Consider the following 144,179-nt stretch of genomic DNA (forward strand, 5'->3'; position numbering starts at 1 on the left):
ATTATCTGCACATAATAAAGAAACAAAACGAGTATCTCCAACATTTTATTAAATTTCATACTTAAACATATTTCATCGTTACATCTTATAATTTGTCAGTTGTTAATTTATAAACTTTCATTATGATCAATTAAGTACTTTGTGGTCTTAAATGCTTAATGTTCTACCGTTTGATCCATTCAGTTCATATGCCGATATGTTATCTCGAGCTAACACATCAATAATTACTGAATAATACACGTTGCAACGAATTTCAATTAATTTTTTTCAATTAATTAATTAATTTCTTTTGATTTTTTCATTAAAGTAAGTTCCTCAGAAACTCTCCATGGTATCCATCTATTTTTCAGAAGTCGTGGCTATGAACAAAAGAGAAATGCTGACGAAGTCAGCTCCGGATGGATCCCAAAGCTCCAGTCAGGATACTGTTGACCAATGATAAGTCCTAAGAATTTAGACTTTTGATTCGAGCTGAGCTCACTCAAACCAAAAGAAATATCCAGTCTCTCATCAAAGGCCCAGGAATCCCGGGAATCCCCTGCGACGACCAATCGTTCAGGGCCCTCAGTCAGACTTTCCTCCAATTAATAACCTGACCCAGAACATTTCCAGTCCTAATAGAATCCCGGGAATTTCCAAATAGCGTTACCACCGAGATCGTTCAGAGCCCCAACCAGACATCTTTCAGTATCTCGGGAACTCTCTAACGACATCTACAGTGTGGCCATTTAGGCTCCACTGCCAGACTTCTCTTACGGACTATACCAGTCTTTAGTAAGTTATCCAGACAAATCTTTCAATTTTATCAGTTTGAAAGAGATATCCTAGTCTTACTAATTGACTACAGAATCCCGGAAACCCTGTGCAACTACACTGAGATCGTTTAGGACCCTAGTCAGACTTCTCTCTTATTTCCTCTAATTGATCACAACATGGCGCAAGACGATTTAAATGTACGATTTTATAATTCGCATTTGTTATTTTCCTAATTCTGTAAACTACGTTATTTAATTTATTTTCAATTTCATAAGGACCCTCCCAATCGCATTGAAGTTTTGGAGATTTTCCTTTGACTCTATGGGGAAAATAGAGCCAAACTAATTCTTTTTCTTTAAAAGTCAACATATTCATTTTCAAATCAAAATTTGACTTTGCTTTATTTGATTTAATTTCAAATTTATTTCTTGTAATATTGAGAATAGAATTCATTTTCTCTTTCAATTGACTCACGAAATCAGGGAGTGTCTCAGACCCCTCTGAACCTTCTAGGTCTATTGGAGAACCTCGAAGAAGATCCAAAGGAATTCTAAGTTCACGTCCCGTCATGAGCATTACAGGAGAACATTCTGTAGTTTCATGTTTAGAAAAGCGATAAGCTAAGAGGAAAAGTGGTAACCATTTATCCCAACCTTTTTATTGTTTGAGATAGATTTTGAGAGGTATTGAAGAATTGTCCTATTCAATCTTTCGACCAAGCCGTTTGATTGAGGGTGCAAAGGAGTAGTTCAAGTTTTCTTTATTCCTAAATACTCCATCAATTCATTAAAAGTTAAAGATTCAAATTCTCTACCTTAATCTGAATGAATTTCTATAGGAAGACCATGACGACGAATAATATGACAGATTAGTGCTTCAACGATTGTGGATATGTTTGGTGATTTGGAAGACGAATTTCTTCTGGCCACTAGTGAAATAATTTGTGACGGCTAAAATGAAACGATTTCCTGAAGGATTTGGTAATTGGACCGGAGATGTCAATTGCAATTCTTTCAAATGGTGATTCTACATTATAAATCTAATATTCTGATTTAGTTTTACGATGAGGACCTTTTTTCGAGAAACAAACTTTACAATTTTTACACCATAACTCAACATCCTGTTTACAAGTTGCCTAATAGAATCTTTGACGAATTTCGTCGTGTCTTATTGATTCCAAAATGTCCACCAGATGAAGAGTTATCCCTAATTAAACAAAACGATTTGTGACGATTAAAAACGATTAAAAATTTAATCATCATTAATCGTCATAAACGTCATGGTTTTTCAGATTTAATCCTCTCTTATCGTCAAAAGACGATTTATTATTTTACGATTAAAAACGATTCATGATGATTAAAAATTTCAAATCGTCATGAATCGTATTTAATCTTCATGCGGAGCCAGAAATTGCAATATTATTTTACGATTACAGAGATTCTTGACGATTAAATATTTCAAAGCGTCATGAATTGTCTTTAATCGTAAAATAATATTACAATTTCTGGCTCCGCATGAAGATTAAATACGATTCATGACGATTTGAAATTTTTAATCATCATGAATCGTTTTTAACCGTAAAATTATACACAGCAATTTCTGGTCCTACACGAAGATTACAACCGATTTATGACGATTTGAAATTTTAATCGTTTTTAATCCTCTTTAATCGATAATTGACAATTCATGATGATTTAAAACGATTAAAACAGTTTTAATCGTCACAAATTGTTTCGTTTAATCAGGGGTGTTCTTCATGAAGAACATCATTAATTTTACTTTTTGGAACGATTATTTGTCAAATGATTTTCAAGAGATTTGGAGATTCCCACTTTTTATAGAGTATATCGTTTTTTAATTTTAAAGAATCCCAATAGAGTAGATAAACTTTTAAAGTTGAGTGACGATGAGTAATAGACTGCCAATCTGGTATAAGATTTTTTTTTTTAAATCAATGATAACTTTCAACAATTCGTCTTCGATCTGCAGTTTACCCCAATTAATAAGATCTGCAATTCCTAAATTTATTCGTTGGATATAGAGACCTTCTAAAATTTTTGAATTTAATTTTTCACATTTTTTACAATCACAAGGACGGCAAGGCAATGCATCAGAATTTTGATTATTTTTACCAGGGCGATAAACAATTTCAAAATCATATTGAAATAGAGCCTCTAACCAACGAACCATTTGAATAAAAATTTTGTTTTTTTATGGTCTCAAAAGGTAGTCTTAGGTATAACAAAAATCCTCCTAAAAAAGCAGCTCGAAATCTCAATTCTACTAAGAGCTCAACGAATATTCATTTTCCCATTCAAATTGCATGTAAAAAAATTTTTTTTTTGCTTTTTGAAAATAAAAGTATTAAAAATTATTTTTTTTCAAAAATCGAAATGCATAGTCTTGTAGGAAATTAAATTGTCAACAAAAAAGCATCTGAGTGTTTTCTCTGGAGAACTAACAGAAAAAAAATTATGAAGCTTTAAACTGTATTAAATAGTATAACTTCATCTTTTCATTATATTGAACAGTTTTTGGAGAGAAATTTAGGTTATTTCATCTGAACTAATGTTATCTGTCAATTTTTTTTGGAACACATGAGAAAAATTTTTCTTACTTTCACTCCAGAACCGTCTTTTTAATTTAAAAATACAGAAAGAAAAGAAATTGTACTTCTTAAAAAAAATATTTTTTTGAAATTTATACGGAAAATAAGTAAGATCTCAGAAATCTTTTCAAAACTCCTTACTTAATTACTTGTTTTAAGTTGTGTATAAGGACGATTATTACCAACCACCAAATTAATCAATGAGGAAATAACCGTTGCAAATTGAAATGTTTTTTCATACCTTCCTCTACCCCGTTATCGTCGTATAATTTTTTATAAAACAAAAAAAATGAAACATAAATTTCAATGTGAAATTGTCATTTATATGGGTTATTCCATGTCAAATCGACCAATGGTTGGAATCAACCCCTTTTGATTTGGACGAATTTTGGTCAGAAGTTCCCTATGACCATGTAACGCAATTCTGCCAAAGGAAAAAAATTTGAAAATTTTTCTTCGAAAGTCATGCAAAATTCGAAATTTCGCGATTTTTCCAGTTTTTCAACTTTATTCTTTCAATATCTCGAAAACTATGATAGTTGCAATAATGGTCCAAAGCTTTTTCTGAAAGGAATACTTAAGGCTATAAAAAAAAAAATTCCAAAAAAAAATTTCGAAAAATGACAAATTAGTCAAATTTTGAATTCTTGAAATTCGTCAAAAATGACGATCGACATTAAATTTTTGGATCAATTTTTTTTTGTAGAATACCTTGTACTCATTTTAAAAGATTCTGAAATTTTCAGAACTGTGTTTTTTGTTTTCGCAAAATTATTAATTTTATTTTAATTTTATGAAAACGACAATAATTGACAGTCATATTCTTATTTATTTGATATTTATCGACTATATTTTTTTGGTTTTTAAAAAACATGAATTTTTGAACTTTATTAAATAACTTTTTTTTTTATTCTTACTTAAGTTAAAAAATCAATCAATTTTGTGAATTTCAGCAGTAAAAAATTCGCTTATTGACATAATAATGTGGAAAAAGACCATTGCTGACGGTTATATTCTAATTTAATTGATATCTATCAAATATAATTATTATATTTTATATAATAATGTGAAAAAAGACCATGAGTGACAGTGATATTTTTATTTCTTGATATCTATCAAATAAATAAGAATATAACCGTTAATGATGGTCTTTTTTACATTATTATGATAATAAGTGAAATACCCATATATATTTAAAAAAATAAATTATAAAAAATGTATTTTCTTACGATCATTATATTAAATAAATAGTAAAGAACTTCATAATAGTTATTTTTATGACATACTCTCTTAAATCTGAAATAGTGAAAATAGTGACTATTCACCACTTGCTAGTGAAAAGTATATCACTAATTCAAATAGTGGTATACTTTGCACTAGCAATAAGTGACTATTCACTACCAAATAGTGATTTTCACTAATTCGTTTTTAGAGAGTATTGTTTTTTAGCATAATTGTAACTTGTATAAATAAGTTTTTAAATTAAATATTTTTGCGTTATAACTTGAAACTTTAAAATATAGCTCATAACAATTATTATAGCACTCCAAATATATAAAATAAATAAAAAAATATTAATTGAAGATAAATAACATTGTTTATTGCGATATATAATATCGTAATGAGTAAACATAGAAAATTATAACAAAATTTTTTATACGATTTTTCCACTTGATGTTAAAAAATTATTATCTGTTATTTTTGGCAAATCTTAATTTCAAACGAAATCATATCTTAACTTTCATCCCTAAAAGCGAATAATACTCTCCCCTCGCGGTTTGCGAAATACCGAAATAATACCGGAATTATACGGTATAAATACTGCATAAATATGGTATTACTCGAGTTATTTTAGCCAGTTTTTTTACCGCATTATTACCAAAAATTTACGAAATAAATTCCTAATATTTACGGTAACAAAACAGAAAAAATACGGTATTTTCACAGAATTAAAACAGTAATTATACAGCATATTTATAGTATATTTTCGGCATTTTTGCAGCATCAAACCGTTCTACCCGTAAAAAAATTTATAAATGATTATATAAAATTTTATTCAGTTATATATAATTTTATATAATTATATAGAACCTTATAAAGCTATATATTAAATAACTGTCATGAAAAAAAAAAAAAAAAAATAAATAAAAACACCCGTTAACTCGTGGACTCGATCCCGAGACCTATTTGTTCAAAGTCTGATCTGGTAGCCATTATGTCAAATCACTTACTTGAAATATGTTACTAATTGTATTCAGATGGATACAAACAAACTTAAGAAAATTGAAAACATCAATTTTCACAGATAGTTATTTTCACTTACATGTTTTTGTTTGAGTAAGAATTGTGTGAATCAATAAAATAAAATAAAAAATATTACATTTTGCACATTTTCGATGATTTTAAATGCAGAAGCGAACAAAAAATAAAACCATTTTTTTTTACAATTTTCTATTTTATCAGCGTTAATCTGGCGAAATTGCAGGATACTGACGATATTATTATCACAAAAACAACGATTTTATTATTATAACATTATCGTATTATAGTTTTTATACAGCATTTTATTGGTAAAAGTTCGGCATTTTTACAGTTTTTTACAGCATTTTTTTGGTAAAAGTTCGGTGTTGTTGTAGTTTGTTTACTGCATTTTTTCGGTAAAAGTTCGGCATTTTTATAGTAATATTACTGTAGTAATCTGGTAACTCTACAGCATAAGTGCAGTAAGTATATGGCATAACTCCAGGAAAAAAACTGACCAATATAACCATATTAACACCAAATTATTACGGTAAATTTACGGCATGTGCATAAATGCCGAAAATTTACGGCATTTTTACGGCATTCGCAAAACTGCGAGGGTCTAAACATGGATAAGTGAAATAAGCGAATATTCACAAATTCTGTGTGCCAATCGAACCACTTTTTGAAATTAGTAGTTCGGTTTGCACTTGGTATTAGTGAATATTCACTTATTTTCACTCATTCATGTTAAGAGAGTACAATTGTTCGAAAACTTGATACAAATAAAAAAATTGGAAATACTAAAATTAAGCTTTTAATTAAATTAAAATTTATTGTTATTATTTTTTATGTTTATGAATGAGAAAGATGCAAACGTGTTAAAAGAAATTTTTTTTCTTAATTTTACGACAGGTGCATACTCAGGTGTACTCTCTGAATTCTTTAGTTGCTAAGTAAAGTATACATTCAAGATTTCAACATACGAAAAGTCCAAATTTGCGCACGTGCTTGATGCGATACTTTCGCGTAAGATATAACCGGTCGTGGCATGTCTCATCTCAGTACATTGTTTATATATCGCGTGACACGTAAACACAAGCAATCGCCAACAAGAAAGTGTGAACTCACGTGTATATATATTTATGCATAAATTAGTGGCCTACCTCAAACAATTTATATGAAATTTAAAGTAGTACATATCAATATCATATTTTATTTTATTATGTAAATACGGATAAAGTTTCTGTTTTACAATACATATCACTGTCCAAGGTTCTTTATTCTACACCATCAGTAAAACTTTCAATGAACTCAAACTATCATATCATGATCCGACATGTATATTTTTGTTTATTTTATTACAATACAATAAAATTGCATGCGAATTCCACTAACCTCAGAAAAAATATTGAAATCTGATCTTTCGAGAAACGATTCCCGTAAGAAATATAACACTTTCACGGTCATTTTTCATTGAACCGGTCAATTTACAACATTCTGCTGGCAAACCAAAATCAAAATAAAAAAGTAATTCATACTGCGATAAAAAATAACTTTAACATTTAGTCATAAAATACAGCTTAATAAATATCATAAACTATAATAAAAATGTCAAATACTTTATTAAATTTTACAAATTATATTTTTCTTTCTCTCTTGCTTATTTATACTGAAACACATCTTGACAAACTTGATTTGCGTAAATTTCACACTAAACATTAAGTTAAAATACACTGAGAATCACGCAAGCCAGATATATGTCATTAAAAATAAAAAAAAAATAAAATTTATTTAGCAAACAATATTCTTTATCATTATTTTATTCAACGTAATTCAATAAACCAGATAGACGACAATCTTAATATTGTTATGTCTGAACATTCAATCATACAGTCGTTGACTTATATAACTAAAGAAAAATAAATGTAATGGATTAAAAAAAAATCCCTTGATCATCATTACCTTAGCCTTATGTCTCTTCGACAACGGTTCTGCCATAATAGGTAGACATCACTTATATTCGTTTTCTTCACATTCAATTCAATTCGTATATACTCCGAATTCAATTAATACGCCACTGATTTGAAAATATTATTCTGTAATTTTATTTTATTACAATACAGTAAAAACATAAAATAGTTATTTTAAATTATCCATCAATTTTATGTGGTTACGATAAAAAACACTAAATACGCGGGCTCAAATCTTACGTTGTAACTACAACTGTAAATGTCGTTAGCACATAAATTACTTCTCATGTATTAACAATAAACTTTTAAAAAATTTTGATAAATATTTTTTAAAACTGAAATCTTAAATGAATTTTAACAGATTAATCACTTTTCACTTCAAAAGATAATAACTATTGTCATCACTAAACAATATCTGAGTAGAAGACTTTGTATCAATACACTCTAATTCCACTGATTTAGTCAGGACTCACTTAAGTTGTGGCGGGTGAAATATGTAGACACGTGCGGGTACAGTGATCGAAACAGGCAGTGATGGAGAGATATTAATTGAAAAGAACCGAAGCAATCGGAGTAAATGTTAAACTGTAAGAGGGACTCATTACCGTTGGTTCTGAAGATGATCTAGACGAAGCCAGAATGATCACTATTGACACGGATAACGGCAATAAGTACACGCAATTCGGGAGTAGTAGCTTGATCATCAGAAGAGTAGTGTGTCGAGCAAAGTCTGGGACTTATGCCCCCTATATGTTTGGGGCCTTCTCCTTCTCTTTGTCGTTTTACTTCTGCTTTTTCAGGCAGGACATACGTGCCGCACGACGACGGGCCGTGGCCTGACTCTTGGAGCCAGGCGTTGTGTGGCCCCAGGGCACGTTGTCGTTACTTTCTGCATCTCTCGCTGACGTATAGTAGTAAGTCCCCTCTCCAACATGTATGATGTTACCACGACTGTGTTCCTGGTAGCGAGCCGCGATTGTGTTCGTCGATATCACAGAGGTATAAGAGAAGGGGGACGAGTAGAAATGAGAAGGCTTCGCCTGCAAAACTGGCAATCCCATGTGTGGGTGTGCTATGCTGTTAATATCTTGGTGTGTATAGCAAGTAACAATGTGTGACGCAGTTGAGTCTTCTTAAGTCTTCACTGATGCAGCTGGGAACCGGTTATGGATTCGGTGAGCTACAGTCAAAACTCCTAAAAGACATGGGCGAATGGAAAAAACGGAGAAAAAAAGAAGAAACCAAGATACGCGATAATGCCCGGAGCAATGCTCCAAGCAGAATTTAACTGAGATTTTTTATTTTATTTTATTTTTTTAAATTATTTTTGCTCAGAGAACCAGACTCTATCCTTTTTCGTTAGGGATTATTGGACAAGGGAGGAATAAAGTTTGTTTGATGAAAGGATCCACGGCTTCTGGGCATGATGGAATCGGTGATCCCTGGATCACCGACTATGCCTCACCTTAAATGGGAAGTGCTTATTTTTTTTTTCACTTATTCCATGTGGATACTTTTAAATTTCAACTTCCTCTTCAAAGAGACTTTGTGATGTAATGGATTTTTTTATCAGCACACTTAAACATTTTATTAACATGCAATCAAATAAGACATTTAAGTGTCTTTTTTAATTTATAAAAGTAAAAACATCATAGTTCAATAATATTATTGTAATTTAAGTTACGAAATAGACTTTTTCCAATCAGTTAAACTTTCTTTACGCTTCAATTAGAATTCTAAATGATTAGTCCATCATCAAAGGATTAAAGTTATTTTGTGAAATTTACATTTGTTGATCAGTTAGGTATATTTAGCAGACCAAGTAACCGGGTAATTTTTATTGGAAATACCAACATTAGATTTAAAACGACTGATGGAAATTTACCGGTCGTCGGTTCTATTGTATGCAGAGCCGCAGTGCAGAACCACAACAATCTCGATAAACCAGAGAAGTGTTGTTTGATCTTTTGATATATTTTAAACATTTCGTTTTTAAATTTTATTAGAATGTGCGTCTTAATTAAATTTTATAACACTGCGTAATAAAATAAAAAAAGCTATTATAATTAAAAAAAAAAAATAGTAATTATTATTTTGACTAAAATTTAAAAAAAAATTAAAGAAGCACCAGCATAATCATGTTTTGTAATAAATCCTTGTCACCCTATCATTCATCTCGTTAAGTCAGCGTAATTGGAGAAGGATGTCTTTGAATTACATTGTTACATTATAAAATCAACAATACAAATAGTACTTAAGAAATATATATAATAGGTATTCAGCAAATCAGATTAAACGAACAGATAAAGTAATTTTTTTCCTCAATCACCATGAATTTGATTTGAATAATTATAACAATAAAGAATAATTATTTTTTGGCCATTAAAAAATGAAAGAGAAATCATATATATGGTGGTGTCCAGCCAAAGGTGGCGGAAGAAGATACACGCCTGGTTGAATAAAAACTTCATACCAGATATTTTGTGGCACATGGCCACGGTCAGTGATCACCATCACACATGCAGTAAAGAACCACACGGCAACCTGGGGAAACAACTAAACGCGGTGAAGCCGCGCGCCTTCTCTAGACTTGAAAACTTTCAGTTCATACCGCACTACACAACCGGTCAGGAGTATTCTTTTCCTTTTAACTATATATTAAAAAAATTTTTTTTAATTACTATTATGTTTAAATTATATCTATTCATAATTAAGTTATTGGTGATTTAAATAAATCAGTGTCGTGGTAAATAAAAGTTATGTTTTTCAATTAATTTTGATTAACATATATGTTAATTTTTTTATTTTATGATAATTAATAACGTAAGTGTCAAATAAGGATATGAAAAAAGTTATTCCACAAATAAAATTTTTCAAAGCAAAAACTCAAGTAGAAAGACATGTAGAAAAAAATTTATATTATAAAAATAAAATAAAAACAGTAATTTAGCTTTTGGTCAACTGCCCTCGAATATCTATCATATATTCAACCACGCCATACAATTTTACTGACGTGCAATTTGTACCACGGGTGTAAAATATTCATCAAGCACACATTACTCGCGCAAAACTTCTAATTCTTGATGTGAATATAACTTTTGTTATTCCTGCTACTGAGAGTTTCCTCAATTAAATAATTTAAAAAATACAAAACTGTTTATATTAATATTGAATAATTATCAAAAAATTTTTATAATTAATGATTATTGATTATATTAAAATAAATGAAAATATAAGAGAGAGAATATGCGGAAATCTTGTAGATAGTGAAAATCAGATAATGGAAAATTTAATAATTAAAATGACTAGCATGCAATCGAGCATGTGGTTTTTGTATTTATTTTTATATATTTATATAAATAGAGTTTTGTATAATATAAAGCTTTAAATCTAATAAGTTTAATTAAAATTAAACTATACAAAATAAAATAAATATTCTTTCATTTTATTTTGCTCTGATTATTATACAGATTCAAAAATTAGTAAATCCATAAATTAATTGACGTAAATTATTGATCTAGTAGATCGTACCAAAGAAACTATAATTCAACAGGCAAAGAATGTACTTATAAAAAAAATATTTTTCTTAATATGAGAGAGTTTTCAATCCTGGAGAAAAGTTAAAATTAAAAATAAAAAATAATAATAAACGATTTCAATAGATTCAATAAAAGACAACTTCATATACAATGAGCAAGATAATTTAGGAATTTAAACAAATTATCTACTTTATGGACAATTTTATTTGGAATAATAAAATAATTGTTGGTTTAAATACATTTCTATTTTATTCAAGTAATTCTTTTTTAATTAGGAATGATAACTTGACTTTATTCAAGAAAAGATGTACCCGCCACGATAACCGTAACGCACTTATGTAAAAAATATTCATTCCAAAAAGGTTCATAATACTGAACTTCTAAATTTTAGATAATTCTGAACTTTTTTGTTAATCATTCTTGGGAATTTAAAATAATTTACAACTTAGTATTTCTTAGGCACGTTTTGTAGAATTTTTTAAGTAACTACAATTCGATTTGAGAATTTCCCCGGTTGGAAAAACGTTGAAAAACAAAACCTCTTCAACTAACTATGAGCGTTTTTTATTCTTATGAGAACTTATCAAAAACGCAGTCAGAAGGTTGAAATTTTTTTGTACCCGAATTTTTTTTAAGTTCCCAGGTGAAAATATTTGGTCGAAAAAGGCCGAAACAGCTTACTTTGGCCAAAATCACGCCAAAACTATAAAATTTTATTGAAGGAGGCTGAACAATGGCTGTAAAATTTTTCATGTTATTAAATAGGCCAAAAATCGGCCGAAAAATTTTTATTCTTCTTAGAGAGGCCGAAATTCAGCCAATATTTGGCCGAAAAATACATCAGCCTTTTTTCAACCAGTTTTCGGCCAGATTACATTTTTTTTTTTAATAAAATTATCGTAAGTAATAACCTTTGGCCGAAAATAGGCCGAAATATGGCCGATATTTGGCCGACAGTTGAATCGGCCTGTTTTCGGCCAGAATATTTTTTTTCCAATAAAATTATCGCGAGTAAAAATCTTTGGCCGAAATTTGGCCGACAGTTGAATCGGCCTGTTTTCGGCTATAGTATTTTTTATTAAATAAAATCATGGTATTTAAAACAATTTCATGCAACTCAAAATAGAACATAAGATATTTTCAAGTTGTGGTACTTAAAAATGTATTTCAAAATTTTGAGAAAAATTATGTTTTCAATTTATAAAATGTTTTAGTAACTCACTAAGTTATAATTTTATACAAGACATAATAAAAACATTTAATTATTTAATAGTTAGAATGACATTATTTTTATGGAAATAATTAACATTTTGGTACAATATAAAATTTCCTTTCGTTATATCATTGATGTAAAATATATGACAGTTCGTGGCTGAGTGAAAATATATTAATGAGCAAAAATGAAAAATCGATTACTTTAACTTGATACGAGCAAAATTTTCCATTATTAACAGATTATAATTTTAAACAGTTATTTCTTATGAATATATGTAAAGGGAGTTCGTAATTATTCTGTGGTCAATATAAATGTCTAAATATCCTTCATGAAAAAAATTTATAAAAAAAATATATGTTAAAATACGAAAAAAAAATATATTTTTCATGTAAAATTTTTATATTTCTTTTTCTATGTTGTTGATTAACTCAAAAATATATATTTTTATTATATTTAAAATATATAAAATATATATGAAAATCGGCCAAAAGTTAGCTATTTAAAATATATTTTTTTTTACATGCATACGCTATGACTATTGAGAATGTTATTATTTCCGTATGGTCAAATCATCTATACACATAGATTTTAAATGAATGAAAAAATCCTTACTACCATACAATATGGTCGAATCGACCATACAGCATACTGGTATCCGCGAAAAATTTTTTTCCGTGTTCAAAATTGTCGTAAATTCGGGTTCACATGGGATTTACTTGAATTGAATAATATTTACTTGCGACTGCGAATGATTACTTTTTTTTTTTTTTTTTTTTTTTGTTTGTATAAAAATACCCAGTTATATTTATTTGAATGACTTTATTATAATTTTAATGATTTTTCGAATCATAATGATTTATCATATATATATATATATAATTATAAAATAATAATTTTACATAAAACAATGAAAAATTGAATAATTGTCAACAGAAGTGAACAATTTGCTTTCTACAAAAAAAAAAAAAAAAAAAATATCGTATCATTAGTTAAAATAAAAATGTATAATAAATAAATTTCAACTATCATTTGAAATGAAATTGTATAGATAAAACATTTGATTCTTTACGTCGCGTATAAAACTCCGGGAACGTCGTCACGCAACGATTATTTTCACAGTAGGGGTGGGACTTACGGATATAAGACGGATATACAACATACGGTGGTATGTTATTTGCAGTATCCCGTATGTTGGACAGAACTATCATTGGGGGTTACTCGCATGCCAGGTGTGGGAAATGACGTCACGTGCCTAAAACATAATAATCTGTCACCCACCACATGCTACTTGATATCCAGATTACATTTATAATTTGTATGTTTAGATAAAACACGAATACATTGATTACTACATTGACTTGCCCGCATTGCAAAATTTTAGATTTGCTTTTTGATTTGTTTTTCTTCATTGATTGTTTATTCCAATTTCTTTCTAGATATATGTTAAAGAAATAAAACGATATATATTTTTATTTAAAAAATTAAACAAACTTCTTTGAGTGAGAGTTACTTCTGGCTTGTCGGTTAACTATAAAAAATTCGACGGAAGATTACTGCCAAAGTTACTAAAGAGTTTGCAGCCCCCTTGTCTGCCATGATAACTTTTTAGTGCACGCGATGGTCATGTGGCAATCGATTGTGTTGTCTGAATTTTTTTACGGTCTTTTGGCATTGAATACAAATGCAACCAACAGTCTGGAGTATTTTAATATTATTGTATTTTATAACAGACAATGTATATATATATATATATATTTAATTTAATAAGAAATAATTTAATCGACTAATCATAAGAGAACATTTTGGTAGAGCAGTGAATTTCCTATAAAGCCATGAAGTGCACGTATCATAATAATTTTTTTTTTTTTGACGAGTTATAAAATTCATAAGAAAAAAGACATCTGCCTGAAAATAATCAAACTTCAACTTTTAATAACTTTTGAACGGTGAGATTCACAAAAAAATTATAAGAGACCTTTTTAGTAGAGAATTCAATTTCCTATTAATGTATGGGACGAAATATTTTTTCCAAATAGTGAATACCGAGATAAGAATTTTTCTTTCTAATCATAAGGAAAAAATAAAAAACTGAGAGGCGGAGGACTTTTCTATTAAATTCAAGAGCTCATACTTGGAGAGAATTTTTTTAAGATGTCTACCAACCTATTTGTCAGAGTATAAAATGAAAAAAAAAAAATAGTCGATTTTTTTAGCCCACCCTAATATATATATATATATATATATATATATATATATATATATATATATATATATATTAGCGTGTTTCTTTGAAACGAACATTATTTTTTTCCAGCGGGCGCAAGAAAATTTTGTTGTTTATGTCGAAAAAAAAAAATTCCTTGAAAATTTCAGCTCTTAATTTTAATTTTAAGTAATACCTAGTGAGCATCAAAGTTTTCCTATTTAAAAAGCATGTAAATCGAATAACTTTTTTTATTAAATGAACGGTTTTGCTCTAACTCGATCCATGTCAATTGTATCAGCTCCGAAAGTCAATTTTTCACTTTTTTCATCTATTTTTGATAATAATGAAGAAACGCTTCACCTTACGGAAAATATGCATAGGATCAATCTTTTAGGAAATTTTATCTTCTACAAAATTGCTCATTGCACTTGTATAGCTAAAGTAAACTGTTCATGAGGTACATGCATTTTAACATTTTGCAGTGAAAAAAATTGTAAGCTTACTGTTCAGTCACGAGCTTGATCATTTTTGAAAAGCTTTGTGTACTCTCGCTACGCCCGGGAACTGCCGAACTCGCTACTGACTGCAAGTCAGAATAGTGCCGGGTCACTCGTTATCTGGGCCCGGTACATACAATTTCTAACTCATGGCCGTATCAAAACGCCATGAGAACCCGCTATAAGCTGGCCAATCATATAATTCGTTTTATATTGGCGCGTTTTTGATCCGCTATTGACCACGTGTCGAGTTTTTATACCTGAATTTAGTATTGTTTGCATTCACTATCACGTTATTATTGAGTCACATTCGCTATTAAGTATTTTTCTCACAGGTTTTCAGTGTACATATTGTTAATAAAACTTCCAATTGATAAGCTGTAATTTGTGTGTTAATCTTTAGTTATTAAATTAAACACACCTACACCAGAATCCCTTTGTGTATTCTCTCAATTTAACACTTACTTTAAAATGTATGTATCTCATGAACAGTGCACTTTAGCAATATAAGTATCATGAGCAATTTTGTAGAGGATGAAATTTCCTAAAAGATTGAACTTTTGCATATTTTTCATAAGATGAGGCATTTCTTCACTATTATCAAAAGTAAATAAAAAAAGTGAAAAATTGACTTTTTTTTTATTTGTTTAATTGCGAATCCACCATGTTTGTAGGCAAGCATTGCCTATCACATGGTATACAATGTTTACTCAGCTCATTTTCCTATACCCGGTTGTTTTTTGTGCGGCTGTGGCCCGACTTATGCTTGTACTGTACTGTATCATTCCGATGATGCACTGCTACCTCCCTTGTGCAATGGAGGAGTAGTAGCGTAGGGAAACCACAGAGAAAACTTAGACAGTACAGTTTCGGTTGGAGTGAAGTTCCAGTGATCGATAAAATACCCATTTTACCGATCACTAAATCGTCATTCCACACCTAACAGTCAGAGACCTCCGTTTGAACCCGATGCGTGGCTAAACGGTCACCCAGCCAAGTAGTAATCCTGCTCGATGCTATTTAACTTTGATGATCGCCCGAGCCACACGCGTAAAGCGGCTGCTTATTAATTATTTAACTACAACTTAATTCAGAAATATTACATCGTAAAGATGAGGTGAAATGTAGTTTTATTCAATGAACTTAGAATTGTCTATTGAGTAATGACATACATTTATAAATGTGATTAATATATTAATTTGTAACATTATGATTTGATACAAATGAATAAATTAAGAGTAAGGTCAAGTAGCATTACTATATTGCTTATTGAACTTTAATATTTATGTTAACTAAAGTTTTGTACATAGCAATAACTAATTGAATAAAAATTATTGTATATCAAATGATTTTACTTTTTAGAAAATTCCAACTCTTGATATTAGTCGTATACTCGGTAGACCGTTATGCCCTGCCCGGGAAAAAAGGTTTAGATCTGACCATATATAATGATATCTGATCAGATCTGACAAAGTAGATCTGGCCAGATCTTTAAATTGTTTCTATCTGGCGAGATCTGGCCAGATCTGATCAGATATAATTATATGTGATCAGATATAAACCTTTTTTTCCGGGGATCCCTATTAAAAAAAGTATTAAATTGCGAAAAAAAATTAGATAATTTCAATTTCATCCGGAATGTAATCTGATATATTAGGAACGTTACTCAGAGGAATTATAAATTATTATAATTAATGAAAAAATCCCGGTGACTGCTGGGCTCGAACCTGCATCCTTCCGATTCGAAGTCTTTGATGCTATCCACTGCGCTGACCTACGTATGCGATCGCGTGAGTGTAAATAATTAGATATGAACAATTTTCAATAATAATACAATGTATACATGATTATATTTGAGCAGATATAATAAGGTCTGATTATGTTAACCCGGGAAAAAAAGTTTTTATATGATCATATATAAACATATATATTTATATACAATTTATATATGATCATATAAGAAATATATAAGAATCATATATGATTACATAAAAGCTTATATGATCTTATAAAATTTTTATAAGAATTCATATACTCTTGTAAGGACTTGATGAAAATTGATATGATTTTATATAAAAGTATATATATAACTTTATTAAATTACTAGATAAAATTTTATATGCTTACATAAAATCATATATGATCATATAACACTTCACATGATCTTATAACAATTTATATAGTTTTATGAGGATTTTATAAAAATTGATGTGATTTTATACAAACCCGAGAAAAAATTCTTATATAATCATACATAAACATATATATTCTTATATGATTCATATATGATCTGTAAGAAATATATAAAAATCATATATGATTATATGGAAGCTTATACAATCTTATAAAATTCTTATAAGGATTCATATACTCTTATAAGGATTTTATAAAAATTGATGTGATTTTATATAAAATTATATATTACTTTATAACATTACCAGAAAAAGTTTCATATGCTTTCATATAATCATATATGATCATATAGAAGCTCATATGATCTTATAAAATTCTTATAAGAATCTATATAATTTTATAAAAGTTGATATGATTTTTTATAAAGTTATATATGAGTTTATAACATTACCAAATCAAATATTATAACATATATAAAGTTATATATGATTATATAAAAACTCATATGATCTTATAAAATCCTTATAGCAATTCGTATAATCTTATAGAATTTTTTTAAATTCCATGTTACTTTAAATTAAGTTATATATGACATTATGTAATTACGAGTGCACGTTTTAGATGATGATAAAAAACCATGTAAGATCATATATGATCATATGAAATCTTATATGACTTGATAAAATTCTTATAAGAATTCAGATAATTCATCAAAATTAATGTGATTTTATATAAAGTTATAAATAAATTTGTATAATTACAAAAGAGTTTAATAAGGTTATATAAAATCATATATGATTATATAAAAGTTTATACAGTTTCATGATTTTTATATATAAATTTCTATGGTCTTATAAGCAGGTTATCTTGAAACAACGTATAATTTTATATAAAATACATATGTGTTGAAATTCGATCATATTTGGTGCATTATTTATGTAGGATGCATCAATTTGATTATTTGATTAAAGAAATGTGTCATGGATTGTAATACTTATAAGTGTAAAGCAGACCAGAGAAACAAACGACGGACGCGCGATATTCAAAGTTGAACAGCATTGAGGTAGTACATTAGTGGGATGGGTGAACCCTGAGCAAAATAGCAGTTAACAGACACTATATTTTTTTTTTATTTAAATTCATTCATGCATGATTATATATAATTACACGTCATCAGATCCTGCCAATTTTTCGATCTAATCATATATAGGTTATTAGACAAATCCATTTTTTCCGGGTATACATATCTTTATATGATTATATAAGACTTTATATGATATTATAGGATTCTATATGATTATATATGATTTTATAAAGTCATATAAGTTTTTATAGGACCGATTTCATTATAAAAATTTATATGATTTTATATGAGTCACTTTCATATGATTTATATATGATCATATAAAAACTTTTTTTTTCCCGGGAAGTCTTGTATTTAGTTCAGATATAGTTATATCTGATGAGAACTCACGAGATACACGCAGGTCTGAACAGATATAAACAATTTTCTATAAAAATAAGACGTATGCTTTAGGGTGGGTTGAAAAAAAAATTTCTTTTCGTCTTAGCATGAGGGCAGAATTCGTACCTTATAAAGAAAAAAACATTTTTCAAGAAAAAAAAATTTTTTTACTGAACATTTTGAAGTGGCCCACTCGTTTTTTAAATAAATAATTGATTAAACGGGGTAGTTCCAACGAAAAAATTTTGTTTTTTTCCAAAATTGTAGAAAACGTCTAATAATTGTCGAATGTAATTTTTTTTACTCCACTTTCATTTTAATTTAAAAGAAAATGCTTTTCATTTTTTGATTTTTCACTTAAAATACAAAAATAATAGGAATAAAATTTTTTCAACTTCTGACTTTCAATTACCTTTTAAGGGGGCACTCTACAGATTCTAGAACACCATTTATATATTTTTTACTACCACCCGTTCTCAAATTATCGATAAGAGAGAAATTAATTAATAACTGTTAAGTGTTTAATTGACAATTTCATGAAAATGTGTGATAAAATTGTAGAGTTTCGAATATTTTTTTATTTATAACTGATCGATAACAACAAAATTGATTTATGAACAATATCAACGCAATATAAGCAATAATAAAAATTCAATAATATTAAATTTAAAGTACAAAACCCAACTTCTCAATAACTTCAGAACGGGTGGTAATAAAAAATATAAAAATGGTGTTCTACAATCTGTAGGATGTCTCCTCGAAAGCTAATTGAAAGTCAGAATCCCATACAAAGTCGCCGTTAATGAAAAACTTGCCGTAGATCAGCCGATGTCTGACTGCCGTCACTCGGCCAAGCATTGGCAATTAGTAATGGCCCAATCATGGTTAATTGCCAGCAGTCGTTTCATATTTTAAACGACGCTGCCGATGGCTGGCCAATGAATGGCTACTTATGACTGGCCGATTATCGTTTTGCAACGTTGGGACCCTGTTAGTGAATCAGTGGTCCATGACTTTCTCAAATAAAAATCCAGGGGTCGGTTGGCCCTGCGGGCCAGCCCCAAAACTTCCTGCTGTTTTCGAGCTCAAGGAGCTCGAAAACTATTAACCTGACTATATTTTCGAGCTCTTCGAGCTCGAAAATCTTATTGCATGCGATTGTTTTTTGATGAGCTTTTCAAACTCAAATAAGTTACGCTTTATGCTAAAGTTTAAAAGTTTAAAAATCGAAAATCATCAATGAACAAGAAGTTTTTAAATTTTAATTTCCGATTATGTTCAATAAACTAAATGTATTGAGGCAGAAATCAATGTCAGTGATCAAAATTAAGATTTAAATGAGTTTTGGCTTCGGTCAGAGCAATAATACGTAAAATATCCGAGAAAATTATTAAAAACTGTGTTTTTTCGATTTTTTCGTTGATAATATGGTTTAAACTAAAGAACAAGTTTAAAGGCATTATATGATGATCAAAAGAGACCATAAAGAGGAAAAGTTTGTAAGATTTTAGACACATTTTAGTACAGTACATTTTGATTTATCTTGAAAAAATAACATAGAATGTTATTTTTTTAATTTTTCAACGCTGATATCTTTTGAAATAATTAACCGATTTTGACGTTTGAGGTGGCAATAGACGCGTTTTATTGAATTCTAAAGCTGATTAGAATTTGAAAACGATCGATACAGCCGTCTTGAAGGTATTTGGAAAAAACCGTTTTTTACCATTTCTTTCTCCTACGATATCTCTCGAACTAATTGACTGATTGAGATGGTTAAGGCCGCATGCGACGCGTTTTATTGAGTGCTAGACCTGATTAGATTTTGGCGTTGATCGTGTAATTCGTTTCTGAGAAATCAATAAAAAACTAAAAAAAAAATTTTTTTTTCCGTAATTCACTAATATTTTCGAGTCTACTTAATCAAATGATCTGAAATTTTCAGGAAAGTTGATGGCCAACAAGTTCTTTCGATTGCCGCCTTAAACATCCAAAACGATTCATTAGTTAAAAAGTTATAGACCATTCACATACATACATAAATACAGACACTCGGACATCATTCTGAAAGTAGTCAGAATAGCTTCCTAGGATCTCAAAACGTCGACATCTGATGAAAACTCGATTTTCGAAAATCGGGTCGAAAACAATAATATCCCGAAATTTTTGAAAATCATCGATTTTCTAAGCGGGAAGTTAAAAATAGCTACTAATCGATTATTAATTATACAAATAACTTATTATTATAGTTTTCTTTAATTAATAATTATTTTTTTTTTATTTAAACTAATTTTTAATCAATAATATATTTTTATTTTCCGATTAAAGTTATTTATAACTAATAATTAAAATATTTTTAGTTCGTTATTATTTGCAACCAACAACTGCAATTTTATAACTTTATTTACAAAAATTAATTTAATAAAAAAATAATACATACATTTTTTTAATAAATGTCATTTTTAATAATGGCGGCAGAGCAAGATAATTCTAAATGTTTATAAAATAAAAAAAGAAAATTCATGTTTAGAAAATCCTAAATTCAGTACATACATTTTTCTTAATTGTATTGTATCAATTATTTAATTTTTTTAAATATCTTAAAAAAGTTGTCGTATTTCTGCTACATTTGCAATCTGATTTTTTTGTACACTGAGCAAACAAAAGTGTTCTCAATTTTTATAACAAACGCAAATTTCAAAATTCAATAAATGCCGTGTTTGAATTTCCATGATAAAATTTTTTTTTTTTTTTTTTTTTATTAGTATTAATACAAACTAGAAAAAAATTGTAAAGAATTTTCTCGAAAGACAAATACAGGATAAGTGAAATTAAACATGATCTGTTTACTCTTTATAATTTATTATGAAAATTAATTTATGTTATATACAATTAGTATGAGTCATTAATTAACTAATTTTATTTTTTTAACAATGAAAAATGTACAATTTACGTAAATTCATTCCGCCTTGAAAATATTAAACGGCAAATTGATTTCGTGATTTTTGTTCCTCCTACAAACACATTGAAGATTCTGAATCCTCAGCTTCCAGAATTGTGATTAATGTGGCTGTATGGTCTGCAATGAAAATTAGAAGAATGTACAAATGCAATGAAAAATTTCTATAAAGAAAAGTAGAGTTGCGAGTGGAGTACATTAGACCTCGATCAGGATTCTATAGTTTCAAGTCGAAAATTGGAATCGAAAAAAATAATGGCAATTTATCATAGTAAATTAACTGATAATAACAATAAAAAATAGTAATGAGTATAATTTCAATTCCATATTAGCTTTTTTTTTAAATATAACTAGTTAAGTTGTTTCTATCGTAAAAATTATAATGAATTTTTCATAAATATTAATACGTTAACAGAATTCATTCAATTTTGTCTCTTTTGGGAATTCAAATAATTAAACAGATAATAATTTTGATTCAAAATATATTTCACTATAATAAAATTTTTTTAAACGATGATATTGTTTAAAATATCAAAAAACAATATGATTTATAAATCTGTGCTTCTGAGTGTAAATAAAAACTTTTCAGTTACATCAATAACATCGAGCCTTACTCTATTCAAACAAAATTATATTTTCTAAAAATCACAGCCGTACATATAAGATATTGACTGAACTATGTCAAAATCACAGAAAATTAGAGCAATAAATACTTAAACGTGAATACGCAAACAAATATAAAATTATCAATAAAACTAACCAACAGTATGTAAACATACAAAATTTCTTCGAAAACTGTTAAATCAGTTTAACGTCTAAATACAAAGAATAATCATTTGATATAAAATACAATAAATATGTGATCATCAATAAAACTAATCAACAACGAGCATGTAAACGTAACTTGTTATCACTTGCAAAAAATTTTCGCCGTCTTGCAATTTTGGTCCTACAAAAATAAATTGTAGAAAATATATGCTATATTAAGATGAATGTTACAATAATATTTGATTAATCATATACATAAAAAAGTTAAAGGAATTTACTTTTTTGTAAACGATCAGAATCCTGACGATTCAGATTGTTGCTTTCCAATATCTGACGATAATTGTGATGTAAGTTCTCATTATGTCCATCAAAAATCGTTGGAATACTGCCTTTTCGCAAACGAAAAAGTTGATCACGAAAATCTAAGCACTGGCTTGAAAAATGTTGAGAACATAAATGATGATATTTTGACGGTTTCCAATTTGGCTCGTAGTTCATATTTTTTATCCAGAGCTGGAGAACTTTCTCATCTGCTGGAAATCTATTTTAAATGTCAATATATTAGATTAGCAATGATTCATATGAGTTTATATATATATTAATGTTTAAGTTCATAATTTTTTCATAATTATTTTACTTCTTCATTCAAATAAAATTTTCTTTCAAGTCGTTTCAATTTAACATTTATATCAAAAAATTTGTCAACTACAAGAAAACACGTGGTCAATTATAAATTTTATTTAAAGTTTATTCAACATATATATATATATATATATATATATATATATATATATATATATATATATATATATGTTGAATAAACTTTAAATAAAATTTATAATTGACCACGTGTTTTCTTGTAGTTGACAAATTTTTTGATATAAATGTTAAATTGAAACGACTTGAAAGAAAATTTTATTTGAATGAAGAAGTAAAATAATTATAAACTCAAATTTTTGTGGTACTTACTTAAAAAAAGATAAATCGTTTGATTTTCTATCTTTTTTTTTACAGAATACACACGATCGCATTTTTTTAGTTTTTTATATGAACTCAATCTAAAATTTCACTGTTCTCAAAATAATCACTTTGTTTTATAAATTTCACTTGCACAATAATAAACTGTTTGGACGAGAAACGTGAACGATATGCTGCATCTGCGAGTATATTTCTTAGGTTAAATTTTAAAACAGGAGGTAAATTTACGGTTGAAAAATGACCATCCCTACTTCTAATAGTTACATTCGCGCATGGGCCGTATGACATAATTTAGTTTAAGCCATTCATTTGGTGGCGTTAGTATATGCTTCAAATATTGTCATTTCTTAAATACAGGATGCTCTATCCAGTTATATAGAGATCAGTGATCGAGTTAGAGCAAAGCCGTTCTATACTCTTTTAAAAAGCAACAAATAGAAACTGGTTTCAAAACGATAGTTGAAAATTGAGCTTAGTTATAGTAATTGAAAAAAAAAAGTTATTCGATTTACATACTTTGTAAATAGGAAAACTTTGATGATCGATAGGTATTACTTAAAATTAAAATTAGGAGTTGAAATTTTCAGGGAATTTTTTTTTTCGACATAAACAATAAAATTTTCTTGTGTCCGCTAAAAAAAAAATATTGTTCTTTTCAAAAGAAGCACCCCAATAGATATATATATACCAATTTAATATAGTGAAAACCTAAAACATGCAAACCTTCTCAATAATACAATTTATGGATAAATTGAGAAAAATATAGATAGCCCGAACTGGGAATCGAACCCAGACCATGTCGGTATCGCGCCGAGTGCTCTACCAGTTGAGCTATCCGGTACTATACTATATTCCGTTCAATTTCATCTATCACTTATTGAGCCACACCGTCCATCGTACGGTATTACACAAATTTAATATAGTGGAAACCTAAAACATGCAAACCTTCTCAATAAGAGTGTATATACATGTAAAAAATTTTTTTAACGTTAAATTTATAAGAAGAAAAGATTACTTAACTTGTACTCTGTTAATTCTTTTAGTAAGCATTTAAACAATTACCAGTTAAAGAATTAAGTAATTACTGGCTATTTAAAATCAGTAAGCTTCTGAACAATACATAAGTATTGCTGACAACTACTTGCTACGGCCGGATACTCTCTTTCAGTTAACCAAAGAATAGTCAATGAGAAAAACGTATAGTTTTATTATTATTATATGTAAACAAATGTAATTTAACAGGCCATGAAGTTAAAAAAAAAAACAAGAACATTTAATTCGTCTTATTTTCTCTTTAAGGCATCTTGATTATCATTTCGCTTTAACATCTATGATACACTGGTCTTACTATTCAATAAAAAAAAAAAAAAAAATAAGTAAAAGTAAAAGTTAAATAAGTAGATAAAAAATAATAACAGCTTTTACATGACTTTATCGGGGGAATTGAGACCCGTCACGTAATACAGTGGCATATTCAGTGGAAAGAAGATCTAAAGTTTAAACTTTCTTCAATGAGCAAATAATAAAAATAATAACTTGAAAGTAGATAGAAATACAATTAAAATAAAAATAATAAAAAGTATGGATAATTGAATATTTAATATATATTTGATGATCCATTTAGTATATTTTTTAAAAATAATTGATAATATTTTACAGAAAATAAATTATTGTGTAATTGATTGCACAAATTTCTATTGTTAAATTAATGAGATCAGCATTATTGACGAAGAATACTGATTCTTAGCGAATTAAGAAAAAAAAACTTGTTAGCTTATTTAAATGTAGATGATAAATGTAATAAGTGTTTCTCTCATGTTTGACGACATATTATTGACAAAGCTTTCACTCTACATCAGTAGGTTGATCATCAAATCACACTTAACATTACTTAGCGTACTCGCATTCACTATAATTACAGTTGTCTGACATAAAATAATCAGGTAGTAAAAAAGTGGTTTCAAACATGAGAAGAAAGCGTTTCGAGTTCAAATAATGTTTTTTTAAAAATTCAAACGGAAATATTGAAAAATTAATGTTTTCTTCATTGTAGTCTTGACAGCAAGAAATTAAGTAATATTATTTTGACGACTAGGCATTGTTGAAAATAAAAAACCTTATTGCCGTCGCAATCAAATGTAGAGGAATAAAATTTAAAAAGAATAAAGTTTGGTGAAAAAATAAAATCATAGAAGCAAAATGACGCGTCAACGCGTGATTGATATATGATGTGCGCAAGCTGCGAGCACTCACGTGCGCCGAGTATCAGGCAAACATATAGTATCAGAGAATCCCAAGAGGAAGTGTAAGTACTTGTTTGAAAAGAGAAAAAGATCGTGGGGTTAAAGTGAGATAGTGATTCGTAATAATTTACAGAGTACGCGCGCACATTTAAAACTACTTGAGTAGTGGCTCTTCTTGCGCCAGCGTGATATTAAATATAATATAATACGTATATATATATATTAGAGGGTGTGCCATTTTGAGGCAACTTTTTTTTTAACAAAAAAACAGGCTGAAAACTCGCAGGAAGGTGAGAAAAGAAGCCTGTTAAAAGCGGAGCTCTTAATATTAATATTTAGAGTTGCCTATTTCTAATTTTCCGTTTCCCGTTTAAATAACATGGGAAAAAAAATATTTTATTTTTTTATTTTTCTAGCTCGGAATTCGCACCTCATATAAAAAAGTACATAGCATAATCTTATAGAGAATTTAACGCTCTACAGAAAAGGTCTCTTATCATTTTTTGATAAATCCATCTATTCAAATGTTATTAGAGTTGGAATTCAAATCTATAATAAATTTCCAGATCTTTTTACTTTTCCAGCAAAACTATCAGACTTATCAAAAAATGTCATAGAACCTTTTTTATAGACAATTTTATTTCTTACATATTATTTTTTATAAAATTTTTTAAAATTCCACATTGTTTTCTAGGTATTTTCATTTTAAAGCCAAGCTCGTAAAAATAATAGTCTTGTAATCTATTCTGAGAACTTAACATTAAAATGAAAATACCTAGAAAACAATGTGGAATTTTAAAAAATTTTATAAAAAATAATATGTAAGAAATAAAATTGTCTATAAAAAAGGTTCTATGACATTTTTTGATAAGTCTGATAGTTTTGCTGGAAAAGTAAAAAGATCTGGAAATTTATTATAGATTTGAATTCCAACTCTAATAACATTTGAATAGATGGATTTATCAAAAAATGATAAGAGACCTTTTCTGTAGAGCGTTAAATTCTCTATAAGATTATGCTATGTACTTTTTTATATGAGGTGCGAATTCCGAGCTAGAAAAATAAAAAAATAAAATATTTTTTTTCCCATGTTATTTAAACGGGAAACGGAAAATTAGAAATAGGCAACTCTGAATATTAATATTAAGAGCTCCGCTTTTAACAGGCTTCTTTTCTCACCTTCCTGCGAGTTTTCAGCCTGTTTTTTTGTAAAAAAAAAAAGTCGCCTCAAAATGGCACACCCCAATATATATACAAATTAGGGTGTTTCATATTTAGGCAATATTTTTTTTTCTGTCCTACCTGAAAAACTAACAATTTATAGAACAAAAAAAATATTCCCGCTTGAAAAAAATTATAAGTCAATTAGGGGCTTAGCGCATCTAAAAATTCGATTTCCCATTTAAATAACATGGGAAAATAAATTTGTATTAGTTTGGAATTTGTTACCTTGGCAATGGCTCATTGTACGAATAAGCCGAGCATATATTTTCGTAGGGAATTTAACGTTCTACAAAAAAATTCTCTTATCATTTTTTGATAAATCCATCTGTTCAAAAGTTATTGAAGCTCGAAGTGAAGTTATAGAGTAAATTTCGAAATCTTTTTACTTTTTCGGCGAAACTATCGGACTTATCATAGAATGTCATGAAATCTTTTTTGTAGACAATTTTATTTTCTACAAATTGTCTTGAATAAATTTTTTCGAAATTCCGTTTTGTTTTTTAGTTATTTTCATTTTAATGCCAAGCTCCTAAAAAAATCGTGTTCTGATTGATTTTAAAGGCTTGGCATTAAAATGGAAGTAACTCCAATAGAATACAGAATTTTAAAAAAATTTATCAAAGATACTTAGTAGAAAATAAAATTGCCTACAAAAAAGATTCCATGACATTTTATGATTAGTCCCATAGTTTCGCCGGGAAAGTAAAAAGATCTCGAAATTCACACTAACTTGACTTCAAGCTCCAATAACTTTTGAACAGATCGATTAATCAAAAACGATAAGAAACTTTTTTTGTAGAGCATTCAATTTCCTACAAAAAACTGTATTGAAAATTTCGGAATTCTCATTAGTTGACATGGTATAAAATTCAGAACGAGCAAAAACAAGTTCTTCGAATTTTATCAATCTTTGACGTCAGATATCTTGTGAATAGTTTATTTCATGCAAAATTCATATACAACTTTTTTCGTAGATTAGTAAATTTGCTACAAAATGTTCGAAAAGAGATTTTTTTGTATCTTGATTTTTTCGATAATATATTTTAAGATACCCTTTCGATTTTTCAATGTTCATCAAAAAAAAAAAAAGTAGGCCCCTAATTTGACACACTCTAATATGTGTACATATATATATATATATATATATATATATATATATATATATATATATATATATATATACATATTAGGGTGATTCATTTCCGCAAAAGTTTTTTTCTTTCAAGTGCTCAAACAAAATCTCAATCTACATCGAAAAAAAAAAAAAAATTCTCACCAAGTATGAGCTGTTAATTCCAATGCCAAGTACTTTCCATTCGATTTCAAAGATTTTTCATTTAAAATACACGTAAATTAAATTACTTTTTTTTTAACTTTCTAATATCAGTTTTGGTCACAAATTGTAGGGCATGTGATGTTCTTCAATAGTGCCTATAGTTACTTAGTTGTTATTCCAGCTGTTTCACTTGTGTCCGTTGCGGAAATCATTTTTCCTATGAAATTGACCTTTATTGGCTTGCAAAATGTAAGCCAATGAAAGTATACTGAAAATACAAATGAAAATTTTATAGGAAATTTTATTCCCTTCGAAAAAAGTCCTATGAGTCAAGTCGCTCAAGTCCACAGTTTCCGAGTTATGATCATTTTAATAATTTCAAAAGTATTATAACGGTTGTCCCTGGCTACTTCGTGTCTAGTAGCCACGAACCACAGTTACAAAATTTCCCGGTTAAATAATTAATTATTAATTATGAATATAGATTTTAATTATTTTATTGCTGGTTCTGAACGCGGGAAATAAATCTCAGAGATGGGTCGACTCGCTTTTACCGGACACGCGGCTGAAATTAACTTATTCTAAAGGACGCTGGTGATAAAAGAAATTTATTTAAAAACTCAATTGCCTTATAAATATATATATATATATATATATATAATTTATTTAACGAATTCCCCAATATTTACAAATTTCCCCTTTATTTATAATTTTATAAAGGTCCAGCGACAACCAATTAAATATATTTATATGTAATTATTTAATGGACACGGGGTAATAAATTAAATAATTATTTAGAGTGAAATATTACGTTGAAGAGAGAGAGTATAAAATAATAATTTTATCATAAATCTTATCTGGAATTATATCAACGACGTACAGGCGGGATCGGACGACGCTGCATCGTGGACCTCCTCTCTGAGTCTTGACTGTTGATGTTGGCTTGCTGACTTGATCCTGGGTGCACTCACACAATTCACTTAGATAATAACTTAATAAAATATGGTTTTATGAACCAGTTATATATAAAAAAATATAAAATTAACTTAGAATTTTTAATTTTCACAAAATCAAGCGAATTTAAAGACGAGGCTGTCGTTGCCGGCACTTCGACTTGAGTGTCGATTGGACTTCAATCTCGATTGAAATCTTGAACTTAAATTCATTGCCTGCCCTTGAATCGCCTCTTTTATCTAGTCGTCTTAGGCCCCAACCTCCGATGACCCCTACCTAATTATGCGCACATGACCAATTTACGGTCACCTGCTGCGTGGAATCATCCCCTGTGGTCTAACGCCTAGCTCAGCCAAACTCGGCAATCAGGCTGTAACGAGAGAGAGAGAGAAAGACCAAAAACCAACAAGGACAGCGAGAGAGCCACACTCTCACGTCGTACCAATGCTGCCCGGTTATAGTATAATATCAAAAAAAAAAAATTACAATTGATATTTTATTTTTCAAATTATTAAAATGATCATAACTCGGAAACTATGGACTTGAGCGACTTGACTCATAGGACTTTTTTCGAAGGGAATAAAATTTCCTATGAAATTCCCATTTGCAATTTCAGTGTACTTTCATCGGTTTACATTCTGCAAGCCAATAAAGGTCAATTTCATAGGAAAAATGAGTTCCGCAACGGACACAAGTGAAACAGCTGGAATAACAACTAAGTAACTATAGGCAATTTTGAAGAACGCCAAATGCCCTACAATTTGCGACCAAAACTGATATGATGACACAAATCTGAGTATTAGAAAGTTAAAAAAAAAATAATTTAATTTACGTGTATTTTAAATGGGAAATCTTTGAAATCGAATAGAAAGTACTTGGCATTGGAATTAAGAGCTCATATTTGGTAAGAATTTGTTTTTTTTTCGATGTAGATTGAGATTTTGTTTGAGCACTTAAAAAAAAAACTTTTTTGGAAATGAATCACCATATTATATATATGTATACATGCGTATATATATAGATATGTCTATATAAATGAATATAAACACACTCAACTGCATGCTAACTCGACTGATACATCAAATTATCTAATAGTGATATATTATGTCGTGATTGAGCACTCACCGCATCAGAATATCAGAGTATATAATACAAAACTGTAAATATATGAGAGCCTGAGTCGAAATTTAAAGCCTACATTTATTCCTGTAGCCCGAAATAGAACCGATTTAGAGCACTGTAAGCCGACTTAGCTCCGACATTGAATCTCAGGATCCTACCATTTACTACGAGGTACTATTTTGAACCGCTACGTCCGACATTAAAAATTATAACCGACTATTGTCCCCTTGAACCTTGTAATACATTTATATGTTCGATAAATATTTAAATAACTAGAAAACAAATGCCTTCATCTCTTATTTTATAGATGCGTGGATTAAAGTCAGTCATATATTGACAGTATAACAGCATACATCTTGTATTCCATAAATTATATCTTTGATTGCCTTTCTTTCACTGCTGTTAATTGTGGTGTTATTATTTCTAGTTTAAGTGTGTTATCATTGTACTATAAGTGATATTAATAAGTTACCAGTTCCTACAATTTGGTGTCAGAAATGCGTGTAACCTTCGTGTGTATAGTGTGTGAATTAAAAGATATAAAATAAAAAAAAAATATATTTTTCAAAATGTCGCGACGCGATGGGCGAGGCAAAGACTTACAAAAACGATGATTGCGTGAATTTTTTTACTATCACAAAAGACATAAATGATAATAAATTAAAAAACAAACAAATAAATAATTTAGTGATTAATTAAACGTGTTTCGTGAAATCATGTTTCTTAATTTGTGCTCAAGTGCGCGTGTGAACTTAAATAAATTTAGTAACAAATCAAATAAGTTTTGTGAATATGTTTTACAATATTAAAGTGCATGTAGTAAAATGAATAAATTCGGTGATGAATTAAATAAGATTTGTGAAAATATTTTACTTAATCGGTGTTAAAGTGTGAGTACGAGTAATAACGTGTGTGATAAAAATATAAAATAAAAGAGATTGAAACATCAAACGATGGATGATCTTATTTAAAAAAAAAACAATTATTATAAATTATTAAGTGTAACTACAATTAGAATTAATAATATTATATTAATAATAATTATTATTATAATGATAGAATTATTACTATTATAAAATAGGTTGTAGGGGTCCAAAGTCGGACCTAATTTTTATTCCCTTCAAGTTCGACTTTGGACACCAAAGTGGTAAAAATGGAAATTTGTACCACTTTAGGGACCAAAGTCGGACTTAAGGTTGTTCGGACATTACTGCGACATTTAGATAAAAATCTGAACTTTTGGTATGTTATTAATTAATATCAAATACGTATAAATTAATTTTTTTAGGTACATCTGACGAATAGTTTTTAAGTTATTAATTATTTAAATATCGTAATTTAACACACAGAGTATAGAAATCGTAGAGGAAATGCCCTAGCTTCGAGTTATGTAGTTGCTCCTTTAAAAGATAAAAAAACAAAAAACTTTTCTCTTTATTAATCAACTATCGTAGAATACGTTAAAAATAGTTAAAAAGTGTTCTGACAAATAATTTTTAAAATATTTTAATAAAAAGCACAGAAAATTCACAGAATATAACAGGGCTATGCTGTTACTCTGGTCGTCCTTAAATTACCTCTTTAAGGGGGCCACTGGAAGTGATAACGGCCTCCCAGAACCGGATCTTAAATCTTCAGGGTCGGTGTAATTTTATTTAATTGTAAGAGAAGGATGAGGAAGGATAACTTATAAATAATTTACTTCTCCAATTCACAAATTGAACCTTTTATTTTCCAATGACCTATTTGACCTTTATAATTTAACTTCACTTATGACCTTTTATAAACCTTATATTTTATACCTTTTATAAACCTTATAACATTAAACCTTTTAAACCTTAAACCTTATGACCTTAATTGACCTTATAACATTAAACCTTATAACCTTTATAACTTCATTAAACCTTATAACCTTTTATTTATTTACCCGCAATAATTTTATTTAATAAAATTAGCCAACTACCTTTGGCAATTCCACACACTCACACTCTGGTTAAAAATCGCTTAACCTTCGCGATACTTAATTACAAATATTTTCCATTAATTTCTTATTTATTTCACTCACACACTCACTCTGTCCCCTGGACTTATTTTACACACTGAATTTTTTTTACATAATTTTTCCACGAAATAAATTAATTAATTTGAAGTTTAAATAGTTATTAATTAATTTATTTTCCCTTTTCTACTTTATTGATCATTATTCCTTTTCATTAATTGCTTAACACTTATTGCAATATCACAACACTCAGTAATTTAATAACGCGTTACTTCAGGTACTTTTATCACCGCGATAATTATTCTTATTTTATTTACGCCCTTTACTTAATTAATTATAATTTCTTTAATTACTTAAATTTTCCTATTTAATTTACCAACGACTTTGACCACGGATCTCTCTTATCTTTCCGAGACAATTTTAATTGATTTTATTTATTTTATTATTTTTATTAAATTTTATTTATAATTAATTAATTATTGACTAGCAACTATGACTAGATTCGACAGTTCCGGTGCGCGAGTCACTCAACCTACCTGGAAACTTCTAGAACAATTCCGGCTACCTGCCTGGAAACATTTTATTAACGCAATGGCTCCGGCTACCTGCCTGGAGTTAATTAATTACTAAAATTTTATAATTATGTCCGAGTTTAATTTATTAATTTTCTTTACGAAATTATTTAATTCGCGAGAATTTTGTTTAGACGCGACGGTATCAAACATATACTAAGTATTTGATAAAATTTTCCGGCTTCCCGCCTGGAATAAATTTTATAAATACCTCTCCAGTTAAAAATTCTCCAGATCTTTTCCTCGTCGTGTCTCTGTCCGGGTTTTGTCTTATTAATTTTCTTCGTTCTCGTTTTGGTCTAAATTATGGTTTCGTCTCTCTCTCTGTCTTTACTCTCCTCTCTCTCTCTCTCCTTACTCTCCTTCAACCTGTTATAATTAAAGTCGGCGTCTATTTTTCGTCGGTTGTCTCGTCAATTTGTTCTCTCCACCTCTCTATTCGGACGTCCCGATGGTTAATGCCCGATTCTTGTTCCGGTCCCCGTTTATAATTGCTCGCTCACTCTTGACTATAGTTGTCCTTTTTTCTCTCCTACTTAACTCTAGGTGGGGTCGACGGTCGAGCAAGTGAAATTTCCATTTCCGGACGACTAGTCGCTACCTACCCGGAATACCCGGAGTGGTAATGTCACATGACCGACAGTGCGCATAATAGATTTTATTTGAATTTACTTGAACGCGGTAAATGCGGATTTACCCCGTTACAAGAAAATTCCACCCGCCATGATGAAAAATAATCTATTCACGTGATTCAGATAAGTGCGGCAACGTCGCAAGAAATAAAACGCGCTAACTTTTAAAATTAAAAACATAAGTGATTATTCCTGCAGATGCATATCATATTTAATGAAAATTTTTTATTTTGTTTTTAAATTTGTAATTGCGGTATTCTGAAAAAATTAAACAAATAATTTTTAACCTATTAATACAAAATATTACACATAATAGGCAGGAGTAAAATAATATTGAGTCAGTAAAAATAATTTCTATTACTCATTTTTAAATTTATTATAAATTTTTTAAATTAATATAAAAACAATAAATTAAAAACGAACGTTGATATTATAAGCTTTATAGCTTTTATACGTGCGAATCAACATTAACATCATTTATTTTAAAGTAAGATTGATATTTAGATTATCAAAATCAACGATTCGTCGCCCATTTGGCAATTGTACGCCTGAATTTTCATACTCAGCGTGGAATCGTTTCAAGCTTTCACTCATATTTTTCTCCAAGCAACTATACTTTTCCTTGCGAATCGTCCATTGTGACTGAATTGATTTGCATTACGCATTTTTATTCGATAAATCAATAATTAAATAAAATACTTTTTACTCTTCAAAATAAATAAAATTCAACTGAACACTCCAGCTAGATCAACGTGAACAGCTGTTCAAAGTGACGTTGTCAGATCTACATTATGAAAAAAAATACTTGAGTCAAAAGTATTTTATTTTTTATTAATATTAATTAAATTAATAAATTAATCCGTTCGAAAATAATGATAAGTACAGTCTAAATTTAAATAATGAATTTATATAATTACATTTTCAATTTTCGGAGAAAAAAAATTTAGATTTTATTTTGATTTACGGGGTATTGTCCGAACAACCTTAATTTAACATGGGAATAGAATCTATTTTAAGCCCCCAAGTCCGAAATAAGAACTACCTTAGGAGGCTCAACGTCGGCTTTAAATTTCGACTCGGGAGAGTATTCATCTTCAATCGACGATGACTTTTTTTTTATGCATGAATAACAAACATGCAAACGTTATTCAAAGAAATTAAAATTTATAAATATATATATATATATATATATATATATATATATATATATATATATATATATATATATATACTAGCTGACCTGGCAAACGTTGTTTTGCCGTATAAATTATTTCTAGGGAATTTCTAGAGTGAAAAAAAAAAAATCTAACTTACTGTAAGTGTGTAAGGATGTGGTATATGAGTGAAAGAGGCATATTGAGCGCTGTGAACGAAGAGGACATATAAAAATAAAAAAACACCAAACATTAATTTATTATAATTTATTTCTTAAAATCATATATTACATTAATTGATTACGACAGTAATACTAATAAACAATATCAATCTCTTAATACTATAGCATGAACAATATTTTTGTTAGCCCATCTTTAGCTAACACAAACAAACTGCCCAGCAATCGGGATCGCATTGAATTGCATTCAGTTTTCTATCCGATTCAATTGAATTCAATCCTATTTTTAGAATAGCTGTCTTGTCAATCCGTATCAATGCAATTCAATGCGACACGTTAATATAGGGTACGTAGGAAAATTTTTTTACCAATTAACCCGAAATTCGTGATTACCGATAGCCGAAAATTACAAATTTCAATACGATTATCTATGGCTCAAAAATAATTAAGAGAAAGAAAATTATTTATTACACAGTATAAATAGATAACATCTAGTAAAATTATAGCTTTTGCAATCATTTTAATGATATCAAATTTTTTTAGTAAAATAATCCACTAAGAATCAAAAATTGAATCACTGTGAAAGTAATTAATTTTAAAGGCATGCATTTATTTATTTAAAAAATACAAACTATTAAACTTTGTTCAAATATTAACATTGAAAGTGTCAGATAGACAAAGCAAACTAATTTGAAACGAATTTCGTTAGCATAAAATTATATAAAAAAAAAATTATTTCAAGTAGAATGATGATTTTTTGGGATAAATACTAGCAAACGTATAATACACTGGTCCCAAAAATTAAGGGATAGAAAAAAAATTGGAAATTTTTGGGTAATTTTTCATGCTGTGACTCGGTAAAAAATGGTCGTAGAAAAAAAAAAAAAAGAAAATTTCTTAAGAAAACTTAGGTAATCTTAAGAAAACCGACGGAAAAAAAAATTTTCAAAATTTTTGCTTGTCTTTCAATAAGTCTATGGGCTTCAATAAATTTTTTTAGATAATCTGACCTTATAAGTCTTTTAGGAAATTTTATGCCCTTTAATTTGGCGGCCTCAGAAAGTCTCTACGACGATTAAGCGCCGAGTTATTATTGATCAAAGCAAAAGAGTCTATTTGGGCTTTGATAATCAATAACTCCGGACGTATTGGTCGTACAGAGAATGAAAGTAGGATTTCGAAAAGTGGAAAACATTCTCTATAAGACAAAATAAGTGGCTTTTGATAGAAAAATTTTTTTTTGAACGATAATGTTTACTAAACAACAAGTCAAAATTTGCATATTCAAGGATATTCGGAAATCTTGCTATAACTTTGGATATAACGAATGAATGGAGGATATCATCGTTTTTTTCCAACCTCCAAGTATCCTGAAAAAACCCTAAAAATTTCGAAGTGCTGCAATTTTTCTTTCTTAGTGTCCTGAAGCTTTAAATTTATCGATTTTGCCTAAAATCACCATAATTGGTAGTTTCTCGGTTTCTGTTCATTTTTTCGATTTTAAAATTTTTTTTTTGCTAACAATCTTGATTTCTTTGATCAAGAAGATATATTATCAAAAAAAATAAAAAAAAAACTTTGAAAAAAATTATTATTTTTTTTTTTCAAAATTTTCGTTTTCGTTCTATCCGCAATGATTAATCGTTGTCAAAAAAATTCAGCAATTTTATTTTACCGCCGGCATTAGCGGTGTCCAAAGCGTATCACGTGGAGGTTGCTCGGTCGGATTTACGTTTGCTAAAGGTGAAAAAAAATTGACGAATTTTTTTGACAATGATAAATCATTGCGGATGCAACGAAAACAAAAAAGTTTTGAAAAAAAAAACTTTTTTCAAATTTTTTTTTTTCTATTTTTTTCGACAATTAATCTTCTTGATCAAAGAAATCAAGATTATTAGTGAAAAAATAAAATTTTGAAATCGAAAAAATGAACAAAATCCGAGAAACTACCAATTATGGTGATTTTTGGCAAAATCGACAAACAGAGCTTCAGGAGACTAACAATGAAAAATCGCAGCGCTTCAAAATTTTTTGGGTTTTTTCAGGACACTTGGAGGTTAAAAAAACGAATACTCTTGAATATGCGAACTTTGACTTGTTTTTTAGTAAACATTATCGTTAAAAAAAAATTTTTCTATCAAAAGCCACTAATTTTGTCTTATAGAAAATGTTTTCCAGTTTTCGAAATCCTACTTTCATTCTCTGTAATACGTCTGGAGTTATTGATTATCAAAGCCCAAATGGACTCTTTCGCTTTGATCAATGATAACTCGGCGCTTATTCGTCGTAGAGACTTTCTGAGGCCACCAAATTAAAGGGCATAAAATTTCCTGAATGATTCATGAGGTCAGATTATCCAAAAAAAAATATTAAAGCCCGTAGACTTGTTGAAAGACGAGCAAAAATTTTGAAAATTTTTTTTTCGTCGGTTTTCTTAAGATTACTTCGGAACCGCCCATGATAAAAAAGTTTGAGGTCCAGATCTGAAAACTAGAAACTTGAAGCTACGATTTGCTTTCTTTTCTTTTCTTTATACGACCCTTTTTCACCGAGTTACAGCATGTTGAAAATCACCCAAAAAATTTCCAATTTTCTTCTATCTCTGAATTTTTGGGACCAGTATATTTTATATTTTTTATTTTACAATTATAAAAAATCATAATTACCAATGTAACAAATTTACAATAATATGTCTAATGCTGTCAACAAATTTCAATATTTTTAAAATTGTCTTCTTCAAAATTACGCGGTTAAGTTTAATTGAAAAATTACCAAGCGATAAACGAATATTTATTTTAAATCAAACTATTGTAAAAAATTTATTTTTTACTTGTAATCTATTATTTTTTTTTAAATTGCAAAATAACCGTTGGATTAACGATATTATATAATTTTATTATAAAATTTAAATGATAACAGTTATTATTTTTCATTTTATCAGAAGCTTTTCCTTTAAATCAATGACCGCGATAATTAAATAGTAATTCGATTTGATATTTCATTTCAATTATTGCTACTTTAACGGCTCATAGTACACAGAAATCTTAGTTGCCCGGGTCATCACATCTAGCCTTATCGAACCTCAATCTAGCCTCATCAAACCCAAGTAAGCCTCAATCAAGCCTCACTTAGCTAAAAAAGCATTTTGAGCATCGTATAATCCTCATAGAGCCTCAATGAGGCTAGATATTATGACTCGGGTGGTTATTCAGTTTAACCTCTAAGCTGCATGATCTTCAGAGCTTTAAAAATCCTATACGATTCAATACTTTTCAACGCGATACACTGAGTTTCAAAAATAGTATTGAATCGCATTGAATCGCATTGTCTTCCAATACGATTCCAATTGCTGGGTGGGTGGTTTACCCACTCGAGATGATGCCACGTATAATTGTCCGTGTGAAAAACATGGTGTTATAAATTATAAATTATGTCGAAAATATATTATTAAAAGTGGTGAAAAAAAAAGTAATGTGGAAGTTAGAGCTCTTATAAGTGAACACAAAAATAGAATTGCCCAATTGTAATAAAAATCTAACTTTCACCGAACTTTTTTATCACTATTTTCAACAATATTTTCGATTAAATGTATGAGAATAATTTATACTTACAACACAATAGCTGTTGTTGGCGGGAGCTCGGGACATGTGTTGATTACTTTTGAGGTTATGTAAATCACTTAATTAACTAATCATGCGAACCCGGGAAAACGGATTATATATGGTCATATACAGATCATATATGTCCGTATATGGGACATATATGACGATACATGTGAATATATAATTTTCGATTGTTTCTATGTATAGATATATATAACTATATATAGGTATATATAATAATATATGGTCATACATAAAGGGGACCATGAAAATTTTATACATCTCAAATTCTATATATGACCATTTATAACTATATATAGGTATATTAGGGTGGCGCGAAAAAATCGATTATTTTTTTTTCCGAGTCTTTTATGAAAATTTGTTGGTTTACGATGTTTTAAGAAGCCTCTCCAAAAATCAGCTCGATAAAAAATTTTCAAGACGTCGCTCACGAATTTTGAAAATATCAAAAATGATCGAAATTCGACTTTTTTATTTCAAATTTTTTTTTTTCTCATGGCAGCTATAGTTTATATTTGTGAAATCATGACTACGTTAAAAATTTAAGCCCAAAATTTAAATTTTTAAACCTCGCTCAAGAATTTTTAATGTTTCTGAGTGCTATCTTTTAAACGTTTTCGACCGACACTTAAATATTAATAATAAAGCTTCTCGATTTTTTCACTATCAAATGGCATCACAGTGAACGAAAATATAACCCGAGAAATTTAATTAATAAGTTATTTACATACTTTTTTATTTTATAATTCAATTTGTAGGTTTTTTCGCTTATTTAAAACTTACCAAATTTTATTGTTTAAGACTCTCCTGTATATTTTTGGTTATGAAAAAGTTATATTTTACTGAAACGATAATCATTGAGTCATAAAAAAATTCAACAACTAATTCAAACTATTAGTTACGAATTATCAGTTAATATTTAAAATTCTTGAGCGCCGTTTAAATATTTAAATTTTGGGCTGAAATTTTCAGCATAATCATCAATTTACAAGTATAAACTATTGATGCCACGAGATAGAAAAAATTTAGAAATTCAAAATTCGAATTTCAATCATTTTTGATATTTTCAAAATTCGTGAACGACTTCTTAAAAATTTTTTATCGAGCTAAATTTTGGAGAAGCTTATTAAAACATCGTAAACCAACAAATTTTTATGCGAGACCGAAAAAAAAAAATAGTCGGTTTTTTTGCGCCACCCTAAGGTATATATAATAATATATGGTCATACATAAAAGTAAACATGAAAATTGTATGCATCTCGAATTCTATATATGATCATATATAACTATATATAGGTTTATATAATAATATATGATCATATATAAAGGTGACAATGAAAATTTTATACATCTCAAATTCTATATTTGACGATGTATAACTATATATAGGTATATATAATAATATATAGTCATACATAAAAGTGAACATGAAAATTTCATACATCTCGAATTCTACATGTTAGCATATGTAAATTTATTCGGACATATAAAACAATGTATGGGAATCTATAGTTTTCGATTGTTTCTATATATGAATATATATAAATATATATAGGTATATATAATAATACATGGTCATACATAAAAGTGAACATAAAAAATTCATACATCTCGATATCATACGAATCAAATATCAATCAATCAATATAACTATATTTTGTTTTTTCGAAAGTGATTATATTCTTTCAATCTTACGTAGCACAACTAAACTTCGATGTAACTGACGGTCACATAGCATGGTCGTCAAAGCGTTGGTCTCTCGTACGGAAGGTCGCGGATTCAAATCCTACTGAAGTGGGTGCGGTTATTAATAAGTTTACCGTTTTTTCTCTGAATTAAAAATTTACATTTAGATTAGGAATTCAATAATTCGCAGATCTGATAATCTCTGCGTTTTTAAAATAATTGAAAAAAAAAAAAAAAATTTATTTTAGTTAAAATTTCTATACCTAGTCATATCACACATATATGGCCATATCAAGCCGTATAAAATTATATATCGTCATGTAGCGCCAATTTCCATACATGGCTACATATGTCACATTTATATATGGCCACATATAATTCGTTTTTCCGGAAAAACTATACTCAAAATTAATAATTTTATTAATTATATTGATAAAATAGAAATAAATAATTAAATTTCAGCAAATTAACAATAAATTTACTTTGATACTGTTACACTGATATGGTAAAATGATAAATGTAAACGTTACTATTACGCTTGATGCATAAACAATAATGATGGCTGAAAACTGCGGAAGGAGTGAGAGAAGGCTTATTGTGTGTGAAAAACATGTGACCGTCTCCGTGCTGTTTACTGGGCCAGAAGTGACACCGGTAGACGTCTAGGGCGATAACTTTCCAAGTGATAATTGATCAGTTATCGTGCGGGATGAAAAATAATTAAATTACGAAAACAACTATTAAAAAATAGGGAATAGTAAAAGAAAGGTGAAAATTTAGGGTTGTATGTATTTTTTAATGCCACATTATAAAAAAATAAAGGAATTAATTTTTGTTCAACAGATGAAAAAAAAATGTTAGGGGTGAATAAACCTTATCACATAGGGGTATGGAAAATAGATAGTAGCCGATTCTCAGGCCTACTGAATATGCATATAAAATTTTATCAAAATCGGTCAAGCCGTTTCGGAGGAGTATGGTAACTAACACTGTGACACGAAGTTTTATATATTATATAAATAGATATATATAGATATATATATATATATATATATATATATATATATATATATATATATATATATATATATATATATTAGGGTGGGTCAAAAAAATCAACAATTTTTTTTTACAAATGCGATCGAAAAATGGGTTGTTAGACACCTTAAAAAAATTCTCACCAAATATGAGCTTTTAATTTTAATAGGAAGATCCTCTGCATCGCAGTTTTCTATTTTTTTCTCAATCCAATAGAAAAAAATACATACCTCGTCATTAATTGATTGTACAAAAAAATTTTCGAGAAGAATTTTGTAGAAAATTGAATGCTCTACAAAAAAGGTATCTTATATTTTTTCCGTAAACCTCACCATTCCAATGATATTGACGATTAAAGTTTAATCATTTTAAGACAAATTTCATTATTGTTTATGAATTTTATAACTCGACAATAACTGACTATTATAAAATGCGCAATACAAATTTTTGTAAAAAATTAACTGCTCTATGAAAATGTTGTCTTATGTTTTGACGATTAAATTAAGCGTTCAAAAGATATTCATCATCAAACTTTAATGTGTACTAATTGTAAGAGTTTCTGATAAGAGAATCAAAAAAATTTTTATGTAATTCATAAGTTTTGAGAACATTTATACGAATTTTAGTTTTTATCAGCTGAGAAACTTCAAAATATTTATCAAGTTTTTTTTATGTGTAAGTATCTTAGTCTACATTTAAAACAATAAATTGTGCATTATTTATTGCTTAGTTAATTATTTGTTGATAAAAAAAGTAAAATTTTCATTACAAATATATTATGATATATTTCAGTTTTGGAGAAAAAAAATGTCCAATTAATTATAGAAAAGTTTTTTATTTCAATTTCAAACTGAGTTATAAATTTTCATCAATTTTCTATTATAAGTAGGGTAGTTTTTTCGACGCTCTTTAACAACTTGCAATAAGATATGAAATACAAAACAAAAATTCTCTATAAAAGAAATTTTTCCTAGGACAATATCTAGCTATAGTGGGAAAATTTTTAAAGCCGTTTTGAAGACAATATTGAAAAAAAAAAAACAACATAATCGTGATTTCTAATAATTAAAAATAAAATGTTTAGAATTATTGAAAACAAAATTTTCAAAAATTTTGAAAATAAAAGATTCATAATACTAATGTTAATGACAAAAAAAGAAATTTGTATGAAATTCATGAATTAAATTGAAAATTTCCTGTATCTCATCAAAAACTCTTAAAATTAGTATACATTAAAGTTTGATGATGAATATCTTTTGAACGCTTAATTTAATTGTCAAAACATAAGACATAATTTTTATAGAGCAGTTAATTTCCTACAAAGATTTGTATTGCGCATTTTATATTAGTCAGTTATTGTCGAGTTATAAAATTCGTAAACAATTATGTAATTTGTCTTAAAATGATTAAACTTTAATCGTCAATATCATTGGAATGGTGAGGTTTACGGAAAAAATATAAGATACTTTTTTGTAGAGCATTCAATTTCCTACAAAATTCTTTTCAAACATTTCTTTGTACCATCAAGTAATGATGAGGTATGTATTTTTTTCTATTGGACTGAGAAAAAAATAGAAAACTGCGATGCGGAGGATCTTCCTATCAAAATTGAGAGCTCATATTTGGTAAGAATTTTTTTAAGGTGTCTAGCAACCCATTTTTCGATCGCATTTGTGAAAAAAAAAATTGTTGATTTTTTTGACCCACCCTAATATATATATATATATATATATATATATATATATATATATATATATATAGGTATATTAGGGTGGCGCGAAAAAACCGACTTTTTTTTTTTTTGAGTCCCTCATGAAAATGTGTTGGCTTACGACGTTTTAAGAAGCCTCTCCAAAAATCGGCTCGTTAAAAAGTTTTCAAGAGGTCGCTCACAAAGTTTAAAATTTTAAAAAAGATTGAAATTCGGATTTTTTATTTTCAAATTTTTTTTTTTCTCGTGGCAGCAATAGTTTATATTTGTAAATTCAGGAATATGTTGAAAATTTCAGCGTAAAATTTAAATATTTAAACGGCGCTCAAGAATTTTCAATATTAACTGATAATATGTAACTAAATTTGAATTAGTTTTTGTATTTTTATATAACTCAATTATTGTTATTTCAGTGAAATATAACTTTTGCATAACCAAAAATATACAGGACAGTCTCAAACAATAAAATTTGGTTTTGTACAAGCAAAAAGACCTAAAAATTGAATTAAAAAATAAAAAAGTATGTAAATAATTTATTATTTCTATTTCTCGGGTTATATTTTCATTCATTGTAAAGCAAATTGATGGTGGAAAAATCAAGAAGCTCTATTATTAATATTCAGGGGTCGCTCAATAACGTTTAAAAGACAGCACTCGGAAATATTCAAAATTCATGAGCAAGGTTTAAAAATTAAATTTTGGGCTTAAATTTTCAACCTAGTCATGATTTTACAAATATAAACTATTGCTGCCACGAGAAAGAAAGACATTTGACATAAAAAAGTCGACTTCGATCATTTTTTATGTTTTAAAAATTCGTTAGCGACCTCTTAAAAATTTTTTATCGATCTGATTTTTGGAGAATCTTCTAAAAAAATCGTAAACATACATCGTAAATATTCACAAATAAAACATTATTTTCGAATGTTTTTAGTGGCCAAATTTTCCCCAACTACAGGGAATCAACCGAAAAATGGATTAACATATTTATTTCTTTTTAATTTGACGACAAAAATTTGAAAGAATCATTTTTTCGATTTTTAGGCTGGTCCATTTTGCTTTAGGTGTTATGTGTAGGGCTGAAAATGCTTAAAACTATCGGATATACGGTAATTAGACGAAAAACAAAATTTTTTTATTTCACCAAATTTTGGGGGTACCCCGTTTTGCCTACCCTACCTCCTTTTGCCGCCCCCCCCCCCTTCTCCTATATATATATATTAGGCCGTATAAAAAAAATAGACGATTTTTAATTTCAAAAATCATAATAAAAATTTTTTTCGAGATGACGAAAAAAAAATTCCTCAATTTTTTTTTACCGTCGGTATGTGTGAAAGAAGCGTAAATTCGACCGAAGAACCTCCACGAGGTAAGCTTTGGGTAACGCTTACGCCGGCGGTAAAAAAAAATTGCGGAAGTTTTTTCGACGACGATAAATCGTTACGGATACACCAAAAAAAAAAACTTTTTTTTTTTTAAATTTTGAAAGATTATTGGTGAAAAAAAAATTTTGAATTCGAAAAAATGACCAAAAACCGAGAAACTACCAATTATGGAGATTTTTGGCAATATCGATAAATTTAAAGCTTCGGGACACTAAGAAAGAAGAATCGCAGCGCTTTTAAATTTTCATGGTTTTTTCAGCGCATTTTGAGGTTGAAAACAATATAACGATATCATTTGTTCATCCGTTATATCCAAAGTTATAGCAAGATTTCCGAATATCCTTAAATATGCGATTTTTGACCTGTTTTTTAATAAACATTATCGCTTCGAAAAAATTATTTTTATTAAAAGCGACTGATCTTTTCTTATATAGAATGTTTTCCAGTTTTCAAAACCCTACTTCCATTCTCTGTACGACTAATATGTCCGGAGTTATTGATTATCAAAGCTAAAATGGACTTTTTTGCTTTGATCAACCCAGATAAGAAAGTACGACGGGCCCAGGCTTGGCTCAGGCTTGGTTCAACTATGTTGAACTCTGGACCAAGCTTGTAAGCCAGCCTTGTTCCAGCCTTGGTAGAAGTCTGGAATGATAACTGGGTGCCAAGCCTGGTTGCCAGCCCTGACCCATGCTTGCTTGCCAGACCTTGCCCATGCTTGGTTGCCAGACTTGGCCCATGCATCGAAAAAACACATAAATTCAATTAAAAAAAAAAATTTATTATTATTAAAGTACTAGAGTTTGTGATCATTAACGTTTAAACTATTTAAGTGAAGTAAATAACGTGAAAAAAACTCGGTGAAAATTCTGCTGGGCTCTGGGCGCAAACTGCCGTCCTTCTGATTGCTGGGTTTGAACGCTGGCTACTGGACGAACCTACTAACGTTTAATTGAAACTTTTATATGTTCTACTTGTTCATTTTACTACAACCACTCGGTTTTATGAAATATAAAGAGCAATTTAATTTATATTTTCGATTAAGAAAGAAAAAAATAATTTCGTATTATTTATATTATAATTACATAATTTTTTAAAATAAAATTTATTAAATTTAATTGATTATTTATCAAGAACCCAGCTTAATTATCTTACTCTACCACCATAATTCCCAAGTTAGGGTGACTCTCGGCTTGGCCAAGGCTAGGTTATCTAGTGTTGGCCGATGTTAGGGTAACCATCCAACGGCCGAGGCTAGGTTATTCAATCTTGGCCCATGTTAGGGTGACTCTAGGGTTGGCCCAAGCCTGGGTAATCATTGGAATGGCCAATACTAATTAACCAGTTATGGCCCAGGCATGGGACAGTATAGGTTTGCCAAGACGGGCTTCCCAATAATGTCCCAGGCATGGCCCCGTCGTTCAACTCGGGGGCTTCCTGTATGGGTAGAAGTTATTCATAGCTGGGTCCTAGCTAGGGTCTACCGTGGAAACCCAGAGCTCGGTGAACTAGTTCTGGTTCAAGCTTGGGCCAATATTGAAGAGCTAGAGCAGGGTTACCCATGACTGGGTCTCGTTTGGGGCCAACAGCGGAAAGCCAGCGCTAGGTTGCCCACGACTGGGCCTTAGCTAGGGCCGACACTAGGAAGCCAGAGCTGGGCTTACTAGTTCTGGTTTAATCTCGGGCCAAGGATGGAAAGCCAGCGCTAGGTTGCCCACGACTGGACCTAAGCTAGGGCCGACATTGGGAAGCCAGAGCTAGGTTGCCCAGTCCTGGGCCTTAGCTAGGGCCGACACTGGGGAGCCAGAGCTGGGTTACCCAGTCCTGGTCCGTGCTTAGCCCCGTTGTCAGAGCTTGTAAGTTCCTACATGGGAATGATAACTCGGCGCCAAATTGTCGTAGAGACTTTTTGAGGCCGCCAAATTGAAGGGCATAAAATTTCCTAACAGAATTATAAGGTCAGATTATCAAAAAAAATTTTCTGGAGCCCATAGACTTGTTGAAAGACGAGCAAAAATTTTGAAAATTTTTTTTTTTCGTCGTTTTTTTTTTAGATTACTCCGGAACCGTGCATGATAAAAACATTTGAGGGCCAGATCTTAAAACTAGAAACTTGAAGCTACAATTTGCTTTTTTTTTTTTCTCTACGACCATTTTTCACCGAATTACAGCATGTTGAAAATCACCCAAAAATTTCGAATTGTTTTTCTATCCATTAATTTTTGGGACTAGTGTATTTAGAGGTCGCTCAAGGTTAGCTAGAGGTTATTCAAGGTTGAAGTTTAATTTAGAGTAAATTTAAGTTTTTTTTCTTGATGTCTGACAAAATGTTAAAACATATCACTTAAAATCATAAAATCATTCATGAAAATTTTATGAATGATTATCTAGGGAAAAGTAGGGCCAGTTAAAAATTCTAGATTTAGAAATCTCTAGTTAAAATGATAAATAACCCCATTTGAAGTTTATTTATAAAATAGCGAAGAACGAGGAGCAAATATAATATCTTTTACAAGTCGTGCGAAGAACATCGTCGACGTTTTCCGGATTGCAACAAAAAAACTTTGAAATAATTATCGGTACTTTTTGATAAAAATTTATACGCTTTCAATTGGAGAAAATATTGTTTTATAAAGTAATGTTAAACGAAATATTTATGTGGAAATAAATTTTTTTATATCGATGGATTTTAAGCAGTATTTCTTTTAAGATTGGCATTTTTTTATCGACATCTTTTTATTTATTCATCTATTTTTTGAAGGAAATCTAGAACGTGAAACGATTAACTTCGCAAATCTAGAATTTTAAACTGGCCCTACTTTTCCCTAGATAATCATTCTTAAATTTTTATTAATGATTTTATTATTTTAAGTAATAAGTTTTAACATTTTGTCAGATATCAAGAAAAAAAACTTAAATTTACTCTAAATTAAACTTTAACCTTGAATAACTTTTGAAAGAGTGAATTTGTCGAAAAATGATAGGAAACCTTTTTTGTAGAGCAACTATTTTTCTACAACAATATGTATAGCTTATTCCGGCATTTTGCTTCTAGACCGAAATATAAAATTTCAAAGTAAAAAAATTTTTTTTCTAACGTTATTTCAGTGGGAAATAAAAATCTGCGATGAGCGAACTCTAAATATTAATATCAAGAGCTCTCCTTTTAACAGGCATTTATCTACACCTCCTTGAAGGCATAAATGGAATTGTTTCGAAAAAAAAAAAAAATTGTCACTGTTTTTGAACCAGTCTAATATATATATATATATATATATATATATATATATATATATATATATATACATATATATAAACTATTGAGGAAACTTAATTTGTTTTTCTTTTTTTTAATGTAAAAATTATTAATTTAAAAGTAATAAACAAAGTTTTTAAACAGATTTGAAATATTAGTCAATAGAATGAAAAATTGAAACTGAATAGTTTTTTATAATGATAATGAATAAATTCTTAATTCATAGTGTTTAATAATTTTTTAAATAAAAAAAAAATATTACGTCAAGAAGTACTGCATTCTCTGTATGTGTATGATATAACAGAAAAAATAACTTCGAGCAATCCAATTTCATTACAATCGTTATTTTTTTCAGGTATACTAGCACATAATGAAACGATCCATAACTAGAGAATTTCACAGACTTTACTGACTACATGACTATAAAGTCTAATTAACCAGCTTCCCAATGGCTCAAATAACTTATTCGATTATTACTAGCAAAAATTTTACATTTAGTAATACATAAAAATATATAATATATCATTAATGTCTAAACGGAGGCGTGATTTTCATCAACGACTTGAATATCATATGGATGATAAAAATAGGAATTATGTTTACTAATATCAACCAGTTTATTATTGTGAAATGATCTTTGAAGAAAAAAAATCTCGAGGACTTTTTATGTCCGCAAAAAAAGTACGATTTAAACTCTTTTGCGTGCTGATCTGCATCGTGTCTCCCTGTCTCGCTAGGAATCATTCACCGCAATTCCTCATAAATGGACAAACTGAGATTGTGGTGAGACTTAAAGAAGGACCTGAAACCCCCGTTGGTAATTGAAGTTTTTACTTTCAAGTATTTTATATAATTAATAATTAAATTATTTTTTTATTCTTTTTTTTTATTTTTTATTACAGGAAGTTTAATTTACAGACTAAGAGGCATTGATCCTGATGGTGATAGTTTAACATTTGGTGTGAAAGATCAACCAGGAGCCGATGTCATTCGAATTGAAAATTTTGGCACTCAAGAAGCAAATATATATTTAAATAAATTATTAGATAGAGAGGTATTACAAATATTTATCAAGATTAAATAAAAATACGAAAAAAAAAAAATAAACACATGTTTCTTGAACCAGCAAATTTATGGTGTTACTGATAATAGCAACTATATACTGAGTAGAAGAAAGAGTACGTTCGTATCAGCTCGACAACTATCTTTGCTAACTTAAATAACCCGCGTGAGTGAGATTCCGTGTTTCTCGATTGAAGTTAGCCTAGCATAAAAGAGACCATCTACCTATCACAAACGTCTTCTTCTCTTTTTTCTTTGAAACATTGTGACCGTCACGGTTAGCTCGGCATTATACTTACCGCGAATCGAATTGCCACAGCGACCCAACATTGTAATAATAACATTGTCAAGCGCATTAATGTGAAACTCGGATAAAAATAAGTCAACCAAGTGAAACGTCTAAATTGGATGGGACATTTCCGGAAGATTATCGAGTCTAATCGAACTTGACCATGTTCCAAAAATACTTTCCATAGTTATAATAATAACAATATGAATGATAAAATAACTTTCTAATGAAGTTTGAATTATAAATATTTCAGATAAAAGATGAGTATACAATTGTGCTGACACTGACCGATGATAAACTTGGAGATGGAAACTTTATTACACAAAGTCTATTACTGTTGGTAGATGATGTTAATGATAATGTACCTATTTTTCGTCCCCATCCAACCACCTTGACAGTGAGAGAAGACTCTGGTCCTGGTATATTAACTACAGTAGAAGCAATAGACGCTGATGAAGGTGCTCATGGCCAAGTCGTTTACCATCTGCAAGAGCTTGATGGAGATAATGATGTGTTCTCAATCTCAACTGTCAGTGGTAAAGGTGTTATTCGTCTCGCTGGTAAGCTAGATTATGAAAAAAAATATCTCTACCAGTTAAGAATTCTTGCTGTCGACCGTGCGATTAATGGGAGAGTAAGTTAAATTTTTAACTTTAAACAAATTTTAATTACAAAAATTTATTGATAATTTAACTAATGTTATTGTTATTATTATGAAGATTAACACAGGAACAACTGCAATCTTACTTAAAATTCAGGACGTTGAAGATCAACCGCCTGAGTTCATTGCCATGACTCCAGTTGCTAGGATTAGCGAAAATGCCAAGATTGGAACTTCCGTTCTCCAAGGTTAGTTGAACATACTATAGTATGAGAAACCATCATTCTTAAAATAATCCGTACTTTTTATTTTGTTTCACTTTATTCGTTTATTACAGTTCGAGCCATCGACGGTGACAAAGGAATAAACAATAAAGTTTCATATAGCATCTCTAAAGGACCTAGATATCTTTTCGACATTGACGTTAATTCGGGTCTTGTTTTCACATGCGTCCAATTAGATAGAGAAGCTGAAGACAATGGTGATGGGACATTTATCTTGGAAATAACTGTTAAAGAAATTTCTCGAGTTGTTCCAACGCCTTCAGTAACCACAGAAGTAACTATTATTATCACGGATGTTAATGACGAAACTCCAAGATTTCGAAGCAATCATTATATCGCAGAAATAAATGAGAATGCACCACCAAATACACCTGTTAATTTTATCAGTGATTCAATACCTGAAGTTTATGATCATGATCTTGGTAGTAATGGTACATTTCAAATGTTTATTGACGATAATAGTGGTATTTTTGAAGTAACACCATCTCTGGGTATTAATGAAGCACCATTTTTAATACGCGTTAAAAATCCAACAGAATTAGATTTTGAACAACGATCAGTAATTAACCTTACACTTGTTGCTAAAGAAATAGCTTTATTTCATCCTAAATTCAGTGTTGTGCCAGTAACAGTTTTTATAAAAGATCAAAATGACAATTATCCAGAATTTACAAAACCTATATACGAAGTTAGCATACCAGAAAATTGTCCAGCTGGAACTACAGTTGCGTGGGTTCAGGCGTTAGATAATGATAGTGGTAATTACGGAAATTTAGGAATCAGATACACTAATTTGGGTGGAAGTATCGCATATGCACTTAAGTTAAATTCAACATCCGGTATTATTACGGTGAAACAAAAAGGCCCGGGCTTTGACCGCGAACTTGTAGCCCGGCATTATCTCACGGTCGAAGCTCGTGATGACCTCGGTAAGGGAAACCGCGATACGGTACAGCTGGTAGTTAATATTGATGATGTCAATGACAATCCACCTGTATTCCTTCAAAATAAATATGAAGCTGTATTATTAGAGAATAAACAACAATTTGAATTGCCAATAACTGTTGAAGCATTTGACATTGATTTGAATGCAACTAAAAATTCAGAAATCGTTTATTCATTGGTCTCGAGTGAATTTTCACGTAATTTTACAATCGATTCTAAAAAAGGTACGATAAAACCTGCTTACCCTATGGATTTTGAAGCATTGCCAATGATTCCTGGGCATCGAGAAGCGTCCATTCGTCCACTTAAATTGATCGTTAGAGCTCGAGATTTAGGCACGCCAAGTTTAAGTTCAGATGTACCATTTATAGTTTATTTAAAAGATGTAAATGATAATGAACCAATGTTTGAACGTGCTATTTATCAAAAAAATATTCCCGAAGATCTTACAGGTGGAACAAGTATTTTACAAGTGAAAGCGTGGGATAATGACTTGTCGTCACCAAATAATAAATTAGTTTATCGTATTCAAAATGGTGCTGGTGATAAATTTGTTATAAGTCCTGAAAGTGGTACTATTAAAGTTGCACCAGGATCAAATTTAGATCCTGATTTAACGTCACCAAAAACAACAAAATATCCATTAACAGTCGTTGCGATTGATAGTGGAACAAATATTCAAAGATCAGCTCAAGTTTTAGTTAATATTACAATTATTGATGTGAATAATAAACCACCAGTTTTTATCGATCCTGGTACTGTTTCTATAAGGGAAAATACACAAGCTGGTGCTTATGTACATCGCTTGGTTGCTATTGATCCAGATATTGCACCAATTTTACGCTATAAAATCGATCCAAATTCTTCGGAAGCGCGTAATGAAGAAGGTACACTAATTCGTATTCAAGAGTATGATTATTTAGCCGCTTTTGAGCTCAATGCTTTGGATGGTCTTCTGAGAGTTGTAAGACTGTTAGATCGTGAAAGAGTTGAAACAATAAAATTAGGCCTTATTGTTGAAGATTTAGCTGCTGTAAAAGAAATTCAAACAGCATCTACCACATTAAATATCATTATTGAAGATGAAAATGATAATAATCCAAAATTTCGACGACCGTTTTACAGACGTTCTGTCATGGAAAATAGTAAAAATGGTGTCCACATTGCAAGTATTGTTGCTGATGATCCCGATAAAAATCGTACAATAACTTATTCACTAAGAGGTCCAGTTGAAATTACTGATCTCGTACATTTAGATTCAGAAACTGGTGAAATGGTTGTGGCCAATAAAATAGATCGTGAATTATATACATGGTTAAATTTAACTGTATGTGCTACCGATTCTGGTATACCACTAAGATCCAGTTTGTCTGAAATTTACGTACAAATATTAGATGAAAATGATAATAACCCGTATTTTATAACCGATATTAATAATATAACGATCATGGAAAATACGAAAATAGGCACGGAAATAGCACAAATTGAGGCTAGAGATTCTGATAGTGGTGATTATGGTAAAATAACATATTTATTAGATCATATTTCGTCACATGGAAGATTTACTATTCAGCCAGAAACAGGCGTATTGTCTATAGTTAATACAATTGATTGGGAATCAAAGAGTAGTTATATAATAATAATTGAAGCATGGGACCATTATCAATTTGGCTATACATCTGGTGAGTCAAGAAACGCATTCAAACAAATTGAAATAATAGTTGAAGACGTGAATGATAATTCGCCTAGAATGGAGTTACCACAAAAGTGTGTTACAATATCTGAATTTCATGATACTCGGGATACAATAGCAACTATTAAAGCAACGGATGCTGATAATCCATCAAGTCCTAATGGACAGGTAATGTTTAGAATTCTTACAGGCAATGAAATGGGTTTATTTATTTTAGAACAAATAGATTATTGGACAGCTGAAATAAGAGCTGTAAGTTCATTAAGAGGAAAATTTGGAAATTATTCAATACTTTTAGAAGCACGTGATCTAGGATCACCATTTAATCAAGATAATAAATACTTAGCGATATGTGTTACTGATTACAATGACAACCCTCCAGTATTTTTGAGTCCTCAGCATAATACAACAATACGTGTACCAGAAAATGTAACTGTTGGGTCAACGATAATCCAAGTTGAAGCTAAAGATGCTGATATTGGACTAAACGGAGAAGTTCATTATCGACTAAAGCAAGATCTTGCTGGTCATTGGAAAACATTTAGTATTGATGATAAAACTGGAGTTATAACACTCAAACAACCATTAGATCGTGAGACTCAAAAAATGTATGAGGTAAAATATCTTAATAATTTATTTATACTATTGGAATATTTTTTTGACTCAAAATTTTTTAATATCTCTTACTATACGTTTCAGATAAGAATTGAAGCTTATGATCTTGGTACACCAACGCCTCTGAGCACCGATTTAGATCTTATTATCTATGTACGAAATATTAATGATTATGAACCGCAATTTTTAATGGATGTATTTACAATATCCTTTACAGAAGAAAAACCAGCAGGTTCTGAAGTTATTGATCTACCAGAAACAATTGACAGAGATGAAGTTGATGATTTAGATGATCCACCTACTCAGGTTTGCTATTTTATCGTAGGTGGTAATAACGATGGTTATTTTACCTTGGATACTTTTAATCATAAACTCACTGTAAGTTAATGAAAAAATAATCAACATGTTTAATTTGAATGTTTAACAAGTAAATAATCAATATTTTGTTATCATAAAGTTAATAGTATGAAAAATATTTTATAGACTGCCAAAAAATTAGATCGAGAGTCACAAGAAGAACATTTATTACTCATCAAAGCAATTGAAGATTGTTCATCAGTTCCATCAAATGAAAGTTTTTTTGATTCAGCTGATGATACTTTATTAAAAGTTGGTATCACTGTCAATGATATCAATGATAATCCGCCGAAATTTGTCAGCAAAATTTTTACTGGCGGTGTAACTACTGAAGCAGATTTTGCTACTGATGTTATCCATATAAAGGTAATTTAAATTGTAATACTTCATTAATTATTATTATTAATATATCAAATGATACATAATTTAAATTGATGGTACTTTTCAGGCAATTGATTTGGATGCGGGAGATAATGCCGCTGTAAGTTACTATCAAGTTGGAAAAATTCATATGACTTTAACGGAAGGTCTGGATGACATAAATATCCAGCCTTTCTTAGTAGACAGACTGACTGGCGCAATCAAATTAAACTTTGATCCTCAACCACGAATGAAAGGTTATTTTGATTTTATGGTTCTTGCTAATGATACAGACGGTCTTAAAGACACATCACGAGTATTTATTTATTTATTGAGAGAAGATCAAAGAGTTCGCTTTGTATTAAGACAACATCCACCAGAAGTTCGGAATAGGATTAATAACTTTCGAGAGTAAGAGATTTAATCATTTTTAATAAAACAAAGGCTGTCTATAAACTATATGCACGCATTACGCCAAGTGGGAAAAGAGTTATTACAAAGTGTATAATATTTTGTATCAAGAATTATCTTAAATGATAAATTTAATCTTTTTTTTTAAAGAAAATTGTGAAAAATCTTGTGGAAGAGAGAATCAACCCTCATAAAAAAAAGTTGTAAAGAAAATATACGTTAAAATATAAAAACAAATATATTTAATATACAGATAAAACCATAAAAAATATATCGGTATGATGATAAAAAAAAAATAAAATATAATAAAAGTATATATATAATATGTTTTTTTTTTTTCATAATTATTTAGATTTTCTAAAAATCTAACTATTGTATTGGTCCTCGTGACGCAACTTTTCAAAAATACTATAATTTTATCATTTAATCATTGAAATTAAAAAAATTTAGCTATGACAATAGTTCTCCTACTTTTTAGTAAATTCATAAAACTGTTCGAATTCATATTATTGCTGTGTAACACGTTTAAAATGAAAACATTTTAATTTAAGCGGTTACATACAACTTTGTTTCATTGAGAGTATATAAGTAATATGATATATCAATAACTAGAATATTATCAATTATGATAATAATATGATAGTAATAATAATATAGCTATTTTACACTGGCCCCAAAAATTAAGGGATAGAAAAACAATTCGAAATTTTTGGGTGATTTTCAACATGCTGTAATTCAGTGAAAAATGGTCGTAGAAAAAAAAAAAAAAAAGCAAATTGTAGCCTCAAGTTTCTAGTATTCTGGAGTAATCTTAAAAAACCGACGAAAAAAAAATTTTCAAAATTTTTGCTCGTCTTTCAACAAGTCTATGGGCTTCAATAAATTTTTTTTGATAATCTGACCTTATAATTCTTTTAAGAAATTTTATGCCCTTCAATTTGGCGGCCTCAAAAAGTCTCTACGACGATTTGGCGCCGAGTTATCATTGATCAAACCAAAAAAGTCCATTTTGGCTTTGATAATCAATAACTTCGGACGTATTGGTCGTACAGAGCATGGAAGTAGGGTTTTGAAAACCAGAAAACATTCTCTGCAAGACAAAATTAGTGGCTTTTGATAAAAAACTTTTTTTCGAAGCGATAATGTTTATTAAAAAACAGATCAAAATTCGCACATTTAAGATTACTCCGGAACTGTCTATGATAAAAAAATTTGAGGGCCAGATCTGAAAACTAGAAACTTGAGGCTACAATTTGCTTCTTTTCTTTTTTTTCTATGACCATTTCTTACCGAACTACAGCATGTTGAAAATCACCCAAAAATTTCGAATTTTTTTCTATCCCTTAATTTTTGGGACCAGTGTATGTATTTTCATAATTTCATTCTCTATAATGTATTTGTTATCGTACTTTATCAGGATTTCTTGGTATATTTATTTGAAAGGATGAAATAACGAAATAATGAAAAATCTACTTCCATTTTGGCTTCTGAATGTCTTTTTTTTACATATTCTAAGATATATTTTCAATATATTTGAATTACCATCGAATTATACAAACTATATACAAAAAATGGGTAAAAAGTAGCTACTAAAAATATATTTATTATACTTATTTTACATATATTCATATATTTTTTATGTGTTTTTATGGAGGATGAGTTTAAACTAAATTAAATGTACTAAATGTAGTTAATAGATAGCCACTTGTTGTTAAAAGTAAAAAATTAATTTTTTAAATAAGATAATCATTTACTATGAGAAATACATACTTTTTACTTTTTTAGAATACTTGGAAATGTAACAGGAGCAATAGTAAATGTAGATGAGTACAAAGTTCATGAAAATCAAGACGGTTCCGTTGATCGTACGAGAACCGATCTTTACCTTCATCTAGTAAATCGCCGAGATAATTCAATTTTAGACGTATCAGAAGTTCTTGAATTAGTAGATCGCAATATTGAAAAATTGGACGGTTTATTTAAAGATTTTAATGTTTTGGATACACAACCAGCTGAATCACAGCCAATTGTTCAATATGAACACGCCGAAACAACATTTTGGCTTTTAGTATTAACTCTGTTTCTTGGTGCACTATTAATTTTGTGCATTGCTCTATGCTTATCACAGAGAGCTTCATTTAAACGACAATTAAAAGCTGCCAATGCATCACCTTTCACTACTAACGATTCTGAATTCATACGTGGTCCAGGCAAAGTTCCAAATACTAATAAACATAGTGTAGAAGGATCAAATCCTATTTGGATGCATGCTTATGAGAATGAATGGTTTAAAAGTGATGAATCTTTTAGTCACAATTCCGATCCTGATTCGCTCGATGAAAATGCCTTAAATAATGAACAAATCATTAATGAAGCAAATTCTAGTGAAAGAATTACCAATGAAAACCCATATTATACTCAACCTGAACCTGCTTCAATATCTAGGTAAATATATGTTATCATTACAATTCTTAAGTACTTCGGAAAGTTTTACTTTTGTTTTCTATTCACAGCGTTGAAAGTATAACAGCCAATCAAAGTGAATCTTATCAAGAATCTCTAATATACCAACACCAAAATCCAGTTCTAAATAATCCTCTCGGTAAAAAAATCGAAACTACTGAGCTATAATTTATTATATTTCAGTAAAGAAATAAATAAATTTTTGTAAATAATTTATAATTTTTGTACTTAATATTTATTTATACGTTAATATATTTTGAGTCTCAGGAGACTCAGAAATTGACTCAGGATTCAGAAGTTCATATGTGGACAGGAAATTAGTCTTTGATAATCTAATCAATAAATAATTTAACTGTATCAACTGTAATAGGTTTATTTATAAGGAAAAAACAATTCAAATTAATAAAATATTCTATTAGTGAAAAATATTAAATTATTAAAGTGTGAAAACAATTTTTGTAAATGTTTATGAACAAATAAAATTTAAAAGAAAAAACCATTCAGCAGCCGAAATGGAAGGTAGATTTCTTACTTAATCGATCGAATAAGTTAATTTCGTACCTGAATATCTTGTGATACATGTTAGTGTGTAGTCATGGTTTGAAATTTCTCGGCAAACTTCAGATAATTAATTTGACAAAACATTGTATAGATAATATACCAATATAAACTTTACGCAAATAAAGTAATGCTATATTCATAGTCTACAATGTTTACCTAATTTTTAGATGTTTACTATCACCTAACGGTATTACTATTTACAAAATATTATATTTCAGTGCAAACAAATCAAAAGATTATTTTATTAGCGACAAGAAAAATTAAATCGAAATAGATTTTAATATGTAATGCATAAGTTAGTAAGACTTAAAACCATAAAAGATGCGTGTTTCTATATTAAATAAAATTTTCAATGCTTTGAAAGTATGATAAAACAGTAAAAATGTCAATCATAGAGCGTACAAGTACATTTAAAACATCATTAGTGATAAAAAAGATACTTTTAAAATATAAAATAGCTGTGAAATTTAAAAGTTCGTTTGTTCACAACAAAATACAACTGACGAAATTGAATTATGATGGGGCATGCAAAAGTTATGTGCAAAGATAACCATATTTTTATCATTTTTTGATTCCATTAAAATTTTCAAGGCTATCAAATTATTGGAAGAAATAGGCAAAACATAAAGTTTAAGCTCATAAATTAAAGCTTATTAGACAAGCTTTCAGATACTTTTTACAGAAATTGTCTATGAGTATTAGCTTTAAAATTATATAAACATGAAAGTGGATAAAAACTAATTTTTTCGAAAAATCGTGGAAATTTCAAACAGCCATAATTTCTAAACTAATTGACCGATTTAGCCTATCTTCGAACTTAACCGTGATAATCACCTATATAATAAATGTGAAAAATTTCATAAAGATCTGATAAGAATTGTAGCCGCAATCGTGTCCTCAAAACTTGTATATATATTAGGGCAGGTCAAAAAAATCAACAATTTTTTTTTTTTACAAATGCGATCGAAAAATGGGTTGCTAGACACCTTAAAAAAATTCTCACCAAATATGAGCTCTTAATTTTAATAGGAAGATCCTCCGCATCGCAGTTTTCTATTTTTTTCTCAATCCAATAGAAAAAAATACATACCTCATCATTAATTGATTGTACAAAAAAATGTTCGAAAAGAATTTTGTAGGAAATTGAATGCTCTACAAAAAAGGTGTCTTATATTTTTTCCGTAAACCTCACCATTCCAATGATATTGACGATTAAAGTTTAATCATTTTAAGACAAATTTCATTATTGTTTATGAATTTTATAACTCGACAATAACTGACTATTATAAAATGCGCAATACAAATTTTTGTAAAAAATTAACTGCTCTATGAAAATGTTGTCTTATGTTTTGACGATTAAATTAAGCGTTCAAAAGATATTCATCATCAAACTTTAATGTGTACTAATTGTAAGAGTTTCTGATAAGAGAATCAAAAAAATTTCTATGTAATTCATAAGTTTTGAGAACATTTATACGAATTTTAGTTTTTATCAGCTGAGAAACTTCAAAATATTTATCAAGTTTTTTTTATGTGTAAGTATCTTAGTCTACATTTAAAACAATAAATTGTGCATTATTTATTGCTTAGTTAATTATTTGTTGATAAAAAAAGTAAAATTTTCATTACAAATATATTATGATATATTTCAGTTTTGGAGAAAAAAAATGTCCAATTAATTATAGAAAAGTTTTTTATTTCAATTTCAAACTGAGTTATAAATTTTCATCAATTTTCTATTATAAGTAGGGTAGTTTTTTCGACGCTCTTTAACAACTTGCAATAAGATATGAAATACAAAACAAAAATTCTCTATAAAAGAAATTTTTCCTAGGACAATATCTAGCTATAGTGGGAAAATTTTTAAAGCCGTTTTGAAGACAATATTGAAAAAAAAAAAACAACATAATCGTGATTTCTAATAATTAAAAATAAAATGTTTAGAATTATTGAAAACAAAATTTTCAAAAATTTTGAAAATAAAAGTTTCATAATACCAATGTTAATGACAAAAAATGAAATTTGTATGAAATTCATGAATTAAATTGAAATTTTCCTGTATCTCATCAAAAACTCTTAAAATTAGTACACATTAAAGTTTGATGATGAATAACTTTTGAACGCTTAATTTAATTGTCAAAACATAAGACATAATTTTTATAGAGCAGTTATTTTCCTACAAAGATTTGTATTGCGCATTTTATATTAGTCAGTTATTGTCGAGTAATAAAATTCATAAACAATAATGTAATTTGTCTTAAAATGATTAAACTTTAATCGTCAATATCAATGGAATGGTGAGGTTTCAAAATTCTTCTCGAACATTTTTTTTTACAATCAATTAATGATGAGATATATGTATTTTTTCTATTGGACTGAGAAAAAAATAGAAAACTGCGATGCGGAGGATCTTTCTATTAAAATTAAGAGCTCATAATTGGTGAGAATTTTTTTAAGGTGTCTAGCATCCTATTTTTCGATCGCATTTGTAAAAAAAAAAATTGTTGACCTACCCTAATATATATATATATATATAAACATATATAAATTTTTCAACGAATGGTATTTTCGAACTCTATTCAACTAATTATGATAGGTTATGACAAAATTCCTTAAAAAATCGACCATGAGGACAAATACAAAACCTAGATTTTTAAAAAAAATCTACTTAAAAATACTTACATGGTATATATGTGTATGAATACGTTTTTTAGTAGACTAAAGAAATCGATATGGATGATTTACTGTAGTGAATGCAACATGTCGCATGGCTACTCGTAACGCACACGCGACAAAAATAAAATAGGTCATCCCATAATTTTTCATGGTATTATTATATTTTTTTAATATTCGGTCCAATCAAACAAAAAACTTACAAATTATTAAATTGATCAATATTTTTTACGTATTCAAAAATAATTATAACTCAAAATTATAGATATAATTAAAAAAAAAAAATGAAAATTCCAAATAATATAGTAATAAAAAACGATTATACTAAATGGAAGCAAAGTACAAGAACTATGGCCTTGTTGTGTGAATTACACGCAAGTCATAGGTTTCAAACTTATTCTATCTAAATTAGTAAATCAAATATTTCTCAACCAAAAATACAAATTTTTATCGTCAATGTTATTATGAATTTTTAAATTCTAATGAAAAAATAATTAATTTATTAACACTGTTGAATTATAAACTCGATATAGAGACAAAAATTTATTTTTTTATGAATGACCTAATTTTGATAAAACATATTATGGAAATAGATGATACTGTAAAAATTTAATAAATTATAATGGCGTGAATTTAAGGTGAGTAAATGGAAAACCCAAAAAGGTTGGGAGAAAACTAAACTACCTCAGTCGCTTATCGTCTTCCTGGACATTGTGCTTGCGTGCAACTTTATGGTAATTTGGGGTGAACTTAGAACCCGTCGGTCAGCCTGGGCTCATTCTCCAGCATATAGAGTACTATTCATTCCCCTACATATATGTATATACATAAATATATCAACATACAATCTACAGGGCAAGTGACCTCACATCGCCTTCTACAAAATATTCCACTCGATAAACAAGTGCAACCTATTCCCTATACTCTTCGAGGGCATTGCAAAGACATGTCTTATCCCCTCACTCTCTACACTACATTATTTCCAGTGTAATAAAAAATTGGTATGGTTTCTACAATAAAATAGAGGTAAAAAAAACAATTATGGTGATGGATAGATTTTAATGCTTTTGAAAAAAAAAAAAAATTTGTTGTAATAATGAAGTGACAACGAAAAAGGTCGAATAATTTGAAAAAAGCGTATAAATCTTTATTATAGAACTTATTCCTTCATACTTAAACACGCGATTTTTCTAGTACAGGACCAAGAACCCCGATAATTATATAAGGGTTCTTGTTCCTTTATATGTCAAAAGATATAATCTACAAAATTATAAAGTCTGAGTCATCATATTCAAATTATGTCGCACGCAGTTTATTATATATAACTACAAACTATACATGTTATATATAAGCGACGTTTTTCATTCATTTTCGATCATATTTCATATTGTAATTTTCAACTTATATGCTTGTTGTCTTTCAAATTAATATACATTTTCTGAAAACAATGTGATAAAATAAAAAAATTAAAACTTTCATATCCTAATATTGATAAATAAAATTATTAAAATCTTTATAGCTTTAAATTTATAAAAAATGTAAGATATTGCTCAGAATCAAGTTATAAATTTAATTATTTAATTTCTATTCGAAAAATTTTAATAAAAAACGAAATTATAAAAGCAGCACAAGTTTTTTTTTGCATGTTGACGCAGTTGATTGCGGGTTTTAGTAATGTTGAATATAGTTTCACTGCATTTGATCTCCAAACGGATAGTCAGGATCGTAAAACATAGTTATGTGGGTCAGCTACAACTTGTTCTATATCGTTATATATATGTAATATACCAAAGTGACCAGAGTAGTAAAAATAAAATAAAATTTCATTTATCTTGAATAAGTTTGAATTTAGTGAATAAAGTTAATTGAATAATGTTAACCAAAATTCTTAATATTTAAAAAAATATTTATCGCATCAATACAAAGTTTTATAAAAAATAAAAAATATTTTTATAATAATTTTTTGATGATAAAAAAAATTAATCCAGCACCTTAGAGGTGAACTGTTGATTTAAGGGTGGTTAACCACAACTATCGGTTATCCCTTCTACTAAAAACTATTACCCCTAAGTACCGTGACGTTTCGTCCACGTGACGACGCCCGGCGTTATAACCAAGGGGCGATCAACTTGAACACTGCGACTCTTTCACATGCCCCATCGCGTCCTTCGCGGCCACGTGTACCCTTGTCCTGCTACTCAATAATGCTTAACTGTGATACAAAATTTTGTGCTGACTGATGATTCGATCAAGTGTTTTTTAAAATTTAATTTAAAAAAAAAATAATAAGAAATTAATTAGATTTTCTCGTAACCAAGTGTTGTTATTTATTTCAAATAAAAATCAATATATATAAATAAAAAAGTTGAATGAACTTTGAAGAGTATTTTTAATGTCTCATAAACATTTTTTTATTTATAAGTGATACTGAAATTTGAATACTGGGATGTACTTTGAAATACGCGCCGAGATCATGCATCTTGAATATAAAAAAAAATTTTAAATGGACACTTGCAGGTAAAATATTTTATTTATTAGTTGTTATTTTTTTCATTGATTATAAAAAAATAATTTTAACGCGAGAAAACAATTTCAAAGCTAATTAAATAGCGAACTTATAGCATGATGACAAGTCAATTTAGATATTTGATCGCTCTACATTGAACAAAGATGACCACAATGATAAGGAGTGAATATTTATACCTTAATGTCACGATTAAAAAAATTTTTCGTTCAGAGATATTTCTTTCAATGAAATAGAAATGAATAAAAGCTTTTAAGTTTTTTAAATGAATGAAGTCAGTAATTTATTAACTGACTATAATTTATCCATTAGATAAAAGAGGCCAAAAGAATTTTTCTTTTATCGTGGATGTTTGCGAAAAAATAATTGCTAACCGTTAAAAATAATGTTTGGCGCGGGTCGTTCGCGCCAACGATTTTATAAACAAAGATAAACAGTATTTGACCCTATTTTCAAGAAATCTTAATGTATACACTTACCACCATAGTCACGCATCAATTTGTAACTGACGTGGCAAGTCTCGAGCTTTAGATTATCAGCAATCCCGCAAATTTTTCGTTTGTTTGCTAAAAAAAATCAATAATTTTACTAAAAATAATAATAAAATATTATTTTGTAATTATTAAAAATAAGTATATAAAAATAAAAAAAGATGATACAGGTCAGATAAGATTATATAATTAATAGTATCGATGCTATTCCTTGATTATAAAAATCAATTTACAAGACTTTATCAATGTAATCCATCAATTTTTTTATTTTTTGATAAATCGCTGGTAGCTTTAAAAAAAAATGTGTCGGCCATCCATCAAAATAAAAAAAGCAATCATAATATATTTGCTAAGAAATATCATAATTCATAATAATGTGATGTAATTATCTATTGTAATAATTTATGAAGGACGATAGGTGTTACAAGCACTCAATATGTTTTCATACAAAAAAAATTGATTTATTTTAGTAAATGTCAGAAAAGCCAACGACCATTTAATTAGATTGACCTATATTATTTTGACCCACAATATAAATAAAAATAAAATAATATAATTTACTAAAATAATTTTATGAATGTTATAATGCAATTGGATTTTAGGAAAAAAAATCTTGACACGTGCACTCAGCAAAAAAGAATAGATGAGAATCGTTTGAACTATCACGCAACCAAAGACATTGACCACCCAAACGATATAAATAATTACTGGATAGTATTAAGTCAGCTGACTTGATTCTACTCTATAATTAAAATTTAAAGGAAAAAATCGGTCTATAAGTTGACCCTGCGGGCCAACTCCAAAACTTCTCCCTATTTTCAAGCTCAAGAAGCACGAAAACATTGTTGTGAATACATTTTCGAGCTCGAAAATGCTTTTGTTTACCATTGTTTTCGATCAAAATCGTTTTAAGCATTTCTTTCTCCTATGATATCTTGCGAACGAATTAACTGATTTTTATGGTTAAGGCGGCAATCGACGTGTTTTATTAAGTTCTAGAGCTGATTAGATTTTAAAATTTATCGGATGAGTCACTTCTAAGATAATCGAAAAAAACCGTTTTTCACCATTTGTTTCTCCCGCGATATCTCTCGAACAAATTAACTGATTGTGATAGCTGAGGCGGTAATCGAGGTGTTTTATCAAGTTATAGAGGTCATTCGATTTTGAAGTCGATCGTTCCACTCATTTCTGAGAAATCAATAAAAAACAAAAAAAAACATTTTTTTTTTTCGTAATTCGCAAATATTTTCGAGTCTATTTGATCAAATGATCTATAATTTTCAGGAAGGTTGATGGCCAACAAGCTCTTTTGACCGCTGCAAGAACCATTTGAATCGATTCATTAGTTAAAAAGTTATAGACCGGTCACACACACATACACACATGCACACGCACACACATACATACATACATACAGACACTCTGGCATTATTCTGAAAATAGTCAGGATAGCTTCCTAGGACCTCAAAACGTCGACATCTGATGAAAACTCGATTTTCGAAAATCGGGGTGAAAACAATAACTTCCCGAAATTTTTGAAAATCGTCGATTTTCTTAGCGGAAAGTTAAAAACTTTTGAAAATCGTCGATTTTCTTAGCGGGAAATTAAAAAAAAAATAACCCGACTTGAAATTTCGATGAGGCTTGTCAAAGAATCAGTTTGGCCCTAACTAAGACAAGCCTAATTCGTATCTTATCAGATCTTCATCAGACAAAACGGACATTGGCATGCCGACAAAATTCCAGATTCGATTGTGATCACGAAACTCTGTGGCATTGCCGAAATGCAGCATACTATTGGAATTCTTGACTTATAGGTAGCAATGGTAACCTAAGGTTTACTGAACTTTGGTATGCCAAAGTAAGGTGAAACTTGAAACGTCTATGGCAAGTCGCACTCAGGCCTAATATTAGAATTCCGGACTAAAATCGGATTGAGATGACCGAAGGCTTGCTAAAGTTAAGTATGTCAAATTTGGCTTTAATTAGGAACGCCTTCGTCATTGCCTAAATTAGGTATATCTTTGTAATTCGTGGATGGTCCCGAATAATATTTAAATTGCACAAATAAACTTAGGAGCCACAATCGGTAGTGTAGCGTAGTAGTTAAAGCATCGGTCTTTCGTGCGTAGGGCCTCGGGTTCGAATCCCACAATATCGGTCCTTGATAAGTTTCGCGTTTTTTCTTGAATTAAAAATTTCTAATTTGATTGGAAATTAAAATAACATTAATTTAGTACATCTGATGATAACTAAACTGCAAAAAGAATTTTAAAAGCAAAAAAAAAAAAAAGAAAAAATATTTAATTTCAGTAAACAAAATTATATGATCAATACAATCATACATGTCCATATATTGCCAATTTTTATGCATAAGCATAAGGCTCATATGCGATGCATGGTATGCGAAGGATGGTTTCTAAGCCGCTGTCTAAGAAGGAAACCAAATTAAGCAAGGCCTCGCAACTGCGTTACTTACGGGATCTCGAGCTAGTTTGGTTGCCTCATTTGGCGCAAGTCTGGAATTTGGCATTCCTTATTCGGGCCAAACCACTGCCTACCTCATATTTTTAGTTGGGAATAATAATAATAATAAAATAATATTAAAAATGAAGAAATGCATAAGAAAAAGAAATTTTTTTTTAAATTAATTATTAATGAAATAATTAAAGGCAATATTCACTTGATTCTGATTACTGTTTTTTTTTTTTTGGGTCAATGCAATAGGGCAATTTAAAGTAATTCGATTTTTTATTGTATCGATTACAAGGACAGTTTCTATGGACCTAAAAAAATACTACATTCAACACTAAAATTCGTTAACTTTAATGAAATTTCGACTTAACTGAAAATTCATACCTTCAATCACCTTACAATTTAGTTTGAGTGGAATTTTTAATTATTTTATACAAAACAAAAATCATTATTGTATCAACAGCATTAATGACTTGAACTAATTTCTATTTTTTTAACTGAAAAAAGTTATTGTGTTATATCAAATACTATAGAGTTAGTTCAAACAACTCGGTACCTTCCTTCGAAAAACTTTCAGTTAGAGTAAAATATACTGCCAAACGTAGAGGGTGGTAGACTCCATCGCTTGACGCGCTTGACTGTATCCAAACGTACAGAGTACTTGAGCCAAATGAATCTGGTTTACGTCAGAAATCTTTTTTACAGTGTACTAGACGTTAAAAACGTAAATTTAACCTTTCAAGACGTAAACAGCCGTAAAAACGAATTTTGGGCGTAGTTGACGTACGAAAACTTAAATAAGACATTTGTAATCATAGACACAATATTTCAAATTTCCAACAAAAAAATTAAACTATATCAGAAACATTTCATTGCCAATAAAACATATCTAGCCACCAGAAGACGAGAAATAAAAATTTTCAGCAGATATTGAAAAATGTTTTGAGCCTTGTAGGAGATAATTCTACTGATCACTCGTAAACTAATTAAAAGAGTATAGTCCCAAAGAGTTATCTATTACAAGGTACAATACATTTTTCAAAAGTTGCTGGCAATTTTTATTTATCGTCTTCTGATGGCTAGATGTTTTTTTTCATCAACGAAATGTTTTCGATATAGTTTAATTTTTGTATTGCAAGTTTTGAAAGATTGTGTCTACGATTACACAAGTTCTACTTACGATTTCGTACGTCAACTACATCTAAAATACGTTTTTACGGCTATTTACGTCTTAAAAGGTTGAATTTTTGGTTTTTAACGTATGTACTAGACGTATCAATCTACCATTGAAATTTCGACTCCGGAGATCAAAGAAAATTTACATGAATCTAAATAGATTTAAACTTTAAAAAAATTAAATTTGCGTTGATCGAATCAGATCTCGTTTTAAAAGTTTTACTCAACAATGAAACTTAGACATTAATTTTTAACAACTCCATTAAAGAATGAATTTTATTCGATCAAAAATCATCAATGCTATTATTAAAATGATTAAGTTAAATATTATTACAGAATGCCCTTAGAAATATGGTTAAATATATGGATCTATTTGAATTTGGTCTTGGTTGGGACAAAAAGCGCACGACCAAGATTCGATACATCAACAGATATGGGGAATGTTCTTGTACCGGCAGATGCAGAAGTTGATTCAGTTATTTATCGATTACGTGCCACTGATCAGGATGTTGATTTTCCATTGGTATTTGAAATTACAGCAACTGTAACCCCAGTAGTTAAAATTGAAAATTTACCATGTACTTTATACAACAAAGTTTGCCAAGCGAATGTAATTTTAACAAGACACTTGACCGCTGGACGTCTTCACGATTTCGCTGTACGAGTACGAGACTCCAAAGGTGATTCAAACTCAATGCAGGCTACTATTTCCGTGACGAATGCAACTACACCACGCGATAAAATATTTCCGCATATACCAGCTCTTATTATGGTCCCGGAGGTTCGTATTCTATTCATTTCCTGCATACAATTGTCTTGAAAAGAAAGAGCTTTATTTTTTTTTTCTTATTTATTTTTTTTTTTTTTTTATTGGACTAGGATGTTAAACCTGGCAGGGAACTTGATTACATTTTAGTACGATCAAATCCTTGGAGCGGAAAACCCGTTTATATTGAATTGTGGGTACGTAATAAATGTTTAAATTTCATAAAATATATACATAAATTAATATTTATATTATTTTATCTAGCAACCTAAAGAATTATTTACCATAAGACAACGCCAAGATCCTAGCAATACAAAAGGAGTAATTACATTAATTGGAGAATTGGATTTTGAAACTCAATCAATGTATACTCTGACTATATATGCAACGGTACTATTTTTATTACATTTTCAAAATTAGGTAAATCTTTAAGATTGCGACTGGTCCCATTTCTTAAGTTATAAAATGAAATATTGAAAATATAAATAAAGATAATATTTCCAATCGTTACGAGGCACAGTAGACTGATAACAATCATAGAGTATGTCCGAAAAGCTTTATTGAGAAATTCTTAATGCACACTGGACACAATTGTATCCTATTCTGGCACTAGTAGATATGGAAAATGGTCCGAGGCGAAGCCTCGGCCAACAATTACATGTGATCTGAGACATTTCTTACTTTACTTCCTTAGACGTGTAATATACTATTGTTTAATCTTAGTAAAAATTTACTCCAACCAAGAATATTTTCTTGTAATAAGTACACAAATTCTTAAATCAAGAAAATATTACTCGATTGGAGTATATTTTTACTATTATCAAACAAATATTTACTCGGGAGGATACAAACACGCAGAGAATTGAATACAGTTTTTTTTTTTCAGTGCACTAAACAGAATGATTAACACCAATAAACTTCCAAATTAATTGCTTTATTGATGATAAGATTTAGTTACATCAAAACATGTTAGATGACTAATCATCAATTTGAATTTTGTACATAGAACATTAATTTGACGCCAAATTTAAAAAAAAAAAAATTACTTACATTTTAAATTTACTAACTGTAATTACCAATCGGCTGACTAAAATGTTAATTTACATGATTAACTAATAAATAAAATTTAAACAAGGAACGTTTTCATTTTCGAAGGGACTTTATAACTCAACAAATTTTTCGAACAATAAATATTAATGTAAAACGAAGTAAATATATGAAAGTATAAATAAAATAAATGGAACGTACAAGTAGATTACACCCAATGCCGCCTATTTGTCGGACACTACATTGAAATTTGAAATCGATTCGATTTATCAATCACATTTAAATGGCGCAGATAATTTAAATTTAAAAAAATAAAAGTTTTTATTACTATACTTGAATTTTTTTTTGGACTTTGAAGAATGAAAAATGTTTGATTGTTATTATTTATCTACAGGACCCATACACAGAACGTCAAAGAGACACAAGAAACATAGCAGGCCTACATTTAGTCGTAATAGTTCAAGATGTCCAAGATGTTGCTCCAATATTTACTTTAGCACCACCTCTTACAAAAATAAATAATACCGTCCAACCTGTACGTTCTTCATATTCGTAAAATAAATCAACAGAAAATAAATTACACCATCAAAAAAACCAATGTTAATTTTATTTTGTTTATTTATCATTAGGGCGATGTTATTTTAAGAGTTCATGCAGAAGACGGTGACAAAGGGGTTCCCCGGGAAATAACTTATGGTTTAGTGTCGGAAGGCAATCCATTCACACCATTTTTCAACATTACTGAATCCACTGGTTTGTATATAATAAGGAAGGATAATAATTATAATAAGAATAATAATAACAATAATATACATTTATTTGGTACGACCATTTTTCACGAAAATGCAGCCTTTCGAAAATCACAAAAAAATTTATAAATTTTTTTTTGTTCCATCAATTTTTTGGATAAGTATATTATAATTATTATTGTTATTATTATTATTATTATTATTATTATTATTATAATTATAATTATTATTATTATTATTATTATTATTATTATTATTATTATTATTATTATTATTATTATTATTATTATTATTATTATTATTATTATTATTATTATTATTATTATTATTATGATTATTATTATTATTATTATTATTATTATTATTATTATTATTATTATTATTATTATTTTTTTTTTTTTTTTAGTTAAATGCTCAGGGGGTTATCCCCGGTAGTCCGACTCTACCGAGGGCCTCACCTGAGCGCCAAATCATTACTGCTGCGATGCTTCATCAACAAGATGATCAGCATGCGCAGCAGGCCAAGTTTCGTTGCCTTAGGAGACGGAGGGATCCGAGAATAACAGCCTTTTGCATCCGCGATGCCAAAAACTCAACTTGCGGAGAACAAGTTGGGATTTTAGCCAATGCAGACACAAAAGTCTGTTTCATCCCTCCTAGGACGCCAACAATAAGTACGACAAGCTTGACACGGTAGCCTGGGTAGAGTTTGCCAATTTCAAACAGGAGATCCTGATATATTTCGTGTTTGTGCTCTTCTTTAACCGTGATGTTATACTCAGCAGGTGCTGAGAACTCGATAACATAAATGTCACGAGCGGTTTTATCAAAGAGCACAATATCAGGTTTATTGTGATCGATTTTCCGCGTTGTTGCGAATGGCACGTTCCAATAAATACGGCAACGGTCATTCTCAACAACTTGCGGAATATCTCCTGGCAGATAAGGCAGCACTGGTGTTTTATCGATACCGTGAGTATGTCTTAGGTGGTAGTAAAGTACTCGCAGAGCAGCATTGTGACGCTGGACATATGCATTTCTTGCCAGCACAGGACATGCTGACAACAGATGCATAAGCGTCTCAGGATGTTGCTTACACACCCTACACAAAGTGTCGGGTAGCTGCATCTGGAGCACTTTAGCACGGTATTCAAGAGTATTGATAACACCATCTTGGCAGGCAAAAATATATCCTTCGGTCTCAGACATCAGGCCAGCTGACCTGAGGAAGGAAAACGTCAGCTGCTCGGACAAGCCATGTTCACGCACGTGTTTAAAGAACACGCTGTGCATGGACTTGTCCATATGTGTGCTGAGCAGTTTTTGTTGCTCAGCATTGCTGATGACCCTCTTAAATTCCTCCTTAGGGAGTTCGATAAGAGGGTTTACTCTTCCAAGACCGAGGGATTTTGCCGCGTAGATTGCTGCCTTATATAAAAACGTTCCCTTATGCCTATTCTCATGACTATGAACAATTTGCATAAGGAAGTCGTTTTCATCTGCAGTGAAATTGACAACCTCGTATGTTATACCCAAAACCAAACGATCGTGTAGACACTCCAAGCTCTGTAAACCTCTCCCTCCGATGTGCCGGGAAAGGTATAATCTGGTGATGGAGGATTTAGGGTGCATGCTCCGATTCATATTCATGACTTTGCGTGTCTTGATATCGAGATCTCTGAGTTCTTTTCGGGCTCATTTCAGAACACCGAAAGAGTAGAGGAGTACCGGGACAGCAAGCATGTTTGTTGCAGAGACTTTGTTTTTCCCGGAAAGTTCTGATGACCAGATTTTCCGGAGTCTCCGCACATACTCGCTGCAGAGAGTCGTTTTGATTTTCGAGGCGTCCTGCATAGGACTCCCGTCAATCCCTAGATATTTGTACGACTCTCCGGCGTCAAGATGGTCAATGACGCTCCCATCTACTAACTCGATATCCTCACGCACATCAGAACACTTACCCTTCACCAGATTAACGACCGCGCACTTGTCCAACCCAAAAGCCATGCCAACATCCCGGGTATACTCCCCTACAATATTCAAGGCTGTCTGAAGGTGTTCCTCATCAGAAGCATACACCTTCAGATCATCCATGTAGAGTAAGTGGGTGATCGAATACTTTCGATCATTTGATGGACCCACTGAGTATCCACGGGTGCGGCGTAGCGCAACAGATATTGGCAGCAGTGAGATACAAAACAGCAGAGGGCTCAGAGAATCTCCCTGAAAGACTCCTCGTTTGTACTGTACAGCTTCGGTTACACGTTTGTCGTTGCCACATGAAATGTGGAACCGTGTTCGCCAAAGCTGCATCGTACGCCGAATGCATCCCACTGTATCGCGATTGACCCCAAGGCATTTGAGCAAAAAGAGAATAAGCTCATGAGATGTTGAGTCAAATGCCTTGCGGTAGTCAATCCAGGCCATTGACAAGTTGCGCTGATAGCAGATCGCGTCTTGAATGACACAACGATCCACTAACAGATTCTCTTTGCAACCTGACAGGCCTCTTTTACTGCCACGTTGTTCGTATATCTGCTGCCATACAGGGTCTATCTCCTGCAGAATGCGATTATTCAAGATTTTGGTGAAAATCTTATAAACCGCATTCAAACAGGTGATAGGCCTGTAGTTTTTCGGGTCAGACAAGTCTCCTTTCTTTGGGATGAGCACGGTTCGCCCTTCTACAAGCCAGCATGGAATTGGTTCATTACCTCTGATGAACGCTGTAAAAACCCGGGCCAGATGACTATGGGTAGAAGTTAATTTCTTCCACCAAAATAGGTTAATGCCATCTGGACCCGGAGCAGCCCAGTTCTTACCATTGTTCAGAGCTGAACGAACTTCTTCCACGCTGACTTCGGGGCTCTCTTCATCAGCATTGTCGTTGCAATGTTGTCGACAAAATGCTTCGAAGTCGTTGAGAGCTGGAGTGTCACGATTCACGTTCGGTTGATCACCATACAACTCGGACCAGAAAGCTTCTACTTGCTCGATGGATGGGGAATCGCCAGAAACAGATGTCTTAGGTGTCAGAAAGCGTGAAGGACTTAACCGAAACAAAGAGTTATCGGTAAGCCGCTTCAGCTTTTTCTCTAGTGACTTTTTAGCAGTCACTAGAGCCCGCAACCTGTTAAGGGAACCTTCTTTGATATTAAGAAGATTCTCCTTATTCAGTGTGTGATGCTGATAGCGTAGTCCAGCCGCAATGCGGCGGACTTTGGATGTAAATGCTTTACGTGCATTTACATACTCAATCACACACTGAATGCGGGAGACATGTTTCCGGAGATCATCAATCTTTAGTGACAGCTGCCCAATGCGCCCTCTCATCTTTGCCTCAGGAGAAGAAATATTTCTCCTCGCTGGAGGTAAGAGTGAGGAAGCAGCATCATAGACAGCTTGATTGATGGTGAGCAAAATAGAGTCTTCCTGAATCCGGGCAGATAGTTCTTGGTTTACCGTGTCAAGTAGCTGTTTTGGGTAGTGTATCTTCTTTGAGATACATACTTGTCGCCTTTCAAAATCATTGTCAGCGTCTTCAGAAGAACGGCGTCTCTCTTGATGTAACTGTGCTGGAAAAGACAGACGATGAGATAATCGTCTGTTCATTAACAGTGATCTCCGTGTTCGCCGGAGATGAGAGGCATAGTCTCGGAGATGTTGTTGTGACAGATGGCTGTAGTTAGGATGCATATTGCTCCAGAGAGCATGCATACTCGCCATGTAGCCTCTCCGCTCCGGTTCACTGTTATTATAGCACATCAAGAGATCGACTCGTAATTCCTCCGTCCACCTAAATGCAGTCCGTTGTTCGCCAAGGTCGTCATCGTTCGGAATCTCGGTACTCCGCCCAGCTAGTGGGTTGCCCTCATCCGAGAAGGGCAGGTTGTGGGGAGCACTTCCTGGTTCAGTATTGTCTTGAACTCAGTATTACTTTACGTTGGGGAGTTAACCCAACGTAAAGTTTGTTGTGCGATTGGTAGGCCAGCAGATGGGAGGCCAGCCTACATTGCCCACGATGCGCCACGGGGTAAATAAGACCCCCGCTGGCCGCACAACATGCACCGCGGGCGATTATTATTATTATTATTATTATTATTATTATTATTATTATTATTATTATTATTATTATTATTATTATTATTATTATTATTATTATTATTATTATTATTATTATTATTATTATTATTATTATTATTATTATTATTATTATTATTATTATTATTATTATTATTATTATTATTATTATTATTATTATTATTATTATTATTATTATTATTATTATTATTATTATTATTATTATTATTATTATTATTATTATTATTATTATTATTATTATTATTATTATTATTATTATTATTATTATTATTATTATTATTATTATTATTATTATTATTATTATTATTATTATTATTATTATTATTATTATTATTATTATTATTATTATTATTATTATTATTATTATTATTATTATTATTATTATTATTATTATTATTATTATTATTATTATTATTATTATTATTATTATTATTATTATTATTATTATTATTATTATTATTATTATTATTATTATTATTATTATTATTATTATTATTATTATTATTATTATTATTATTATTATTATTATTATTATTATTATTATTATTATTATTATTATTATTATTATTATTATTATTATTATTATTATTATTATTATTATTATTATTATTATTATTATTATTATTATTATTATTATTATTATTATTATTATTATTATTATTATTATTATTATTATTATTATTATTATTATTATTATTATTATTATTATTATTATTATTATTATTATTATTATTATTATTATTATTATTATTATTATTATTATTATTATTATTATTATTATTATTATTATTATTATTATTATTATTATTATTATTATTATTATTATTATTATTATTATTATTATTATTATTATTATTATTATTATTATTATTATTATTATTATTATTATTATTATTATTATTATTATTATTATTATTATTATTATTATTATTATTATTATTATTATTATTATTATTATTATTATTATTATTATTATTATTATTATTATTATTATTATTATTATTATTATTATTATTATTATTATTATTATTATTATTATTATTATTATTATTATTATTATTATTATTATTATTATTATTATTATTATTATTATTATTATTATTATTATTATTATTATTATTATTATTATTATTATTATTATTATTATTATTATTATTATTATTATTATTATTATTATTATTATTATTATTATTATTATTATTATTATTATTATTATTATTATTATTATTATTATTATTATTATTATTATTATTATTATTATTATTATTATTATTATTATTATTATTATTATTATTATTATTATTATTATTATTATTATTATTATTATTATTATTATTATTATTATTATTATTATTATTATTATTATTATTATTATTATTATTATTATTATTATTATTATTATTATTATTATTATTATTATTATTATTATTATTATTATTATTATTATTATTATTATTATTATTATTGGAAATACTCCAATGTTGTCGTTGAGAAGACACACACAAACCTTACGGTGATCTAAGGTACGCATGCGTTGAGCTAAACGGGTCCCAAAAGTGGTGTATGTACAAGTATGACCCACAATTCATTCCTTACCACGTACCCTTGACAACTAGACAATGTGTAAAACTATATATAAACTTATGTATCGTAGAAGCGCGTGCAACTGTATATAATTAAATAATAAACTTTATCATTTACTTTAATCGACTAAAATTATTATTTAAACAACAGGTTATGGGCCCAGAACACGTCTGGTGCGTTTAAAAGCTTTGTGCAAATGTAAAGATAAAAGTGCGTTCGAAAAACCGCGAGTTAATAAATAGTGAAACGTGAGTTAGTAACGTAACACAAAAATGGCGGGCACGAGTAGTAGTATACAGGCGCTGTCAAAGGAAAACTACGACACTTGGAAGATACAAATAGAAGCATTACTGATCCAAAAGAAGCTATGGCGATTTGCTGATGGAACATCTATAAAACCCGCAGAAGTCAGCGGAAACGAAGAAGCCATTGCGAAGTGGACTGAGGGAGATCAATTAGCACGTGCAAGCATGATACTGGCCATAGCACCATCGGAACTAAAGAGCATAAAGACATGTAAGACGGCAAGGGAATTATGGCTGAAATTAGAAGAAATATACGCATCAAAAGGACCGGCGAGAAAGGCAACATTACTGAAATCGTTGTTCGTACAGGACGAAGAAGAGGCGAACCAGATCCAAGACGAACCAAAATTGAAATGGTGTCTTGACAGTGGGTGCACCACACACATGTGCGGAGACGAAAGAATTCTCGAAAATAAAGTCACGTGTAATTCAGTACTGAAGTTGGCAACTGATGCTTCAACGACTGCCAAGGTGAAAGGCGTGGCTAAAGTAGCGGTAAGCGGAGGCCGAATACAATTGGCCAAACTACATGACACACTATATGTTCCAAATTTGAGAACTAATCTCATGTCGGTATCAAAAATTACGGAAAAAGGAAAAACAGTGATTTTTGATAGTAAACAGGCGATAGTAAAAGATGCCGATGGTAACACAGTAATGACAGCCGATCGAGTCGGCGATCTATATTTCATGAAGGAAGGAAATAAAATAGAGCAAGCACAAGCTGTCACACGGGCAACCAGTAGAGGAGCACAATACCCATCGAGTCTATGGCATAAAAGACTCGGCCATTTACACATGAATGGAGTTACGAAGTTGTCAAATGAAAATTTGGCTACAGGAATAAACATAAATCCGAAAGGCGAAAACCACGTGTGCGAAGTATGCTGTCGAGGAAAAATGGCAGCAATGCCATTCGAAGAGCGACCCGAGAGGAGTCAGGTGTCACTAGAAATTGTACACTCTGATGTCTGTGGGCCTATGAGGGTGGTTTCCAACGGCGGAGCGCGGTACATGGTCACATTCATCGACGACTGCAGTACGTGGTGCGAGGTTTACTTCCTGAAAAGCAGGGATGAAGTATTCGGTAAGTTCAAAGAATTTAAAAGCATTGCTGAAACTTTTACTGGCCAGAAAATTAAATTCTTACAGTCCGACAACGGCCGAGAGTACGTCAATGCCCAATTTGATGAGTACCTGAGAGAACATGGGATCCAAAGAAGACTATCCGCGCCATATACTCCTGAGCAAAATGGAGTAGCCGAAAGAAGAAATAGGACGCTGCTCGATACAGCTCGATGTATGCTGATCGAGGCAGGTATGCACCAACCATATTGGGCGGAAGCAATAGCCACTGCAAACTACATACGTAATCGCTGTCCAAGCAGGGTTATCGGCGGGAAAACGCCATATGAGCTTTGGTTCAGGAAATTACCTGATCTGCGACACCTAAGGGTGTTTGGTGCGAAAGCTTATGTCTTAGACAAGACAGTCGGACGCGGAAAACTGTATCAAAGGGCGAGTACTGGTCGTTTAGTCGGATATGATCAACGAGCAAAAGCGTACAGGGTACGTTTGGACAATGGTAAAGTGGTAATTACTCGCGACGTCAAGTTTGACGAAAACCAGAGCGCGAGTAACAAGGAGGAAGAGCCTATCGAAATTACAGAAGAAGAGCGGACTCCAAGAATCAACGAAAGGGTGAATCGAAAGGAATCTGAGAAGATATACGTAAATGTCGATTTAATAAAGTTCGGAGACGACGAAGAAAACACCGAAGAGGGCGATGAAGAAATACAAATAGTAAAAAGGTTACGTGGAAGGCCAAGAACCATACGCACAGGAAGCCGAGGTCGTCCGCAAAAGCAATATAGAACTGAAAGCATATCGAGTACAGGATCAACAAACAAAGAAGATGATGAAAATGACGAAGTATTCAAAAACGAAGAAGATAACCGAGGGCTGAAAAGACAACTCAATTCGTCAATAATTCAAATCGAAAAAAGGTCAAAATGCATCGAAAACACGAGTGAAGCAGAAGAAAGCGATGATGAAATCGTAAACATTGCTGAACATATAGCTTTAAATGCTGATATTCAGTTGAAAGACGCTCTAGCAGGAAGCGATGCCAATTTGTGGAAACAAGCAATCGTGAATGAGGTAAAATCACACCTAGAATATGGGACTTGGGAAATCGTACCAAGACCAGCTGGAAAGAACATCATCAGCACGAAAACTGTGCTGAAGAATAAGATAAACCAGGATGGAAACATAGAGCGAAGAAAGGCTCGTATAGTCGCACGAGGTTTCAGCCAGCGACCAGGATCAGACTACAACGAAACATACGCTCCGGTAACGAGGCTAGAATCCATCAGGCTAGTGATGGCCATGGCTGCTGAGATGAACGCCAAAGTTCAGCAGTGGGATGTGAAAACGGCCTATTTAAATAGCGAATTAAAAGAAGAAATATTCATGGAAGTTCCGGAAGGCGTGAAAGAAGCAGTAGATGACATAGTGCGTACGGAAAGACGTGACTCAAAAATTCACACAGCCGCTGTGAAGATGCAAGAAGCCTTAAAACAAGAAAACAAGGTATGCAAGCTGAAAAAGGCGCTATATGGCTTAAAGCAGTCCGGAGAGAGGTGGTACCAACACCTACAAACAACTTTAAGAAAAATAGGACTAAGACCAACAGCGGCGGACCCGTGTGTATTTACTGGGCACCATGAAGAAGAAAAAATTATTATTACAATCTGGGTAGATGACATGTTAATTGTATCAAGCAATGAAGCATTAACTAACCATGTGAAACAAGAAATCAACAAGGAAATTGAGATAAAGGATCTCGGTGAAGCTAGATACTGTCTGGGGTTAGAAATTGATCAACGTGAATGCATAAAACTAAGTCAAAAGAAATACGTCACCGAAATTTTAAAAAAGTTAAAAATGGAAGACAGTAATGCAACAAGTACTCCAGCAAGCCAAAACACAAATCTAGGAGGGACAAAAGACACAGGAGGGCAACCACCGAAAAAGTATCCTTATAAGGAACTAGTGGGATCGCTAATGTACCTGGCGGTGTGTACTAGACCCGATATTGCACACACAGTCAGCGTATTGGCACAATTCAATGACAAGCCAAATGATCATCACTGGGGAGCAGCAAAAAGGCTCCTAAGATACTTAAAAGGCACTGCAGACTATTCATTGAAGTACAGCAAACCGTTAGGAAAGCTAATCGGATACGCAGATGCAAGCTGGGCAAATGACACCAAGGACAGACGATCATACACAGGATACACATTCCTATTAGGAGGAGCAGCAGTCAGCTGGCAATCCAAGAAACAAAAAACGGTCGCACTGTCAACTGCCGAGGCAGAATACATGGCACTGACAAAAGCTGCAAAGGAATCAATTCATCTCAACAGGTTCATGGAAGAACTAGGCATTGATCAATCAATAAGTGGGGAAATATTCTGCGACAACAGGAGTGCAAAAATTTTGGCAGAAAACCCAGCATTCCATTCAAGGACGAAGCACATCGATATTCGGTATCATTTCATACGTGAAAAGGTGCGAGAAGGGCTCATCAAGGTGGAGTCAATATCAACAGATGATATGGTAGCAGACATATTCACAAAAGCACTGCCTGCTATAAAACATGTGAAACACTGCGAGAATTTGGGGCTGTTATAAACAACTCACGCCAACATTGAGGGGGGATGTTGGAAATACTCCAATGTTGTCGTTGAGAAGACACACACAAACCTTACGGTGATCTAAGGTACGCATGCGTAGAGCTAAACGGGTCCCAAAAGTGGTGTATGTACAAGTATGACCCACAATTCATTCCTTACCACGTACCCTTGACAACTAGACATTGTGTAAAACTATATATAAACTTATGTATCGTAGAAGCGCGTGCAACTGTATATAATTAAATAATAAACTTTATCATTTACTTTAATCGACTAAATTTATTATTTAAACAACAATTATTATTATTATTATTATTATTATTATTATTATTATTATTATTATTATTATTATTATTATTATTATTATTATTATTATTTCTTTTTTTTTAGTTAAATGCTCAGGGGGTTATCCCCGGTAGTCCGACTCTACCGAGGGCCTCACCTGAGCGCCAAATCATTACTGCTGCGATGCTTCATCAACAAGATGATCAGCATGCGCAGCAGGCCAAGTTTCGTTGCCTTAGGAGACGGAGGGATCCGAGAATAACAGCCTTTTGCATCCGCGATGCCAAAAACTCAACTTGCGGAGAACAAGTTGGGATTTTAGCCAATGCAGACACAAAAGTCTGTTTCATCCCTCCTAGGACGCCAACAATAAGTACGACAAGCTTGACACGGTAGCCTGGGTAGAGTTTGCCAATTTCAAACAGGAGATCCTGATATATTTCGTGTTTGTGCTCTTCTTTAACCGTGATGTTATACTCAGCAGGTGCTGAGAACTCGATAACATAAATGTCACGAGCGGTTTTATCAAAGAGCACAATATCAGGTTTATTGTGATCGATTTTCCGCGTTGTTGCGAATGGCACGTTCCAATAAATACGGCAACGGTCATTCTCAACAACTTGCGGAATATCTCCTGGCAGATAAGGCAGCACTGGTGTTTTATCGATACCGTGAGTATGTCTTAGGTGGTAGTAAAGTACTCGCAGAGCAGCATTGTGACGCTGGACATATGCATTTCTTGCCAGCACAGGACATGCTGACAACAGATGCATAAGCGTCTCAGGATGTTGCTTACACACCCTACACAAAGTGTCGGGTAGCTGCATCTGGAGCACTTTAGCACGGTATTCAAGAGTATTGATAACACCATCTTGGCAGGCAAAAATATATCCTTCGGTCTCAGACATCAGGCCAGCTGACCTGAGGAAGGAAAACGTCAGCTGCTCGGACAAGCCATGTTCACGCACGTGTTTAAAGAACACGCTGTGCATGGACTTGTCCATATGTGTGCTGAGCAGTTTTTGTTGCTCAGCATTGCTGATGACCCTCTTAAATTCCTCCTTAGGGAGTTCGATAAGAGGGTTTACTCTTCCAAGACCGAGGGATTTTGCCGCGTAGATTGCTGCCTTATATAAAAACGTTCCCTTATGCCTATTCTCATGACTATGAACAATTTGCATAAGGAAGTCGTTTTCATCTGCAGTGAAATTGACAACCTCGTATGTTATACCCAAAACCAAACGATCGTGTAGACACTCCAAGCTCTGTAAACCTCTCCCTCCGATGTGACGGGAAAGGTATAATCTGGTGATGGAGGATTTAGGGTGCATGCTCCGATTCATATTCATGACTTTGCGTGTCTTGATATCGAGATCTCTGAGTTCTTTTCGGGCCCATTTCAGAACACCGAAAGAGTAGAGGAGTACCGGGACAGCAAGCATGTTTGTTGCAGAGACTTTGTTTTTCCCGGAAAGTTCTGATGACCAGATTTTCCGGAGTCTCCGCACATACTCGCTGCAGAGAGTCGTTTTGATTTTCGAGGCGTCCTGCATAGGACTCCCGTCAATCCCTAGATATTATTATTATTATTATTATTATTATTATTATTATTATTATTATTATTATTATTATTATTATTATTATTATTATTATTATTATTATTATTATTATTATTATTATTATTATTATTATTATTATTATTATTATTATTATTATTATTATTATTATTATTATTATTATTATTATTATTATTATTATTATTATTATTATTATTATTATTATTATTATTATTATTATTATTATTATTATTATTATTATTATTATTATTATTATTATTATTATTATTATTATTATTATTATTATTATTATTATTATTATTATTATTATTATTATTATTATTATTATTATTATTATTATTATTATTATTATTATTATTATTATTATTATTATTATTATTATTATTATTATTATTATTATTATTATTATTATTATTATTATTATTATTATTATTATTATTATTATTATTATTATTATTATTATTATTATTATTATTATTATTATTATTATTATTATTATTATTATTATTATTATTATTATTATTATTATTATTATTATTATTATTATTATTATTATTATTATTATTATTATTATTATTATTATTATTATTATTATTATTATTATTATTATTATTATTATTATTATTATTATTATTATTATTATTATTATTATTATTATTATTATTATTATTATTATTATTATTATTATTATTATTATTATTATTATTATTATTATTATTATTATTATTATTATTATTATTATTATTATTATTATTATTATTATTATTATTATTATTATTATTATTATTATTATTATTATTATTATTATTATTATTATTATTATTATTATTATTATTATTATTATTATTATTATTATTATTATTATTATTATTATTATTATTATTATTATTATTATTATTATTATTATTATTATTATTATTATTATTATTATTATTATTATTATTATTATTATTATTATTATTATTATTATTATTATTATTATTATTATTATTATTATTATTATTATTATTATTATTATTATTATTATTATTATTATTATTATTATTATTATTATTATTATTATTATTATTATTATTATTATTATTATTATTATTATTATTATTATTATTATTATTATTATTATTATTATTATTATTATTATTATTATTATTATTATTATTATTATTATTATTATTATTATTATTATTATTATTATTATTATTATTATTATTATTATTATTATTATTATTATTATTATTATTATTATTATTATTATTATTATTATTATTATTATTATTATTATTATTATTATTATTATTATTATTATTATTATTATTATTATTATTATTATTATTATTATTATTATTATTATTATTATTATTATTATTATTATTATTATTATTATTATTATTATTATTATTATTATTATTATTATTATTATTATTATTATTATTATTATTATTATTATTATTATTATTATTATTATTATTATTATTATTATTATTATTATTATTATTATTATTATTATTATTATTATTATTATTATTATTATTATTATTATTATTATTATTATTATTATTATTATTATTATTATTATTATTATTATTATTATTATTATTATTATTATTATTATTATTATTATTATTATTATTATTATTATTATTATTATTATTATTATTATTATTATTATTATTATTATTATTATTATTATTATTATTATTATTATTATTATTATTATTATTATTATTATTATTATTATTATTATTATTATTATTATTATTATTATTATTATTATTATTATTATTATTATTATTATTATTATTATTATTATTATTATTATTATTATTATTATTATTATTATTATTATTATTATTATTATTATTATTATTATTATTATTATTATTATTATTATTATTATTATTATTATTATTATTATTATTATTATTATTATTATTATTATTAGCATAAATTAGCAATAGCCTTGGATACTTAAAAATTCATTGAAATAATTAAAAATAAAAACACATTAGTATAAACAAAAAATTGTTTTCAACCGTAAGACTTTTTTAATTGCCCCTAATAACAAATTCGCACGCAATTTTTTTTTTAATTTTATTTTTATTTTATCGAGTTCATGATCTTAAAGTTGATCGAAGTGAAAGTGAGTCCCGAGAAGGGTGCCGAAGGGTCATTAGACAAAGGTAAGAAATCTGACCGTTGTATTAATAGCTAAACAACTAAAGTAGTCAAGTTATTGATTTTACACGGTCAGTTCTTACTTTATATATTTAAGACATACATACATGTGTAACAAAACTTAAGATTTCTATCTCACGTTCAAATACTCATATAGTATCATCGTATATAAGTAAATTACTGATGTACTAACAATACAATTTTAAATCGTTTTTTATTCTTGATTTATCACTTGACGTGCATTTATATGTAAAACAACTGTGAATAATTACTCTCTTTGACGTTGCGTTAATATCTAAAGAAAGTATTAACATTATTTGCATTCATAATTTAATCAAATTGCAATTACTTTAGTATTAAACATAAATTATTCATAAAATTTTTTTATGCATGCATAAATTTCATCAGACAAATTGTGTAGAATATTTCATTATTATATATATAATTATATTCGTGACTATAATTATACAGGAGAAATTGTTTTGACACGACCATTAGAAGAATTAACACAAATAACGCACGTTGGTGCGCCTGTAGTACTAAGTATTGTTGCTGAAGAGATTCGTAGGTCAACGGACGAACCAGCAGCACAAGCAGCAGTAGTTGAAGTTGGATTACTACTTGGTGAACCGAGAAATAGTCCACCTTACTTTGAAAATGATAGGTTGGTACCCGATTTATTATAATAGTAAAATCAAATTCAATGACATTAATTATGTATAGTTAAATTGATTAATTATAAATTAATTAATTATTAGTTATGTTGCTTGGATGGATGAGAATGTCGAACCTGGCTCTTCAATTATATTTAATGAACCTTATTCAACGAGAGTTAGGGATGAAGACATTGGCAAGGCTGGTGTATTTGCTCTAAAATTAGAAAATAATAATGGAACATTTGAAATTAGTCCTGCGGTTACTGAACGTACAGCTAATTTTATTTTAACTGTACGTGATAACACACTTATTGATTATGAAATTTATAAGAGCCTACGTTTCCAAGTAACTAAATTCAATTATTTATAATATTTGTTTTGTTAAGGATATGTTTAATAATTGTTTATTGTACAGATAACGGCTCAAGAAGTCGGACCAGCAACAAATTTATCAGCAACAGTACCCGTAACTATTTTTCTTCGTGATAAAAATGACAATCCACCGGAGTTTCAAGAAAAATCTTACGAAGTAGTTTTATCAGAGAATGTAAGTGTTGGTACGCGAGTTTTGCAAGTACATGCTACTGACAAAGATACAGGATCTTTTGGTAGAATTCAGTACACACGAATAATTGGATCTGGTGGTGAAGCATTTGTAATGAATCCTGATACTGGTGTCATAACTGTAGCTATGGGAATGTCGGTTTTGGATCGTGAAATAACACCTCAGCTTATGTTGAGCATCGAGGCTTGTGATGAAGATGGCAAAGGATTACGCAGCACTGTTCCCTTTGTTGTTAATCTTATAGATGCTAATGATAATGTTCCGGTATTTGAAAAGGATACTTATGAATTTGTACTTAATAGTGATTTAAATAATTTCACTATGCCTGCAATAATAAAAGTAAGTATTGTTTTATCATCAATTCAAGAATTTTTGAATAATTTACGGTTTGGCAGTCTGACTTAATAATAACTTTTGAAAAAATGAACTTGAAAATTTGTATTTTAGAAATTTCAAAGTACCAAATTTGGTAATTTGTATTTTACAAATTCAAATTACCAAATGTCAAAATAAAAATATCATTAAATAAATGACCAACAATTTTAAGCATATTTTTCATGTATAAATTAATTTTATTTAGGCTTTCGATGCCGACGCGGATCCACCTAATAATGTAATACACTACGAAATAATTCATGGAAATTATGAAAATAAATTTTTTCTCGATGAAACAACTGGCGCATTATTTTTACGGGAACAAATTACAAAAGTAAGAAGTAGTAGGCATAATTTTTATCAAAGAGTAGCTAACAAGTATAGTCAAAATTCAATACAAATTCAGAATGATTCTTTAAAAATTTCTTCACAAAAATCTTCATCTACGTCAATGTCGAGTATTTTAGATAAAAATGCAACAAACGTAGATAGAAAAGTTAAACGAAAAAAACGTGAAGATAAATATATTTTTTTCACACTAACTGCTAGAGCTTATGATTTAGGTAAATACTTTATAAAAAATTATAATACTTGAAAAATTATTATAAGATTATTTGTATTTTAGGTGTTCCACACCTATCTAGCACAACTCAAATTAATATACTTCAGTCTCCATTATTTGGTGGAAGAACAATAATATTATTAGTACCAGGAGAAAATCCAGATCGCGAAAAAACAATAAAAACATTGGAAACAATTACCGGAGGACGGATAACAATTCAAGATATTCGTCCTTATGCTTTAGAAAATTTACCTAAAGGTTTTGAAAATGGTTTGCCAAGTCCTGATGGTGGAAAAAAGTAAGTAAACTTATTAAAAATTTTTTCAAATACACTATTTAGTAATTCTATGAAAATGAATCGGTTAAAAAAAAAATTACAGGAGTATTGTAGTAGCTCAAGTTCAACAAATAAGTCCCGGAGCATCATTTGTGGATATTGAAAAAATTTTATCTGCTTTAACAGCTAATGGGTTTGGAATAATTGGTGGTGATATGACACCTGGAAATGGTAATCCAGAAACTAAAGATCATAACGGGACAATTAAAAATACAAGCATTACTACAATTAACAATGAAGAAGTAGTGAGTACAACCATATTTCTAATTATTTTAATAAGAATAATAACTAATTATTTTTGTAAGATAATAAATATCAAGTGAATTATTTCAGATAGTCTACAAAGCTGAGAATAAATTACTTTTCTGGCTGCTTATAATCTTAGGATTATTGATACTTGCAGCAGTTATCGCTTTGATAATTTGTTGTATATGTCCAGGCTGTCCTTTATACATGGCACCAAGAAAAAAACGTATACATTCTTCTGAAACACTAATTGCACGTTCTGATAGTAAACCTAAGCGACATCTTCATCGTAGACATCCACAGTTAGAAAGTAATTAAAATATTCCTAAACAATTTATGACTTTAAATGTACGTAAAAATTATTTTTTTTTATTTTAGATACTTGGATGGAAAAAAAACAAGCATGGAGTGCTGATCCAACTCGTACACACTGGCAATTTAATCGTAGAAATACTAAAAATTGTGGTATAGCTTCACTGCCAGGAGACGTTATTCGAGTTGATCATGAGATGCGTGATGTTAATCGTGATCGTGATCATGATTATGAACAACCACTGAAAGCTAGTTCTCTTCAATTACATGATCCACTTATGGTACCTGTATATTTAGTTGAATCTAATACACAAAAAGGTGATGAACGAATGTATGTAGAAGATATTGAAGCTAGAGTTAAAGGTCATCATGAAATAGATGACGGGGATTCAGAATTAGAGCGTAAAGTTTATAGACGAGTTAATCAACGAGAACTCGATCTACAAGTACTTCGTGACTCACACTTTTATCGAAACGGTAGTACAGAAGTAATGAGACTAGTTACACGTGGTGTTGATAATCACACTAGTCAGATTACGACGCGTCGACCTCCAGACATAGTAATTGACCAAACATCTATACATAGAGTTGATGGTAAAGATATTTTATTACAAAGATTTATTGAGGATCAAAATTTACGAGGAGAACAAGATTATCATGATAGTATGCAGGATTTGGAGAGAAAAAGCATGGAATCACATAAACGGCAAAAAAAAGCTTCGATTCAACAGCATAAACAAGAAATTTTGTTAATTCCTGAAAGACTAGATGATGGTCATCGGCAATATACTGAAGAACTTGGTCCTGATAATCAGAGACTTATTATTGATCATGGAACTTACGAAAAATCATCACGATCAGATATTAAAGGCAGTCAAGATGTTTTGAGTAGTATTTTAATTCACGGATCAACATCTAAAATATCAGATATAAAAGAACAATCAAAACATGAGCATCAATCAAATCTTCAACATTATTCAATTCATGATCTAGAGTTAGTGCGACAAAATGTTTTATTAACGAGATTACTTTTGGAAAAAGATAGAGGAGTTAGTGGCATAGGTTTGGTTGATTCGGGAAGTTATTTAGAAACACAAAGTTTACCTGGGCAAGTGGCTGCTGGTACTCAGACTAATCAAACTACAGCAACTCAAACAGAACAATTAAATAGAAGTAGAAGTGATAATGATGAGTCTGAAGATGATGTTAGAATGCATAGAAAAAGATCAAAAAAAAGATATGATGAACTTAAACGAATCAGAACGTTATGGATGAGATCACCTATTCGTGAAGAGGATCGTCATCAGTATCCTGAAAAACACGCTAGTTTACTACGTAGAAAAATAAAAGATATTAAAGACGGAAGAAAGAGTTCGATTGAGCAGGAAGTATTGAGAGAAATTTCTGATTCATTGGATGAAATTGGTGATAGAGATACACCTTTAAATAAACGTGAGCATTTTATTGATAGTTCTAATTCTAGAGATGATGAAATTATACATCGCGATGATTCATCATCGATGAAAATATTGAAAGATAAATGCACAAGAGTGGTAAGTGAATGTGAAGATGATCGTGAAAGAAAAGATGAGGATAAGAGTAAGAAAAAAAAGGACAATTTAAGTACTAGTAAAAAAGAATTAATACGAGATAATAAAACAGAACCGAGTTTTACAATATTAGAAAGGGAAATCAGTTCATTGAGTAAAAAACTTTCAAAGTTAGCGGGTAAAAAATTAACAAAGAGTAAAGAAGACAGTAATCATGAGAGTGATAAATTTTTAACGACAGATTCCCAAGATAAAGATGAGGACACAACGCCTACAGAATTTCAAAATGAAGACAAAGGAAGAGGAAGAGAAAAAATGAAAAAATTTGAAATTATTCAATCGAGATCTAGATCCACACAACGTGTTACTAAATCAACACAATTAAAAATTCCCAAAGCGACTGAAAAAATTATACAACATAAAACAAAGTATCGTAAAAAACCGATTATAAGTACTGCCAGTTCCGAAATTGAAGAAGCTGCAGATAAATTTACGAAAAAACAAACCGTGAGCAAAAAAATGGATGATAGCAAGTCTAAATTCTCGGTAGCTAAAACTATTAAAGCAAAATTGAAACGACAAACGGCCGTGGAAGACGATAAAAAAACTAGCGCAACTCGTGAATCTATTACTGAGAAACAAAACAATAATTTAGTTAAACAATTCAAGAAGGCGGATAGAAAATCAAAGAAATCTGAAAGTGAATCTAGTCACATTAAAGAGGTTATTGAATTAGATAAGATGAGTTTTACAAAATCAACAGAAGAAAGTGATTCTAAAGATTCTGATGAAGATATCAGTAAATTAACAAAGAGTAGTTCAATGAAACAGTCGGGCATTAGCGCTGATACATCGAAAGAATCAAGAAAAGAAGAAAAATCAACGGAATCTAAAATAAAATCATCTGATTATATCAAAGAGATATCAAATGTTAATCTACCTCATACAAAAATTGATTTTCAAGCAGAAGAAGTAGCTAAAAGTACTGCTGATAGTGAATCAATAAAACCGGATAAGTTATTGAGAAAAAAAAGTATTGAATCTCTTAAAAAATCAAGTGTGGATACTAGTCCTGAACCTGTTAAAATTCGAAATGAAAAAGAAAATTATGATGGAAATAAAAATGATAAACAAGATTATGATAGAAAAAAAATCGAGAGAAGTAAATCAATAGTTTTGGAACAAATTGATGATTTGGAGAAAAAAGTAGTTGAAACAAATAAAAATATACAATCAATATCTACTGTGAAAAAAATGGAAAAGTTAATAGATAAATCACAAAAGACTGAAAAAGTAAAGGAAAATATTTTGGTCGAGTCACTTCCTGTTGAATCTCCCGTAAAATCTCCGATAACTGAAGATGATACGATGATTGAAATAGAAGAAAAAACCAAGAGTAGAGAATCAGTGTTATCCATAGCTGAAAAAATAATTGAACAAGCAAAAGAAAACATGGAACAGTTTGAAACAACTGCTTCGACTATTGTTGAAAATATTGTGGACAATACAAAAGAGATTGACGAAAAAGAGGCTGATAACATTAACGCTCGTGTTATCGATAAATTAAAAAATTTTGTTGACACAAATAGTGTATCATTAGAAGCCGATGAACAAACAAAGGATGTATTTATTAATCATTTACATAATGCTACTAGTTCAAAAGATTCAACTGGCTATTGTGAATCTATTTCCTTTATTGATGAAATGCAGATGAATAAAATGTATAAACAAAACAAAATTGATAAATTGCGATTGGGTAAAATTGATCAACAAAAAGAAATTGATGGATTGAGGTTAAACGAAATTAAACAGAAACAAATCAATGAAAGTCAATTCAATAAAATTATTCAACTGGAACGAATCGATGAATTACAATTAAATGAAATTTATCAACAAATAAAAATTGATGAATTGCAGTTAAATGAAATTAAAAATGAACAAATTAATGAAAATCAATTCAATAAAATTATTCAACTGGAACGAATCGATGAAATACAATTAAATCAAATCGATCAACAGAAACAAATTAATGAAATACAATTAGATAAAATAGATCAAAATCAACAAATTGATGAAAATCAACTAATCAAAATTAATCAACAGGAACGAATCGATGAATTACAATTAAATGAAATTTATCAACAAATAAAAATTGATGAATTGCAGTTAAATGAAATTAAAAATAAACAAATTAATGAAAATCAATTCAATAAAATTATTCAACTGGAACGAATCGATGAAATACAATTAAATCAAATTGATCAACAGAAACAAATTAATCAAATACAATTAGATAAAATAGATCAAAATCAACAAATTGATGAAAATCAACTAATCAAAATTCAGCAACACAAAAAAATTAATGTATTACAATTAAATAAAATTAATCAACAAAAACAGATTGATGAAATACAATCAAATAGAATTGATCAACAAAAACAAATTGATGAAATGCAATTAAATGAAACAGATCAATCCAAGCAATATGATCAATATATGCACGACGATAAATTGCAAATGAATAAAATTGATGACAAAAAACAAGGAAGTGAATTCCAATGCAAGAAAGAAGGCGACATAATAAAAGAATCAAACGAAATATTGTTATTAAAATCACCAAAAATACTTATGATTACAGAAACAATCAAATCTGAAATCAAACCGTCAATGATAAGCGATTTAATTCAAGATTCTGAAATATTATTACCAAAATTTCCGGAAAAATTACAAGCTGTTATTGCTCAAGAAGCTATTGTTAACCCCGAAGATGCGGCGCATATTATAATTATTGAAGAACAAGCACCCGAAGATATCACGCAAGAAATAAATAAATCTCAATTGCAGATAGAGGAACCTCTATCACCCACAAGTCAAAGTAGTCGACGTTCGTCGCAAATAATTATTTCTCGTGAAACATCATTTCTCAACTCTCCTAAGAAATTACCAAAAGACCACAATAATGACAATAGTGATATTCCCAAAGATTTATGTGCATCGGTGGTAACAGAACCACATGTAGAAATTCTAATTTCTGATAAGCAAGCTGAGTTGCCTAGCCACCATAATGTGTTATTAGCAAGCGAACAACCTCAATCAATTGTTCCTGACGTTGAGAAACTGGAATCTAGTTTACCTTTTGAAGACAAACATGAACATTCAGACTCGACACTAGATGCATTAAACGACGATAGTGATGTATCAAGTGAATCTTCAACTAAAACAGCATTTATTGCTCGTCCATATGGCACACCTCGTCATCGACGTTTAATAAGAATGGAAAATATAAATCCTGATAAGGTATTACAATCTCCGAAGAATAAAATAGAATTTATAAATTATGATAATTCAGAAATATTAGAAATATCATTGGAGGAAACTAATTCAATAGTAAGTAAAACTGCTCCGGAAAATCCTCTTGATGTTATAAGATATTTAGTTACTGAAAATGATCAGATAGAAGAAAAAAAAGAACCGATGGAAAAACTAGAAAAAACTATCAAGGAACATGTTGGAATCGAAAAAAAAATTGTAAAAATAACAAATGACTCAAAAACTGTAAAAGATGTCGAAGGTAAGCAAGACAATGTTGCAGAAGGATTAAACAGAGATGTTAATATTCATAAAGAAAAAATGATGAACAAAATAAAAGATACCAAAGACATTTCAAGTGATGTAGGCCCGAGTACAACTAAATTACTGAGTGAAATTTCAGAAATAAAATCTGAAGATGTAAAGACACACCAAGAACCGGAAAAGGTAGAAAAAATTTTAAAAATTATTAATGAAAAGTTAGATGTTCATTCCCCTTCTCTTACAGATCATCCGGAATCAATAAAAGACTATGGAGAGGATAATAAATTAACAACAAATGATACAAATATTACTGATCGATTAAAAAAATTAAATATTATGGACACAAAAACTAAAACTGCGGATAATTTTATGGAACATAAAGTTTATAAAAGGTCAGAAAATATAAAAGAACAATTATCTAAAAGTAAAGATAAATCTAAAACTATTATGAAAATAATACCGTTGTCAAAAACATCAAAAGTAAAATTAAAAACACAAAAAGAGAAAAAAAACCGTCAACTTAATAAAAACGAACAAATAAAATTATCGGTTGAGAAAACAATAAAAACTCTTGATGGTCGAGTGTCTGGTCAATCTAAAACTGTTGAATCACCGTTAGAATCTGAAGTTAAATCATTTTCAGATAAAATTAAGCGGCGAAAACGATTGGACCATGACAAAACTATTCAACCAGAAACATTAAAAGAGTTGAGTAATAAAAAATTATCTACTTATAGTAAAAAATTACTGCAAGAGAAAGATACAAATAATAAACAGGACAAAATGGGAAAACTAGGATTGTCGAAAGAATCATCTTCAAATAGCGAAGTTAAACAAAATAAAGATAAAAAAATTTTGAGAAGAAAAGAAATATCTTTAGATTCAGAAATTAAAATAAATACAGTAATTATTACTTCAGACATATCATGTAATATGTCGAAGGACATAAGGCCTTTCGTTGAAGTATCTACTCAATCAAATAAAGATATCATGACAAAAGTAGATAAAGACGTTAAGCCAGAAGTAGATACAGAAACTGTTGCGGAAGTAGACAAATATGCTAATATCCTAGTAGAAAAAGAAACTATACAAGCATCCACTTGTACAGAATCATTACAAAGTATAACTAATAAAATACATACTTCAGAAATAGATCAAATTAAAAAATGTAAATTAATAGATACGAATGAGAAAGAAAAAAAAAATACTGGAATGTTGATTGAACCACTTACTTCTCAGACTTGTAATAAATCTACTTCTCAAGGAGATATGAAAGAAGAATATATACAATCGACATCAAAATTATCTTTTCACGTTCATAAGCATAAATCAGATCGAGATAAATTTTTAAGCCCAAGTAAGATGAGTAAGCACGTTAAAGAAGAATATGCTGAAGCTCAATCACGTTACATGGAATGGTATAGACAAAGTCGTGAAGAAACTGAACGTCGAAAACAAGGAAGAAAAGAGGGTGATGAAGAAGAACGGCCTCCTAAGTGGCTAAGAAAAAGTACAAGACAAAGATGGCTTAAAATGAGCCCAGAAGATAGAAAAATACTTGAATTAAGAACACCTGAAGTGACACCATTAACTCGTCAACGTATTAAACCTCTTGTTAATATTGAATCAGAACAACTTAAAGCAATTGTGCGTCAAGGTAGAAAACAACGCAAAGCTGAAGGTAATAAAAATATTGATCCTCCGATAGAAATATTCGCTCCAGAGAAACTACAAATTTTTCAACAACAACCACAACTAAAATATCATCATCTTATCCAACATTCAGAATATCAATATCAGCGTATGCCACCTCCATTTTATCTTCATCCACCACCAGTTCCACATCCTACGCCTCAACTACCGCCAGAACGCTTTGAAACTCCTCAAGAACAGTTTGTTTCAACTAACGATTCACATCTTCATCATGAACCATCAACTTTGGGAACCACAACATCATTTCAAACTGGAACAAGACTACGTCATCAACAACTTCTTGAAAAGAAAAGTGTTTTCGATATCGCATATGACGAAGCAGCGCCTTCTCAATTACGCGCCGACAGTACTACTCCACCATCGTAAATAAATCAATAAATAAACAGTAAAATAATTTTTAAAACTATGACGTCTACTGTGGAGCGGACAATTACATCACTGCCTTCAAAATATAATTATTTGAGAATAAATAGATTCATCGTATCGATGAAAATAAAAAAAAAAGCAAGTAAAAAATTGAAATGTACTAAAAGTAAAATTGAATGTATAAAAAAAGTATATACTTGTAAAAGCTTAAATAAATCGATCTATAAAATTTTTTAATAAATTTATCTTCAAGTTAATAATTGTTTATTTTTTAGTGAATCATTTTTGTTCCGGAATCAAACGATGCTTGACGACAATGAGTTATTACAATTTATTTAAAAATGAATGCATGGTAACGTTACTGATACTTTTGATATTTTGTGAAATTCGTGGATGACAAGCAGTTGCTTGACCTCACATTCGGTTTTCGATGTCGATAGTTGGAGTTTTACCTTTAAGATCACATTTTTAAAATAAATGTCTAAACTCACTAAATATTTATATACTGCAATAAGAAAACTGTAGATGCAATTTGTAAGAATTAATGGTTAATCAAAAGGGTGAATACAAAGAATAGTTGAAATAAATCAAATAGTAAACTTTAGTTTGATAGGTGCCCAAAAAAGTATCGCTAAGTTTTCAAATTAATTCAATGAATAAAAAAATATCTACACAGAAAAAAAGGATATCTTGGCATAAGAAATTTTTTCTTGCCGCAAGAAAATTTTTTTGCGATTTTGAATGAAAACGAAAATTTTCTTGGTTCAAGAACAAAATTTTCCTAAATTTAGTCATCTTGGCATAAGATTTTTTTTTTATTCAACCGATATAATATATGTTTCTTGAAGTAAGAAATATTTTCTTAAAGTGAGAAAAATAAATATTTTGCCCCGATATATAATCAATTGTCCGAAAAGTAAAATATTCTTTCTTGAAGAATAATTTATTTTGAATCGAGATGATTTGTGACTCGAGTCAAGAATTAAAAGTACTTGACTCAATAGTAAGAAATATCTTGGTTTAATTATTTATTGTGTTGCGGCAAGTAAGCGTAAACGTTTGAACCAACAACAACTGCGCTCACGGCTCAACGCAAAAATTCTCTTGGGAAAGCTAACTGTACTATACTAAAGTGGCGGTAGTGTAGGCTCTACATTGTACAGTGTACTAACTGGATATGGGTAAAGTAAACGAACGTTCATGAAATGGTCGGGTAGCATAGCTGGCAAAACTCTCGCGTGATGCCGAGTCGGTCTGGGTTCGATTCACTGATCTCTATATAACAGAGAAGCACTGATCGTTATATAGAGATCAGTGCTTCTCTGTCTTGGTTGGTGAGTATAGTAAATTGTCACAATATATATCAACATCTCAAACCAAGAACTTTTTTTGCGTGGCAGAAAAACATTTACTCTCAGTTTGAGAAAACTACGTTATCGACTCAAGACAACGGTCTATTGGAATGAGAAAATTTTAATTTTGAGTTAAATAAATTATAATCTTAACTTAATAAAATAACTTTTCTTGAATCATGCAAATATTTACTTAACGGAAGACATAAAATTCTCTCATGGATGATTTTTTTTCTTGACTTAAGAAAAACGTAGTCTCGATTCAAGAAAATAAATAACTCTACTTAAAAAAATATATCGACCTATATTTTTCAGTGAATCTAACCTAAATATAAATATTAAATGTTGTCAAGCAGGAAAGTGTATGCGTATATTCAGAACATCACAATACAGCTGCAGAGAGGATAAGGAATAAACTCTCTCGATTAAATGGCTTATGAACAAATTGAGAAAAATAAATTGTTTGCTCATCGTAGGAATCGAACCACTGATCTCTATATAACTGGATAGAGCATCCATATGGTGTAAAACAAAAAAAATAATATTCATTGAAGCATACACTAGCGCCGCTAAATGAGTGGTTAGGAACTAAATAAAGGGAATGAGCGCTTGCGCGAATTGTAGCTATATTAGTAGGGATGGTTATTTTACCGTAAGGAAATTACAAAAAAAAATAAATATTTTTGAAACCATAACCATAATTTACTAAGAACTGTAAAAATATTTTAGTAATATAATTAAAATTTAATTTTGTATAAGTAATTTTATGATAGCTAAGTTAGCGGGCATCTGACAATTTTAAAAATTTTGAAATAATGAATCTAAATGTTTATAAAATAAAAAAAGAAAATTCATGTTTAGAAAATCCTAAATTCAGTACATACATTTTTCTTAATTGTATTGTATCAATTATTTAATTTTTTTAAATATCTTAAAAAACTTGTCGTATTTCTGCTACATTTGCAATCTGATTTTTTTGTACACTGAGCAAACAAAAGTGTTCTCAATTTTTATAACAAACGAAAATTTCAAAATTCAATAAATGCCGTGTTTGAATTTCCATGATAAAATTTTTTTTTTTTTTTTTTTTTTTATTAGTATTAATACAAACTAGAAAAAAATTATAAAGAATTGTCTCGAAAGACAAATACAGGATAAGTGAAATTAAACATGATCTGTTTGCTCTTTATAATTTATTATGAAAATTAATTTATGTTATATACAATTAGTATGAGTCATTAATTAACTAATTTTATTTTTTTAACAATGAAAAATGTACAATTTACGTAAATTCATTCCGCCTTGAAAATATTAAACGGCAAATTGATTTCGTGATTTTTGTTCCTCCTACAAACACATTGAAGATTCTGAATCCTCAGCTTCCAGAATTGTGATTAATGTGGCTGTATGGTCTGCAATGAAAATTAGAAGAATGTACAAATGCAATGAAAAATTTCTATAAAGAAAAGTAGAGTTGCGAGTGGAGTACATTAGACCTTGATCAGGATTCTATAGTTTCAAGTCGAAAATTGGAATCGAAAAAAACAATCCAGTTATATAGAGATCAGTGCAGAGAAGTATCTCTTTTTGATAGTTTTTTTTTTTACTTGATTAGAAACAAAATAAATTTGACTTAAAATAGATATTCTTAAACCAAGATTATTTAACTTGAATTAAAATTTAATTATTCTTGATACAATATTTTTATAAAATTAGTCGAAGAAAATGTTCTCGGATTAAAAAAACTCAATTACTCAGCCCAAGAATAAAAAAATGAAGGCAAAAATTATCTTGGGCCAAGTCAACCTTTTCTTTCTGTGTATAAAAAAAAAATGTGTAAATAAATACCAACTATTGTCATTGATGTTTGATGTATAAACTAAGATAAAATAATATGTTTCTTACATTTATGTTTTTCTGTTACAAAAATATCCTCGTTCTCAACTTTACCCACTATCTTTTACTTACCAGTTTTATCTAGTCAAGTGACATATACAATACGCTCTGTGGGCAAAATACTTAATGAAAACTGTATTTCACCGTCGATAACTCGTTATTATTTAACTAATAATTAAATCTTATTTATATTTCATTGCATAATAATAAATAATTAGTTATAAAAAAAAATAATTTTGATAATAAATAAAAATATTGTGATGATAACAAAAGCAATTAACGTTAGTAAAATCTGGTTGAATGGATATACCAACACATATAGGTTAACTTGGAGTCGGCAGTCAGTACATTTGCACACTCGTATCATATATGCAGTAGAATCAGCAAATGGTGAGCGTAAAAAAAAAAAAGCAAATTAACTGGCGACGCAAGATTCTGGACCTACGTTACTAGTAATGACGTATAAAATTCATGACGCATTAGATGCAACTAACCTACCTTAATAAAAGAGATGATGGTGCATCAAACATAACCGAAGTTCGGTAAATCCTAGTATGCGGGTTGCAGAAATATAAAAGAGCAAATTTGTGATAAAGCGCAGCAAATTATTTGCGAATGTTATACGTGTGCAAAAAAATCTATACTCGAGGCATGAAAAATACTTATATTTTTTATATTCTCCTGATACAAACTTACGCCGATGGCTGGCCGTTTGTTGGCAACAGCTGCGACCAGAGGCAAAAGAAAATCCACAAGCCAATAAGTACTTAAATTTTTTTATACTTTTTTTTTTAATAAACTTATAACATTAACTCTCTATAGCGTTAAGATGAAGGATAATGATAGATAATTTTTTTGTTTTTTTGCAAAATACACTACTGTTATACATAAAAAAAAAATCATTTTATAAAATTATATTTTGTTATAAATTTTAACACTTAACTATACGATTATAAAATAAAAATATGAATTGATTAAATAAGAAAGAGAAAAAATTTTTAATGGAGTTTAAAAGAATATTAAATATTATTCATGAGACTTTAAAAGTGAATAATTACTGGTGTACTAATTGAATATTAATGAACTTAATAAATAATTAGCATAGTTACATTGACAACGACCATTTTATGGTCGATTATATCTTGTTTAATTTACGTGTAGAGTACATGTTGGTTGCCGATAGTAAGTACTTCAAGTAATAATGTTTAATTAAAATTACGCGATTATAGTAAAAAGTACCAGTGGATAAACAATGTATGAATGTTAATTGTTGTTAATAAAGAGCGATGTATGTTGCTGCGGGAACGGAAAACAGCGCAGTGAAGAGCCAGCCTCTGTATCAACACTGAAAGATGCAAGCTTACCTGAATTGCGCAATCGTTCATTCATATTTTCTCTTCCTCCAATAGCCAATGTATATAGTTCTTTTATGATTTTTATTCTTTTTAATAAGCCAATTCTTCACCTTTCCGAGTACTTTATTGCTATTCGATAAGAGAATTCAATGAATGTATAAGCGATAAGCCCCGCAACATTGAATTTATTAATGCTGTAACAAGTCTAGACTCAGTATCATCACATTTAGCTTTTCTTTCATATTTCTCAGAAACATTATTTTCATTATTTTATTGTTTCATTTTTCATTTTCTTTTATCTGAAACATATTAATAATAAGAAGAATGATACATACAACAAATAATTCCAATATAAATTTACATAAAAGTTAAAATTTGTGAAGCAAAAAATTAATCTGATTAAAATACAATGCCGAGGGGATGTTAAAATAATCGTACGTTACTGTTTTGGATTGACTGTACAACTGAGATAAGCCCGTCGATCAAAATGCATCGGTTTATCGTATAGAATACACATGTATAATATCATAGAAAATTTTTTAAATAACTAAAATGAAAACTTGAATCGGTGAATGGAGTAACAGTGGGATGAGTTGGCCCACCGTGCAATAGCTATCAATCATCGCCAAATTTTGGCAACGCGTTGAACAACGTTGGCGGCAGGGTACCATCATCAAAGTAGAGTTCTCCGGGTCCACGAGGATGGTGAAGAGGTTCGCGGGGTAGAGGAATTCTCGTTCGATACGCCCGAAAACGAGGGCCAGGCCTGTCGCGCCCGGTTGAGCCACTACACTTTTAACTCTGCTCTTGTGTGTAGGCACATAACTTTTAGCTTGGGTTTTATGTTTTCATACCCTCCTTCACGGCACATTTGACGTTATACTTTGATAAACAATTTATTTATAATATATTTATCGAATAAAATTAAAGTCCTGAATTTACTATTGAGTGAACGGTTTCGCCCCGAATATACTTGCTAGGCTCATCAGTAAAGTTGATGCAATTATATTCTACTTTAGACCGTATAAATGATGTTAGAAATTAAAAAATTTGGAAAAAAATGGAATGAAAAAATTGAAAAAATTGGAAAAGAAAAATTATACTTTAATTACCGATGAATTTTTCATATGATGATGTTCTAGCAACCATTCTAAATTTGCTGTCATATTTAAGAAAAATTCTAAAAGCTTTATATAGCCAAATCACATTTTATTTTTATAGAATTTAAATGAAACAATCAGAGTTTATTTTATTTGATTAAAGGAATAAACTCTGATCGTTATTAAAAAAATTTCAAATTTTTAAGTGATTTTCAAGATGCTGTAACTTGGAGGGAAATAGTCGTAGAGTAAAAATAAAAGAAAACAATTTTAATTTCAAGTGTCTGGATTTCAGATCTTGACTTGAAAAATTTATGTTACACCCTTTTATTTGCCACCCTTAAAAAATCCCTTCGACGATTTGGCGCGGAGTTATTGCCGATCAAAACAAAAAAGTATGATTTGACTGACAATCAATAACTCGAGACATATTGATTGTACAGGGAATGAAAGTAGGGTTTTGTAAACTACAAATCATTCTCTATAAGACATAATTAGTGGCTGTTGATGAAACAATTTTTTCGATGCGATAATGTTGATTAAAAAAATGGTATAAATTTGCATATTTAAGGTTATATAACTTGGTATAAATATGAATATAATGGATGAATGAAGAACATCGTCGGTGATTTTTCAGCTTCGATATGTCCCAAAAAAATCCTGGAAATTTCAAAGCGCTACGTTTTTTTTTTCATAGTGCCCCAAAGATGTAAATTTATCGTTTTCGTCAAAAGAAGCATGATGAGAGATTCTTCGGTTTTCATTCACTTTTTCGATTTCAAAAGGTTTTTTTTTATGATAATCCTTATTTCTTCTATCGAAAAAATTGATTCTTCAAATTGAAAATAGGAATGAGAACCGAAGAATTAATCTTTACGCGTTTTTCAAATCGAGATCTGAAAACTAAACTCTTGAAGCTAAAATTTGCTTTTTGTTTGTTTTTACTGTACGACTATTTCCCTCCAAGTTGCAACATGTTGAAAATAATTAAAAAATTTGGAAATTTTTAATGTCCCTTAATTTTCGTGACTAGTGCACGGAACAAAATGAACTTTAAAAATAAGTGTTTGAAATTGTAACCCGGAACGTGGGTGTCAATATGGAGAATTTTAACATTCCAAATAATAAATTTTAAAATACTTGTCATCCATTTTCTAAATATCACTAACGATTTTTAAAGTTCAAATAATAATTTTTCTTGCATAGACAATAAATTTTAATATTCATCCTATAATAATTTACGTTTTAATTTATAAATTAAAGAATTACTATTCAGAATGATAGTATTTACTGATTACTTTATTATTATATTACTTGTCTTTTCTCAATTTATATAGTTCATTTCTTTCCGTGCAGGAATGAAAACCATATTTTCCGACTTTGTTGATTTTGTCTAAACTTTCAGAGCTATCAAATTATTAGAAGAAATGATCGAAACATTGAGTTTAAGGACAAAAATTAAAGCTGTCATGTAGCGATTAAAACGTGAATCGCTGCAAGCGTTTTCGCATCTTGCCGTAAATTTAACAATACCTCCTAGCCAATATAAAGCGCATGTACGCAATTAATTATAATAATATTTTATTAATTAAGTATATATATATATATTAATTTGATGAATTATTTAATTATGATTTATTTATGAAATTATTGATATTATTGTTTTTTATATTCGTGTTTTAATAATTATTATGATTTATTATTGTCATATAACTCAGGTGGTGTAATACGTTTAAATATTTTATGTTATTGAATTGTAAGTATTAGTTTATGTATGTAAATACCCTCATGCCACCAATTAAAAGAACAGAAAAATTTTAGAAATCTTTTAGTGATTTTTGCAAGACTGCAACTTCGTGAAAAATAATCATATCAGGATTTTAAAAAACGCGTTTTATAGTTTGAAATCTCTTGTTTCGGCGCATTTTTATCGAAATTTTTTTAGAGCATCAGCTATTGCACAAACATAAGAAATACCGCGAGACGAAAATTTTCTAAACTTTTTCTTTTCTTCGAAAGAGTCCACGAGCTGCGACAAAAATTTTTTTAACTACATCAATGCATAGGTCGTTTAGCAAATTTATTCAGCTTCAATTTTATAACGGGTAATCCTGGCTGGACTAGCTCTTGTCCTGGCCACGGTTACTTATAATTATCTTCATTAATTTATTTTGTGAGCTGGGGGGGGGGGGGTCGCCTTGTTTCTCTGAAATCAGCACTTATAAATTATAAAAGATGAAGAATGCCTGGTGGTTTATTCAGTAAAAATTTTATTTTATTTTATTTTCAAGGAATGTATTTTATTTAATCAAATTTTCCCCACTTAGTTACGTATGGAAATTGCCCAATTTTATTTTATTGAATTAATATTGAATGAATGAATTAATATAAATCAAATTTTGTATATAAGTCTTAATATTTTAATTTACGCGGGAGGGACCAAGTATAATTTTTAATTTGGAGAAGACGGAATCCCACTTACACTGTACCTTACTGTATGCTCCATTCGTGTAGGTATGGGTCAAAAAGACCTTCAGCAGGAGTGGCAGCAACGATATAGGCCCAATCTTCGGTGATAGAAAATTGCAGGGAACGAACTTTGGTCTTTGATCATCGATATTTTAGGTGCCAATGATCGCACAGTAAATGTAAGGGTGGCGTTAAAAACTTGAATAAATTTGCCACGAGACCTTCTCATCATTTTTAAAAAAAAAATTTTTTTTTATTTTTAACATTCATTAGAGGTAAGTACAAAAAAATGACTTTTTTGGGTTATTTAGTAACTAAACCGCTAATCTGTAAATATCAATGAATAGACTAATGTTGCCAGGGACTTTTTTAGATTAATATACCTCCAATAACCCTGTCAATTTTTGAATTGATCAATCGAACCGTGTTTTGAGGGTGATCAATCAAAGTTTCGCTAAACAATTAAAGGAACAAGTTTTGTTCCTTTAATTGTGTAATGATCATCAAAATGAAAAAAAATTTTTTTTTTTGCTTTTCTTTCATTATTGCGTTGGTTACTTAGTAAACGTGAGGAAAAGAGACAAAAAACGGAAAATTTTCAAAAAATGTCAAAAGAAATCGAAGAACACAAAAAAATTGAAACTTGTTTTTTGTGGTCGAAATTTTTTTTTTGACATATTTTTATATTTTTTTATTTTTTCTCTTTTTCTCACATTTACTGAGTAACCAACGCAAAAATGAAATGAAAGTAAAAAAAAAAATTATTTTTTCATTTTGATGATCATTTTACATTTTATTAAAAAAGTTGGGGAGAGGGGGGGGGGAGGTGGTATTTGGGCGAATTTGTCCCCGAGGGACAAAAAAGTGCCTCCGAAATTTGTGACATGAAATGTAGCAGGATGGTTAGGTCGGTTAGGGGGGGGGGGGTAAAGTAAGCCATCGGAGCAAAATGACCCGCCCAAATTTTTAGATGTCTCAAAAAATTAAAGGCGAAATGGTATCTTCCAATATTTTAACATTAAAAAAGTTGTGGGGGGGGGGCACTAGGGCAAAATTGCCCTTTGGGGGCAAAACGGTACCGCCAAAATTTGTGGCATGGAATGTATACATGTGTGTGCGAGAGGGGGGAGGGGTAAAATGGGCCATCGGGGCAAAATAGCCCCCCAGATTTTTAGATGCCTCAAAAAATTAGAGGCAAAATGGTACTCCCAAAAATTTCAACATAAAAAAATTTTTGGGAGAAGGAGGAAAATATACCCCTAGAGGAAAAAATACTCCCCTAAAAAATAAGTGAAAGATTTCTAAAAAAGTTCAATATTTTCAGAACTTTTTCGATAAATTGTAGCAGTTGTGGAAAAATTCGATATTTTTAGAATTTTCTCGATAATTTTCATCTCAGAATGTTTCGAAACACTTTGGATGATTTTCATGAAAGAAGTTCTGAAAAAGTTCGATATTTTTAGAACTTTTTCGATAATTTGAGTGCATGAGTTCAATAAAGTTCGATATTTTCAGAACTTCTATACTAAAATTATCGAAAAAGTTCTGAAAATATCGAACTTTTTCAGAAATTCTTTCATGAAAATCATCAAAAAAGTTCTGAACCATTCGAACTTCGGTGATAAAAATTATCGAAAAAGTTCTGAAATTATCGAATTTTTTCAGAACTTCTTTAATGAAAATCATCAAAAAAGTTCTAATCCATTCGAACTTCCGTGGGGAAAATTATTGAAAAAGTTAGCAAAATATCGAACGTTTTAAGAACTTCTTTCATGAGAATCATCCAAAAAGTTTCGAACCATTATGTGATTAAAATTATCGAGAAAATTCTGAAAATATTGAATTTTTCAACAAGTACTACAATTTATCGAAAAAGTTCTGGAAATTGTGAACTTTTTTAGAAATCTTTCACTTAATTTGTAGGGGACTATTTTTTCCCCGGGGGTCTATTTTCCTCCTTCTCCCAAAAATTTGTTTATGCCAAAAAATTAGGGGGGACCATTTTGTCCCAGAGACCCCCCTCCACAAAAAAAAATTTTTTATGCTAAAATTTTGGGGAATACAATCTTGCCTCTAATTGTTTGAGGCATCTAAAAATTTGGGGGGACCGTTTCACCCCGATGGCTTAATTTACCAACCCCCCCCCCTCCCAACCTTGCTGCCACTTTTTAATGTCACAAATTTTGGAGGCACTTTTTTGTCCCTCAGGGACAACTTTGCCCTGGTGCCACCCCCTTCCCCCCAACCCAACTTTTTTAATGTTAAAAATTTGGGGGTACCATTTCGACCCCAGGGATCTATTTTACCCTAGTGGACCATTGTGCAACCCTCCCTTCCCACTTTTCATCCTAAAAATTTTAAGGGCCCATTTTACCCTCGAAGTTTCAAAGGCATCTAAGACTTTAGTTTGTAATGCTATTTGTATCGTCTTGCAAAAGTTCGAAAAACTTCGAAAAAAAGTTCGGTTTTGTAATAAATTTCGAAGTTCGACATGTCGAACTTTTTTCGAACTTTTTTTTTACACGGGATAATGAACTTGTAAACAACCAGCTCAATTTTTAAGATATCGAGCTGATTTTTTAGAAGGATTTTCTTTAGGTCCCAAAGAAACTTTTAAGACTATGAGACCTGTGTGACAATCGATATATATAAATTGCGATTCAATCAACTAAATTAACATTTTCTATTATATTTTTTATTTTTGTAAACAAGAAGTACTCGACTACGCCCAACTGTGCAGGGATAAATTTACCTTTCTTAGGTATCGATGTAAGAGCATGCACAATGACCATGAATAGGCAGCGATCGACAGATGGGACAATATTGTATATACCTGTACGGTATGTGGGGCATTCCACGCCCAATTGGACGGTTTTAAGAATTTTAATTTTTAATTTCCGTTATTTTTTGATATTTTTTAGTACTCATCAAAAAGCTCATCCTCCTAAATCTTGAGATTTTTTTTATCATTGGTTCAAAAGATATGTAATTTTCAGAAAAACCACTCGTTTCATGGTTTTTCGCTCAGAACTTTTTGAAAAATGTTTTAAATGAAAAAACTCGAAGAATAAAAAAGTTTCGTTATTTCATGAACTTATAAAAAAAAAATATGAATGATTGTTTAGAAAAATTTTTCCGCGTTATTTTTAAGTTTTAAAACTTTCAAGTCGTTTTCTGAAAATCATGGACATTTTGATTTTCATAAAAATATGTGTCAACAAACTACTATCCATTCCACAACTTTTCAAGTGTTTCCGGTCGTGGGGCTTCCGAGGCTACTATTTTTTTTCGATTATTGAAAATTCAGAAAATTTTTTTTTTCGCTATAAATTATTGTCCGTACCGATTTTTGACACTGTATACTTATTTTTCTTACATATTTAAAACTGATTTCGATATTGTTTTGTTCTTATTAGGGATTTAAAAGCAGTCAGCAGAAGTAAATGCTAGTTACAAGCAGTTATAATAAATGTTTTGATTAATTGAGAAGCAACTGATTGGAAGCAAAAGAAACATTAGAGTTGCTATATAATTCAGCTAAGAACATTACAGGAGCTCAAAAATATCATATTATTATTCGAAAAAGCGACGAAACTGTATTTTAAACGTTTTTAATTATTTCCGTGTTCTTTCTTAAATTTTACATTAACGATTGTTTTATGAACTAAAGTACTCCTTAGTAAATATAGCTCCGTCGCTTTATCGAATAATAATTTGATATTTTAGAGCTCCTGTAATGCTCTTAGCTGAATTGTATAGCAAATCTAATATTTCTTTTGCTTCAAAATAGTTGTTTCCCAATAAATAAAAAAATTCATTATAACTGCTCATAAATATCATTAACTTCTGCTGACTGCAGAATTTTAAATCCCTAATAAGAACGAAACGATATCGAAATCAATTTTTAATATGTAAGAAAAACAAGTTTACGGAGTCAAAAACTGGTACGGACAATAATTTATACCGAAAAAATAATTCTTTCAATTTTCAATAATCGCAAAAAAATAGTAGCCCAGGTATTTATTTCATAGAAAATTGACACTGAGTTATATTATTATAATAAGTTGAATTCGTTCGGCGTATGTTCCATGTACGTAGACGCGTCGAGCGAATTCCTTGAAGGATTAGACAAGGATAGCAAGTGTGGCTCCTTGTCATACCATAGTATTTCATATGTTATTTTAAAAGTATAGTTGAATATTGAATATTATTTCTCTGGGTAAAATTTATTTTCTAATTTAATGGTATGCAACCCAGTGTTGCCACATATATTGAGTACCCGTGTCCTTCTCTCCCCAGAGTAAATAATTTAAAATAAGAAAAGATTATTATTATTATTTAATACAATTTTATTATAAAGAATTAAGTATACTAATCATATTGAGTAAAAGTTTGTAATTTGTAATTTGGTTTCTCCAGTGGAGAATTTAATAATATTATTTGAATTGAATTGATTATTATTGTAACCATTCGTTGAGTTTATTAAAATATATTTTGAATTGAATAATTTAGTAAAAGGAATCCAGTGATAGCCCATATTTATTTGTTTGTTTCCTGGATATATTTAGTAATAATTATTCCTTATTATCATTTTTATTCATTATATATTTGTTTGGTTGTCATTCTGCTTGGTGCATACATTCTCGCTCGAGATTTTGTACCGTGATCTCTCCCCTGATCGTTATTAGTTTTGTCCGTTTTGTAAAAACGGATTGGCGCCCTCGTGCACTAACCCAGCCTGAGGAGCTGGTCCAGGCACACCTTTAGTTTGTTTATAATTATTTATTATTTTCAGTAATAATTATTATTGTATTTATAATTTTTTTAATACACTTGGGTGACCACATACGACTCCGGGTTTGTTTCACGTCTCCGTCGTGACAAGAAAAACGGTTTACGGTATATGGCGCCCAACGTGGGGCCAGGAGGTCAATAATTTTGAATCAATAAATTTTTGAATAAAAAAATAAAATCTACGAGGTTCCACGGAGGAGCAAAACAAAAATAAAACATTTGGCAGCGGATAAAATAATTTGAAAAATTTAATTCATATATGCAATCAAGTTATCTACATTTATTACATTTAATTTATACATTTACATATTTATACATGGTAAAAATGAACAGGTTCAGAAAAATTTTAACGGAAAAATCAGATCGGTTCGTTGATTTTATGACGTCGATACATATCCGCGGTGGCGCTTCGGACGATGATCTCATTCCGACTGAGGATGAGAATGCGATTGAGAAAAACGGGAACGCGAGCGTGGTTGAACCCGCGAATAATATTGAACATCGGGCTGCACACGTCAGCGAGACCGAGGACGAGGGTCTCCGCGAGTTTTTCGAGCATAGCCGCGGGCCTCCCCAACAACACATGATCCCAACGATCGTGCATGGCCCAGTGAATCGTTCTGGCCGGGAGGTAGAGATCGTAGGTGAAGACTCCCACCTTGCCCATGCGACTGACCCTGGGCATAGGAGCCGGGGGCGCGGACGAGCGTCACGGACGGCTAGAGATGTTGGATCACATGACACCTCTACTTCAGTGCCAGAAACTGAGCTCACCTGGATGCTGACGCGACCGGATGATGAAATTCGGATGATTTTATTCGGATTGGGACTATCAACCGCCGGTAGCCGAAATACACGACGCGATCGGCTAAATCGATATCACAAACGGGCTCTCGGGGTTCCGAATATCCCCTGGGACCGGAAAAAGGATGAGATAACGCGTGATGTGGACGCGCGGGCGAGTAATCTAACCGACGCGGAGATTCGTCGATACTTGCTATCTCAGCAAGTTAATCCATCTGGTTCCAGCGAGGTGGTTCAGGACCGTTTCCGACGGCTGCTGCGACGCGAAGATGGGGATTACGATGCACCCTGGAGTCTTTGGAAAGACGAGTTAGTTCCAGTCGGCCAGGAGGTGCCGGAATTTCCCGATGGTATGGATGCGTATGCCACCGGGACAACATTTGTACAGGGGCTGCGCATGCTTGAGGAGAAAATGTAACATCGGCAGCAGAGACTGTACGAGATGATCGAGAGGTTATCTACAAATAACCAAATTCGTGCGTCTTCACCGCATGGTGGTCCTACGGTACCTGCAGCACTCCCAGAGATCAGTGTGATACCCATTTTTACGACTACCATGAGTTCCGCGCAGAACACGAGACCTGCCACTACTCAGGGCAGTCATGCGCACGACCCTAGGACCAATCCGCTGGCTCCACACCCAGATGACATCACCAATCACCAGCGACGACAGAATATTGGGTCTGGAGGCCCTTCTAACCCCACACCGTCCAGGGTCCAGTTCCAGACACCCAAAAATTCCCACGGAGGTCGTAATTCTGACCAACACCATCACGGTTCGTCGGGTGAGTCAGATTCAGACGACAGTTATTCATTGTCGTTATCAGAATACCACTCACATCGGAGTTCAGGTAGTGAAAAACGCCATTCACCCCGCGTGTTCGCCCGTGATCACGGTGCCATTGCCAGGAACTGGAAACTATCGTTTTCTGGTGATGGTTCCATGACCAGTGATGAATTTCTGAGACGCCTGGTCGTGTTGATGCGCAGCGCTGGGATTCGTCGAGCTGAACGCCTTGCTGTACTACCAGAAGTCTTCAAGGGCAAAGCTGAAGTCTGGTTTAGTGCAAATTGCCACCGATGGTCGAATTGGGAGTCATTCCGGTCAGAATTTCTGACTTGGTTTAAGAGTGGTGGTCGTAAGCGTGAAATTCGTGCTGATATTCGCGCACGTAATGAGGGCCTGAAGGAGAATGCCCGTGATTACCTAATTTGCCTCCAGAACTTGTATTCTCGCTTGAAACACCCACCATCGGAGCGTACGCAAGTCAAACGGGCAACAAAAGCGTTGTTACCCGCGTACTGGGACCACTGTCCACTTGGGGACTTCGATACGTATCATTCGTTGCTAATAAAAACCACTCAGGTCGAAGAAAGATGGAAAGCCGCGCGCAATCATCGCCAACCACCACCGAGGGAAGAAGCGAACATTAAGGAATGTTCGTATTCTGCCGGTATTCGACCTCCTAGGGACCACAGAGGTGCTTTACACGCAGTGGACACTCATGTCGAACATTCTGACTCTACCAGTGGTTCACAGTCAGGACCAGGAACGAAAAAGAAGCGAAGATCTCGTAGATCTCGCCAACAGAGGTCTGCTGAGCGTAACTTGGCACCTGTGGCCCCTGGTGGAACTGACCAGTCAACAAAACAGGCTACCAAGGCAACCGTAAAGACTACTGAGCAGCGTGGAAATCCACAGAACCTGCCAGCGAGTCAGCAGCAGGTCCAATTTGCGCAGAATCGTGGCGCGATTCCCAAAAATCCTCCCGTACAGCGTCAACAACCCCCGAGGGTGTCGAATCCACCTACAAATAGCCCTCCGAGAGGTGTAATGACTCCACAGGGTGGTCATCGATCGCCTCCGGGATTGAATAATGCTGGTACTCAGTCGTTTGCCCGGAATCCGGGTCAAATGAGGCAAAACAGGATCGGTCGTCCAAGATTTTGCTATAATTGTGGCTCATTGGAACGTTTGGGCTACTTTTGCCAAGAACCACGCCGGGACGTCTGTATGAGGTGTGGAGTAGTTGTAAAGACAGCCGTTACATGCGTCTGTAACGTCGATAGTCGTCCCATAGCCTTCCAATTACCAAAAAACGACAACGCAGCCCGCCAGTAGAGGGTGGTGGTGCTGGACGCCCATCAATCCCACCAATAACAGTCACCAGGGAGCGGGTTTTGATGAGTTCACGTCGTATTGTTGTCCAGGCGGATATTCATGCTGTTTCTGATCCCCCGTGCGAGGCCAAGTGTGAAGAAGATGCCCCGCTTGATGAAATAACCGCGGTAGAAGATCGAACAGCTATTTCAGTCCCATTTATTTACAAACCTGGTGATGAAAATAATGATTTCTGGCGTCTACGGCATGGTAAACCCCGACCGCAGGTTGTCATCCGCGCAGGTAATCGTCAACGAGTCGCGATAATCGATACCGGAGCTAAAACAACTGCTTTTGGTGACTTCGCAAGAGAATTAATGGCTGATGGTTTTCCATGTCTATTTGAAAGCCGACCGACGCGTTTTGGGATGACAAATAGAACGACTGACGTGAGTGGAGGCGTGGTAAACGTAAAAATGACCCTCGATAGTGTTGAAGAGGTCATATTTCCGGTCCATTATATTCCTCGGTTGGGAAGTTTGAATTTAATCGGTACTAACTTCATGCAACATGTCAATATGGAGTTAGACCTGAGTAACCGATCTTGGCGTATACGCGGTGGTACCTGGCACGAGTTGTCGTTCGAGCCTGAAATTCATTCGAAACCAGAAGATGTTGCAGCTGTACATGAGCTCACTAAAGATGAAACCAAACAGTTGGGTGAGTTCTTGGACCTTTAACGTAAACTAATGCCACCAGGTTTGGGATTGACCTCGTTGGTTGAGCATGAGATTAGGCTCAAAGACGAGCGACCGATTAAACAGCGGGTTTATCGTCGATCACCAGTAGTTCTCCAAGCATTACACGAGGCCATTGACAAGATGCTCGAAGATGACATCGTTGAGCCTGCTCCAGCTTCTGAATGGTCCAGTCAGCCTATTATGGTCAAGAAACCCGATGGAACATATCGCATGTGCGTTGATTTTCGCGATGTGAACAACGTAACTGAGAAAGACACGTATCGACCGCCAGATATGATCGAGATCCTAGAGAAATGTCGTGACGCACATTATATTACGACACTCGATATAAATTCAGCGTTTTGGCAAATCTTAATGAGTCCAAACAGTCGTAAATATACTGCTTTCTGTGTTCCAGGTCGTGGTCTTTTTCAATACAAACGCATGCCGATGGGATTATGTAACTCCCCGGCGAGTTTTCAGCGTGTAATAGATAAGATAATTACACCTGATTTATCTCCATTTGTATTTGCATACCTGGACGATATAATTATCGTAACCCAGACTTTCAAGAAACATCTGGAGATGTTGGAAGTCGTTCTGAGTCGACTACGCAACGCCGGGTTTACTTTGAACTTCGACAAAAGTAAATTTTGCCAGCAACAGGTACGATTTTTGGGCTTCTTACTTGATAAAGAAGGACTCAGGCCAGACCCTGAGAAAACTGAGCCGATATTGAACTACCCGCGACCGAAAAATGTTAAACAAATACGTCGTTTCAATGGCATGATTAATTGGTACCATCGCCATTTGAAAAACGTCGCATGCGTAGCTGGTCCATTATATCGATTAACTCGCAAAGATGTATCCTGGAGATGGACTGAGGCTGAAGAAGAGTCTTTCCAGTCTCTTAAGAAAGCACTCGCGGAAGCTCCAGTCTTGTCAACACCTGATTACACGCTACCGTTCACGTTATATACGGATGCGAGTCAGTGTGGACTCGGTGCAGTCCTAGTTCAACGTAACGGCGATCGTGAGTACTTAATTGCGTGTGCGAGTAAGGCCTTGAACAGCGCCGAAGCCAATTACAGTACGACTGAAAAGGAATGTCTTGCGGTAGTTTGGGCCGTACGTAAATTTAGACATTATCTGGAAGGTTTTAAATTTACAGTCGTGACTGATCATGCTAGTCTCCGATGGCTTATGAATGCTTGAGATCCGACGGGAAAATTAGCCCGGTGGGCTATGGAGCTCTCCGAGTATGATATGAAGATCGAATATCGAAAAGGGGCGAAAACGAAGCCTCGGATGCCCTCTCGCGTATCTACGAAGATCAGGAACCTACCGAGAGTCAGTTCAACGCATTAAACGAGGCTGGAAACGATGAATGGTATGAGGAAAAATGTCGCCTGTTGATATCTGATCCTAAGGCTCTACCCGACTACCATTACGAAAATGGTAGATTATATCGACGACGGCCTGACTCGATGAGACAGATCTTAGGTGAAGAAAATAACGACTGGAAGTTAGTCGTACCAGCTGACCGACGAGAGCGTTTACTCCAGGAAGTCCACGATCATCCACAATCTGGTCACCTGGGTGTCCAGAAGACATACGCTCGGGCGATATTGAGGTATTATTGGCCTGGAATGTTTCGAGATATACAGCGATATGTCAATAGTTGTGAACGATGTCTTGAGTCAAAGCCAGTTCAGCGCAAACCAATTGGTTTTATGACCCCAAGGATACCCAGCGAGCCTTGGGAGGTCGTAGCAGCTGATACGATGTCGTTCACGCGTTCTCGTGCGGGTTATTCCTATTTACTCGTGTTTGAAGATTTATACACGCGGTGGATTGAGTGCGTACCAGTTCGAGCTGCAAACGGGAAAACTATTGCCAAAAGTTTTCGACAGTTCGTTATTAACCGCTGGGGCGTTCCCTGATGCTGCAGATAAAGATTCGGGCTCATCAAAGACAACCGCCGCGTCGAAGTAACTTACGACCGGGGTGTGCCAGATGTGGCCAGGGCGGACACCCAGCCAGATTGTGCACCAATCAACCACAAGAAGATCGGCCCTTTTGTGAAGAGTGCCTGTGTTTTTACACTGGGAGTTGTAGCGGTCCGCACGGCAGACTGCATTTAGCCGTACGCGGCTGCTGCATGGTCTGTGCGCGACCGATGGAAGCTGAGAGGTGTCCCGATGGACACGGGAACTTGGGAGACCAGTTGAGTGAGTTGCCATGGTTGGGCTGGCTCACGGGCGACGACCGACTGCGCCGAGTCTACTGTCTGGACCAGATGGGTCCCAGCGAACCAAAAATGGCGGGTCTCGAGGCGGCTTAGGACATCAGACAGATGAACTCCTAGGACGATGATAACCGTTTTTCTATTATCCTAATTATTATTTTACTTAATATTTATTTTTCCATTTATAATAACTTTTGATATTTAGTATAACCGTTGTAAGACGCCCGGTGCTATAGCCACCCAGGAGTTTTTGTTTCTGGAAAATAAAAACGGCGCAACCAAGTAAGTACTGAGTGCTTTATTTGTAGTTAAGCTAGACATACTTTTACCTCTTCCTTTCACCCATGGTCCGAGCAAGTTGGTAAGTGACAGGTTGGTCAGCAATTCGTTTGATTTTTTTTGATTAACATTGATTTTCTTTTGATTTTTGATTATTTATTTTATATACCCGGTACAAAAGATCCAGGTGTAAGTATTGGATTTAAGGTTTTCAGGTGACTGTGCCGGTGAATGGAATGCAGAGTCTCGCCCGTATTTTTCGGGGCAAAACACGGCCTGGTGGGGGGGGGGTGTCACGTAACGATGCTAATTATTTAATTTTTATTTAGTTATAAGTTGAATATTTTAATTACATATTTAAATTTGAATCGTTACGCGGGCATTCCGCCATTTCGCCGATGAGACGACAGTCCGTACACAGTGCTAGCGCATGCGCATTGTGTATGAGAGAGCACGTGTGTGAATTTATTTATTTTTATAATTTAAGAATACAAACGGTTGATGTTTGTTAATTTTAATTAATTATTTATAATTTTTTAATAGTTAGGATGCGCAATTTAGCGTAACATTATGCCCCAACAATTGTTATCATATAATTTCATGTAAACTTGTCATCCAACTGAGGATGTCAAGTGATGTTTATTATTTGGTCTATTATTATTATTTAACTTATTATCTGATACTAAAGAAAAAGAAAAACAGGAGTATGATATGAATAAATGGTTCATATACTAAAGTAATTTTACATGTATCATTCAGGCGTTGAGAATTTATTTTTATAATTTATATCTTTAATTTAAGTAAGGCCCAGGGCTGGCAAAAGTAATTATAATAGAAATTAAGGGCGACGGTGGTGCCACGTGTGCGACTACCAACAGGTGGAGGTTGAGAAAATTAATTTAGAAAGATACGGACTAGCACTGTGGGTAGACGCTGTTTGGTACAACGCAGTTATTACGTTATATTTTGGCAATAAAGTTTTTTTTGTTCTAATAAGTGGGCAATTAGTAAAGTTCGTCGGGTGAATTTAATTGAAATTTACTTCAGTATATATTATTTTTATGTCATTGGAAACCGTGAATTTTGAGTAAGTACTTTGAATTGCTTTCATGGCATTTATTTTTCACGTGATAACCTCCCCCCCGGTAGTTGTTGGTCGCCGCGGTGAGGGAAATTAATTAATTAATGAACGATATTGGATAATCTATGATTTGCGTTGTTTTGATCATAATTCAACTTTATATTTTATAAATTATAAATTAGTTTAATACTGAGGAATTTATCCTTTTGAGTGTGAGTGAGGATAACTTCCGTGTCTTTCTCCCTCTCACCAGTGCTGAGAGAGTAAAATAAAGTAAAGGGATTATTATTATTTATTATATTGGACATATTAAGCGAGATTATTGTTTCTTTTATTCAATATTAAAATCAATATTGTTAATTAAATTAAGTTGTATTTACTTTGAGTATTGAGTTTATGTAATGATATTTTTTTCCATAATCACCGAGTGTTATTATTGTTCTAAGTTTACCTGGAATTAAATATTGTGTAAAATATTATTAAAATTTATATTGTTTAAATAAATTAAAAACACGGAAACCAACAGCTGTCGGGGAAAATTTAATATTTATTTTTCCCGGATCTTTTCCTACTGCTTTATTTCATTTTTCTGATCTTATTTATTATTTGTAATATAATTATTTATTATATATTTACTATTTTTCTTTTTATTATTATTCATTTTATTTTTCTCAATTGTTTGTCCACTTTGTCGTGAGTCACTTGCTCGGATTTTCCCTCGCAGATTTTCCCCTGAATTAAATTTTGTCCGTTTTAGGATAAACGGTCTGGCGCCTGCGTGCACTAACCCAGCCTGAGGAGCTGGTCCAGGCACGACATTTAATTATTATTTTTATTCTGATAAATATTTAAATTTATTATATTATTTTAATTGGATCTCAGTATTTAATATTGTTTACTATTTATTATAATTATTATTATCACGCGTGGGCAACCTCATACGCTATATTGAGGGATTTCGCGTCTCCGTCGCGAAAAAACGACTACATATACGTTATAAGATGTTTAGAAAAATCAAGTATTACAGTGAAAATGAAAGCTAATCGTTCAAATTTTGAGATACTTTTTACAGAATTGAGTTATCATTTTCGTTTCAAAAGTTATTTTAGGACAAGGCCAGAAAATTCATTTTTATGAAAATAAAAAAAAATTTCAAACACCCACAACTTCCAAACTAATCGACCGATTGGGCTCATCGTCGAACTTGATCAAGGTAATTGTCCAATAAATGAGTGTATAATTTCATTAAGATCCGTTAAGAATTGCGGGCGCTATCTTGATGACAAGGCGCATTATATTGTATATATATATATATATATATATATATATATATATATATATATATATATATATATATATATACGCTTTATGCTAAAGATTAAAAGTTTAAAAATCGAAAATCATTAATGACGAAGCGACTTTTAAATTTTTATTCCCGATCATGTTCTATGAAATGAATCTATTGAGGCAGAAATCAATGTCGGCAATCAAAATAAAGATTTGAATAGGTTTTGATTTAGGTCAGAGTAATAATATATGAAACATCCGAGAAAAATGTTAAAAACTTTATTTTTCCAATTTGTTGCTGATAATATGATTTAAACTAAAGAACAAAGATGGCATTATATGGTGATCGAAAAAGACTATAAAGAGGAAGAGTGAGTATGATTTCAGACACATTTTAGCACATTCAATTTTGATTTATCCGGAAAAAATAACAATTTATGTTATTTTCTTAAGTTTCAAGCTCCGATATCTTTTGAACTAATTAACCGATTTTGACATTTAAGGTGTCAATGAACGCGTTTTATTAAGTTTTAAAGCTTACTAAAATTTAAAATTGATCAGATGAGTCAATTTGAAGATGATCGAAAAAAACCGCTTTTTACCCTTTCTTTCTTTAACGATATCTCTCGAACAAATTAGCCGATTGAGATGATTAAAGTCGCGTTCGACCTGGCTTATAAAGTTTTAGAGTTGATTAGATTTTGAAGTCGATCATTTAACTCGTTTCTGAGAGATCAATAAATAACTAAAAAAAAAATTTTTTTTTTCGTAATTTGGAAATATCTTCGAGTCTACTTAATCAAATGTTCTGAAATTTTCAGGAAAGTTGATAGCCAAAAAACTCTTTTGATTGCCATCTTAACCATCCAAATCAGTTAATTAGTTAAAAAGTTATAGACCATTTACACACACACACACACACACACACACACACACACACACACACACACACACACACACACACACACACACACACACACACATACATACAGACACTCGAACATCATTGTGAAAATAGTCAGAATAGCTTCCTAGGACCTCAAAACGTCGACATCTAATGAAAACTCGATTTTCGAAAATCGGATCGAAACCAATAACTTCCCTTCTTTTGAAAATTCGCAATTTTCTTAGCGGGAAGTTAAAAAAATAGTGTTCAGATAAAAATTATAAATATATGTTGACTTTTTAGAAAAAGTAATTAACTCATTAAATCAAGTAAGGTAATTGAATCATCAAATTTATTCTTCCGAATTTAATAAATTTTGATAAATTAAAATAAATAAATATCTAGAACGATGGCTTAGTTGAAATATTAATTATTTATTGTTAGTATATATTAATACAATTAATTTATTCAAGCTCTTCAGTATTAATTGGCACAGCTATAAACATACACGGAGAAAAAAATACCCTGGTTGAAAGGAACCATCGGCCAAACTTTGGGGAGCGAAAAATCTAAGGATCACCCAATGCTCAATCTATAATATTGTCATTTAAATTCATAAATATAATTTAAAAAAAGTTAGATCACACATTTATCGACATTACATTGGATTGTAATTAACTAATTACTGAATTAATGGGAAATAACGAATAAAATTATTTGGAACGAATTTAATTATTTTCGAAAATAAAAAATAATACCAAAAGAAAATCCCGCTTGGAGATATCCCAAATCTCCCCGGACACTCAGCTCTGCTCAGGCTGGGTTAGAAATCCTGATTGGGCGCCAGTTCGTGTGCCCCACGAACAAAATTTAAATTCAAAATAAAATAAACGAAAAATGATAATGAAAATAAATTAAAATTCAGGAGATTAGTTTCAGATTTTGCGAAGAGGAAAGCAAGAAAAAGATAGCAGTAATTTTAAATAAATAAAATCTAACTAACTACCGAGTTGATGACCATTTGCTTTTTAATATATTTTAAATTATTAATTAAATAATTAATCGTATCGCATAGCAAAATAAACAATATCACTGATAATATAATAATAACTCACAAAAAATAATACGAGTATGCGTATACAAACTATAAATAATAATAATGAATAAACAATGAATAAATTTTACACGCAAAATAATTTACTGCATGTATCGTGATATCACTCGCTCGTGATATTCAAAAATTATAAATAGTTGTGACTGATAATACTCGTAAAATAATATTTTAATAATTTAAATTAATCATTCTCGTAAATTAAGCCATTGATGAATATTGCGCAGTACTTACAACAATAGTATTATCAGAACAAAATGATAATTATAACACTAATTATTAGAATCAATAATAATTATAAAACAATATTAGTAAATTCTTGTATCACTCACGCGTGATAGTAAAAAAATTAATAAGCGCAGGAAAACAATAATTATAGCAGTAATAATTTAATTTAACAATAAATGATAATAAGGATCCTTCAAAATAAACTGATACTTGGTAATTATTATCGCATATAATAATCAGTTACCAAGAAATAATTTTCCTGATTTATAAATAACTATCGAAACCCAGTCGCATATAATTTGGTATCAGCAGAAAACAATAATATTCACTTCGTGAAATAATATCAAACAATACCCGAATATTTTTATAAATCAATATTTGGGTAATAATAAACAATACTAGATAATGTCATTTAATACTTTACTATCCACTGGGCTCAATAATTACTCATCTCATCATATGCCTATGAAAATTATTAATACTGGAATTCGCTATCTCTCTTACACTCATGAGTTTGCAAATGACCATTAACGCGGGAAAGCAAAATTACACGCCAATGAATTAATCAAAGGTACTTACAGTCATCATTATAGTAAAATATGCTTATCGGTTCCATTGGTGTACCAGCAAGACTTAAACAGCAACAATTAGTACAAATATTAGCAACTCAAGTTGCACTTTCATTTAACTTTTTATTTTATATATAGCCAAAAACCCAAATGGCGTCTCACAAAAAAATGCTTTGCTAGCTTATTCAACAACAGGCACACACCCTGCTCGTACAATTGTTTACCTACGTCTGACCATGGCAGCACGTAAATCTCACGCCGGCACCTCGGCCGGCTCCATTTTTTAATTTATCTCTAACTTCAGCCAATGGAGAGTTATCTCTGTCACATGTTAATTTTGACTAGTACCAATAACAAATTACATGATGTCAACTGTGTAATTTCGCCAGTTTCCGACGTCAAATGGCCATTAGTCTAGTTCATAATTAATTGTAATTACGATATCACGCAAAATCAACCGATGATTTATAATGCATATTTATGCATAAAAATTCTAAATTTATCTATAATTAAATAAATTTACCGATGCCAATTATTGCGTCGACGCGCATGTGCTGACCAACCAAAATAATCACAAGCATATAAATGAAATGCATAATTATTTCTCCAGCACATTAAAATTCAATTGTATGCTTAGATTAATCAGTGAATTTTCCTGAGTTCGTCGCAATTTACACCTAAGAAATCAATTAAGTAAAAGTAATGCAATAATTAAAATGAAATCTTACATATGAACAAAATAATCATAATATTAATGTATGCTAGGAGACGTGTGAGCAGCGTGTGCTGCCATCTGTTGCTCACCGACCTGATGCGAGACTGCCGCGATATTTAAATATCGTGACAAAAATATATTTCGTGATTGATAGGACTTGAGCCGATTAGTAGTACGAGTAAATCGATGTCTGTACCAACAACTGCAACTAATTTATCCGCTGTATTCAAATCAATAGCTATCTTCACAATTGAAAAGTCAGCATCCTCAGGTGCTATTGTCACATTCATTCCAGCGCGCCAAAAATAATCAGCCAACATCGCTACGAATATTTGTTTATTAATTATATTGGCCAGTGTTACGTCCTCGTCACCCTTCAACACTTTACCATAACGCACTTATCCGAAGATATCATTATTATTCTGGGAAAGGCCCAGCATGAACAACTCATATGGACCGTTCCCGTATGATACCTTCATAAAATTTATACTTTAAAGGAAAATGTAAATTTAACTTGATTACTATGTATATGTATATGATTCGAAGAGTGTACACATATATATATATGTATATATATATATGTTCGTACATAAGAGATACATATATATATACATATATATAATTATATATATTTATATATAACTTTTATTATTAAGGAAATACAGTAAGAATAAGGCAAATATTTGTAGTTGCGCATATGCAAATGATTCATGTGCGTATACATACATATTACAATATTGTGTATATGCACATATGGAAGTATATGCGCAGGTATAAATGTGATTTAAATATTAGAGTCCAAAAAATAATTATTTATAATAAATTAATTTAAACACAGATACTAAATTTAAGAAATAATATGTGCATGTATAACATACACTAAACTTTGCATGTATGAAAACATACAAACATTCTTCTCAATATACAATTAAATTTATAAAAATATTCTATTTTATATATATATTTAATACATAAATATTGCATGTATGACATACATACATAAAACAGCTAGATGCAGCATGCATAAACATAATTTAATTAATTTGTAATACACCATCTTTGTACGAAAGAGAGCATATGAGTAGGTGAAACAAAACATGAGTGGGCGTTAGGAATACCATGCGGTAACCTGAGTACCGGGCGGAGTAAAACAATAAGAGCAAGGCCCAAGAATAAAGAAAAGAAACGCCCGCAGCCAGAGTAAATGACCAACTTACTCTTGCTGCTAGCCTGATACTAAAAATCGAGAAAAGACAGTCCAGAGGGCTGTAAAACCCTCAAATTTAAAAGCAAAATTATCAAAATAGTAAATTTGATTATTATCTAGTATCTATCACATTTTGGGTTTGTAATATTTAAAAAGTATCTATAATTTTAAATAATTTATTCGTTAATAAATTTATCAGATGATGAAAGCATCTCAGATTTGTTTAAATAAATATGATTGCTTATGAAGCATATCGTATTTATTTAAATAAATAAAGATTCCCAGTATTTTACCTCCGATAACGCCGGAAGAGCTGGATCATCGATAAATTTTTGATGATTAAAACAATAACTATGGGAGAGTGTTTCTGCGTCTTTTCTCATAGCCCCTACCATGGGGGTCCATCTAATGTTACAATGTAAATAAAAGTCACTGCAGCCGCTAATTAATCAGTTCGTTTTTACGCTTCGTTCCTGCCGGGTGTTACCCCGTTTTTTTTTGAGTTTTTACAAGTACAGTTTAGTGTGATTTCCATTTTTATACGAGAATTTTCATTCTCATTTACGAATTTCAATTTTTATACGAGGATTTTCATTCTCAGTCACGGATCTCAGTTTTATTTCGAGGATTTTCACTCTCATTCAGGATTTCAATTTTATTTCAAGGATTTTCATCTCATCTACGGATTCCAAAGATTTCATTTTCCTTCACGGATTCTTAACACGTTAAAATTTTACTCACGGATCATCTCAAGGATACATCTACAAATCAGTTAAATAAAATTCATTGTTTCCCCTTCATTAAAAATATTAAAAGAAAGTGCAGTGATTTTTCTTTACTTGTGTTATATGGGCAATTAAAACAAATAAATTAAAATATTAGTCGTGGAAGATTTATAAAATTTGGTGAAATTAAAACAAGTGTGTGAAATTTAAAATTTAGAATTTCTTTTTTTCAGTTTTCTCTTTTCCTCACGATAACAGGTAACGATTTTGTTTGGTTTACGAAAGTATGCTCTCTTTCCCTTTATCTAATACAGAATTTGTGAACTATTTGTGAACAATTGTTTTCCTAATAACACTAAAATAATTTTACAAATAAACTCGGTAAACAGACATTGCATGTTAACTTCTTTTAACAAACCTTTCACGCAAACAACAACTACTAATACAAACAAATAGAACTAGCATTAACTTTAAATAATAAAATCTAATAAAATTTGAGGTTTCGTTAATTAACTCAACTTAGTTGAGTTATCCGACGGACATAATCGAAGGTTATTAGATGGTGAGAGAAATCATGACACACATTTAACTTAGAATCATCAAACAGAAATTAACGAATATTCTTTACATTAAAAGAATTAATTTTTCATACATAATCAACCTTCCATATATAGCTTTGTTTTATATGAAGGAGTGTTATAATTATTATTTTCGATTATCTAAATATTTCAGTACTCTGTTTTCTTTATAATTCAATTCATTTTACGAGAAAGGTTCACGATAGAAAATTTTGTTTTACTACAATTCTAAAAATTGTTTTCCTAATTCTATTCAATTTTATTTCTTTTTTTCAACCTATTAATAAATAAAATCTTTTTTGATTATTTATTCGAATCAATCCAAAATACCTTAAACAAGATTTGTTTTTTCCTTTTGAATTTTCTTCAAAGGTTTCGATTTAAATAAAGACAGGAATATATTTATAATTTAATTTTTATCCATCATATAAATTTTTTTTAAATTCATTTTGATGTTTCAATCGTAGTCCGTTTGCAAGGTTGAACAATGACTTCTTCCATGACCATTGACATGTTTTATAAGATTTCATAAAAGGTGGATTTTACCCCTTTTGGTAGACTTATCATTCAGTCTATGGTAGGAAAATTATTGTCTTCAAATCCTGCTGGAAATCAGCTATTCACTGCCTGACTCAGAACTAAGATTTTCTACTTAGCCTTTTTGTATAATTTAAATTCAATTTACTTCCACGAAAATTTGTTTTATTATTTTAAGTAAATCCACTCAACTCTATGAACCCGTACCCAACATCCAAAACCTTTTTTTTTTTGGCCATCCATACTCCCCTACTATCAAGGAAAATAGCTATCTCAAATTTTTCCCAAAGAAAAAATACACAATGATGAGTGATAGCAACTGAGAGAGCGACCTGGGTTGGTCAATGACCCCTTCATTGTTTCACTGAGTGTATTAAAAATTTTCCTATCAATTACTTATTTCCTTTCCCTCGATTTAATCCTAGTCAAATAATTCAATAAATAAGAGGAATCCCAATCACTCAAATCAAGTAAAACATCTGGTTGTGAGTCAGTAGGTGAATTCTGCATTGTTAAGTCAGGAGCAAATCGATTACTTTATCTTTCTCTTCTAATTACCATTATTATTTCCGAGAGCATCTTTCGGGACAAATATCGTTATAAAAATGTTTTCGAACAGAATCAATGGCGCCGAAAGTACGCCGGCCTAGGGGCTCTGATTCGAAACCTAAATATTGTGATTGTGACTCCTGTACGGAGTATGACAAATTGTGTTCTGGTGAACGTTACCACCAACCACTAACCAGACCTAATTTGCCCTTCGTAAGGAAAACCACTATCCTTCCCAAAAACTTTAGGGTTAAGAAACTCAAATACAAACTGATCCCGATCACTGAGGTCGAGAGGCCCATACCTCTTATTTACATCAGCGACGCGGATCCAAGGTTCCATTTTTATGCTGATAAATTCCTGTCCGGACCTTCTCTGCTGGAGCCGTACACGGGGGTTCCTGACGACCACATAGAACTAATAGTCTTGGAGTAATTTTCAAAAGGAAAAGGTACCCTTTTTAAAATCGGTCCCCTTTTCCCACCAACGTAAGTAGAAATAAATTTTTTTTTGAGATCAGGGATCATTCCTAGAAATCTGTAGATTTCTAAAATATAAAATCTCTTTTCCCCATTGTTCCAATTACCATCGGGACGTAACACCAGAAAACTGCTTTGACGAGTTGGAACAATCATATCTTCTGAAAAATTAATATTGGCACCAATACTTTTTTGCTGCCTTTGAAATCTTTCATGAGATTTTACTCCGATATATCCATTATCATAACCATCAAATATGATGTAACTATTCTGGTGATAATGAATACGTATGGATGTGAAGTATAACTCACAAATATATCTATAACTTTTTCCGTGCGGCCATATAACTTTGTTCAACAAAAATCCACCATATCAATTACAAATGTTGATGATGATAAATTTATGCTGCTACTATCAAGTGATTGTATTAAATCATATAATTCTGACTTTTTGGTTTTTCTCATGGCTCCATGTTTGTCGAATAATGGTAGTGGATATGGTGACAGTTCGTAGTCAAATGCTTGACGCTTTACTTTTGGATTTTTTTGAAATACGATGGTTAATTATTGAAATAATGATGCTGCAGTGATTGCGAATACACCAGATTAGGTAGACTTATTAACTGTTTTTGCGTTGGCTAATGATCTAACTCTATAGGTAAATGACAGTGAAATTTTACTGGCTCTTATATTAACCATTGACATTATTCCTTGGTATCCTAACTCTTTAGCATTATGACAATTGATATCAGCTTTTCTAATTATTCCAGTAGATAAAGACATCAAATAATCTCGTTTCTTGAATAGGCCTTGCTCCCGAAGCCAAAAAATGAATTTTGGAAGCTCAACTGTATCTCTTTTATTTGACCAGCTAAAAGGTCGACATGTTGTTCACTTGTAGCAGAACTTATACCAATATATTCTTCTAAAGATTTCATAATATCAAAAACCGATGGCATTAATCTAAATATTGTGCGACTACATTTGGAGTTACACCACGGCCATGTTTTAAGTCTGTTACAAAAAACCGATTTAAAGTTTGCTCGATAGTCATATCAGCACAAACTCCACAGAAAGCTTCCTAAGATCTTCGAATAGTAAAAAATCCTTTTTAGTAAATCTATGGTACTCTGTATCATCCATAACATATTCCAGTTGGACTATGTCTTGGAGATAAATTTAAGCTGATTTAGCATATGCGTGATGACCACGCGTGAAAAATAGGCAACATTTTTTGGATACTTGCAAATGCAATTTCCAATCACCTAAACGCTCGGCTTCAATAAATTGAAGGGCTACCGTCACGCATTCAAAATACTGCACCCATAGTTTTGACGTCAGACCCATATCTTTACAGTTGCTCAATCTCATAAGCAAGTCATTTGTCATTTTTTTAATAGCTTCTTCATAATTGCAATCACCTATGCTTGGAGGTTCAGAATTACACTTTTTAAAAAACTGTTCTAGGAACTTGTTATGTTCTTTGACACTATCACTCTTTACACTTTGACATAGAATCAGACCCAGTGCAGTAAATTTCAGAATATGAGCTCTTAATGATCTCGCATACGCATGACCAGTAAGCTTTTGTTTAACTGATCCTGAAGTATAAACAATTTCCCAGAGATATTCTAAACCACTACCATCCATCACGTGAACGATAGAACCCATAAGACATCAGCAAATAAAAGCCACCTAAACCCACAATTACATTTTTTAAAGACTTATTTTCGCAAGCTACTACGATGGCTCGTACTTTTGAATATAGAGGCTGGTCAAATGTAACAAAAGAAAACTTTTGTTTCAATAGTTTACATTCCTTATTTGAATTATGCAGGGCAGTGTTGAGGGTTGTCATATTGGATGGTGGTTAATTAATAAAATACATGCACTTAATTTTCAAATCTCATAAGAGTGTGAATCATTACTAAGAACTTTCATCAATCCGTTCCAACTGAGAATCTTTGGCAATTTATTGGAACCTGTCCATTTAGCTGAATGAGCCCACAAGTATGTTGAGTATGAATATGGTAACGACAGAGAATCAACAAGTTTCAAACTTTTAATGTCCCCGAACGTTATTTCCTCCAAGCCGTTAATTATATTACCAGTCATATGAGGAACAATATCAATGGTATTAACAGTTGCCAATGCTGAAGCAGGTGGCATTCTTTTAAGTTTCTTTACTTCACCGAGATAAGATACACCATAATCAGGTGTATAAACGGAAATTCCTCCTAGACAATGGAAAAGGTACATGACTATCTAATGTTTTGACATTGTGATCGGTATTATCATACACACGTTGCACAAAAATATTATCTAGCTCAATATGAGGTAGGTCCATGATGACTGATGCTTCGTATCATTGTATATTATAATAAGATCTCGAACGTACTCCAGATATTATCGCATGAGCTATTCTATCGCGTTTCATGGTTATACTTTCCTGATTATTTCGGTTTTCAGAAGTGATTAAGTTATTTAAAAAAGTAGTCAGTAATTGCGGAATAACTTCAATGACATTATTGAGAAACTTTTCAGAAGATAGATAGTATTCGATGTCGGAATTTTGGGATGTAATATCAGATTGAATAATTTTTGCCGCTGTTTCCAAAATTTTGTCTTTTTCTAAGCTGCTGATATTTACTGACTCAGGATAAGGCGTTTAAAGTTTTAGTTAAAAAAAATCTGAAGAAAACTAGAGTTGAACATATACTTACGATTAATCAGATATTTCAGCACCATATTTTTTTTTTAAACATTGCTTCAGTTTTTCTTGTTTTTTATTATATGTTGACTTGTTTATCATTATTATAACTTAGTTATAGAATTCGAAACAGATGTTTTCCGCCGAACAATCGAATAAAAATTACTCACTCGGCCAGCCTGCTAAATAGCTTTTAGAACATGAAATACTGGAAATATCATCACCATATTTTAACAGTATATTTTTGAAATACTATACTTTTGAAATATGAAAAAAAAAAAAAAAAAAAAATTTCGAAATTTCTAGACCACCGGGTCTCCCCTTAAGATGCAAGTTTTAAGATGTTCTTGCTGGACACTGCGGATTTCTAAATTTCTGTTAAAAATAGATGAAGCGCAAAAAAAACATAGTAAAAAAAGAAAAAAAAATCTTCAGAAATCGTAAAGAATTACGCAAGACCTTGAAAATCCGGCTCATTGCTTATTCACTTAAAATTACAATAAGGGTTGAAGATTTCACCGAGAATTTTTGAAGGGTTCTTCATCTAAAACATAAAATCTCTGTACCTCTTTCGCTATCGTCTCAAACAGTCAGTGTCATAAAAATAAAAATACAAGGTATAACCACTATACAAAATATAGGAAACAGGTGAAGATAGTTATTTTCAGAAAATAACAAGCAGAATTGTTAATTTCACTAGAAAATTTTGAATTGTACTTGCTTCACTGTAAATAGCTCATTTCATCTGCATTTCTCAATTATCAACTTTGAAATCACAGTTGAAGACTACAGATACAATACATAATATACTAAATAATATTCTATTTTAAGTTAAAAGACGAATCAATTTGAAGCATTTTTACATACAAATCGCTAGAGCCATTTTTCGTGCCAAAAATAATTAAATATCATGTAAAAAAGTGAATTAATTGAGTATTAAAAAAAAAAAGTTTTAAAAATTAATCATTTTCTCTTAATTATAAAAAATAAAATTTTTTCCTTAATTCTACAATAGAAACGCGAGCAGTAGAGATTTGACCGTGCGAAAGTGAAAAATCCGAGTGCCCGGCTTGTTTTATCATTACATCTCGCGAAATAATTAAGATGAGAAAAAAAGTATACATAACTTTTTTGTGTATTTTTTATTATTCGAAATTACTTTCCTAATAAATTTTCCTGCCCAATCAATGGTTTGCAAGTAATAACGATTTAAACAATATAATTGCTTGTGCTACGTTTAAACAAAAAAAGTTTGATTTTCGTAATCCATTACTCAAAATACGGTTGTGAAAACCCCTGGCAATTAAAATGCATACGGACATTTCCTTTCAGATGATAAATAAATGAAAATTCAGTTAGCTTGCGAGATATAGAATCTCTGACTTAAATTTTGCTAGACATAAGCATAAAACAACACTCGGTGTAGGTTTTAGGTCCCGAAAATATTAATATATAAGTGGAAATAGTGTGGTCTATATTGCTGTCTCTATAGTAATACGCACGCATAAGTTTTCTTTTGCTACGGTGTAGGCGTATATTTATGTCCTTACCAAAAACGTAGAGCAAAGGGGCTGTTACGTATGATTCTCTCCATTTAAACTTTCAGGTGCTCTGTTACCTTTACTACCTGTGTACAATAAAACCGAGGGTACTCATAATTTTCTATACTTTTTTCTCTACAACTTTTGTGTAGCACTTTTCGCCGAAATTTATTTAATTCTCCGATAAAAAGCTCATCAAAAGTGTTTTTTATTTTTTGTTTCACCTGTCTAATTGAAATTTTACCTTAATTTTTTAGCATATGTTTTGTAATCATGTTCCGAAGCTTATCTCAAAAGATCAGGCCTGGCTAGACCTGTTTCCGTTCATTAGGTCAATCTGACTGGACTAAAACGTGGCAGCAACGATGTAGACCCAATCTTCGGTGATAGAAAATTGCAGGAAACGAACAGCAATGGTGCGGTAACACTCACAGATTTTATCGGGACAGTTCAATTTTAATGTTAACTTTACTAAATGACCGCGTGTAGTATTTTGACTCGAAGTATATTTATATGGCTAACTCAACGTTTTTCGAATAAATATTTTATAATAATTACTGTAGCTATTAATACCGGACGACCAAACTCAAAGATTTAAAGTGCATTAAATAAAACTGATCCCTAGGCTCAATGACTAGATATGACTAGACTTATCGTTAAGCTGGCTCAAGTATATTATCATGAGCTCTGATCGTAGAGTAGGAACCTAAGCGTCATCAGTCTACTAAACTACTGGTCCACTCTGGGTGGTAGCCAGGGCCTAAGTCCTCAAGTCACTCTTGGTGGCCCTTTTATAGGAAAATTTTGAGGGCGTAAAACTACTCCGCTATTGTCTCAATAGAATTCAATCTAGGGGGCCTCTGACATGGCCTCGGGTGACTAAAGAGCATCAATTAACCAATCATTATTCAAATAGATGGCCATAGAGTCAACTAGACTTTTTCGTTCGATTTTCAAGTCGAAACTCACTTTTAAACTCCCCGTCAATAGACTTGAAGATCGGGTGCAACTTCACCATCCAGGGCTAGTTGCTTAAAATAGTCATTGGTGTCTTCACTTGAACGTTTTCGATAAGTGTCCAAGCTAATTTCTTTAATAAATATTACAAGAAAGCATTCACATAAATACATAAGTCACAATACAAAAATCATCGTCGTTGACAATAAAAATTACAACTTACAATAATCAATCACAGTATACAATTTATAATAGCAGTATACAATTTTTCAGACACAAATCATCGTTTACAATAAAAAATTTTATAATTCCGTTACAAGTTTATTCTAATCTTATATATTTTTACTTCAATTCCATCAATTCAAATACAGTTCCATAGCCAGTTTCAAACCATTCAAAACCATCATAACGCTCTATTTAATCAATAATTATTATTTCGTGTTTTTGTTAGCACTAAAATTTTTTTTGATTCAACTGAGAGTTCGCACATAGCCGCCCTCACATTCTGAAAATCAGGGCTGAGAGTTCGCGCTTAGCCACCCTCATACTCTTCTACTACAAATAAATTATAATGAATTTTATTTCTGACCAACTGCGGGTCCTTACAAAATTATAACTGAGAGTTCGCACATAGCCGCCCTCAGGTTCTTTTTGATTCAAACACACATATAAAATTTCATTCATACATACAAACTACAACCTACCAAATTTTCAACTTGTAAAAAAATATTTTCCGAACCAATAATTTTAAACAATTAACTTCCCTCTTCCCTTTTTAAATTGATATTATTTATATTTTCTTTGACTAAATTATTTTTCATTATTTAAATATAAAACTCACGACGATGTTTGATATCATTTTACTGCATTAGCCTCTATTTATATTATAACAATTATTTAATTATTTGGCTACCGGGAATCATAAGTCGCAAAATTATCATCAGTGTTAAATAATTGCGGGGGTATTTTGCCCTATTAGGTTTAGATTGTACAGTGAGTTAACCAAGAGTCGATCTTCTACAGTAGTGAGACAGAGGAGGTTTACCTCCCCCCGACAACGCAGGACCCTTCCTTACAGTCCGTCGCCGATACCACCTGTCAGTAATGTACCATACCTCTGGCCGGTAATTCGTACATGTCTTAGGTGGGTAAGTGTATCTTCAGACGGTAAAGTAGGAATTTTCTTTATCGATCGCCGATGATGCCGACACTACGTGAAATTTTATCGACCAGTGCCCAATTATTATGGGTTTCACGAAAAATAGTGGCACACTATCATCAGAGCTGGTATCTTACCGTATACCAGCTCTGATGATAGCATGACATGCATTTATGTATGATCTTTCGAAGGCTTTATATATTCAAACGTGGTGTAGTACGGACACTTGCGAGAAGCCTCGAAGTCCCTGCCATGCCGCGGTTTAGTTCTTCCCCCACCTCTATCTTGTGGGGGAATAAAGAGTTGAGCGGGCGAATCTCACAGCCATATGCATCAGTCTGCCTAAGTTTTTAAAGCAAAAACTACTGTTGTTCTGTCTAAAAAAAAGTAGATAATACAAGTGCATATATTTTTAAGGCTTTGAGTGTATTAACGAAACTATTCTATAAGTAAGTACTATTTCTTATTATTCGCCTATACACCAATACTTCTTACATTGCATTCCTTAAACATGTTCTTTTTCGTCTATCTTTTAGTGTCGACATTCGACCTCTCAGCTATCAATGAAGTCAACTGTTTGGCAAACTTTTTGCCAACCAAAAAAATGCAAGAATTGGAAGCGAAAAAATTATATCAAATAACTGAGATCAAAAAAATAAACACGAAGTACGGGTTTAAAGTCGTTGTACATCTCAACAATGAATTTTCCATCTTTTTTCCAACACGTACAAACAACAAACTTCTGGATGACAAAGAGAAGTTAAAAAGCCTGAGCGTAATGGCGGAGGAAGACTTGCTTTATCTTAAATTTTTTCGTACCAAGTACAACAAATTTGAATTTGTGGCTGAAGAATCTCCAGTCTCAGTACAGCTTCGGGTATTAATACTTTAAACGTAAATTTTACACATATTTATTATATATCTATGTGTAAAATGAGCGAATAAACTAATGGATCTGGTTTAGGCGAGTTTTGTTAAACAATTAAAAATTACACAGATTTTATTATAAATTAAATTATAGATTTATTTACACTGATTTACACCTTAAAATTATGAGAAATATATACAATAGCGAATGCAACTAGATAAATTTATCCGCGATAGCGAATGCAACTCAGATATTTTATTCACGTATAAAAATTGACACGTGGTCAGTAACGGTTACTTCAATAATAATTAATTAACAATTAACTTATTATCACAAGAATAATTTATTTATTCTCAATAAATAGCAGCCTTGATTTACTGACTAAGAATTGAGGATAATTTAGCGTAGCGATTTGATTTAGTTTCACACAAGTTAATAAGCGAAGCGGTTCAAGCACGAGGTTGCACGTAGCAAAGACACGTTGTAGAAACTCTGAGCGAAGCGGTTAGACAGATAGTTGTAGAATGAAAATTGGTAGCGTCGTTGAGTCGTCGAGACGCTTGGTGTCGACGTGGCAGCCTTGCTGCCTATAACGAATTTTCCCATTGGCTTAAAAGCGCGCCAACAGGAAGCGAATTTTGTGATTGGTCAGCTTGTAGCGGGTTCTCAGGACGTCTTGACACGATCCTGAGTTAGAAATAGTATGTGCCGGGCCCAAATAGCGAGTGACCCGGCACTATTCTGACCTTCAGTTAGTAGCGAGCTCGGCTTCTCCCGAACCGAGCGGAAATGCACGAAGCTTGATTTAAATTAATCAAGCTCGTGACTGAACACTATGTATCTTCAAAAACTATTGTGAACATAATAATAAACACACAGAAAAAAAATTCATTATTTAAATCATTTCTTTAATCTTTAAAAAACCATTTCTTTAATCTTTAAAAAATTTCTTTATCTCTAGTTAGTCTTACCATCATACACTTAAGAGAAAATTCAATATACTAATAGATCACTGCAGTTATCACCCGTAAAACATTCAACATCATAGGGCAAGTAAGAGATTGTACTTCTACGTAAAAAAAGTCATATGATCGAAGGCGCCTGCACACCAGAATATTGTCGAGGGCCAGAAAATTTTCTAAGACAAAAAGTAGATATGAGAACTTAAACATATAACTCGACAAAGATGATAAAAATCGACGCATGCGCAGAATGTATTGTAGTTATAGTAATAATCATACAAATAGGAATAAAAAATAATGATAATTACCTTAGTACTGTAACCTTAATTTTAATAAGGAAGGATATTTTAAAAAAATATACTTGCAAATAACATAGTTAAATATCAATTTTTTTAACTTTATTAAAATCAATCAATTATGACATCCTATAAAAACAATTTATCAAGTATAACATACATGACTCTATATAAAAATTAAAGATATTATAAAAATAATATATATTTTAATGTAACTGAAAAAAAAATCTCTACATAAACTAACAAATTAATATAAAAAAAATGAAACAGTAAATACAGTAGTATATTTTTTCCGGCCAATAAAGTTAAAATATATATTCATCATCTTCGCTATCAAGCCCTTCATCTTCGCTATCGTCCCGTAATCTTGGGGATCCGTTTTTAGCGACTGAAGACTGAGTCAGGTGATTATCACTCGTGAAATACTCAGTCGCTGGCTCGTCGATTGCTCGAAACCACCAACATAAAGCCTCCGAAGAAATTTCCAGCTTGACTTTTACACCGCAGAGTCGGAAAATCGCTTGATCCGGATCGTCATCCTCGGGCACCGTATGGAGGATCATTAATGGAATTAACGACACAAAATCCAGATTCAGCCACGTTTTTGGCATAATAATGCTGTGCACCAAATTGAATAGCATAACATCTAGAAAAAAATAAACACAATATTAGGTCATCAAAAAATCCAACGCAAGAACAATAAACACTAGACAAAAAAAAATATTTACCATTCAAAATTTCACCCATATCGAATTCTGCAGGTTGAATGCTCCAACTAGAATGCAGATCGGGAAACATTTCCGACATCAAATTGGGACTGAATACGTAAGTTAGGGGTGTCAGCGCAATGTCCGCTGGTCGCGCAAACCACCAACACAGGCGAGAGTTCCAAATTCTCAATTCAGCAGGTACATCTTTTATGTTAACAGTAACCCCTTCCAAGCGCCTTCTAGATGCAATTACTGGTCTGAGGGTTCGAAGGATAACTCAGAAAATGAAGCCTACAGGATCGGTACACCACTCTTGAGGGATAATGTATCCATAAGTTAATCTGTTACCCATTTTTTCTGATATTTTTTCTGCTGATGTAAAAAATAAAAAAGTATTATAACATTGCAAAAAAAAAAAAAGGAAACTACTTCGATTATAAATATATGAATGATTACTTACGTTTTCAACAATATAAAAGTTTTTACTGGAATTTTTTGTTTCTTTAAACTCACACTACAACCGTTGAAACTTGCACTACGATCGTCGAAACACTTATCACAGAATTAAATAAGATGCTGAAAGAGAGCATTATTTAATATGTTAGCTAGTGTGTATTTGTACCAAAAGCAAAACATTCCCATGATGCACGCTTGTGTGAGTGAGTGAGAAAATTTCTAGCCCTCCATTGAGGATTTCACTCTAGCACACACAGGTCCATTGAACCATACGATGAAAACCTTCTATGAAAAACGTATTAAAAACATAGCCACATGTTGAAGGACTTTCTCGAAAAAAATCAGTTTTAAACCCATACATACAAAAGAAAAAATTTTATTAACATTAAAAAAATATTAATAATAATAATGGATATAATATAATAATTAAAATAATAATGATAATAATTATAATAATAATAATAATAATAATAATTATAATAATGTAATGATATTTTTTTGTAATTTTAAATTTATAATAAAAACTTAAAAAAAAATAAAACGGATTACACATCCTCCCGATCTGAGAGGATTACAGTGTCAGCATTCTCCAGATCTGAGAGGATTACAGTATCAGCATCCTCAGAGCAATGAAGGTCTTCCTCAGTAACAGCATCAACAACACTATTATGAAACAATTGATGTTCCCACTCGGATGCTGCTGCACCCAAAGTATAATAGATTGGTGGAATAAAACCATAAGCGGTGACATCATCCCGCGCATCCTAGGATCCGCTCGTGAGCTTGAAGTGCCACGTAAACTTTTCGTTATTGATTTGTAAGCAGGTCTCCTCATCGAAGAATGTAACAATCGAATCTTTGATCGGTTCATTTGCCGACACTTGATTCCACAACTGAGGCTCGATAAAATATCTCACCTCTTTAACTGAAAAGCTCTGAACCCAGTGTTTCGTGAGTAACGCCGTATTTCGGATGCAATAATCGTCTAAATGATTCTCTGCAATAAAAAAAAAAAAGCAATAACGAAAATAGGATTTTTTAACAATGATAAATTATAAAAGAATAATACCTGAAGGACCGGGGTTTTTGAATTTATAAAGCGCTCCGCGCCAGATTTCAAAGAATGGATCGCGAGTGGCATTATAGTAGAACCGCGGATCGGTTCTATGAGCATCGATATAAGGGATACGGCACCACCAACAAGGATCATTGTGCTGAATGTTTAATTCAGCTATCAGTCCTTCAAATCGGAATAATGTTCTGTCTAAATTATTCCGTCGACGAACAGCCCTTTCCAAAGAATCTACTATCAAATCCATTACTCCGTCTATCAACCTTGGAAACCTAATCCACCGGAGGGGTATGATCATGTCATAACTAAATGTCATAACATAAACAATAAATTTTTTTGAAACGTCTGACTTTAATTGTCATCGACTCTTTCACGAGCTGTGAATATTGTCTAATGAGAGATCAAGAAATAGTCTGTCAATGAAACCACAGTCGAGTATCAAAAATTAATAAACAAACCCATAAAAGGTTCCCATGTGTAAGAAACACCCGTAGAGCACCTCACTCTAACATGCAGTCTTAGATATGGGTGTCTCACTTTAACTTGGAATAAAGTTTATGTTACAAGATTTGCTTCTGAAAAATCTATATGAATATAGTATCTATTACGAAATTAACTATAATAATTTAATTTGTCTTATCGTATTTATGTGAAAATCACTTTGTTTCATATTGATTAAAAAGGGTATATATTTAAAATGATATATTTGAAAATTTTGAATATATCGATAAAATAGGGAATCGTGTTAACTTTGACATTTATCTAAAAAAAAATACATACTGGATCTGTATTATCCAACTCATACAAAAAATGCCATAGATTATAGGATCGCGGCCCCGCTCACTTATCTTGTAATATAAATTATAGAAAATCTCACACTATACCAATAGTATTTCATAATTTATCTGGTTACGATTCCCATTTTATAATAAAATCTTTATCAACTGTTTTCGAGGGTAAAATTACATTATTACCAATTAATAAAGAACGTTATATATCTTTTACAAAGTATGTTGAAAATACATCAGTTTGCTTACGTTTTATAGATTCATTCAGGTTTATGGCTTCTAGTCTTGACAAATTAGCATCTAACCTGAATGATTGTGATAAACAGATTACTCAACAACATTACAGTGATCCTGAAAAATTTAAATTAGTTACTCGAAAGGGTGTATTCCCATACGAGTACGTAACTGATATTGACAAACTTAATGACAAACAGCTGCCTGATCAGGACTCATCTTATTCTAAATTATCGAACGATGGTGTATCTGATAATGATTATGCTCTTGCTCAATTAGTGTGGAATAAATTTGATATTAAAACATTAGGGGAATATTCAGATTTATATTTAAAAACAGATGTACTACTTTTAGCTGACATATTTAAAAATTTCAGACATAATTGTATAGCTACCTATAGCTTAGATCCTTTACAGTACTATATAGCGCCGGGACTTGCTTTCGATGCGATGTTAAAATATACAAATGTTAAACTCGAGTTATTTACCGATTTTGAAATGATGCTATTTATTGAAAAAAGTATCAGAGGTGGTGTATCTCAGTGTACAAATAGGTATGCAGTGGCCAATAATCGTTACATGGGATCCAGCTTTGATCCTAATAAAGCCGAATCCTATTTAATGTATTATGATGTGAATCATTTGTATGGTGCTGCTATGAGTATGCCGCAAGAATTTAGGACAATGTTTAGATTTAGGATTAAAATTAACAAAAAATTCACAGAGTCTTAAAATTTGAACAGTCACTCTGGCTCAAGTCATATATAGATAAAAATACAGATTGTAGAAAAGCTGCTAAAAATGAGTTTGAAAGGGACTTTTATAAACTTATGAATAATGCTGTTTTTGGTAAGACTATGGAAAATGTCAGAAAATACAAAGAGATTCATATAGTAACAAGATGGGCCGGTAGATATTGTCACGATTGGAGATCGTGATGGGCGTAGGTACGATATTCGTATAAAGTATAGTGAATAAAAAGGTACTTACATTGATCAAGGACCGATCCTATGACCTGGGCTCACGTGACCAAATGCTCAGTTTATTCTATTTTATATTTAATTCACGCCCACACAATATTGTTGAAGACAATATTGATACAACCCAAAACGATTTCCAATTTATTATGTGACTGATCTAATTTCACAATCAAACGTCGAGCGGTAAACGTAAGATTGTGTACCCCCTACTGTGAACTATCGGTCTGAGCGGCTAGACAGGTAGTAAAATAAGGGATAAAGGAAGGTGGGTTGCCGAAAAGCCTCGTGAAGCTAGTATCTCATTGTTAAAGTAAAATTGTCTGTTAAACAATGTTTTCAAATGTTTTATGTTAACAAGTATTTATTTATTAAATGACTCAATATTCTCAAAATACAAAAGGGTTACAAATGGCAATATTTAGAATAGTAAATATAAAAGCAAATGTTTCATGCATATGGGTTACAATTATTTCAGAGTATATAAAAATAAAAATACCAAACAATGGTTACAATATTTAAAAACTTACCCTAAACAGGTTTTGGTGAGGTGTCAGGACTGTCAGCAGTTACACAGGACACTTATTCACAACGCGTTCTCGCGGTAAAATATTGTGATTCTAATTTATCGAATTATTTATTTATTTATATCAGTTTCAATGTTTATGCGTTTTAAATCTCCGTAGGATAAATTGAAATGAAGGTCTTCGCGCTTTTCGCGGTAAAATAATTTCTAAATATTATTCAGATTCTTCGCGGTAATATAAAATATTTATTTATTAAATCTTCGCGTATTTTCGCGGTAAAAATATTATTCAAAAATCTTCGCGTTTATCGCGGCAAAATATTATTCAAAATCTTCGCATTTATCGCGGTGAAATAAATTTATAAAATCTTCGCGTATTTTCGCGGTAAAAGTATTTCTATATAGAAATAATAAAATGAATGAAATTAAATGGATTATAATAAGATGAAGATAATCAATGCTGTACTGGTGCTAAACGGTTGATATTAGTTCACGACTTACAACGATCAAGGACCAATCGTACGATCTGGGCTCACGTGATCGGATGCTATACGCTAATATCGCGTTTATTATGCTTCTGAAGCTAGTAGGAATTAATATACCGATTATACGAGTGCTTACGACGATCAAGGACCGATCCAATGATCTGGGCTCACGTGACCGAATGCTCAATCGGGATATCAATCCTCTAGCCACGAACACCGTCAAGTGTCCGGAGTTCGGTAAGCTTCAGAGTTTGATTCCCCAAAAGAACTGATGAGCTAAAGTCCATGGTCTTTTTATATGATCCTCGCATATGAAAAGTGGTGGTAACCAGTTTCCCATACGAGAGGACTCGGACTCGCCTGAAAGTTCTAGGCCCATGCACACGTGTGATCCCTGGGAAACAGATTTTGACTATTAAAGTAGGCTGATGACCTGGCGCCACTCTGTCGCTGAGCATGCTCGTGTAGAAAACCATAAATTTGGAGGTTTCCATCAGCTTTCTCTAATTTCCAAGAATCACATGCAGGTGCGCATGAGTTGGGTGGTCTATAGGTTTAAGATGAAAAATCAAAGAAGACTACCGCTTCTATGCTTAGATTAGTTAAATGGGAACGGATACATAAATTTTAAAAGTACGTTAAGTAAAAATGATGAAATTTCCAGAAAGAGAAATATATAATACGCGTGGTCCATTAGTACAATACGACTTTATTGTAAAGCGTTGACAACGCTCAGGTAGGTATATTTGTCCGGTACGACTTCTGGCGTCAGTAAGTTGGAGTTATACACAAAAAGGTTTACGTACAGGAGGTTTTAGTGTGTACTTATTTTGGAAGAGAGAGAAAAAAAATTAAAAATTTTTGAATGTAGCAGCCGTGACAATTTGGCGCTGCTGACTATATTTGTAAGCCTAATTTCCATAGTCTTACTATTTTTGATGAGAATATGATAATAATTGAATCAAAGGCGACAAAAGTACGCTTTGACAAACCCATCTATGTTGGTTTTTGTATATTAGATCTATCGAAAACTTATATATATGACTTTCATTATAATTATGTAAAACAAAATTTTTCAAATGACGAATCTAAACTAATGTACACTGATACTAATAGTCTTATTTACCATTTCATTGTACCAGACATCTATGAGATCATCGAACGTGATATCGCCAAGTTTGACACCTCTGATTATCCACCTGATAATGTTTACAACATACCAATTGTTAATAAGAAAGTTTTAGGTCTGATGAAGGATGAGAATAATGGCAAAATTATGGCTGAATTCACTGTACTTAAAGCAAAGTTGTATGGTTTTAAAATTTATAATGAAGATCAGGTGAAAAAGCGGGCCAAAGGTATTAAACGTCCGACTTTGCGAACTATCACTTTTAAAGATTTCAAACGATGTTTAGAAGATCATGTAAATTTAAGTAAGAAACAATATGTAATTAAAAGTAACAAACATAGTGTTAGTACAATAGTTCAGAATAAGATAGCTTTAAGTTGGGAAGATGACAAGCGTCAGCTTCTGTTAAACAGTACCGATACCGTACCATGGGGTTACAAAGTATCAAGAGATGATATTGTGACTATTCCGAGACCAAATAAAAGACGAAAAATGTAAAAAATATTTATAAATTTTAGGATCGTAAAAAAATAAAACTTATATACATGATTAAAAAATTATTTTGTTTTATTTCAAAAATATAATACATTTTTTCACAGATCAGATTTATTTATCCAGCTATTGTGAGAGTTATCAAAGCCGAGCCACTTTACATATAATTTATTTCCACGTGTTTTTATAACTTTTTCAACTAGGTAAACATCCGGATATTTAACTTTGCTGAGTTCTTCATCGTAGAATCCACCTTCTATAGGCTGATCCTGATAGTCTATAAGTCTGTAGGTCGTAGGTACCGTATTTTGTACAGATTTTATAGTAAAAATCTCTGTTGTCCGGTTAGCAGTGTAACCTTTCTCAAAGCCATGTTTGTGTTTGCTAATTCAACTTTATCTCCAACTTTGAACTTAGATTTTCGTACTCGCTGTTGCATTTGAAGAGGTTTGTATATATTTTTAAGCAGTTCTTTTTCATAAGCAACAGTTACATCAACAGGTTTCATTTTAATTGTCTGATGTTTAGTATTATTATAAGTATTTAACAATTCTTCTAGCATGTTGATTAATTTATAATTACTACGAGCAGAGAATTGACGCCACATATTGGTTTTAAGTGTTCGGTTAAAACGCTCACATATGGATGCTTTCAGGTTACTGAACGTAGAGTACATATTGATTTTATACTGCTTCATAAGATTTTTGAACTCTTTATTGTAAAATTCTGTGCCTTGATCGACATGAAGATTTTTTGGAACACGTCCTTGTTGGAATATAGATTTCATTGCATTCGTAACATCACTAGCACTTTTAATTTTTATTGGTACAGCCCAAGCGTACTTGGAAAATATATCTATCACCGTCAGCATGTATTTATTTCCTTTATTTGATGTAGCGTATGGGATCATTTCAACTAAATCTGCCTGCCAGGTTTCATCGAGTCCCCGGATATCAATATGTCGTCGCAGGTAATTTCAACGAGCTTGTTTATGGAGCTCATAAACTATTACTGACTTCTTGTCCTCCATCGTTAAAATTTTAGCTTCCAATTTTTTTATTCACCGGGTATTGTCATCAAGTGCTTCTTTTCTTGTTTTTTTTAATTTTAATTTTAGTTCTTGAACCTCTTTTTTTAATGAGACGACTGTAGAGTCTAGTGTTACCACTTTATCATGCAAAAGTGAAATAATCTCGGACAGATCATCTTTCATACTATCATACATTAAAATCAATTTTTTATGGACAATATCACGCGTAAATTTCAATGTTGCTGCATTATTATCATCTGAAGGATCACCAACACGACACAATTTTTTACTATCCAAATCATAATCTCCACCAGGAGTTAACTCAAAACCAACTCAGGTTGTCCAGGTGGTCCACTAATAACTGCAGCAGTCGTTAACGAGCGTCCAAATATGTCGATGCTCATTTTTTTTTGCTCTGTACACTTCTATGAACAGTAGAAGACTGGCCAACACAGTTCAAAAATACTGTTAATATATAATTCCAGCTTCCCGTAACTCTTCGATTATTGATATAATTTCATTTGTGTGACTTGGATTGCCGGCAGCTTGAGATGCCACGAGTAAACGTAGACGATCAACCAGTTCGTTTGGATCATCCCAATAAACGTAATCCATATGAGCTTTCTTCTTTTTTACAATTTTATATTTAGGCAACCCTTTTTCCTTAGGTGCTTTTGTATTTTTTGTAAGAAAATCAGCAATATAATTATTAAACTTTATTGTTGGGTCTTCATAAATACTACCATCTGATTTGTAATTTTTTCTATAAGCGTTTGTATTTTAAATGACCTCAAGGTATTTATTTTTATCATCTTGTGTAACATTTGCATCATGGGGTGATTTTTTGAATAACAATTCAAATAAACCAGGAGTTATTAGGTATTCCTGATCTTTAACATAAAATGTATTTTCTTCAAAATTTATTTCTGAATCACCAATGTAAAAATTATTGTACCGCCGACGAACGCCATATCTCAAATCTATTTCTTTACTTTTTCTATACACTTTGGCTAAATAGGATTTCACTAAACTGCTCGGTTTAGCGGGAGTACTTGAAGATGAAGGATTTATTTGGCTCTCATTAAGAGTTCTAGTACTCCCATCGAAATCAGAAATAAAACTATCATAATGACTTGTATCATCAAAATCTGTTTTGTTGTTGAGTGTTGAATTGTCCTTTTGTGTAACCTCTTCTTCTTTAATTTCATTCTTGACTTCTTGTTTAATTATTTGTTTCGACGATTCAACCAGATTCTGCAACGGTGTAACTATGGGTTTGAACACTTCACCTATAGCTTTTTCAGCGCTATCTTTTCCTAACTTCAGCATTTTATGCTTTCGTCTGATTGCGTCACTTGCTTCAGATATCTGACGCAGCACATCTTTTTGTTTTGAAATCTTTTTAGGCTTCATGTTGAGCATAATTCTTTGAATGAACTGTATGACATGTCGGTATTTACATGATCGTCATATACATGTTTTAAATTCATTTCATCTTGACGGAACAGAACTAAAAAATTTACATTACCACGTATTAAATGCTTAGGAATCCGTGTATATGTTTGACACAAATAAAAACTTTCTACGTCTTTGTGTCAACCCATACAAAAGTAAGCTCTAATGTGATCCTGTTTTTCACAAGCGACATCATCAAATATCATCAGTGAATTGGGTTTTATATCCTCAGGTTTAATCACGTCCTCATGCTCATTGAATGGAAAAAATCCTACACCCTCTATGGGCTTCAGCAACGCCTCTAAGAACTTGTATTTCGGCTGATTGAGAGATTTTGAGTATAGGTAAATGTTGTTGAATCTCAGACCATTGGGATGTATAATAAGTGATAATAAGACATTTGTTTTACCACAGTTTGATGGGCCACAAAACACTACCCGCACACTGTTCGGTAGTAGAGCACCATGTCTTTTGATCCTTTTTACTCCTGTACCTTGAACTATTTGATCGAAGTTTATCACAGATAATTTAGTATCGTGTTTTTTAAACTCCATGTTAACGGTTCACTGTTAAAATGACGACTCTTTTCTATGACTATAAGTATGATCATTTATAATGATTTATTATCAGTAATTATGTCACTGTGATAGAGTGCGGACGTATAAGTGGGAAAGGTATTGTGAACAGTATCATTAATAAGCTACCTTTTGAACTTCATATACCTGGCTATCAGTATTGTGGCCCAGGAACAAAGTTAGAAAAGAGATTGGCTCGTGGTGATCCTGGCATCAGTCCTTTGGATGCAGCGTGTACGAATCACGACATTGCTTACTCGAAAAATCGAAAAAATTTGGCAGCACGTCACGAGGCTGATAAAATATTAGCTGACAAAGCGTGGGAACGTTTTCAAGCGAAAGACGCTTCTATTGGTGAAAAAGCTGCTGCTTGAAGTGTAAACAAAATCATGAAGGTAAAAAAACGCTTCGGAATGGGAATGAAGAAGAAAAAGAGCATGGGTTGTAAGAAGAAGAAGGGAATGAGTGGTAAGAAGAAAAGAATGGTGGGTAAGAAAAGGAGAAATAGTGGTAAGAAGAAAAGTACCAGCAGACGACCCAAGGTGGCGTTGAGAAAAATTGTAACGGCTGCTAAGCAAGCTATGCAAGCAGGTGGTGATCCAATTAAATCGGCACTCAAAGAGGCTCGACAAGAGGAAAAAAAATCTGGTGGGAAGAAAAATGTTCGACAGCCACGTGTTTTACCAGTTCCATCTAAAATCGGTGGTGTACTTCCATTCTTGATACCCCTATTTGCAGGCCTTTCAGCAACCGATGCTCTCGCTGGTGGCACTGCGACGGTTGCGAAGGCGGTCAACGATTCTAGTTCAGCCAAAAGACAGTTAGAGGAGAGCAAGAGATATAATTCAAAAATGGAAGAGATAGCTGTAGGTAAAGGCTTATACTTAAAGCCATACAGACGTGGTATGGGGCTATATTTGTGGACATATCCACCGGTTGGTAGAGGATGTAAGTCAAAGAAAAGTAGAGCTACCACATCGAGCACTTACAAACATAGACTTGATGAAATACGCCAAGGCTTTGAGGATACTCAATTTCCGCGCTGTTTTCATGAGAAACGATTTGCCAAAAACTGGACCTAAAGAATTCGAATCGGCTATTGTCAATCTTGATGACAGATTCGGATCTGGAACTTATTGGGTTGCGTACAAAAAAAGTCGTGATAATGTAATTTATTTCGATAGTTTTGGTGATTTACAACCACCGAAAGACCATATAATATATCTCGATGTTGTTAGCGTGAAATATAATCATAAAAGATATCAAGACTTTGACACAATTATATTTGGGCATTTGTGTCTAAAATTTCTTTCCGGACAACTTTAAATTGACATGACTAGTTACTCAGGACATTAGTCATGGCTGAGTCTTTCACGTTAACACTGACAGGATCGTCCTCCGTGTTAGAGGCGAATTATTTTCCACCAATCGAGTTGTTAGAGGAAAAAAATTATGTCTTGGGTCTTGTAGAATTGCTGACATTTAATTCGATACCCAATATAGACATTGGCGCTAATAAGTTTTATGTAACTTATCCTCTGGACAATGAAGAACAAGAAGATACGAATGACATTGAGGATAACAACGTTGGAAATATCGATAAACCTGGTGGAAAGAGGAAAAAACGAGATGCGACTATAGTGACGAGAAATGATGATGTTTCATTGGTTCCGAAGATTGATGTGCAACCCGTAAAAGAGATTCCCACAAGAATCGTTCCTGTTAAAGAAAAAGTAATTCAAATACCAATCGGTAGTTATGAAATTAGAGATATTGAAAAATACATACAAAAGTCATTGCCGAGACTATAATAATAATAGTTCAAAACTAACTCATCAAAAAATAAAGTGTAGACACCTCAAATGGATCAAGTAAGTGAAGAAGGATTAGATTATCTAACAAACCATCCGCCAAACGCTGTATTTGAAGTCGATTTATTAACACGTTACTTTGAAGAACCGATTCAAGACTACATTAAAAGGTTTGTACGTGATATTCATCTTCTACAAACTAATTTGAGTATCATTTAAACTAGACGTGATAAAAACGTGTATCCATACTGCTGTGCATTTAAAGACTCTGTAAAAAAACTCCATCAAGTGATTGAAAGTATCGAAAAACTAGGAGAACGTACCAACAAAAAATAAAAGACAATGGAATTCATCATAGATTTCGCAGGGTTTGTTTTACCCGATGACACCTTAGTAGTGAAAGAATTGTGTGTAGTTGACATATATGAAAATTCCCCAAAAAATAAGTGTAAACATTTTATCTTTCAACCACCATTGGAGTATGATGGAGCAATTATGCAAGAAACTTTTGATGAGAGTGGATGCGGCCATGGTATTCGGTGGGACTCAGGTGAAACACCATACGACAAACTCCAAGAAATTATTAAAGATTTAGTGAGCAAAGCAAGTTATATTTATGTTGACAGAAAAAGGACAAATGGTTGACGATCATGACCGATTACTCCACACAAATTATCGACATCCAACTAATGAGACATTATTCATTTGAAAACGTGGATCGCTATAATAAGGAAAATTGTCCGCTGAGGCTATATCATCGTCGAAGAACACATGCATGTGCTTTTCAAAATATTCAACAATTAAAGCGTTGGTTTCTGGAATTCTGGGGTGACAATCCATCATATGAAAAATCTGCGCAAATATATTATCAACTGTCTGATTTGAAAAAAATGCATAAACGTGATATCGCTTGTCTACGTCATGTCTACGATACACCTCCGTCGGAATTACAGAATAATGATAAAATAAGAGATTACTCATTTTGTATGGACCACTACCTAGCTACTGGTGGCGACTGGGATATCTGTGGAATATGGCTTTATCCATACCGGAAGATTGCCCAAAGTGTATAAATAATAGTAATCCTATAAAAATAATAGTTCATAAAACAAGTTAAAAAAAAATATACAATTTAATTAAAATTATGTTATTGGAATGTATCAGGTTAAGATTATAAATAAAACGAATTGATTCATCAATAAAAAAAAGTTTATTTTTTTATTAAGGTTATTTTTTTAATCAACACAGGTTCTATAATATATCTTGATCTTTCTATCCTAAGTTTAAACCTTTCTCGATCTCGAGCCATTTGCTCCCATTCACCTTGTCTAGCAGTTTTGTATGCATAACTCCATGTATACATATAATGTATAGTTGGTGTCAGATCAAATTGCACAACTATGTTGTAAGTCAATTTTCGTACAGTGCTGCTGATGGGGTTATACTCAACGATACGAGTGTGGATTATTAAACAATAAGCTGTTGTGTTTTGTGGAAATTGATTTGTGGATTCAAACTCCAATCGAGTGTCTACCGGTCCAGATTTAATTGCCTCATTCTGCTTAGAACAGTCTATAACACAGAGCGGAGCTTCTTGCAAAAATTTCTGCTTTGTAAACAGTGGCTCAATCTCTTTATTATAGTATGAAGGTTGGAAATCAGTGTACATATGATACAATAAAGCATACTGATTGTCGTTGATGTCCAAATTCAGATCCCCGTACGGATAACTCTGTGAGTTCAGGAATAACTTTACGTTACTGAATGTACAATGATCAAATCGACTTGCATTCTTCCTTGCGTGGTTTTCTCTTGCTGTCTGAAATCCGAGGATGACGTAACGTGACTTCTCCAGTTGTGTTAATGTTTTAACAGCCCAAATATGTCTTGATGTTGCTGGTAACAGCGGATACTCATACAATTCCCAGGTTCAAGAACTA

The 144,179-nt window shown here is 31.2% G+C and overlaps 2 protein-coding genes across 2 annotated transcripts; one reads left to right on the forward strand and one right to left on the reverse strand.

Annotated features, from left to right (window-relative positions):
* The first annotated feature begins 10,324 nt into the window (after positions 1-10,324).
* On the forward strand, positions 10,325-92,918 carry LOC103578536 (uncharacterized). Its single transcript, XM_053737228.1, has 27 exons — positions 10,325-10,401; positions 47,749-48,210; positions 48,296-48,447; positions 48,998-49,378; positions 49,464-49,593; positions 49,683-52,882; positions 52,967-53,260; positions 53,366-53,605; positions 53,688-54,010; positions 55,796-56,455; positions 66,713-67,157; positions 67,256-67,339; positions 67,407-67,532; positions 68,584-68,724; positions 68,819-68,942; positions 83,135-83,327; positions 83,422-83,665; positions 83,735-84,223; positions 84,465-84,822; positions 84,885-85,119; positions 85,202-85,403; positions 85,492-85,714; positions 85,783-88,346; positions 88,530-88,889; positions 89,667-91,319; positions 91,395-91,959; positions 92,035-92,918. The coding sequence occupies exons 2-27, from the start codon at positions 48,024-48,026 to the stop codon at positions 92,916-92,918; spliced, it is 14,457 nt and encodes a 4,818-aa protein (XP_053593203.1). The 5' UTR covers positions 10,325-10,401; positions 47,749-48,023.
* On the reverse strand, positions 21,548-23,494 carry LOC128667467 (THAP domain-containing protein 2-like). The gene is made up of 3 exons (XM_053737609.1): positions 23,331-23,494; positions 22,640-22,902; positions 21,548-21,713 (listed from the first exon to the last, which is right to left on the reverse strand). The coding sequence occupies exons 1-3, from the start codon at positions 23,390-23,392 to the stop codon at positions 21,649-21,651; spliced, it is 390 nt and encodes a 129-aa protein (XP_053593584.1). The 5' UTR covers positions 23,393-23,494; the 3' UTR covers positions 21,548-21,648.
* Positions 92,919-144,179: the final 51,261 nt, after the last annotated feature.

Source organism: Microplitis demolitor, chromosome 3 (genome assembly GCF_026212275.2).
Source record: "Microplitis demolitor isolate Queensland-Clemson2020A chromosome 3, iyMicDemo2.1a, whole genome shotgun sequence".
NCBI classification, from domain to species: domain Eukaryota; kingdom Metazoa; phylum Arthropoda; class Insecta; order Hymenoptera; family Braconidae; genus Microplitis; species Microplitis demolitor.

What these genes read in the sequence shown, in the direction of transcription:
- LOC128667467 (XM_053737609.1), bottom strand. Translation starts at nt 23,392, where the DNA reads ATGCGATCGTGTGTATTCTGTAAAAAAAAAGATAGAAAATCAAACGAT. An exon ending in AACGATTTATCTTTTTTTAA is followed by an intron (nt 22,903 to 23,330) that starts GTAAGTACCACA and finishes CATTTAAAATAG; the next exon opens with ATTTCCAGCAGATGAGAAAG. An exon ending in TTCTGATCGTTTACAAAAAA is followed by an intron (nt 21,714 to 22,639) that starts GTAAATTCCTTT and finishes TTTTCATTGCAG; the next exon opens with ACCATACAGCCACATTAATC.
- LOC103578536 (XM_053737228.1), top strand. Translation starts at nt 48,024, where the DNA reads ATGATCTTTGAAGAAAAAAAATCTCGAGGACTTTTTATGTCCGCAAAA. An exon ending in CAACATTACTGAATCCACTG is followed by an intron (nt 68,943 to 83,134) that starts GTTTGTATATAA and finishes ATAATTATACAG; the next exon opens with GAGAAATTGTTTTGACACGA. An exon ending in AGTCCTGATGGTGGAAAAAA is followed by an intron (nt 85,120 to 85,201) that starts GTAAGTAAACTT and finishes AAAAAATTACAG; the next exon opens with GAGTATTGTAGTAGCTCAAG.